The sequence below is a fragment of the Ranitomeya imitator genome, chromosome 2 (genome assembly GCF_032444005.1).
Source record: "Ranitomeya imitator isolate aRanImi1 chromosome 2, aRanImi1.pri, whole genome shotgun sequence".
Lineage (NCBI taxonomy): Eukaryota > Metazoa > Chordata > Amphibia > Anura > Dendrobatidae > Ranitomeya > Ranitomeya imitator.
This window is the reverse complement of record NC_091283.1, coordinates 369,245,294-369,389,472: the sequence shown is the minus strand read 5'-3', so window position 1 is coordinate 369,389,472 and position 144,179 is coordinate 369,245,294. Positions and strand designations below refer to the sequence as shown.

Here is a 144,179-nt window from a genome sequence, read left to right as displayed (position 1 = left end):
AATAATCGACCTTTAGGGAATTTACTACCAGGAATCAAATTGATAGCACAATCACAATCCCTATGCGGAGGTAGAGCATCGGACTTGGGCTCTTCAAATACATCCTGATAATCAGACAAGAACTCTGGGACCTCAGAAGGGGTGGATGACGAAATCGACAAAAATGGAACATCACCATGTACCCCCTGACAACCCCAGCTGGATACCGACATGGAATTCCAATCCAATACTGGATTATGGGTTTGTAGCCATGGCAACCCCAACACGACCACATCATGCAGATTATGCAACACCAGAAAGCGAATAACTTCCTGATGTGCAGGAGCCATGCACATGGTCAGCTGGGCCCAGTATTGAGGTTTATTCTTGGCCAAAGGTGTAGCATCAATTCCTCTCAATGGAATAGGACACCGCAAAGGCTCCAAGAAAAACCCACAACGTTTAGCATAATCCAAATCCATCAGATTCAGGGCAGCGCCCGAATCCACAGACGCCATGACAGAAAACGACGACAAAGAGCATATCAAGGTAATGGACAGAAGGAATTTGGACTGTACAGTACCAATGACGGCAGACCTAGCGGACCGCTTAGTGCACTTAGGACAATCAGAAATAGCATGAGTGGAATCACCACAGTAGAAACACAGACCATTCAGACGTCTGTATTCCTGCCGTTCAACTCTAGTCATAGTCCTATCGCACTGCATAGGCTCAGGTTTAACCTCAGGCAGTACCGCCAAATGGTGCACAGATTTACGCTCGGGCAAGCGTCGACCGATCTGAATGGCCAAAGACAAAGACTCATTCAAACCAGCAGGCATAGGATATCCCACCATGACATCCTTAAGAGCCTCAGAGAGACCCTTTCTGAACAAAGCTGCCAGCGCAGATTCATTCCACTGAGTGAGTACTGACCATTTCCTAAATTTCTGACAATATACTTCTATATCATCCTGACCCTGGCACAAAGCCAGCAAATTTTTCTCAGCCTGATCCACTGAATTAGGCTCATCGTACAGCAATCCGAGCGCCAGGAAAAACGCATCGACACTACTCAATGCAGGGTCTCCTGGCGCAAGAGAAAATGCCCAGTCTTGAGGGTCGCCGCGCAAAAAAGAAATAATAATCAAAACCTGTTGAATAGGATTACCAGAAGAATGAGGTTTCAAGGCCATAAATAGCTTACAATTATTTTTGAAACTTAGAAACTTAGTTCTATCTCCAAAAAACAAATCAGGAATAGGAATTCTTGGTTCTAACATAGATTTCTGATCAATAGTATCTTGAATTTTTTGTACATTTATAACGAGATTATCCATTGAAGAGCACAGACCCTGAATATCCATGTCCACACCTGTGTCCAGAATAACCCAAATGTCTAGGGGAAAAAAAAAGTGAACACAGAGCAGAAAAAAAAAAAAAAAATGATGTCAGAACTTTTTCTTTCACTCCATTGAGAATCATTAGTTAGGCTCCTTGTACTGTTATGTTTGCTAATGACAGGTGTTATGAAGGCAATCCAGAAACACAGTGTGCTTAGCGATCAGAGCGCACACAGTGATCTGACAAATACCCAAAAATACAAGAACGAGCTCTGAGACGTGGAAACTCTGTAGACTGCACACCTGATCCTATCCTAAACACAACTAAAAGCGGCTGTGGATTGCGCCTAACAACTACCTAGGCAACTCGGCACAGCCTAAGAAACTAGCTAGCCTGAAGATAGAAAAATAGGCCTGACTTGCCCCAGAGAAATTCCCCAAAGGAAAAGGCAGCCCCCCACATATAATGACTGTGAGTAAGATGAAAAGACAAAACGTAGGGATGAAATAGATTCAGCAAAGTGGGGCCCGATATTCTAGGACAGAGCGAGGACAGTAAAGCGAACTTTGCAGTCTACAAAAAACCCTAAAGCAAAACCACGCAAAGGGGGCAAAAAAAACCCACCGTGCCGAACTAACGGCACGGCGGTACACCCTTTGCGTCTCAGAGCTTCCAGCAAAACAAAAGACAAGCTGGACAGAAAAAAAGCAACAAAAAAGCAAAAAGCACTTAGCTATACAGAGCAGCAGGTCACAGGAACAATCAGGAGAAGCTCAGATCCAACACTGAAACATTGACAAGGAGCAAGGATAGCAGCATCAGGCGGAGTTAAGTAATGAAGCAGTTAACGAGCTCACCAGAACACCTGAGGGAGGAAGCTCAGAAGCTGCAGTACCACTTGTGACCACAGGAGTGAATTCAGCCACAGAATTCACAACACACACAGAGCTGACACCCTCATCCGATCGCCACAGCACTCAACGTGAGGCTGCGCAGTCGTGCCGCCGTACCTGTACAGCTGTTTGAGGGAATGCAGCTCATGCAGAGCAGTATATGTATGGTGCATGTCAGGAAGGGGTTAAAAAGAATTTGGGGGAGAGTCACAGAGACTGATTTACATTGATCGGGCGGCAGAAATTCTAGTTAATGGGGGAACAGTGCTGGCTGGATAATTTGTTTGGGAAGGTGCTGTAGATAACAAGAGAGGGCTCTATGTGTTATATATACACTGCTCAAAAAAATAAAGGGAACACTTAAACAACAGAGTATAACTCCAAGTAAATCAAACTTCTGTGAAATCAAACTGTCCACTTAGGAAGCAAAACTGATTGACAATCAATTTCACATGCTGTTGTGCAAATAGAATAGACAACAGATGGAAATTATTGGCAATTATCAAGACACCCTCAATAAAGGAGTGGTTCTGCAGGTGGGAACCACATCTCAGTACCAATGCTTTCTGGCTGATGTTTTGGTCACTTTTGAATGTTGGTTGTGCTTTCACACTCGTGGTAGCATGAGACGGACTCTACAACCCACACAAGTGGCTCAGGTAGTGCAGCTCATCAGAATGCTGTAGATAAGCCCCCGATGTTGGTGGCTGAAGCTTATATATGAAAAAGTAGGTGACAGATTCCCTTTAAGTACAATGGCTGTCTAATGAGTCAATAGTTTGTGATAGATACAATTTGAGAGGCAGACAGTCAAACGGTTAAATGTCTATATATTTTTAAAATTATCTTTTATTTTTAACTCAATTCCCTCTTCCCAAAAAGGAAGGAGAAAGAAATACTAGGTGCATACTCCAAAAATAGCAGTGGCAGCTGGCTGCAGTATTGGTGTGGTGTGTATGTACGTCAAATTAATCTAATATTACAGGTGTTTGAAAAATCTGAAGTTTGTGACACGCATACTTTACTACGCAGTGAGAGATTTACATTTTTTATAGCAATATTGCCACTCTGTTTCTGCATGAATGCAAAAAATGTGGAACTAAAAGGCAGCAGCACTATAACCACTATCATCAATCAATGCTTGCTCTCCTATTTCTCTAATTTTTCCTATACTCTTTTCTTTACAGACTATTCACAATTCTTCACTGCTGTCCTACAACACATACTATCTGCAGAGTTTGTTGATCATTTTAAGATTGGTTTATAGATAAGACATCATCTCACTATTCAGATTCAACATAAAATGGCTGCTGCATTCCCTGCTGCTGCTTTTATACAGTCAATGATAGAGCTTTGTGACTGACTGGGTATGTGATAGCTGAAAGGCATTAAGGGGAAGCCCGCCCATCCACACCTTAGATCATGTGAGCCTATAATATGTAATATAGTGGTAGCCATGATAGGCAAGTCATGCAAAGAGAATTGAAAATTGTTCAAATTTGCCGGGTACAATGAATTCCTAGAAATGTGATAGGAATTCAATTCATATCAAATTGATGATCATAGTAACATGTTTTTAGATAACTGTAAAATATTTACCACTCTCAGGGGATGAATATGGTATATTGTCTGTTCTAATGATACAAGATTTGTTTTCCTAGTAAAACATTTTCTGCATTCTCAGCATGAACATGGCTTTTCTTCTGTGTGATTTCTCTGATGTGTAAGAAAACCCGACCTGTATTTAAAAGATTTTCCACATTTTGAACATGAAAAAGGCATTTCCCCTGTGTGAATTTTTTTATGATCAACAAGATTAGATTTCCTAGAAAAACATTTCCCACATTCAGAGCATGAAAATGGTTTCTCTCCTGTGTGACTTTTCTGATGCACTGAAAGATGTGATTTTCTGACAAAACACTTCCCACATTCTGTGCATAAGTATGGCTTCTCCCCAGTGTGAATTCTCTGATGCATAACAAGATCTGACTTCTTTTTAAAACATTTCCCACATTCTGAACATGTAAATGGCTTCTCCCCTGTGTGAGTTTTTTGATGATCAACAAGACTTGATTTTCGAGAAAAACATTTCCCACATTCTAAACAAGAAAATGGTTTCTCTCCTGTGTGACTTCGCTCATGTCTAATATAATGTGATGGGCAGTTAAAACATACTCCACATTCTGAACATGAGAAACGCTTCTCCCCAGTCTGACTTCGCTCATATGAAATAAGATGTGATTTCTTTGTAAAACATTTCCCGCAAATAGAACATGAAAATGGTTTCATTTCAGTTTGTTGATACTCAAAAAGATATGGTTTCCAGGTAAAACATTTTGCACATTCTGGCCATGAAAAGTCTTTTGCTTCTGGGCGAATTTTCGCAGTTTTTACAAGATTTGATATGTCTATGTAACATTTTCCACATTTTAAACATGCAAATACAGTCTCCCCTTTGTGAAATCGTTCATCTTCACCGTCTTTTATGTTATTTTCTTTAACAGTCCGTAATGAATAAGAAGATAGGAGCTGTTGAAAAAGTTCAGATGATAGACCTTCGCGGTGAAGAGCTGATGATAGATCTGGTATAATGGCATGCTCCACATATGTTTCTTGTTTGATACCATGATCATCTCCTTTCAAATCTGAAGATATCACATATACATTTGAAGTTCTGATACAGTCACCTGCTGAGAATCAAATTGATCATTTTTATATAATAGAAACTTAATATTGATATTTCAATTTTAATATTTTTGTAAAAACCTTGGTATACAAATTGCATTTTCTGGGACCATGATTTTACATTTCTTTGAAACCACAACAAATACATCAATACAAACTGTATGATAATTCAAATTTAGATGTCAAGACTTGTGTCACAACATCGCGGCGAGCACTCTAGTTTGAGGACTTTCATCCGAGACTTGACACATCCCAGCGCATCTAAAGGTCACAACGGTGTGACATCACGATGTGCTCTTCAACCTCATGACACATATGTCAGAGTCTTTCCGTGCCAGGTTGCAGCCGGTATGGGTTTCAGCACATGGAGGAGGTAAGAAGGGGCACTGAGAATTTCGGGGACAGCAGTGGAGATGGTCATAGCGGTGAGGCATTAGTTGATTTTTTTTCTAGTGTTACATTCATTATGCTCTTTGGTCTAGAAAGCCCCAAGAGCATAAAAAGGGGTACAGTATATACTCGAGTATACGCCGAGATTTTCAGCCCATTTTTTGGGGCTGAAAGTCCCCCTCTCGGCTTATACTTGAGTCATACCCAGGGGGTCAGCAGGGAAGGGGGAGCGGGGGCTGTCTAATTATACTCACCTGCTCCTGGTGCGGTCCCTGCACGTCTTTTCCCCGGCGCTGACAGCTTCTTCCTGTACTGAGAGGTCACATGGTACCGCTCATTACAGTAATGAATTTGCGGATCCACCTCTATGGGAGGTGGAGCCGCATATTCATTACTGTAAAGAGCGGTAACGGTGACCACTCAGTACAGGAAGAAGCTGCCGGCGCCAGGGAACAGACGTGCAGGGACCGCACCAGGAGCAGGTGAGTATAACGGGGAGGGGAGCGCTGTGCTGCTCGATATTTACCTGCTCCTCATTCCGGCGCCGCTCCGTCTTCAGCTGTGACTCTCAGGTCAGTGGGCGCGGTGACGTGGTTAGTGCCTGAATGTCAGTGCAGGAGACGCTAAAGATGGAGCGGCGCCGGAACGAGGAGCAGGTGAATATTGAAAGTGCCGGGGGCCTGAGCGACGAGAGGGGAGTATGAGATTTTTTTTTTTTTTATCGCAGCAACAGCAAATGGGGCAAGTGTCTGTATGGAGCATCTATGGGGCCATAACGTTTGTGCAGCATTATATGGGGCCATAACATTTGTGCAGCACTGTATGGGGCCATAACATTTGTGCAGCACTATATGGGGCCATAACGTTTGTGCCGCACTGTATGGGGCCATAACGTTTGTGCAGAACTGTATGGAGCCATAACGTTTGTGCAGCACTGTATGGGGCCATAACGTTTATGCAGCACTATATGGGGCAACTGTCTCTATGGGGCCATGATCAACGTTTGTGCAGCACTATATGGGGCAAATATCTTTATGGAGCATCTTATGGGGCCATAATGAACATTTGTGCAGCATTATATTGGGCAAATGTGTCTATGGAGCATCTTATGGGGCCATTATTAACCTTTATGCAGGATTATATGGGGCATATTTTAATATGGCGCATCTTATGGGGCCATCATAAACTTTATGGAGCATTATATGGGGCTCCTGATTCAATATGGATATTCAAAAACACTTAACCTACTGATGTCTCAATTAATTTTACTTTTATTGGTATATATTTTTACTTTTGACATTTACTGGTAGCTGCTGCATTTCCCACCCTAGGCTTATACTCGAGTCATTAAGTTTTCCTAGTTTTTTGTGGCAAAATTAGGGGGTCGGCTTATACTCGGGTTGGCTTATACTCGAGAATATACGGTATTCAATTCCTGGAGAATAAATTCGCTGCAGAACGAAATTTCCAGCAAAATTCAAGCAATTTGGCTAATTTGAATCTTGTAAAATCTGCTCATCTCCAGTGTGTAGGTTCTGATAGATAAAATATTTCTTAGTCTTCAAATGGCTAATATTCCCTTTAAAAAGGTAAAGAGAAGTAACAGGCTTATTAGCAAAATTATAGGATTTACAGATATTCTCTCCACTAAACCTTGCAAGCAGTTATGGGTTTTACTTTATGAAGATTCACCGTTTGTTACTGTACTCAAGTTATTGAAGAACACTGTAAGATATTGTGCACAAGGACTATTAAGTGCTGTAAATGATCCAAACTTTAACAGTAGCTGTTATAACAATTGTGTGAGGTTCTCATGGAGACATCTTCAGTTAAGTTTCCAGAACATTGTGCTGTTTGCAATGATGGTTACGAGTATGAATGGTTATCGATTATTACTTAGATATAAATAAATACTTGAGATCAAAGCTCGAAGACATTATGCTAAGATATTTAAAGAATTTTTATTGTTGCATTTTTATTCTTATACCCTTATTTCATCATCTATAACACAGCGATATATTCATCCATATTCATTCAGTATTTTGGTAGAAGAAATTAATCGAAAGTTGAGAATCCTGAAGACCACAGAACTCAAAACAAATAACACATAAAGATACCAACCATACCAACCAGTGAGAATCTGTTATTTCTCTGCATTTAGTGGGTACTACTCACCTGGGCGATTATCTGTAGGAAACTCCTCTTTACACCACTCATCATCCCACACATATGTCTCTATAGTATTAATATGAGTCAGATCTTCACCCTGAAACAAATATTGTAAAAGTCACAGCTAGATGGAGAAGTCACATCTATGATCAGCTCTAATCCTGCCATTTCCACCGTTCTCATTACACAAGTATAAAACATATAATACTGGTGGATAAAACAAGACTGAGCACAAGATCTTCACCGCCGTCTACACATCATAAGGGAGAACTCATGACACCTTCTCTCCATCTACCTGATGATCCTGAGGAACACTGGGATTTTCTTCTGTACCATCCTGCAGGAGAAGAGGACGGAGACACCTATTTCTGGATAGAACTGGAAAAAAAACATACAGGAACTGACTTCCTTCTTTACATACAGATAATTATAGGCCGTATGTATTTATTACTGTCTATTACCTGGTGATGTGAGGGGCTGGGGAACCTCCATCATGATGTCCTTGTACAGATCTTTGTTTCCTTCTAAATACTCCCACTCCTCCATGGAGAAATGCATGGTGACATCCTGACACCTTATAGGAACCTGACACATACAAAGATAGCATCATCCCCCCGATCCCTTCATAGCATTACTGTATAATGTCCCAGCATTCCCAGCAGTGTCACCTCTCCAGTCAGCAGCTCAATCATTTTGTAGACAAGTTCTAGGATCTTTTGGTCCTCATATGTCAGGAGGCAAGGTAGAGGCCTCATGATTGGACTCGTGGTTCTTCCACAATCCTCAGACACAGGGGCCTGACAGCGCTCACTAGAGGTCTTCTTCACTACTGTGTAATCGTGGTTATGGAGAGACACATTAATAAATCTCACTACAGACATTTCCAGAGTTCTCACCTCTCCAGTTCTGTCCATCTGCTATTCCCATAGATAGAAGTGATGTAATGTGACGCCTGAGTCTCTCACCTCTCCAGTAAGCCGAAAGAGGATCTCTAAGGTCAGCTGTAATATCATCTTGTCCCTGTCCCTATCCATCTTTGATGGGTTAATCAGGAAAATTCTCTTATATTGAAGATCTCCACTGAGAGGATCAGATAGTGTAGAAATCTGAATGAGGAGAAGATGAGCCGGTGTAACATCATGAAGACCTCATGGAAAAATACAATTACTGGAAACATAACGGAGGACAATGTGTCACATCTTCACATAAACAGTACAACTAATCACTGGCGGAAAACGTATTTTCAGCATTTAACAGCGCATGATTGCTACAGACCATCACAGGCCTTAGGTCGTACATACTGGCATGACCACTGCAACAAATATTGTCTTTTCAGAAATATAACAGACTTAAAGAGATCACGGCCTTCTGTAATGACTGATTTGTAGTTTCGAACTTTAGAATGCATCCACCTTCACCACCACCAGATTAAAATTCACAGTATACAACTTTGGTTCTTTCAGAGCTGAAGCTTTTTATTCAGATTTCAGGCCCAGGAACAAGAACAAAGGGACTTATTCAGGCAAATGTACATAAATAACCCAGAATCCACACCTTTATTCATCAGTGATCATAACACAGTTGTCTTTTTTTCCCCCATCCTATTTTTATTTGCTTCCTTGTGGCCACATCTGTCAGAAGCCAAAAGCCTCCAAAACAGGGTTAAAGGTAGAAATTGGTCACAGAAGCGCTGAAAGGAGGCACTGACACTAGACAAAGTTTAGCCACACAGTGTATCCAGTGTCAGTGTCTCCTTTCAGCGCTCCTGTGACCGATTTCTACCTTTAACCCTATGTTTATCCTCCTTTGGAGGTTTTTGGCTGGAGCTGCGGCAGTTCCTGGCACTTCCCTTATCCCTGGAGCTGCCTCCTCAGCGCTCCTAAATGACCACCTTACATTGACTCTGAAAAGCCTCCAAAACGGTCTCCTTGGACAGGCTTAATCTCTAGCTACTATGTGTAACAGATCAAAAAATAGCCTCAGACTTTACAATGAACCCTCTATACAGAGAACCAGGGCCCCTTCCATTGTGTTTCCACAGAATGGCTGCTGGCTAGATAAACGAACCTGAGAGAAGTGATGTGTAACTAGCCAGGTCTAAAGGTACCGTCACACTCAGCAACTTTACAATGAGAACGACAACGATCCGTGACGTTGCAGCGTCCTGGATAGCGATCTCGTTGTGTTTGACACGCAGCAGCGATCTGGATCCCGCTGTGATATCGCTGGTCGGAGCAGAAAGGCCAGAACTTTATTTGGTCGTCAGGTCGGCGTGTATCGTCGTGTTTGACAGCAAAAGCAACGACGCCAGCAATGTTTTAACATGGAGCTAACAACCAGCTACAACAATAAGTGAGTCGCCGTTACATCACTGGATCGCTCCTGCATCGTTCTGGAGCTGCTGTGTTTGACGTCTCTACAGCGACCTAAACAGCGATGCTCCAGCGATCGGTTCGTTGTCTATATCGCTGCAGCGTCGCTGAGTGTGACGGTACCTTTAAACTGAGGGACAGTACCTGAGACAGAATCAGAGAGTTTAATTAGGATATGCTACTTCCCTAATGGCTATAGTAGGGATCTTAACATCACTGCTGTGCTGGTGGAGACCACACAACCCAATCAGACAGGCAGGGTGGCAGCAGAGGTCTCAAACTAATCCCTGGATGGACAGCACCTGCATTGGCTGCGGTGTCTCCTTCATCATCAGTTCCGCGAGCAGACTCATTACTAACTGAGGGCTTTCCTGCACTACCATGCTTAAATGAATATTTATACACATTATACATGAGTATGAACATAAACAAACAGTACACAAATAGGAAATTAATTCTCAGATTTTTTAAAGTTGCATTCTCTGGAATGCAGATTTTATTTTAACTTGCTCTTCATGAGTGTAGTGTAGCCATATGACAGTCAGTTGTAGCTGCCAGTTTGATGAACCATAGAGCCAGTAAAAAGGTAAAAAATAGAACTCAATAGACCCCTGTCTGCATTTTTTTATTACATATTCCCATCACATGCATCTTCATTGGCCTGAATTACTCTATGTTGGAACTTCTGGACACTGTGGGGACCTGTGACATCATTGCTGGTTCTGGCTGGGACTTAGGTGACACACTTCATTACATCATGACATCTGAGGCCTAAAGTAGGCTGGAGAGGATGTGTATGACGGGGCAAGGTCAAAGCAAGAGGTGCAGAGGATTCCCTAGCAACCAGGCAACCCCACACATGTACTCAAGGCTGGCTAGCAGCCGTAAATCATGCAGCTGTGTCAGCAAAAACGAAACCTCTGAGCAGTTACAAATACTCGAAGACCACACAAGCATGCTCTGGAAAACCCGAGCAACGAGTATACTCGCTCATCACTATTCCCTACCTGATCTATCTATCACAATAAACTAAATCACCCTTTCACATGTCCCGGAAATCCGCTGCCTTGGAGTAACCCTTGAATCTGCCCTGTCCTTCAAACCGCACATCCAAGCTCTTTCCACCTCCTGTCGCATCCAGTTCAAAAACATTTTTTTTTTTAATTTTTGGAGGATTTTTAAGTCCTCTTTTTGTGTCGGTGAGCTTTGTTTAATGTTTAGCGTTAGGACTGGCAAACATAAGGACCCTTGACGTAGGTTGCCAGGTTATGCATTATGGCCCCAATATTAACCAATACCTAACATACATTGATATGTTTTTTTGCATTTTATCTTGCAGGGTGCGGTTGGACCAAGATGGCTCTGTAAACTGTGGCCTCTGTTCACACAGCATGCATTTGCAGCACTGGGCAGCCCGCTTGCATATGCGTTACTAATTGGCTGTAAGCCAGATGCTCTGCATTGCCTGTGTGCATAACGCCACATACAGACTATCATATTTTTGTGCACTAAAATACTAAGCAGCCAACACTGGATTGAAAGTGGTTGTTTCATCAGTATTGTTGCACCTGTGTTTCTGCCATCATTAATCGGGTCTGCTGCACCCTGCCAGTGCATTTGTTTTGGAGGCCTGAGCAGGTTATTCATCTCTGCATTTTTCTCTGTGACTTTTTTCAAAAACATTTCCAGAATTCGTCCTTTTCTCAACACTCACTTTACCAAAATGCTTGTGCATGCCCTAATCATCTCCCACCATAACTACTGCAACATCCTCCTCTGTGGCCTACCTTCTAAGGCCAGGATCAAACATGCGAGAAACACATCCGTGTCTTGCATGTGAACTCCAAGCTCTGGCGCCGGCACTCCAGAGCGGAGTGTGCGGCTCCATGTGTCGCTATGCGGCCGCACGCTCTGCTCTGGAGTGCCGGCGCCAGAGGAGGGATTTCACATGCGAGCCACGGACGTGTTTCTCGCATGTGTGATCCCGGCCTAACACTCTCGCAGCCCTCCAGTCCATCCTTAAGGCTACTTTCACACTAGCATCGTACGACGCATGTCGCAATGCGTCATTTTGCAGAAAAAAAGCATCCTGCAAAGTTGTTTGCATGATGCGTTTTTTCTCCATAGGCTTGTATTAGCGATGCATTGCCACACGTCGCAACCGCCGTGTGACGGTTGCGTCGTGTTGTGCCGGACCGTCGGCACCAAAAAAAATGCTTGTAATGTTTTTGTGCGTTGTGTCCGCCATTTCTGACCACGCATGCGCAGCCGAAACTCCGCCCCCTTCTCCCCGCAACTCACAATGGGGCAGCGGATGCGTTGTAATAATGCATCCGCTGCCCCCGTTGTGCTGCGTTGACCCGACGCACTGCAATGGGCCAACGCTAGTGTGAAAGTAGCCTAACTCTGCTGCCCGACTAATTAATCTCTCTCCTCGCTACACTCCTGCTTCACCTCTTTGCAAATCCCTTCACTGGCTCCCAATTTCCCAGCATATCCAGTTTAAATTACTAACACTGACCTACAAAGCCATCCATAACCTTTCTCCTCCATATATTCCCACACTAATGTCTCAATATCTTCCCTGACATAATCTCCGGTCCTCCCAAGACCTCCTCCTCTCCTCCACACTTATTCGCTCCTCACTCAATCGCCTCCAAGACTTCTCCCGAATATACCCCATCCTCTGGAATTCAGTGCTCCAACACAACCGGTTATCCACCACATTTGGATCGTTCAGATGGAACCTAAAAACCCATCTCTTCAAAGAAGCTTACAACCTGTAATGACCACACGGCCACCTCAACACCGTTGGAGCTACTGCAGCCCTCGACCTACTGTCTCCTTCCCCACAATCCTGTAGAATGTAAGCCTGCAAGGGCAGGGTCCTCTTCCCTCTGTATCAGTCTGTCATTGTTAGTTTGTTTACTGTTAGTTATATCTGTAACTTGTATGTAACCCCTTCTCATGTACAGCATGAAGCCGGCAGACACCCAACAACCACAGGAGAGCAACACTTCTTATGAGGAAAAGCTAAAGGGGAAGATGTAAGGTGGTACTGGAGCCACAATACAGCTGGGGGCACTATCTCCAGAAATGGAGGGGTTACTGCCCCCTGCCCCCTGCCCAGTAATGGGGAATCTCCAGCACCTACCTCCACCTGCAGAGCCGCATACCACATATATGGTAGAGGCTAAATCCAAGTCGGCTAAGCAGAGGTCCCCAACTCCAGTCCTCAAGGCCCACCAACAGGTCAGGTTTTCAGGATTTCCTTAGTCTTGCCCAGGTAATAATTGCATCACCTGTGCAATGCAAAGGAAATCCTGAAAACATGACCTGTTGGTGGGCCTTGAGGACTGGAGTTGGGGACCTCTGGGCTAAGGGACCTCTGCTGACGTCGTGCCCATGTGACCGGAAGGGGCGGCGCTTCTTCCTCCATAGAGCAGACAGAGCAGACATGAGGAAGCTGTGGATGTCATGGCGGGATTTCGAGGATTTTGTGCAAGATTTGGAGTGTTTTGGGTCGTTCTCCATAGTCACAGATCAGGTAAGTGCCTGGGGAGAAAGGAGTGATGTTTCATGGGGCTGCATGTGCATTCTGGACGGGGGTCTGCCTGGGGAGAAAGGGGTGATGCTTGCATGGGGCCGCATGTGCATGGGGCTGCATGTGCATGCTGGGCGGGGGTCTGCTTGGAGAGAAGGGGTTGATGCTTGCATGGGGCTGCATGTGCATGCTTGAGGGGGCTTGCATGGGGCTGCATGTGCATGCTGGAGGGGGTCTGCCTGGGGAGAAGGGGGTGATGTTTGCATGGGGCTGCATGTGAATGCAGGACGGGGGGGTCTGCCTGGGGAGAAAGGGGTGATGCTTGCGTGGGGCTGCATGTGCATGCTTGAGGGGGCTTGCATGGGGCTGCATGTGCATGCTGGAGGGGGTCTGCCTGGGGAGAAGGGGGTGATGTTTGCATGGGGCTGCATGTGAATGCAGGACGGGGGGGTCTGCCTGGGGAGAAAGGGGTGATGCTTGCGTGGGGCTGCATGTGCATGCTTGAGGGGGCTTGCATGGGGCTGCATGTGCATGCTGGAGGGGGTCTGCCTGGGGAGAAGGGGGTGATGTTTGCATGGGGCTGCATGTGAATGCAGGACGGGGGGTCTGCCTGGGGAGAAAGGGGTGATGCTTGCGTGGGGCTGCATGTGCATGGGACTGCATGTGCATGCTGGACGGGGGGTCTGCCTGGGGAGAAGGGGGTAATGTTGCTTGAATGGGGCTGCATGTGTATAGTGGAGGGGGGTCTGCCTGGAGAGAAGGGGGTGATGCTTTCATGGGGCTGCATGTGCATGCTGGAGGGGGGTCTGCCTGGGGAGAAGGGGTGGTGATGTTTGCATGGGGCTGCATGTGCATGCTGGAGGGGGCTTGCATGGGACTGCGTGTGCATGCTGGAGGGGGTCTGCCTGGGGAGAAGGGGGTGATGTTTGCATGGGGCTGCACGTGCATGCAGGACGGGGGGGGGGCTCTGCCTGGGGAGAAAGGGTGATGCTTGCATGGGACTGCATGTGCATGCTGGACGGGGGGTCTGCCTGGGGAGAAAGGGGTGATGCTTGCGTGGGGCTGCATGTGCATGCTGGACGGGGGGTCTGCCTGGGGAGAAGGGGGTAATGTTGCTTGCATGGGGCTACATGTGTATAGTGGAGGGGGGTCTGCCTGGAGAGAAGGGGGTGATGCTTTCATGGGGCTGCATGTGCATGCTGGAGGGGGGTCTGCCTGGGGAGAAGGGGTGGTGATGTTTGCATGGGGCTGCATGTGCATACTGGAGGGGGTCTGCCTTGGGGGAAGTGAGTGATGTTGCTTGCATGGGGCTGCATGTGCATGCTGGAGGGGGTCTGCCTGGGGAGAAGGGGGTGATGTTTGCATAGGACTGCACGCTGGAGGGGCCTGCCTGGGGACAGGGGTGATGCTTGCATAGGACTGCACGCTGGAGGGGCCTGCCTGGGGACAGGGGTGATGCTTGCATGGGACTGCACGCTGGAGGGGCCTGCCTGGGGAAGGGGGGGACATTGCTTGCCTGGGACTGCGTGCTGGAGGGGCCTGCCTGGGGAAGGAGGTGACGTTGCTTGCCTGGGACTGCGTGCTGGAGGGGCCTGCCTGGGGAAGGGAGACTGCATGCTGGGGGTCTCTGTTGGAAGGGGGTCATGTTCCTTGCGAGCGGGGCTGGGTGTCTGTTGGGAAGGGGGGCAGCGTGCTGGGGGTCTCTGGGGAAGAGAGGCTGTGTGCTGGAGTCTCTGTTGGGAAGGGGGTCATGTTGCATGCGTGGGGGATCTGTGTGCAGGGGGGTCTACCTGCTGAGTGGGGCTGATGTTATTTGCATGGGTCTGCATGGTGTGGGGGGCTGTTGTCACATACTGTGCAGGTCAGTGTGTGATGTCACTTGCGGTGGGGGTGTGTAGGGAAGTATAGTGCTACCTGTGAGGGGGGAACAGGGGACGGGATGAATGATGATGGAGATCTGAGGGATTGATATTACTTAACATGAGAATCTCTGCCTGATGGTGAGTCGGTCCTGTAGTGTGTTTTTTTTTTTTTTAACATAAAACTTTCTCATTAATATTATTGGGAGCACATGACGTCAGGATGATGACTGACCTATGACCTCTGGGAGCAAAACTGCGTGATAATGTCTCCAGATCCCGGGCTTTATTCTCTCCTCGCACACTATTCTGTTCAGTATTAGCCTGGTGGCCACTGGTGTCAGCCACTACTTGAGTTTTCTGCATGATTTTTTCTGTTTTATTCTAGGTATTGTGGCTTTTCCCCATCCTGTGTCCTCCAGAGCAGTGACCTCCCTGCTGATGTCATTTCATCACTGGACTTCTCTTCACCAAGTGGAATGCTTGTGCCCCCACAATCCATGCGAGGACCCAAAGTGATGGCACTGTGGGTGTCTGATAATGTCAGATTGATGAGTATATTTCCTACAAAAAACCCCCAAGAAAGCAAAACGTCCCTCCGCCTCCCCGGCCCCGTCGGGTCCCTCCGCCTCCCCGGCCCCGTCGGGTCCCTCCGCCTCCCCGGCCCCGTCGGGTCCCTCCGCCTCCCCGGCCCCGTCGGGTCCCTCCGCCTCCCCGGCCCCGTCGGGTCCCTCCGCCTCCCCGGCCCCGTCGGGTCCCTCCGCCTCCCCGGCCCCGTCGGGTCCCTCCGCCTCCCCGGCCCCGTCGGGTCCCTCCGCCTCCCCGGCCCCGTCGGGTCCCTCCGCCTCCCCGGCCCCGTCGGGTCCCTCCGCCTCCCCGGCCCCGTCGGGTCCCTCCGCCTCCCCGGCCCCGTCGGGTCCCTCCGCCTCCCCGGCCCCGTCGGGTCCCTCCGCCTCCCCCCAAAATTCAAGTTGAGCTAAGCCAACCAGCATCAGGGGCTTATCTACAGCATTCTGTAATGCTGTTGCTGTAGATAAGCCCCCGATGTATCCTAAAAGATGAGAAAAAGAGGTTATAATATACTCACGCAGGCAGTCCGATCTGATGGGCGTCGCGATCCGGGGCCTCACATCTTGTTAGGATGACGTTCTCTTCTTGTCTTCACGCTGCGGTGCGCAGGTGACGGGAAAGGTCAGAGATGCCTGGGGCCTGCGCACTGCAGTACTTTGTGCTGGAGCCGCAGTGAGAAGACAAGAAGAGGACGTCATCTGATGAAGATGGGAGGCGCTGGACCGGACCGCGATGCCCATCGGACAGGATCGGGACTGTCCCTGGGTGAGTATAATCTAACCTCTTTTTCTCATTTGTTTAGGATACATCGGGGGCTTATCTACAGCATTACAGAATGCATTACAGAATGCTGTAGATAAGCCCCTGATGCTGGTGGGCTTAGCTCACCCTTGATTTTGGGGGTGACAGGTTCCCTTTAAGCACCACAATACAATTTTTGCAGCTAAAGCACAGGGGACTTTGGTACAAAATGTGTTTTGCTTTTTTATCATTAATCTGTCTTTAATGTTTAATTTATTGTTTTGATTTCTTAAACACAACTTATTCATTTGTATTTATGCATATATTTATATATCTCTTTTATTTCTAACTATTTGACTTGTAATAAAATTGTTTGACAGCTATGAGTTGAATTTTCATTTCTATAATTCTTAAGCGCGGGGTGATATTAGTGGAGAGTAAGGAGTTGGATCTGTGTCAGGCTGAGTTTACACATTGCAGGTTATTGGGGAAACTATCTGTAGGGACGTCCTCACCAGTAGACCGGACCCGCACTTGGGTGTTTTTTTTTAATCCATAATTGTTTTTTCTGTAAAAGACATAAGCTGGCTTCCTCTGAGGGTGCTGCTGCCACCACCACTGATGGGACAGGCTGTGACATATTTTCCAGAGGAATAATGTATCTCTGGAATGTTAGGCAATATTTACATACTTTTTTATTTTTTTTGTACTAATGGTTTACCAAATTCTGACGACCTGTGACACAGCTGGAATGAATGTGTCGCATGTATTTATCTTGCTCCATCAATTAAGGAATGTTTCCCTCAGACCTCATGGAGACTTCACAACCCTGGATCAGACCTAAATCACAGGACAATAAAACCTCCTCATCTATGATGGCTGAGAGCGCCTCTAGTTCCTTCCACTGGGTCCACTGCTGAAAGCGCAGTTTTCACCTGAGGACCGTGGGCATCTTTCTACCACCTCACCCCTTTGCAAATCGGCCAAGCAGTATCAGCCCAAAGTCATGAAGCAGTCTCTTCTGATTTTTTTTTTTTATTATTTTTTTAACATTTTCTTAACCTGAGCACCACCTGCATCTGAGTTCTAAGTACGAGCAGCAGTAGAGTAGACACCTTAAAAAAAAAACATGACAGATGTGAGATTTCCTCCTGCTCCCTCTTCTGCTGCTGTCTTGACCTCTTCATCCAGCTCACGAACAACAGCCTACCCGCAAAGACAGGATGTGACAGCACCAGCAGTGTCACCAAGCATCTCCACCCTGTCCCATTGAAGTGTTCATCTCTCCATCACCCAAACCCCATAGAGAAAGAGGAAATACCCCACTACCCGCCCACAGGCCCTGGTCCTGAATAACAGCATTTACCAATTCCTGGCCTTTGAAACACTGCCATTCCAGCTGATGGAGAAAAAACATTTTAAATAAATGATGGTGGTGGCTGTTGCTAAGTACATGGTTCCCATCCACCACTAATGTTTCAAGTTGGCCATCCCTGCCCAGCACACACATGTTGCAACCAAAATCAGGTGTGCACTGTGCAACGCCATCCAGATAACTACCGATACGTGGACCAGTAAGTATTGGCAGGGACGTTATATCTCCCTATCTGCACACTGGGTAAATGTTGCAGCTGGGACAGAGGAGGAAGGCATTCTACCGCATGTCCTACATCTATTGTTGGACGTTGCTCTGCCCATGTGGCCTACTCCACTTACTCCATCACCTAGCAGTAAGACTTGCACCAGCAACTTTAACACAGCCAGGGGGAAAAGACAGTAGGCTGTTCTCAAACTCATCATTTTGGGGGACAAGTTCCATACTGCTCAAGAGCTGTGGACAAGGAATAAACGAGACTGATGAGTGGTTGGTGCTGCTGGACCTAAATCCAGGCCTGGTGGTGTGCAATAACGGGCGAAATCTGGTAGCAGCTCTAGGCCTAGCTGGTTTGACCACATCCCTTGCCTGGCACATGTGTCAAGTTTAGTGGTGCAAATCTTTCTTAAAAATTACCCATATGTGAGAGGTCGTCTGTGCACAATTATGGCGTTCACACCCTGCAGCTGCTCGACGGTCTGCACTGCAGCGTCACTTCTGCCTTCTCGCTCAGCGCCTCATATGCGACATATCAACAAGGTGGAACTCAAAAGTTGCATACGCTGTAGAGACTGTGCGAGCAGAAGCAATACTGGAGTTTCAGCTGCAGCACGCACGGGTGAGTAGTTCTGTGGAACAACACTTCACCATGTCGTGAACACAACAGGGTGGCACTCAAAGTAGCTCACAGGCATCACTGGAGCATGGCAGGGAGGACATAGACCATATACCTCCCACAGAGGACAGTTTGTCTTTGCCTCTGGGCAGCCTGACATGAATTATTATTTATATAGCATCATTAATTCCATGGTGCTGTCAATGAGAAAGGGGTTACATACAGGGTTATAGATATCATTTACAGTGAACAAATTTACAATGACAGATGGGTACAGAGGGGAGAGGACCCTGTCCTTGCGGATTTATGTTCTATGGGATAATGGGAAAGAGACAGAAGGTCGGGGGTGCAGCAGCTCTGGTGGTGGGGAGGCGGCAGAATGGTTATTGCAGGCTGTAGGCTTTCCTGAAGAGATGGGTTTTCAGGTTCTGTCTGAAGGATCCGAGGGTGGTGGCACTAGTGGCTAATCAGACGTGTTGAGGTGTTGAATTCCAGAGGATGGGGGATATTGGGGAGAAATCTTGGAGGCGGTTGTGTGAGGAATGAATAAGTGTGGAGGAGAGTAGGAGGTCTTGGGAGGATCGAAGATTACGTGAGGGAAGATATTGGGAGAATAGTTCAGAGATATAGGGAGGGGACAGGTTGTGGATGGCTTTGTAGGTCAGTGTTAGTAGTTTGAACTGGATTCGTTGGGGAATTGGGAGCCAGTGGAGGGATTTGCAGAGGGGAGGAGAGAGGTGGATTAGCCGGGCAGCAGAGTTGAGGACAGACTGGAGTGGTGCAAGAGAGTTAGCGGGGAGGCCACAGATGAGGGTGTTGCAGTAGTCGAGGTGAGAGATGATGAGGGCATGCACAAGCGTTTTAGTAGATTGAGGGCAGAGGAAGGGATGGATTCTGGCAATATGTTTGAGTTGGAGGCGACAGGAGGTGGCAAGAGTTTGGACGTGCGGTTTGATGGACAGGGCAGAGTCGAGAGTTAGGCCGGCGTCACACTAGCGAGTTTTACGGATGTATGAGAGGTGTAGAAAATACGGATTGCACACGGTACAATGATTCTCTATGGCCCAGCTCCTATCTGCCGTAATTTTATAGATCCGTATTATACGGTCTTTTACGGCCGTATAAAATCGCAGCATGCTGCGTTTGTCAGCGTATTGCGCAAAAAAAAAATCGCCAATGAAAGTCTATGGGGGCGAGAAAAATACGGATTACACACGGACCAACAGTGTGTCTTGCGAGAAAGACGCAGCGGTGTTCTATAGAAAAGCCGGCAATTCAGTGCGGTGTACAGTTAAATCACACTGACAGGTTAGAATAGAATAGCTAAAATAAATGTCTATACATAGTATAGGGATATATATATATGTCAGTGAGACACATATATTAATATATATATATATATATATATATATTTCATGCAGCGCTAGATAGCAGAAAAGCCGGTAATTCAATTGCCGGCTTTTCCCATCTCATATCTCTTCTTTTATTACATATTCCTCTTTAGTAATGTAAGAAGTGTCTTGGTGTAAAATTTGGGGGCTCTATCTATTAAATTAAAGGGTAAAATTGCGGAAAAAATTGTTGTGGGCCCCCACGCAATTTTCTCCGCCAGAGTGGGAAAGCCAGTGACTGAGGGCAGATATTAATAGCCTGGAGAGGGACCATGGTTATTGCCCCCCCCCCCGGCTAAAAACATCTGACCCCAGCCACCCCAGAAAAGGCACATCTGGAAGATGCACCTATTCTGGCACTTGGCCACTCTCTTCCCATTCCCGTGTAGCGGTGGGATATGGGGTAATGAAAGGTTAATGTCACCTTGCTATTGTAAGGTGACATTAAGCCAAATGAATAATGGAGAGGCGTCAATTATGACACCTATCCATTATTAATCCAATACTAGTAAAGGGTTAAAAAAACACACATTATTAAAAATTATTTTATTGAAATAAAAACAAAGGTTGTTGTAATAATTTATTCTACGCTCAATCCATCTGAAGACCCTCGCTCTGTAACAAAGTAAAAATAATAAACCAACAATATACATACCATCCGAAGATCTGTAACGTCCCACGATGTAAATCCATCAGAAGGGGTTAAAACATTTTGCAGCCAGGAGCTCTGCTAATGCAGCGCTGCTCCTGCCTGCAAAACCCCGGGGAATGAAGGTAAAGTAGGTCAATGACCTATATTTACCTTCATTTGCGGTGAGGCGCCCTCTGCTGGCTGTTCCTAGATCGTGGGAAATTTCCTAGAAAGCTCCCAGGCTCGAGTTCATATGAGGACAACCAGCAGAGGGTGCCCTCATATGAACTCGAGCCAGGGAGCTTTCTAGGAAAGTTCCCACGCTCCAGGAACAGCCAGCAGAGGGCGCCTCACCGCAAATGAAGGTAAATATAGGTCAATGACCTACTTTACCTTCATTCCCCGGGGTTTTGCAGGCAGGAGCAGCGCTGCATTAGCAGAGCTCCTGGCTGCAAAATGTTTTAACCCCTTCTGATGGATTTACATCGTGGGACCTTACAGATCTTCGGAAGGTATGTATATTGTTGGTTTATTATTTTTACTTTGTTACAGAGCGAGGGTCTTCAGAAGGATTGAGCGTAGAATAAATTATTACAACAACCTTTGTTTTTATTTCAATAAAATAATTTTTAATAATGTGTGTGTGTTTTTTTTAACCCTTTACTAGTATTGGATTAATAATGGATAGGTGTCATAATTGATGCCTCTCCATTATTAATTTGGCATAATGTCACCTTACAATAGCAAGGTGGCATTAACCCTTCATTACCCCATAGCCCACCGCTACACGGGAATGGGAAGAGAGTGGCCAAGTGCCAGAATAGGCGCATCTTCCAGATGTGCCTTTTCTGGGGTGGCTGGGGGCAGATGTTTTTAGCCAGGGGGGGGGGGGGCAATAACCATGGACCCTCTCCAGGCTATTAATGTCTGCCCTCAGTCACTGGCTTTACTACTCTGGCGGAGAAAATTGTGCGGGAGCCCACGCCAATTTTTTCCGCCATTTAACCCTTTAATTTAATGGCTAGAACGGCCAAATTTTGCATATACACACTACTAACATTAGTAGTGTGGAATATGCAAAAAAAATGGGGATATGAGATGGTTTATTGTATGTAAACCATGTCTCATCATGTCGGGTTTAGGAAGGAGATAGCAAAAGCCGGTAATTGAATTACCGGCTTTAAAGCTATCTCGCGCTGTATGAAATATTAATATATATATATATATACATATACTGTATGTGTCTACTGATATATATATATATGTTTTTTGTTTTTTTTAAACATGGATCCCTTGTATAGCCGTATGTCGGTTTTGCAAGCCTGTGAGAAAAACACGCAGTACAGATGCCATACGGATTACATACGGAGGATGCCATGCGCAAAAAACGCTGAAACACCCTGCCTACGGAGGAGCTATGGACCACTATTTTGGGGACTTTTCAGCATATTACGGCCATAATATACGGACCACATTGTCTTACGCTGAGTGTGACGCCGGCCTATGGCTGATAGACACTTCTGCTGGTTGTCCTCATATGACCTCGAGCGTGGGAACTTTTCAGAATATTCTCCCAGCCTCGAGGTCATATGAGGACAACCAGCAGAGGGCGCATCACCGCGAATGAAGGTAACTACAGGTCATTGACCTACTTTCCATTCATTCGCTGGGGTTTTACAGGCAGGAGCACAGCTGCATTATAGCAGAGCTCCTGCCTGTAAAATATTTTAACCCCTTCAGATGGATTTACATCGTGTGACGTGACAGATCATCGGAAGGTATGAGATATTGTTGTTTTTTTATTTTTCCTTTGTTACAGAGCGAGGGTCTTCAGGTGGATTACCAGGATAATAAAATATTCCAACAACCTGTGTTTGTATTTCATTAAAAGACTTTGTAATAATGTGTGTGTGTGTGTTTTAACCATTTCATACAATTGGATTAATAATGGATAGGTGTCATAATTGACGCCTCTCCATTATTAATGTGGCTTAATGTCACCTTACAATAGCAAGGTGACATTAACCCTTCATTACCCCATATCCCACTGCTACACGGGAATGGGAAGAGAGTGGCCAAGTGCCAGAATAGGCGCATCTTCCAGATGTGCCTTTTCTGGGGGCAGATGTTTTTAGCCAGGGAGGGGGCCAATAACCATGGACTATCTGCCCTCAGTCACTGGCTTTACTACTCTGGTGGAGATATGAAATAGGAAATATCTATCCGATGATTTCTAGGTGACTATAAAATACACTTAAGATTATATACCTGTGATGTTCGCTGTTCACCTTGGTGTAGTATTTCATCTGATTGTGAGGCACTGTTTTAATATTTATATGTTGTTTTATGTACCGTATATACTCGAGTATAAGCCAAGATTTTCAGCCAAAATTTTTGGGCTGAAAGTGCCCCCCTCGACTTATACTCGAGTCACGGTAGCGGTGGGGTCGGCAGGTGAGGGGCTGAGGGCGCTGGGGTATACTTACCTAGTCCCAGCGATCCTCGCGCTGTCCCTGCCGTCCCACGGGCTTCGGCGCTGCAGTTTCTTCCTCTCTTCAGCGGTCACGTGGGACCGCTCATTACAGAAATGAATAAGCGGCTCCACCTCCCATAGGGGCGGAGCCGCTTATTCATTTCTCTAATCAGCGGTGCCGGTGACCGCTGATAGAGAAAGAAGCTGCGGCACCGAAGACAGGAGGGGACAGCGCGAGGATCGCCAGGACTAGGTGAGTATGTTATATTCACCTGTCCACGTTCCAGCCGCCGGGCGCCGATCCATCTTCCCGGCCGGCGCCTCCATCTTCCCGGCGTCTCTGCTCTCTGACTGTTCAGGCAGAGGGCGCGATGACGCATATAGTGTGCGCGGCGCCCTCTGCCTGATCAGTCAGAGCAGAGACGCCGGGAAGATGGAGGCGCCGGAACGAGACGCCGGGAGCTGCAATCAAGGGAGGTGAGTATGTGTTTTTTTTTCTTTATTGCGGCAGCGGCGGCACAAATTTATGTGGAACATCTATGGGGCACAGTGAACGGTGCAGAGCACCGTATATGGCACAGCACAGCTATGGGGTACAGTGAACGGTGCAGAGCACCGTATATGGCACAGCACAGCTATGGGGCACAGTGAACGGTGCAGAGCACCGTATATGGCACAGCACAGCTATGGGGCACAGTGAACGGTGCAGAGCACCGTATATGGCACAGCTATGGGGCACAGTGAACGGTGCAGAGCACCGTATATGGCACAGCTAGGGGGCACAATGAACGGTGCAGAGCACTATATGGTTCACACCTATGGGGAAATATGAACGGTGCAGAGCACTATATGGCACAGCTATGGGGAAATAATGATCTATTTTTATTTTTGAAATTCACCGGTAAATGCTGAATTTCCACCCTAGGCTTATACTCGAGTCAATAAGTTTTCCCAGTTTTTTGTGGCAAAATTAGGGGGGTCGGCTTATACTCGGGTCGGCTTATACTCGAGTATATACGGTATGTTAAATAAAGATTTTGTCTTAAAGAATACACTTCGTGACTAGGGTTTATTACCTTATGGTCAATATGTTTATATTGAGCTTGGAATGTGGCCCATTGGTAACCTGAGGAAATGGGTTGGTGCGTTTTGTTTATTCATTGTATGTAAACCATGTCTCATATCATGTCGGGCTTAGGAAGGAGATAGCTTTAAAGCCGATAATTCAATTGCCGGCTTTTGCTATCTCTCGCGCTGGATGAAATATTAATATATATACATATATGTGTCTACTGATATATATATATATATATATATATATATACAGTATATATGTTGTTACGATTTTTTTAGCACATGGATCCATTGTATGTCCATAGGTCGGTTTTGCAAGCCTGCGAGAAAATCTCGCAGTACGGATGCCATACGGATTACATACGGAGGATGCCAGCGGATGCAGTTTTTCAATGCATCTGCTGCCCCATTGTAATGTCCGGGGAGGAGGGGGCGGAGTTCCGGCCGCGCATGCGCCGTCGGAAATGGCGGACACGTCACACAAAAAAAGTTACATGGAACTTTTTTTGTGCCGACGGTCCGCCAAAACACGACACATCCGTCGCATGACGGATGCGAAGTGTGGCCATACGTCGCAATGCATCGCTAATGCAAGTCTATGGAAAAAAACTGCATCCTGCGGGCAACTTTGCAGGATGCGTTTTTTCTCCAAAAGGACGCATTGCGACGGCTGTCACACGACGTGTGAAAGTAGCCTAAGCTTCTAAGACTTCTTCCTTTGGCCTCACTCAATGGTCCACCACAGCCAATCACAAAGATGGACCTCATCTTCACCCACCTCTGTTCCCTACCTAACCTCTCTAACTCACGTCTCCTCCTGTCTGACCAAAACCTACTCACATTCTCTTCCCTCTCCTTTTCCAAGCGCACAATCCTCCACAAACTTGCACACCCTCCCCTGAATCTCAAACACCTTGATTTACACTTATTTTATGAGTCCCTCCTCCCTTTAGCAGACATAGGTTCCTTACGCGATCCAGATGCTACTGCCACTTTATATAACACCACAATAACTGCAGCTCTCAAATCGGGTCACCTGTCTCCCACAACCTAAAGCTCGCAGAATCAACAGGCAAACCTGGCACAGCAGCCTGACTAAAGAATTGAGGCGAGTTTCCAGAGTTGCTGAGCAGAGATGGAAGAGATCATACTCCAATAAGCACTTCATTACATACAAACAGCACCCCACCAATCTCAAGTCCGCACTCCCTGCTGAAAAACAAAACCTACTTCTCATCTCTCATATCATCCATGTCTCACACTCTTAAACACCTATTCAACACTTTCAATTCTCTCCTCGATACCCCAGCACCTCCTCCCTCTTCTCACAGCTGAATACTTTGAGAACATCAGCCTATAGTCCCCACAACTATTCACCCTTCTCTTCCAAAAACAGCTTTTCCACCATTACAGATCATATCTCTCCAGATTACATTTCACCACCTGTGCACTTGACCCATTCCCATCCCAAACCTCACTAGTCTTCATCACAACCCTAACCCATTTTTTCAACCTATTACTAACAACTAGTGTCTTTCCCTCTTGCTTTAAACATGCCTTGATCACAAAATGAGGCCATGCCATCCTCAAAAATCCTGACCCATCCTCTGTATCTTGCCATCATCCCCCATATCACTTCTCCATTATGCCTCAATACTACTGGAACAGCATGTCATCTCATATTACTTCTCTTCTATGCCTCATAACCACTGGAACAGCATGTCCATCTTAAACTGTCCTCCCACCTCTCCTCCTGCTCCCTCTTTGACTGATTACAATCTGACTTTCGACCGAATCATTCCACCAAAACTGCCCTAACTAAAGTCACCAATGACCTACTAACTGCCAAAGCCAAGCGACAATACTATCCTCTTCCTACTGAATCTGTAATCTGCCCTCAACGCACTGGACCATTCCCTTTTACTACAGATTCTCTTATCTCATAGACTTGGCACTATCCTGGATCCCTTCATACCTAAAAGACATGACATTCAGCTTGTCACGCCGTAAGCGGCATTAAAGGGGCAGGACGGCGTACTGGGACCCGCACCTGTCCCTACCACTTTAATGGGGCCCTGGCTTTCCCTTATCTCGGGGGTACCTATGATGGTTAGGAGGCCCGAGCCGCCAGCGTATCCCTGTCTCCTGTGCAGGCCCTCTCAGTGGCCCCCTCTCCCCCCAAAGGAGGTGGACTGCACCAGTGTAATAATACAACAAATAAAAGGGTATACAGACAAGGTAACTAAAAGTCTCAAACTCACCAAATACTCACACAACCACAGAGGAAACACAGAAAAGGGAAGAGAAGGAATAAACTAGAAAGGAAAACAGGTTTAACATGCAACCAAAACAGCAGTCATTCTGTAAATAAACCTCCAACACCAACACTACACTCCTTCAACCTCCAAGCCAGGCAGTAGAACTGATCAATGACAATAGCTGAAGTCAGGACTGGGTCTATATAGAGGATCAGATTACAAAATCCACTTTAGCTGAGAGAGACCCAGCTCTCAGCAACTCTGCAATAAGGTTAACTCCTGCACTGCTGGCACAAAGCAGCCAGGTCAGAATACAGGTGAAGAGCTTCTGTTCACTGTGTGTGACTGAGGCCCAGAGCGCTGCGGTTCTCTGGAACCTGTCGCGGTAGCCCGGTGATAGTATCCCCCTTCTACGAGGGACATCGGCAGCAGGTACCCACGTCCTTTCCTCAGGACCGTACCCTCTCCAGTGTACCAGATATTGTAAAGCTGAGGAAGAACCAGCGCTGTGAACACGCCCTCCCGACCTGACCAGCCTGATTGACAGGCGAAAACGGCGACTTTGGTAAGTTATTTCTCAGCATAGGTGGGGAATCGGGGTACACTACATACACTATAGTAACACACAGCACAGGCCCTATTTAACAGTATTTATAGCTCAATCTCAAAAAACGGGGTGACAGGTTCCCTTTAATAGGAGGGATTCCTCAGGTGCTCCTGAAGAGGAGAGATTTTCTTCACCCATCACGTCCGTATGGCAAGGGGTTCTTGATAAATTAAAGAGGATGGGTTCCAGGTATAAAAATGCGGCTGATCGGAGACGTGTGGAAGGTCCGGACCTTTGTGTGGGTGATTGGGTTTGGTTGTCCTCGAAAAATATTAAGCTGAGAGTTCCCTCGTGGAAATTGGGCCCTAGGTTCATTGGCCCTTATAGGATTGTGGCCGTCGTGAATTCCGTTGCTTTTCGGCTGGCTTTGCCTCAGTCATTTAAGATCCATAATGTTTTTCATCGCTCCTTACTCAAAAAGGTTGTGGCGTCATTCAATCAGTCCCCTTCACCTCCATCTCCAGTGCTTGTTGATGGAAGTCTCGAGTTCCAGATTTCCAGGGTTATAGATTCTCGTTTAGTTCGTCGATCCTTACAATATCTGGTACACTGGAGAGGGTACGGTCCTGAGGAAAGGACGTGGGTACCTGCTGCCGATGTCCATGCGGTTAGGTTGGTTCGGGCATTTCATACAGCTCATCCTGAGAAACCTGGTCCTGAGGTTCCGGAGATCCCTCGTAGAAGGGGGATACTATCACCGGGCTACCGCGACAGGTTCCAGAGAACCGCAGTGCTCTGGGCCTCAGTCACACACAGTGAACAGAAGCTCTTCACCTGTATTCTGACCTGGCTGCTTTGTGCCAGCAGTGCAGGAGTTAACCTTATTGCAGAGTTGCTGAGAGCTGGGTCTCTCTGAGCTAAAGTGGATTTTGTAATCTGATCCTCTATATAGACCCAGTCCTGACTTCAGCTATTGTCATTGATCAGTTCTACTGCTAGTTTATTCCTTCTCTTCCCTTTTCTGTGTTTCCTCTGTGGTTGTGTGAGTATTTGGTGAGTTTGAGACTTTTAGTTACCTTGTCTGTATACCCTGTTATTTGTTGTATTATTACACTGGTGCAGTCCCTATTTAACAGTATTTATAGCTCAATCTCAAAAAACGGGGTGACAGGTTCCCTTTAAATGAAGTAGATTGAGGATGAAAACCATCTGCCCCTAAAAACGGGGACTTACCTGTAGACTCATGAGTACGATTGTTTATAGCAAATTCTGCTAGCGGTAAGTATTTAACCCAGTCCTCCTGATTCTCTGAGATGAAACACCTGAGATAAGTCTCAAGATTTTGATTTACGCGTTCAGTCTGACCATTGGATTGAGGATGAAAAGCTGAAGAAAATGACCAATGAGTCCCCAGCCGGCTGCAGAAAGCCCTCCAAAACTTAGAAATAAACTGCACCCCCCGGGTCTGAGACAATATCTGAAGGAATACCATGCAGTCTCACAACCTCCTTAATAAAGAATGCACGCAACCTCCTATCCTTACTAGAGATGAGAGAATAAATTTTCGGTTCAGATGATTGCCATATTTTCAACATTTGCTGAACATAGCCGAACGCCATTGGAGTCAATAGGAGTACAGATGAGCGAATATGTTCAGAAATGATCAAACAAATTCGGCACGAATATGGTATAAACAAGGCACATTCAGCGATCGTTTTTCAAACATATTCGCTCATCTCTACTACCTCTTATCTGCTCTTCACACAATCGCATACAAGATTTATCCCGTGCATTCCCCCTACTCTGGAACTCTGAACCCGAACATTTTAGACTCTATCCTACTGTGGAAATCATCAAAAGGAACCTGAAGACCTACCTCTTGTGACAAGCCTACAACGTGCAATAAACCTTGTTGCACAACCAGCTTTACCCTTCCCCTACTGTATTCTCATTCTCAGACTGTGAGCCCGCTGGTCCTCTCTCCTCCTGTACCAGTCGGTGATTTGTATTGTTCATGATTATTGCACTTGTTTTTTATTATGTATACCCCTTTTCACATGTAAAGCATCATGGAACAAATGGCGCTATACTAATAATGCGTGTGCCAGAAAATGCCAAGCACAGTGCCCAACTGATCTTTAAGTGCGCATAAGCGATATTTGCTCCATTCAGCCGCTACACTTTAGAGCCCCAGTTCTCAGGACTGGTGGGGTCCACATCAGTTGGTCACCCAGCTAACGGAAAGTTATCCCCTTCAATAGAGATAAACGTTTTGCGATTTGCTTTGTGCATAAAGGATGTTCTTGAGTTTGAAACTTAACTAGTTTGGTGAATACCTAAAAATTCAACACACATTTAAATTGTCAAATTATTTATCTCTAGTAACAGGAAAAATATATCTTTACACAGTGTTAGCCAATAAATAGAGAAATATTAATTTGAGAGCCCTCAGTGGCTGATATCTTTTACTGGTTAACTGAAGAGATGGTAACAAATAGCAGCTTTTGAGACTACTCAGGTCTCTTCATCAGGCATAGTATAATACAAAATCTGAAGAGTCCCATATTTATATACTACAGGGCACAGGAATAATGCACTAAATAAGACAAGTGACATGAAACAGAATGATCAATGTGGGACAGGGAGAAAACAGTTGTAGCAGTAAATATTGGAGCAGTTAATAGATGAGTGTGAAAGTTTTATTGTCCTCTAAGGTCTTGTCGAGGGTTGTGATGCCCCCAAACTGTCTGAGAACATTTCTTAATTGATGTATTCCTGTAGATGTTGGAGAGGACAGAGAGCTTCTGACAATAATGCTTCATAGATTTGGGAGCTCCCTAAAACACAGAAGTGGGGGATCTGGAAAAGAATCTATGAACTGCTCCAATATTTACTACCACAACTGTTTTCTCTCCTTGTAATGACTAACTGAAAAGATGGTATCAACCACTAAGGACTCTAATTTTCTCTCAATTAACAATTTTTTTAGGCAGAAAACATTTACCACAAACAGGAAATGAAAATTAAGACTCCCTTGTTTGAAAGTTTCTGTATTCTAAGCATTAAAATTATGCTTAGCAAGATATCATTTGATGGTTAAAACATGTCTTAAATTCTGAGAATCAGAATGGCTTTTCCCTGGGTGAGTTCTCTGGTGTCTAAGAAGACCAGACTTTTGCGTAAAGAATTTACCACATTCTGAACATGAAAATGGTTTCTCCCCTGTGTGAATTTTTTGATGATCAACAAGACTTGATTTCCAAGAAAAACATTTCCCACATTCTAAACAGGAAAATGGCTTCTCTCCTGTGTGAGTTTTTTGATGATCAACAAGACTTGATTTCCAAGAAAAACATTTCCCACATTCTAAACATGAAAATGGCTTCTCCCCTGTGTGAATTTTCTGATGTGAAACAAGGTATGGCTTCTTTTTAAAACATTTCCCACATTGTGAACATGAAAACGGCTTATCCTTTGCATGAGTTTTTTGATGGTCTTCAAGCCTTATTTTCTGAGAAAATGATTTATCACATACTTGACATGAAAATGGTTTCTCTTCTGTGTGACTTTTCTGATGTGTAGCAAGATGTGATTTTTGATTAAAACACTTTCCACATTCTGTGCATAAGAAAGGCTTCTCCCCTGTGTGTGTTCTTTGATGTATGGTAAGATATGTCTTCTTTATAAAACCTTTACCACATTCTGAACATGAAAACGGCTTCTCCCCTGTGTGAGTTTTTTGATGGTCAACAAGATTTACTTTCTGAGAAAAACGTTTCCCACATTCTAAACATTGATATGGCTTTCCTTCTGTGTGACATTTCTGATGCACAACAAGTTGTGATTTTCGCATAAAACATTTCCCACATTCTAAGCATGAAAACGGCTTCTCCCCTGTGTGTGTTCTCTGATGTATAGTAAGATATGTCTTCTTTATAAATCCTTTACCACATTCTGAACATGAAAACGGCTTCTCCCCTGTGTGAGTTATTTGATGGTCAACAAGATGTACTTTCTGAGAAAAACGCTTCCCACATTCTAAACATTGATATGGCTTTCCTTCTGTGTGACGTTTCTGATGCACAACAAGTTGTGATTTTCGCATAAAACATTTCCCACATTCTAAGCATGAAAACGGCTTCTCCCCAGTGTGAATTCTTTCATGTTCAATAAGTTTTGATTGATAGATAAAACGTGCTCCACATTCTGAGCACGAGAACGGCTTCTTCTCTTTGTGAATCATTTCATATCTATTAATATGTTCAACCTGTATTTTGTTATTTTTAATTATCTTAGTCTGTAATAAATCAGAAGACAGCACATATTGAAACAGAGCAGATGATAGATCTGGGCTGTGAACGGCTGATGGTGTATCTGGGATACTGGCAGGCGCTTCATATATATTTTGTGTGATACCACAAACATCTGCTTTAATATCTGAAGATATCTCTAGTTCATTTGAGCTTCTCATACAGTCACCTAGAAAAACAAACACATTTTTATTTTTGCATAATAAAATCTTAAAATTGTATAATACTTCTGTATAAACATTTCCAATTGCAGGGCTAGTAGCAAAATTCAATTTCAATAAAAGGTAGAAAAATGGGTGACAAACACAGTCTCATGGTAAAACACTAGGTAATGTCAGATAGTGTTATTAACGAATTTTATATTAAGCATGGAAGCACAACTTTACATTTCTTTAACCCCTTAACACCCAAGGGTGGTTTGCACGTTAATGGCCGGGCCAATTTTTACAATTCTCACCACTGTCCCTTTATGATGTTATAACTCTGGAACGCTTCAACGGATCCTGATGATTCTGACATTGTTTTCTCGTGACATATTGTATTTCATGATAGTGGTAAAATTTATTTGATATTACCTGCGTTTATTTGTAAAAATGTCGCAATTTTCCAACTTTCAATATTTATGCCCTTAAATCACAGAGATATGTCACACAAAATGCTTAATAAGTAACATTTCCCACATGTCTACTTTACATCAGCACAATTTTGGAACCAATCTTTTTTTTTGTTAGCGAGTTATAAGGGTTAAAAGTTGACCAGCAATTTCTCATTTTTACAGCACCATTTTTTTTTAGGGACCACATCACATTTGAAGTCACTTTTAGGGCTCTATATGTAGAAAATACCCAAGTGTGACACCATTCTAAAAACTGCATATCTCACGGTGCTCAAAACCACATTCAAAAAGTTTATTAACCCTTCAGGTGTTTAACAGGAATTTTTGGAATGTTTAAAAAAAATGAACATTTAACTTTTTTTTTCACAAAAAAATTTATTTCGGCCCCAATTTGTTTTATTTTACCAAGGGTAACAGGAGAAAATGGACCCCAATAGTTGTTGTAAAATTTGTCCTGAGTACGCTGATACCCCATATGTGGGGGTAAACCATTGTTTGGGCGCATGGCAGAGCTCGGAAGGAGCGCCATTTACCTTTTCCATGCAAAATTGACTGGAATAGAGATGAGACACCATGTCGCGTTTGGAGAGCCCCTGATGTGTCTAAACATTGAAACCCCACACAAGTTACACCATTTTGGAAAGTAGACCCCCAAAGGAACTTATCTAGATGTGTGGTGAGCACTTTGAACCACCAAGTGCTTCACAGAAGCTTATAATGTAGAGCCGTAAAAATAAAAAATCATATTTTTTCACAAAAAACAGGATTTTTGGTTGCTTACCGTAAAATTTGTTTATTGGAGCCTCCATTGGGGGACACAGGAACCATGGGTGTATGCTGCTGCCACTAGGAGGCTGACACTATGCAAATAAAAAAGTTAGCTCCTCCTCTGCCGACTGGCATTATACTCTTCAGTTAGTGAGAAAGCAGTAGGAGATAATGAAACAAGGTTGAAAAACCATAACCACAAACTTGAGAACTGTAAACGTGAGAACAGTCAGAGAACATATAACAAAAACGTTGGGAGGGAGCTGTGTCCCCCAATGGAGGCTCCAAGAAACAGATTTTACGGTAAGCAACCAAAAATCCTGTTTTCTTTATCGCCTCTCATTGGGGGACACAGGAACCATGGGATGTCCCAAAGCAGTCCCACGGGCGGGAAAACCAGACTTCTATCAGGTCAGAGGACTCACCACTGCCGCCTGCAAGATCCTTCTGCCTAGGCTGGCGTCCGCCGAAGCGTAGGTATGGACCTTGTAAAATTTGGCGAACGTGTGGATGGAAGACCAAGTTGCCGCTTTGCAAAGCTGTAGGGCGGAAGCCCTGTGGTGTACCGCCCAGGAGGTGCCGACTGCCCGGGTAGAGTGAGCCTTAATCCCAGGAGGGGGCACTCTGTTCTTGACCCGGTAAGCCTCCAAAATTGCCATTCTGATCCAGCGAGCAATAGTCGCTTTAGAAGCCGGTTGGCCTTTGCGCGTGCCATCAGGAATGACGAAAAAAGAATCCGTCTTCCGGAAAGAGGACGTTCTATCCAGATAGATCCTCACTGCCCTGACTAGGTCTAGCTTGTTCAACGATCGCTCCAGAGGATGAGTCGGAGCTGGACAAAATGAAGGTAGAACGATGTCCTCGTTGAGGTGGAAGGTGGAAACCACCTTCGGAAGAAAGGAAGTTGGGGGCCGGAAGACCACCTTGTCCTGGTGAATGACCAAAAACGGAGGACGGCAAGACAGGGCCGCCAACTCGGAAATGCGGCAAATAGACGTGATGGCCACCAGAAAGGTCACCTTCCAAGAAAGAACAGATAGCGGAATCTCCCTAAGAGGCTCAAAGGGAGAAACCCTCAGAACGTCCAGTACCAGGTTTAAGTCCCATGCGTCCACAGGTGCCCTGTACGGTGGGACAGCGTTGGCTACTCCTTGAAGGAAGGTCTTAACCTGTGGCCGAGAAGCTAAGGTCTTCTGAAAGAGGATGGAAAGCGCAGAGACCTGGCCCTTCAGGGAACTAAGAGCCAGGCCCGAATCCAGTCCTGCCTGAAGGAAGGCCAAAAGAGAAGGCAGAGAAAAGGACATGGATGGAACGCGGTTGGACTCGCACCAACGGAAGTAAGCCTTCCAGGTACGGTAGTAGATCCTGGAAGATGAAGGCTTCCGAGCCTGAATCATGGTGTGAATTACCCGGTCCGAAAGGCCGGACGCTCTTAGAACCGCGGTCTCAACAGCCACACCGTTAAACTGAGCGACCGAGAATTCGGGTGGCAGATCGGACCCTGAGACAACAGATCGGGCCTGTCTGGAAGGTGCCAGGGAGCGTCCGCGAGAAGGTTGACGAGCTCCGCGTACCAAGCTCTCCTTGGCCAATCCGGGGCGATCAAGATGACTGGCACCCCTTCCGCTTTGATCTTCTTCAACAGTTTGGGAGTAAAGGAAGGGGTGGGAACAGGTAGGGTAGCCTGAACTGTGACCAAGGAATGGCCAGAGCGTCGACGCCCACTGCGAGAGGATCGCGAGACCTGGAGACGAACTGCAGAACCTTCCTGTTCATTCGGGACGCCGTGAGATCCACGTCTGGAGTCCCCCATCGAAGACAAATCTGATAGAAGACCTCCGGATGCAAGGACCATTCCCCTGCCGCGAGGCCTTCGCGGCTGAGGAAGTCGGTGGCCCAGTTGTCCACGCCGGGGATGTGCACCGCGGATATCACCGGAACCGTTGCCTCTGCCCAAAGGAGAATCTTGGATACCTCGGCAAGGGCCAAGGAGCTCCGGGTCCCCCCCTGATGGTTGACATATGCCACAGCCGTGGCATTGTCCGTCTGGATCCGGACTGGCAGACCCCTGAGAATCCTTTCCCAGTGGCGGAGGGACAGAAAGATGGCCCGAATTTCGAGGACATTGATTGGCAGAGTTGACTCCTGCGACGACCAACAGCCCTGAACCGTCAGGTGACGGAAAACCGCACCCCAGCCGAGCAGGCTGGCGTCTGTTGTCACCACCTGCCAGTGAACTGGAAGGAAGGACCTGCCCTGGGAGATGAGAGGTGACGTCAGCCACCAGTTGAGAGACCGCTTGACCCGAGAAGAGAGTCTGATCGGCCGATCCAGGGAGAAGACAGACCTGTCCCACTGAGACAGAATGGCTTGCTGAAGGGGTCGGGAATGGAATTGGGCAAAGGGAATCGCTTCCAAGGTAGCTACCATCCTCCCCAGAACCTTCATGGCCGATCGGAGGGAGGGAGGCCGAGGACCCTGGAGCAAGCGTATGTCCCGACAAAGAGTGGATCTCTTGTCCTTGGGAAGGAAGACTCTGGTCTGACGAGTGTCGAATAGCATGCCCAGAAAAATGATGCGCTGAGAAGGAATAAGGCAGGACTTCTTCCGGTTGACCAGCCACCCGAAACGGGCTAAGGTGTCGAGAACAATGGACAGGCTTTCGTGAGCCTGAGAAAAGGACGGTGCCTTGATGAGGATGTCGTCGAGGTATGGAAAAAGGACCAGGCCTCTGACTCTCAATATGGCCATCAGCGCTGCCATGATCTTCGTGAACACCCTTGGAGCGGTTGCGAGACCGAACGGCAGGGCGACGAATTGAAAGTTCCTGTTGCACAGCGAAGCGCAGGAAACGGTGATGTCTGGGAAATATCGGGACATGGAGGTAGGCGTCCTGGATATCTATTGAGCATAGAAATTCCTGGGCCTCCATGGAAGCAATTACTGAACGAAGGGATTCCATCCTGAAGTGTCTCAGGCGAACTCTCCTGTTCAGCAATTTGAGGTCCAGAATGGGGCGAACCTTGCCGTCTTTTTTCGGTACCACAAAAAGGTTTGAGTAGAAACCCGTGAACCGTTCTTTCTCTGGGACGGGAACGATTACCCCGGATTTGAGCAGAGAAGCGATGGCTGCGAAGAAGCCCGGAACTAGAGCGGGATCTCTTGGAGGACGGGATTGGAAGAAACGATCCCTGGGTCGGGAGGCGAACTCTATCTTGTATCCCGAGGATACAACTTCCCTGACCCATGCGTCCTCTACTGCGGAAATCCAGACGTCCCTGAAAAGGAGAAGACGGCCCAGCTGCACCCTGCAAAAAATATACGTGCAAAAAAAAAAAAACATGAAAAACACCAAAAAAGGACACATTCAAGAAAAAACACCAAAAACAGGCAAAGATACTTACCTGTCTAAATAGGCCTCAATACAAATGCACAAGCAGGGTGCAGCGGACCCAAACAAAATAGCAAATGCACAGGTGCAATACCTAATGAAACAGCCAGCCTTCAATAAGGGTTTGGCCGTGTGGTACACCAATGCACTAAGATAAAATACTCTGTATGTGGCGTGTTCACACAAGGAATACAAAGCATCTGGCTACAGCCTATTAATAATGCCCTATTGCGTAGGACTGGCAATACGTAAGGACCCTTGGCGTGGGTTGCCAGCTTCCATATTATGGCCCTAATATCAACTAAGACCTTACATATATCTATATGTTTTTTTTTTTTTTTTGCACGTATATTTTTTGCAGGGTGCAGCTGGGCCCAAATTGTTCTGTACACTGTGGCCTCTGTTCACAAGGGATGCATTTTAGCACTGGGCAGCCCGCCAGTTTTTTTTTTCTTGTAGAAACAAGAAAACAATAGATTAAACCAAAAACACATGAGCCATGCACACAGTGAACAGACCTGTAGGGACACTGTTCACACCACCAGGAGACAATCCCCTCCTTGTGAGCCGTTTGGTAGAGTGGCTTAATATACATTTTTTGCAAAAAACGTATTAACCAAATACTCTTGTGTTTTTCCATCTTTTTATTAGCACTTGCCGTTTATATTTTTTTGCAACAGAGTATTTTTAGGTTTTACTGTGCCTTTTTTGTGTGGTTTGTCTCCTGGTGGTGTGAACGGTGTACTTACAGGCCTGTTCATTGTGTGCACGGCTCATGTGTTTCTGTTTTACAAGTGTATGAAGCGAGGCTGTACCCATTGGGCAGGAGTGTGTATAACTCCTACTTACCCTCTGGTCCTGACTCTGAAACCAGCAATTCCCTACAGCGCCCAGTGCGGTTATAATATATTTTATAAAAACTTTTGCTTCAGCCATTGATATGGCTTTTTTAGCTTGATAACCATAGAAAATAATGAAAAAAATGGCTAGTTCAGGTGGACTAATCTGCTACATGTTCTTTACAGAAAAATTTCATCTGTATTTTGCTATCCATATTTTATTGTATAAAACAATATAATATCTTCCGTTATACTTATTCACAGAATTTTGGCAAAAATGATGAATCGAAAGCTGAAAAACCTAAAAGACCACAGAGCTCACAACAATTAACACATAGTAGTACCAACCAGTGACTGAGGAGACTCTGTATCTTCTCTGCATCTAGTGGTTACTAGGGTTGAGCGAAACGGGTCGTTCATTTTCAAAAGTCGCCGACTTTTGGCAAAGTCGGGTTTCATGAAACCCGATCCGACCCCTGTGCGGGGTCGGCCATGCGGTACGCGACTTTCGCGCCAAAGTCACGTTTCAATGACGCGAAAAGCGCCATTTCTCAGCCAATGAAGGTAAACGCAGAGTGTGGGCAGCGTGATGACATAGGTCCTGGTCCACACCATCTTAGAGAAGGGCATTGCAGTGATTGGCTTGCTGTCTGCGGCGTCACAGGGGCTATAAAGGGGCGTTCCCGCCGACCGCCATCTTACTGCTGCTGATCTGAGCTTAGGGAGAGGTTGCTGCCGCTTCTTCAGAAGCAGGGATAGCGTTAGGCAGGGTCCATTAACCACCAAACCGCTTGTGCTGTAGCGATTTCCACTGCCCAACACCACCTTCGGTGTGCAGGGACAGTGGAAGCTACATTTTTTTTTTCCTCAGCGCTGTAGCTCATTGAGCTGCCCTAGAAGGCTCCCTGATAGCTGCATTGCTGTGTGTACGCCGCTGTGCAAACCAACTGCTTTTTTCAAAGCACAAATCCTCTTGTTCCTTCCTTTCTGCACAGCTATCTTTTTTGTTTGTCCACACTTTTTATTTAATTTGTGCATCAGTCCACTCCTTATTGCTGCCTGCCATACCTGGCTGAAATTACTGCAGGGAGATCGTAATTGTAGGACAGTCCCTGTTTTTTTTTTTTTTTTGTGGGAGATTAAGATTGGCATTTCTGCTAGAGTGCCATCCCTGTGTGTGCCATCTCTCACTCAGTGGGCCATAGAAAGCCTATTTATTTTTTTGCTTGATTTGGGTTATAAAATCTACCTGAAAAAATCACTACATCAATCAGTGGGAGAAAAATATTGGCCTCAGGGCTTGTGTGCCACTCCTGACTCCTGTGTGTGCCATCTCTCACTCAGTGGGCCATAGAAAGCCTATTTATTTTTTTTGCTTGATTTGGGTTATAAAATGTACCTGAAAAAAATCACTACATCAATCAGTGGGAGAAAAATATTGGCCTCAGGGCTTGTGTGCCACTCCTGACTCCTGTGTGCATCATCACTCACTCAGTGGGCCATAGAAAGCCTATTTTTTTTTTTGCTTTATTTGGGTTCTAAATTCTACCTGAAAAAATCAATAAATCAATCAGTGGTAGATTAATATTGGCCTTTGGGCTTGTGTGCCAGTCCTAAGCGTGCCATCTCTCTCACAAATAGTGGGCCATAGAAAGCCTATTTATTTATTTTTTTTGGTTTTATAAATTCTCCCTGTAAAAAAAATGGAGATTAATATTGGCCTTTGGGCTTGTGTGCCAGTCCTAAGCGTGCCATCTCTGTCTCTCAGATAGTGGGCCATAGAAAGCCTATTTATTATTTTTTTTATTGGGTTTATAAATTTTCCCTGGAAAAAAAAAAAAAAAGTGGGAGATTAATATTGGCCTCTGGGCTTGTGTGCCAGTCCTGAGCGTGCCATCTCTCTCACAAATAGTGGGCCATAGAAAGCCTATTTATTTTTTTTTTTTTTGTTTTATAAATTCTCCCTGTAAAAAAAAAGGGAGATTAATATTGGCCTTTGGGCTTGTGTGCCAGTCCTAAGCGTGCCATCTCTCTCTCTCAGATAGTGGGCCATAGAAAGCCTATTTATTATTTTTTTATTGGGTTTATAAATTCTCCCTGAAAAAAAAAAAAAAAGTGGGAGATTAATATTGGCCTCTGGGCTTGTGTGCCAGTCCTGAGCGTGCCATCTCTCTCACAAATAGTGGGCCATAGAAAGCCTATTTATTTTTTTGCTTGATTTGGGTTCCAAAATCTACCTGAAAAAATCACTAAATCAATCAGTGGGAGATAAATATTGGCCTCTGGGCTTGTGTGCCACTCCTGACTCCTGTGTGCGTCATCTCTCACTCAGTGGGCCATAGAAAGCCTATTTTTTGTTTTATTTGTTTTCTAAATTCTCCCTGAAAAAAATCATTTTATTTTGTTTGGTTTCTAAATTCTTCCTGAAAAAATCATTCTTTTTTATTATTTTTTTTTCTAAAGTCTCCCTGAAAAAAAAAAAAAAATCAAATCAGTGGGAGATTAATATTGCCCTTTCTGCTTGTGTGCCAGTCTTGACTCCTGGGTGTGCCATCTCTCTCTCTCTCTCTCCAATTGTGGGCCATAGAAAGCCTATTTATTTTTTTGCTTGATTTGGGTTCCAAAATCTACCTGAAAAAATCACTAAATCAATCAGTGGGAGATAAATATTGGCCTCTGGGCTTGTGTGCCACTCCTGACTCCTGTGTGCGTCATCTCTCACTCAGTGGGCCATAGAAAGCCTATTTTTTGTTTTATTTGTTTTCTAAATTCTCCCTGAAAAAAATCATTTTATTTTATTTGGTTTCTAAATTCTTCCTGAAAAAATCATTCTTTTTTATTATTTTTTTTTTCTAAAGTCTCCCTGAAAAAAAAAAAAAAAAAAAAATCAAATCAGTGGGAGATTAATATTGCCCTTTCTGCTTGTGTGCCAGTCTTGACTCCTGGGTGTGCCATCTCTCTCTCTCTCTCTCTCCAATTGTGGGCCATAGAAAGCCTATTTATTTTTTTGCTTGATTTTTGTTCCAAAATCTACCTGAAAAAATCACTAAATCAATCAGTGGGAGATAAATATTGGCCTCTGGGCTTGTGTGCCACTCCTGACTCCTGTGTGCGTCATCTCTCACTCAGTGGGCCATAGAAAGCCTATTTTTTGTTTTATTTGTTTTCTAAATTCTCCCTGAAAAAAATCATTTTATTTTATTTGGTTTCTAAATTCTTCCTGAAAAAATCATTCTTTTTTATTTATTTTTTTTTCTAAAGTCTCCCTGAAAAAAAAACAAAAAAAACAAATCAGTGGGAGATTAATATTGCCCTTTCTGCTTGTGTGCCAGTCTTGACTCCTGGGTGTGCCATCTCTCTCTCTCTCTCTCTCTCTCTCTCTCTCTCCAATTGTGGGCCATAGAAAGCCTATTTATTTTTTTGCTTGATTTGGGTTCCAAAATCAACCTGAAAAAATCACTAAATCAATCAGTGGGAGATAAATATTGGCCTCTGGGCTTGTGTGCCACTCCTGACTCCTGTGTGCGTCATCTCTCACTCAGTGGGCCATAGAAAGCCTATTTTTTGTTTTATTTGTTTTCTAAATTCTCCCTGAAAAAATCATTTTATTTTATTTGGTTTCTAAATTCTTCCTGAAAAAATCATTTTATTCTATTATTTTTTTTTCCTAAAGTCTCCCTGAAATAAAAAAAAAATCAAATCAGTGGGAGATTAATATTGCCCTTTCTGCTTGTGTGCCAGTCTTGACTCCTGGGTGTGCCATCTCTCTCTCTCTCTCCAATTGTGGGCCATAGAAAGCCTATTTATTTTTTTGCTTGATTTGGGTTCCAAAATCTACCTGAAAAAATCACTAAATCAATCAGTGGGAGATTAATATTGCCCTTTCTGCTTGTGTGCCAGTCTTGACTCCTGGGTGTGCCATCTCTCTCTCTCTCTCTCCAATTGTGGGCCATAGAAAGCCTATTTATTTTTTTGCTTGATTTGGGTTCCAAAATCTACCTGAAAAAATCACTAAATCAATCAGTGGGAGATAAATATTGGCCTCTGGGCTTGTGTGCCACTCCTGACTCCTGTGTGCGTCATCTCTCACTCAGTGGGCCATAGAAAGCCTATTTTTTGTTTTATTTGTTTTCTAAATTCTCCCTGAAAAAAATCATTTTATTTTATTTGGTTTCTAAATTCTTCCTGAAAAAATCATTCTTTTTTATTATTTTTTTTTTCTAAAGTCTCCCTGAAAAAAAAAAAAAAAAAAAAAATCAAATCAGTGGGAGATTAATATTGCCCTTTCTGCTTGTGTGCCAGTCTTGACTCCTGGGTGTGCCATCTCTCTCTCTCTCTCTCTCTCCAATTGTGGGCCATAGAAAGCCTATTTATTTTTTTGCTTGATTTTTGTTCCAAAATCTACCTGAAAAAATCACTAAATCAATCAGTGGGAGATAAATATTGGCCTCTGGGCTTGTGTGCCACTCCTGACTCCTGTGTGCGTCATCTCTCACTCAGTGGGCCATAGAAAGCCTATTTTTTGTTTTATTTGTTTTCTAAATTCTCCCTGAAAAAAATCATTTTATTTTATTTGGTTTCTAAATTCTTCCTGAAAAAATCATTCTTTTTTATTTATTTTTTTTTCTAAAGTCTCCCTGAAAAAAAAACAAAAAAAACAAATCAGTGGGAGATTAATATTGCCCTTTCTGCTTGTGTGCCAGTCTTGACTCCTGGGTGTGCCATCTCTCTCTCTCTCTCTCTCTCTCCAATTGTGGGCCATAGAAAGCCTATTTATTTTTTTGCTTGATTTGGGTTCCAAAATCAACCTGAAAAAATCACTAAATCAATCAGTGGGAGATAAATATTGGCCTCTGGGCTTGTGTGCCACTCCTGACTCCTGTGTGCGTCATCTCTCACTCAGTGGGCCATAGAAAGCCTATTTTTTGTTTTATTTGTTTTCTAAATTCTCCCTGAAAAAATCATTTTATTTTATTTGGTTTCTAAATTCTTCCTGAAAAAATCATTTTATTCTATTATTTTTTTTTCCTAAAGTCTCCCTGAAATAAAAAAAAAATCAAATCAGTGGGAGATTAATATTGCCCTTTCTGCTTGTGTGCCAGTCTTGACTCCTGGGTGTGCCATCTCTCTCTCTCTCTCCAATTGTGGGCCATAGAAAGCCTATTTATTTTTTTGCTTGATTTGGGTTCCAAAATCTACCTGAAAAAATCACTAAATCAATCAGTGGGAGATTAATATTGCCCTTTCTGCTTGTGTGCCAGTCTTGACTCCTGGGTGTGCCATCTCTCTCTCTCTCTCTCCAATTGTGGGCCATAGAAAGCCTATTTATTTTTTTGCTTGATTTGGGTTCCAAAATCTACCTGAAAAAATCACTAAATCAATCAGTGGGAGATAAATATTGGCCTCTGGGCTTGTGTGCCACTCCTGACTCCTGTGTGCGTCATCTCTCACTCAGTGGGCCATAGAAAGCCTATTTTTTGTTTTATTTGTTTTCTAAATTCTCCCTGAAAAAAATCATTTTATTTTATTTGGTTTCTAAATTCTTCCTGAAAAAATCATTCTTTTTTATTATTTTTTTTTTCTAAAGTCTCCCTGAAAAAAAAAAAAAAAAAAAAAAATCAAATCAGTGGGAGATTAATATTGCCCTTTCTGCTTGTGTGCCAGTCTTGACTCCTGGGTGTGCCATCTCTCTCTCTCTCTCTCTCTCTCCAATTGTGGGCCATAGAAAGCCTATTTATTTTTTTGCTTGATTTTTGTTCCAAAATCTACCTGAAAAAATCACTAAATCAATCAGTGGGAGATAAATATTGGCCTCTGGGCTTGTGTGCCACTCCTGACTCCTGTGTGCGTCATCTCTCACTCAGTGGGCCATAGAAAGCCTATTTTTTGTTTTATTTGTTTTCTAAATTCTCCCTGAAAAAAATCATTTTATTTTATTTGGTTTCTAAATTCTTCCTGAAAAAATCATTCTTTTTTATTTATTTTTTTTTCTAAAGTCTCCCTGAAAAAAAACCAAAAAAAACAAATCAGTGGGAGATTAATATTGCCCTTTCTGCTTGTGTGCCAGTCTTGACTCCTGGGTGTGCCATCTCTCTCTCTCTCTCTCTCTCTCCAATTGTGGGCCATAGAAAGCCTATTTATTTTTTTGCTTGATTTGGGTTCCAAAATCAACCTGAAAAAAATCACTAAATCAATCAGTGGGAGATAAATATTGGCCTCTGGGCTTGTGTGCCACTCCTGACTCCTGTGTGCGTCATCTCTCACTCAGTGGGCCATAGAAAGCCTATTTTTTGTTTTATTTGTTTTCTAAATTCTCCCTGAAAAAATCATTTTATTTTATTTGGTTTCTAAATTCTTCCTGAAAAAATCATTTTATTCTATTATTTTTTTTTCCTAAAGTCTCCCTGAAAAAAAAAAAAAAAAATCAAATCAGTGGGAGATTAATATTTACATTTGTGCTTCAGTGACAGTCCTGCGTGTGTGGCATCTCTCTCATTTGTTGCCACCAACAACAGAGTGTGTAACATTGTGCCTGATTTTCGTTGTGGTCTCACCCACCTGTAAAGGGGTAGCTAAATCATACTGAAGTTATAGCTCACCGTGTAAGTTGTGTGACAGCAACAAATACCGTTAGTTTGGTTACGTTTTTAAAACAATGAGGAAGTCTGGTGGAAGAGGTCGTGGCCGGGGGCGTTCATTGTCAGCTGGTAATGAGGGTAGTGGTAGTGGTGGAGCATCAGGTGGTCGTGGGAAAAAAAATATTGCACCTAAATCTGGAGCTGTGGAGCCAGGTTCGTCGTCTGGCTACACAAGGCCTCGAACGCTCCCTTTTCTGGGAGTAGGAAAACCGCTTTTACAGCCGGAGCAGCAAGAGCAAGTTTTGGCTTATCTTGCTGACTCAGCCTCTAGCTCTTTTGCCTCCTCTCGTGAAACTGGTAAATGTAAAAGCAGCGCGTCGTTAGTGGATGTTCACGGTCAGGGACAAGTCGCTTCCTTGTCCTCTTCAGCAAAAACAACAACAGAGAAGAATGCAGCAGGGGACACAACGGGTTACTCCATGGAGCTCTTTACACATACCGTCCCTGGCTTAGAAAGTGAAGCAGTTAACAGTCCATGCCCATTACAAGTTGAATCTGACATGGAGTGCACTGATGCACAGCCACAGCCAGACTACTATGCTGGTCCTTTGACTCAGACCACAACATTGCCCTCGCAGGGTAATGATCAAGAATCAGACCCTGATGAGACTATGTTGCCCCATCACGAACGCTATACCACCGACCGACACGGTGACACAGACGAAATTGCACACGAGCTACAAGAAGAGGTAATAGATGACCCAGTTCTTGACCCCGATTGGCAGCCATTGGGGGAACAGGGTGCAGGCGGCAGCAGTTCTGAAGCGGAGGAGGAGGGGCCGCAGCAGGCATCAACATCGCAACAGGTTCCATCTGCCGGGCCCGTATCTTGCCCAAAACGCGTGGCAAAGCCAAAACCTGTTGGAGGACAGCGTGGCCATCCGGTTAAAGCTCAGTCTGCAATGCCTGAAAAGGTCTCCGATGCAAGAAAGAGTGCAGTCTGGCATTTTTTTAAACAACATCCAATTGATCAGCGCAAAGTCATCTGTCAAAAATGTTCAACTACCTTAAGCAGAGGGCAGAATCTGAAAAGTCTCAATACAAGTTGCATGCATAGACATTTAACCACCATGCATTTGCAAGCTTGGACTAACTACCAAACGTCCCTTAAGGTTGTAGCACCCTCGGCCAATGAAGCTAGTCATCAACGCAACATCCCTTCCGGCAGTGTAGGGCCACCATTTTACGCACCACCTGCAGTATCTGTGCAGGTTTCTTTGCCAGGCCAAAGCAGTCAGGGTCAGGGAATCACCAGTTTCGTAGTAGGAAACACTGCATCTAGGGCACCGGCGGCAACAATACCATCTCCCACCGTCTCTCAGTCTGCCATGTCCACCGGCACCCCCGCTAGTTCCACGATCTCCAGCTCTCCAGTCCAGCTCACCCTACATGAGACTATGGTTAGAAAAAGGAAGTACTTAGCCTCGCATCCGCGTACACAGGGTTTGAACGCCCACATAGCTAGACTAATCTCGTTAGAGATGATGCCCTACCGGTTAGTTGAAAGCGAAGCTTTCAAAGCCCTGATGGACTACGCTGTACCACGCTACGAGCTACCCAGTTGACACTTTTTTTCCAGAAAAGCCATCCCAGCCCTCCACCAGCATGTTAAAGAGCGCATCGTCCATGCACTCAGGCAATCTGTGAGCACAAAGGTGCACCTGACAACAGATGCATGGACCAGTAGGCATGGCCAGGGACGTTACGTGTCCATCACGGCACACTGGGTGAATGTTGTGGATGCAGGGTCCACAGGGGACAGCAAGTTTGGGACAGTTCTGCCTAGCCCACGGTCTAGGAAACAGTTGGCTGTAGCCGTTCGCACCCCCTCCTCCTCCTCTTCGTCCTCCTGCAGAAGCGAGAGCTCGTCCACAGACCGCAGTCGCACAACCACTCCATCCGCAGCTGCCACTGTTGCACACCAGGTCTCCCATTATGGGGCAGCTACTGGCAAATGTCAGCAGGCTGTATTGGCTATGAAGTGTTTGGGCGACAACAGACACACCGCGGAAGTTCTGTCCGAGTTCTTGCAGAAAGAAACGCAGTCGTGGCTGGGCACTGTAGATCTTGAAGCAGGCAAGGTAGTGAGTGATAACGGAAGGAATTTCATGGCTGCCATCTCCCTTTCCCAACTGAAACACATTCTTTGCCTGGCTCACACCTTAAACCTGGTGGTGCAGTGCTTCCTGAAAAGTTATCCGGGGTTATCCGACCTGCTCCTCAAAGTGCGTGGACTTTGCTCACATATCCGCCGTTCGCCCGTACACTCCATCCGTATGCAGACCTATCAGCGTTCTTTGAACCTTCCCCAGCATCGCCTAATCATAGACGTTGCAACAAGGTGGAACTCAACACTGCACATGCTTCAGAGACTGTGCGAACAGAGGCGGGCTGTTATGTTTTTGTGGGAGGATACACATACACGGGCAGGCAGTAGGATGGCAGACATGGAGTTGTCAGGTGTGCAGTGGTCGAAGATTCAAGACATGAGTCAAGTCCTTCAGTGTTTTGAGGAATGCACACGGCTGGTTAGTGCAGACAACGCCATAATAAGCATGAGCATCCCCCTAATGCGTCTGCTGATGCAAAGTTTGACGCACATAAAGGATCAGGCGTCTGCAGCTGAGGAAGAGGAAAGCCTTGATGACAGTCAGCCATTGTCTGGCCAGGGCAGTGTACAGGACGAGGTAGCGGGCGAAGATGAGGAGGAGGACGAGGAGGATGATGGGGATGATTATATTTTTAATGAGGAAGCTTTTCCGGGGCCACTGGAAATTGTTGGCGCGGCAAGGCCGGGTTCTGGTTTTTGGAGGGACACAAGTGACGTGGATTTGCCTGAAACTGCCCCTCAACCAAGCACAACCGCAGATTTGAGAACTGGAACTTTGGCCCACATGGCGGATTATGCCTTACGTATCCTCAAAAGGGACACACGCATTACTAAAATGATGAACGATGACGATTACTGGTTGGCCTGCCTCCTTGATCCTCGCTATAAAGGCAAATTGCAAAATATAATGCCACATGAGAACTAATATTAGCAACCAAACAATCAACTCTTGTTGACCGTTTGCTTCTGGCATTCCCTGCACACAGCGTCCGTGATCGTTCTCACACGAGCTGCAGGGGCCAGCAGACCAGAGGTGTTAGAGGGGCAGAAATCAGAAGTGGCGTTGGCCAGAGGGGTTTTTGACCAGGTTGTGGAGTGATTTTGCTATGACCGCAGACAGGACAGGTACTGCAGCATCAATTCAAAGTGAAAGGAGACAACATTTGTCCAGTATGGTTACAAACTATTTTTCATCCCTTATCGACGTTCTCCCTCAACCGTCATTCCCATTTGATTACTGGGCATCCAAATTAGACACCTGGCCAGAATTGGCAGAATATGCATTGCAGGAGCTTGCTTGCCCGGCAGCTAGTGTCCTATCAGAAAGAGTATTCAGTGCTGCAGGTTCAATACTAACAGAAAAAAGGACTCGTCTGGCTACCCAAAATGTAGATGATCTAACCTTCATTAAAATGAACCACAACTGGATTTCGAAATCTTTTGCCCCACCTTGCCCGGCTGACACCTAGCTTTCCTATGAAAAGGTCTTGCTTGTGGACTATTCTGAATGACTTTTCCAATCTCGTAATTTTCAGCACCTGATTGTCCAGCATACGACATGTTTACACCTCACTAAATGGCCAAACTCCCCACACGGGGCCGTGGTATCGACACTTGGCGCCAGCACCCGTGAGAGTGCTGTTTGTCTGAAGAGGTGGGTGTGCCCGCTTTTGGTCGACGGCACTGCCACTGGGTCCCTCATAGTACAATAAAGTGTCTCTGGCGGTGGTGGTGCGCACCCAACGTCAGACACACCGTTGTAATATGTGGGGCCCTGGGCCTGTACCGCCGGCCACAAGACAGTTCCCCCCCCCCCCCAGCTCAAACAGTGCTCTACCACTTGCAAAATTATCTCTCACAGCTCCACCAATGTTTAGTCTATGCGCTGACATCCTTCAATGCCTGGCACTGACAATACCATTGTATTGACATTTTTGTTATGTTAGGCCTTCGAAGCCTGTCTGCGGTCACTTCCTCCACTAGGCCTCCACTGACCACACCACTTCTGCCCGTGTACCCCTGGAACCAATTTAAAATTGCCTACAGCCAGTCCAATTTTTTTATTTTATGCCTTCGATGCCTGTCTGCGGTCCGTTCTTTCTACTACTACTACACTGACCAGGCCACTGCTGCCCATGTTCCCCTGGAACCAATTTAAGTTTGCCTACAGCCATGTGTTATTATTTTAGGCCTTCGATGCCTGTCTGCGGTCACTCCTTCCACTAGGCCTCCACTGACCACACCACTGCTGCCCGTGTACCCCTGGAACCAATTTAAAATTGCCTACAGCCAGCCCAATTTTTTTATTTTAGGCCTTTGATGCCTGTCTGCGGTCCGTTCTTTCTACTACTACTACACTGACCAGGCCACTGCTGCCCGTGTTCCCCTGGAACCAATTTAAAATTGCCTACAGCCATGTGTTATTATTTTAGGCCTTCGATGCCTGTCTGCGGTCACTCCTTCCACTAGGCCTCCACTGACCACACCACTGCTGCCCGTGTACCCACGGAACCAATTTAAAATTGCCTACAGCCATGTGTTATTATTTTAGGCCTTCGATGCCTGTCTGCGGTCACTCCTTCCACTAGGCCTCCACTGACCACACCACTGCTGCCCGTGTACCCCTGGAACCAATTTAAAATTGCCTACAGCCAGTCCAATTTTTTTATTTTAGGCCTTCGATGCCTGTCTGCGGTCCGTTCTTTCTACTACTACTACACTGACCAGGCCACTGCTGCCCGTGTTCCCCTGGAACCAATTTAAATTTGCCTACAGCCATGTGTTATTATTTTAGGCCTTCGATGCCTGTCTGCGGTCACGCCTTCCACTAGGCCTCCACTGACCACACCACTGCTGCCCGTGTACCCACGGAACCAATTTAAAATTGCCTACAGCCATGTGTTATTATTTTAGGCCTTCGATGCCTGTCTGCGGTCACTCCTTCCACTAGGCCTCCACTGACCACACCACTGCTGCCCGTGTACCCCTGGAACCAATTTAAAATTGCCTACAGCCAGCCCAATTTTTTTATTTTAGGCCTTCGATGCCTGTCTGCGGTCCGTTCTTTCTACTACTACTACACTGACCAGGCCACTGCTGCCCGTGTTCCCCTGGAACCAATTTAAAATTGCCTACAGCCATGTGTTATTATTTTAGGCCTTCGATGCCTGTCTGCGGTCACTCCTTCCACTAGGCCTCCACTGACCACACCACTGCTGCCCGTGTTCCCCTGGAACCAATTTAAAATTGCCTACAGCCATCTGTTATTATGTTAGGCCTTCGAAGCGTGTCTGCGGTCCTTCCTTCCAATAGTTCTCCACTGACCAGACCAATGCTGGCCGTGTACCCCTGGAACCCAGCTGAAAGTGCATGTAGCCTCCTTTTTTTCTTTGTTTTATATTTAGAAAGCCCAGATGAACTACGCTGTGCAACGGTTCAAGCTACCCAGTCGACATTTCTTTTGCGAGAAAAGCCATCCCAGCCCTCCACCGGCATGAAAAAGTCTGCATTGTCATAGCACTCAGGCAATCAAACAGTAGAAAGGTGCACCTGACAAGAGACGCATGGACCAGTAGGCATGTCCACAAAAAGTTACGTGTCCATTACTGCACACTCGGTTAATGTGTTGGATGCATGGTCCACAGGGGACATCCTACAAAGTCTGTCTGCAGTCCCTAATTCAAATTTTCCTCCGCTGACCACGCCACTGCTGCCCGTGTACCCCTGGAACAAATTTTACAGTGTCTACAGCCTAATTTTGTTATGTTAGGCCTACTACGCCTGTCTGCGGTCCCTCCTTCCAATACTCGTCCACTGACCACACCACTGCTGCCCGTGGACCCCTGGAACCTATTTTTAATTGCACAGAGCATCCTTTTTTTAATAGTAGGCGTACAAAGTCTGTCTGCGGCCCACTATTGAAATTGTCCTCCACTGCCCAGAGCACTGCTGCTTGTGTACCCCTGTAACTTTTTTAAGCTGCAGTGAGCCACATTTTTGGTTTGAGTCCTACTACCTGTGTCTGTCTGCGCCACTCAATTCAGCTGTGTTCCTTTGAAAAAAGCAGAGCGTCAATAGTCTTGTTTTCAGCCTCTAGGAATTTTAAAACTGCATTGGGGGTACAACTTTGGTAGGGCCTACTAACGGTGTCTGCCTCCCCAAGGTGTGCACCAGGTTTCCTCGCAATTGCTTCGATCTTAATGCTCTCGTTTAGTAGTTGTTGGAAACTACGCTGCATTAGGCCTACAAATTGGGTATGGGGTGTAGAGAGATGGTGTGTTCCACTCCAAGGTGTTCTCCAGGTTGCCTTTCCTGAGCTTCGATCTTCATGCTCTCGTTTAGTAGTTGTCGGAAACTACACTGCATTAGGCCTACAAATTGGGTATGGGGTGTAGAGAGATGGTGTGTTACACTCCAAGGTGTTCCCCAGGTTTCCTCTCCATTGCTTCGATCTTTATGCTCTCGTTTAGTAGTTGTTGGAAACTACACTGCATTAGGCCTACAAATTGGGTATGGGGTGTAGAGAGATGGTGTGTTCCACTCCAAGGTGTTCTCCAGGTTGCCTTTCCTGAGCTTCGATCTTCATGCTCTCGTTTAGTAGTTGTTGGAAACTACGCTGCATTAGGCCGACAAATTGGGTATGGGGTGTAGAGAGATGGTGTGTTACACTCCAAGGTGTTCCCCAGGTTTCCTCTCCACTGCTTCGATCTTCATGCTCTCGTTTAGTAGTTGTTGGAAACTACACTGCATTAGGCCTACAAATTGGGTATGGGGTGTAGAGAGATGGTATGTTACACTCCAAGGTGTTCCCCAGGTTTCCTCTCCATTGCTTCGATCTTCATGCTCTCGTTTAGTAGTTGTTGGAAACTACACTGCATTAGGCCTACAAATTGGGTATGGGGTGTAGAGAGATGGTGTGTTCCACTCCAAGGTGTTCTCCAGGTTGCCTTTCCTGAGCTTCGATCTTCATGCTCTCGTTTAGTAGTTGTTGGAAACTACACTGCATTAGGCCTACAAATTGGGTATGGGGTGTAGAGAGATGGTGTGTTACACTCCAAGGTGTTCTCCAGGTTGCCTTTCCTGAACTTCTATCTTCAGGCTCTCATTAAATTGTAGTTAAATGGAACAACTGCATTTGGCGTACTAGTTGGTTTGGGGCCTACTATCGGTGTCTGCCACTCCTTGCTGTTCTCCTGGTTTCCTGTCCTGAAATTCCATTTTCAGGCTCTCGTTAAGTAGTTGTTAATGTTAGACTGCATTTGGCCTACTAGTTGGGTTGGGGCCTACTATCGGTGTCTGCCACTCCTTGCTGTTCTCCTCCACTGAACAAAGCTGTGCCGCCTGTTTACTACGGTTGCCAATTTTGAACTGCATTTCGACTACTTACTGATTTGGGCCTACTCTCTGTGTCAGCCTCTCATTCCAGTTGTCCTCCACTGCAATGCCCCCTGGTTAGTCCTGTGTTACCAATTTTGAACTGCATTTAGCCCACTTTATTCTTTGGGCCTATATCTGTGTTTCCTCCTCATCCTGCCCATTGCCCAGCCAGTGATAGATGAGTCTGCTGGTACATTGACCCATAACGCAAAATTCCCCGTGCACGCTACACAGCAAGATTGTGACCCTGCTGAAAGTCAGGTTCCTCTTCCCGCATACCATACCACCTTACACGGGGACAAAGAGGAAGGTGCAGATGAAAGTGCAGGTTCCTTCATCAGGTGGGGGGAGGAATACTAGTTGGCGACGTCACTGGCACAGGGCCTCTCATAGTACGCAAAAGTGTTGCTGCCGGTGGGAGGCGCCCCCGCCGTGCAAACACACCGCTGTACTTTGAGGGGCCCTGTGCCAGTGCCAATGCCAACGAGTGGGCCCCCCCTGCTTGCTCAGGATCACAGCACTTGCAAAGTTGAAATACTTACCTCTCCCTGCTCCACTGCCGTGACGTGGTCCAGATTTACTGGGACCACTAATTACTTGAACCAGCCCTACCCCCCACAACTTTAGCCAAATGACCCCCAATTTCAAATGCCTTCCAGTTATTATAAGGTAAATTACGATTGACAAGCTTCTGTAACAAGAATGGATGTTTTTGCCGTTAAAATGGGCAGTGTAGGTGTTTTCCTGGCCTCCACTCACTGCCGACTATGCTCCCCCATTGACTTGCATTGGGTTTCGTGTTTCGGGCGATACCCGACTTTTCGCGATAATCGGCCGATTCCACTCGACTCGACTTCTAAGATAGTCGGGTTTCGCGAAACACGACTCGACTCTAAAAGGGTCAAGGTCGCTCAACCCTAGTGGTTACTACTCACCTGGGCGATTATCTGAAGGAATCTCCTCTTTACACTGCTCATCACCCCTCACATAGGTTTCTGTAGTAGTAATATGGGTCAGATCTTTACCCTGAAACAAATATTGTAAAAGTCACAGAGAGATGGAGATGTCACATCTGTGATCGGCTCTAATCCTGCCATCTCCATTGTTCTTATTACACGCTAGATTCTAACGCATCGGGTATTCTAGAATATGTATGTAGTTTATTTTTGAAGATTTTCGAATAATACATTGAATACACAGGATTCGGCCGGCCAGGCACGACCAATTAGCGAAGCGTGGTTCAAATCCCGCGCCAATTCTCGGCCGGACTGCGCCTGTCGCTGATTGTTCGCGGCCGGCCATATAGTATATAGCACAGCCACGTAGCACTGTATATAACAACCCACATAGTAAATAGCACAGCCACATAGTATATTGCACAGCCACGTAGTATATAGCACAATCCACGGAGTGTATAACAGCCCACATAGCATATAACACAGCCACGTAGTTTATAACAGCCCACATAGCATATAACACAGCCACATAGTTTATAACAGCCCACGTAGTATATAACACAGCTCACGTAGTATATAACAGCCCACATAGTGTATAAAACAGCCCACGTAGTGTATAACACAGCCCACGTAGTGTATAACACAGCCACGTAGTATATTGCACAGCCACGTAGTATATAACACAGCCAGGTAGTATATTGCACTGCCACGTAGTGTATTGCACAGCCCACATAGTACATTGCACAGCCCACGTAGTACATTGCACAGCCCACGTAGTACATTGCACAGCCCACGTAGTACATTGCACAGCCCACGTAGTACATTGCACAGCCCATGTAGTATATTGCACAGCCACGTAGTATATAGCACAGCCATGCAGTATATTGCACAGCCGACGTAGTATATAGCAATGTGGGCATCATATCCCTGTTAAAAAAAGAATTAAAATAAAAAATTGTTATATACTCACCCCTGTCGTCCCCCCGGATCCAGCCGAGGCGTTTACCGATGCTCCTCGCGACGCTCCGGTCCCAAGAGTGCATTGCGGTCTTGTGAGATGATGACATAGCGGTCTCGCAAGACCGCATGTTATCATCTCACAAGATCGCAATGCATGAAGCAGTCACCGCAGCGTCGCGAGTAGCGGGAAACACCAAGGTTACTTACTGGTAGCCGTTTTTTCCGGAACCCATGACGGCATACCTGAGAGAGGGGATCCGCCCAGCCAGGACAGGAAACCATACTGAAAATAAAAGGGCGGTACCTCTCGGTCGCTTCAGTTGGTTTCAGAGCATGAGAGGCCCCCCTGGTTAGTACACATGGCAATCCAACACCACATCATATTAACTAAAAGCACCCAAAACAATAGTGCACACCGAAAGGGTGATAAAGGGGGGGAATATACGGGTGCCTTCATGGGTTCCGGAAAAACCGGCTACCAGTAAGTAACCTTGGTGTTTTCCCTTCCCCCATGACGGCACACCTGAGAGACTTTTGTAGAAAGAAAAACCTTAGGGAGGGACCACCGCTTGGAGTACCCTTCTACCAAAGGTTAGGTCAGCAGAGGAGGAAAGTTCTAGCCGGTAGTGTTTGAAAAAAGTCGAGGGTGAGGACCAGGTAGCGGCCTTGCAAATTTGGTCAATCAATACCTCAGCCTTCTCTGCCCAGGAGGTAGCCATAGCTCTGGTGGAGTGAGCCTTGATGCCGTCAGGAACCGGAGTGCCACTTGCAGAATAGGACAGACTAATGGCCTCTCTGATCCATCTAGCAATGGTACTTTTAGCTACCCCACACCCTTTTTTACTACCCTGAAAGGCTACAAATAGGGTTTGATCTTTCCTCCACTGACTAGTCATGGTCATGTATTGTAACATGGATCTCCTCACATCTAACATATGGAACTTTTGTTCCCCCAGATTATTAGGATTATTACAAAATGATGGTAACGTAATCTCCTGACTCCTATGAAATTTTTGGACTACTTTGGGGAGATACGCTGGATCTGGTCTTAGGATTATCCTGTCATCAAGAATCTGAGTGTAAGGAGGGCATATTGATAGAGCTTGTAAATCACCTACCCTACGGGCCGATGTTAGGGCTACTAGTAGGACTGTTTTCAGGGTGAGCAATTTAGGTGATATGTCCTGCAAAGGCTCAAAAGGATCTTTGGTTAAGGCCTCTAAGACCAGATTTAGATCCCAAGGAGGAATTTTGGGGATAATAACCGGTCTAGATCTGCCACAGGATTTTATAAATCGTGAAACCCACCTATTAGATGCTAGGTTGCAATTATATAGGGCCCCTAAGGCTGAAACTTGAACCTTAAGGGTGCTAGTTGCTAATCCTAGTTGCAAGCCTGCTTGTAGAAATTCTAGGATGGGACCCACTGGAGCTACATCCCCTAACGGTTCCCCCCAAGAAGTCTAAAAATTTCTTCCAGGTCCTACCGTAGATTCTGGATGTTATAGGCTTCCTGCTTTTTAACAGGGTGGAGATTAACCCTGGGGAGAATCCTTGGCGACTCAGTAACGCCCTCTCAAATTCCAGGCTGCCAGATGGAAGCCCTTCACCTGAGAGTGGGTTACTGGTCCCTGGGTTAACAGGTCCGGCACATCCGGCAGGATCCATGGGTCTGTTAAAGACATCTGCCTTAGAAGAGAGAACCATGGTCTTCTTGGCCAGAATGGAGCGATGAGTATTATTTTCGCTCGGTCCTCTCTGATTTTCCAGACTACTGCTGGAATCATCACTATTGGGGGAAATGCGTAAGCCAGAGAGAATTTTCACGGTATTAGTAGGGCATCTACCGCGTAAGGATGTTCCTTTGGGTTCAGTGAGCAGAACTTTTTTAGTTTTTTGTTGTGTGAGGTGGCAAATAGGTCTATCTCTGGTGTACCCCAGGCCCGTACTATTTGTTGAAATATTCCAGGATTCAGGGACCACTCCCCTTGTCTCAGAATTCTGCGACTCAGATAATCTGCTCGTGAGTTCTCTACACCCCTTATGTGTAGTGCTGTTAGGGAAGATAGGTGTTGTTCTGCCCAATGAAACAGCAAATTTGACACTTCCATGAGGTTCCAAGACCTCGTCCCCCCTTGGTGATTAATGTAGGCCACTACTGCTCGATTGTCTGTCTTAATTCGAGCATGGCGGCCCTGGAGAAGGGAAGAAAATGTTTCAAGGACTTTTCTACTGCCCATAGTTCTTTTACGTTCGAGCCATAGCTCTTTTCTTGGGAGGACCAAGTTCCTTGAACTGAATGGGATCTTAAGTGAGCTCCCCAATCTAAACCGCTTGCGTCGGTCGTAATGATGTCCTCGACCGGATTCTGCCACTGGACTCCCATTGTGAGATGTTCCTCTATGGTCCACCAGACTAAGGAATCTCTTACATCCCGAGGAAGACATAGATTTCCTTCCAAACGCCCTTTTAACAGTCTTTGGGCTGACAAAACTTTCCACTGTAGTTGTCTCAGGTGGAATTGTGCCCACCCTACGGCTGGAATGCAAGATGTTAACGAGCCTAGTAGGGACATCGCTTTTCTTAGGGTCATCTCGGATTGGTGTATTGCAGCAGTGGTCAAGTTGATTATTTTGGCTACTTTGTTTTCCGGGAGGAGGCAGAGCGGACGTTCTGAATCTAGTATTAATCCTAGGAAGGACTGTACCTTTACTGGAACTAATTTTGATTTGGGAACATTTATCATCCAACCCAGCTCTATTAGAGTTGATGTCACTACCGTTATCTGATGGGAGCAATCGGCCTCTGTCTTCCCTATCACAAGGAAATCGTCCAAATACGGGACAATCACGACATTCTGGGAACGGAGATATGACATTACCTCTGCCATCACCTTGGTGAAGACCCTGAGAGCTGTAGATAGGCCGAATGGGAGGGCTGTATATTGGTAATGTTTCACTTGGTTTTTTATGTAGAGTGCCACTCTCAAATATCTCCAGTATCCGCGATGTATTGGAATATGGTAATATGCCTCCTTCAAGTCTATTACTGCCATGAAGCAGTGAGGAAACAGAAGCTTTGTGGTTGTATTGATGGACTCCATCTTAAAGGAGTGATTGTCTATTGAATGGTTGAGTTTTCTTAGGTTGATTATGGTTCTCAATCAACCATCGGGTTTCTGTATCAGAAAGAGGGGGGAGTAAAACCCCCTTCCTATTTCTTGAACTGGAACTTCTCGCAAGACATTCTTTTGAATCAGACCAAGGACTTCTGTTTCTAGAGCTAATTGTTCCTGCTGAATTTTCCTCCGAGGAGTTATTACAAAATTGTGCCTGGGTGGATGGATAAATTTTATTTTTAGGCCGTCCTTTATAATATTTAGAACCCAGGTGCTCGGGGAGATGTTTATCCAGGCTGGATGGAAGAAGGAGAGTCTTGCTCCAACCTGTGATGTAGTGTCATTGGGGGGATTTTTTTGCAGAGGTAGAGGGCCCTTTGAACATATAGCCCGATCTCCTTTTATCTTTGAATTCCCAATTTCTCCTATCTCCTGGAGGTCTGCCTCTATTATATCTTCTCCGAAAAAAGGGTTTTTTAGGATCCTTAGGGAAGGTTGGAAAGGCTTTATTTTTGTCTCCTGCCTGTTCCAATATTTCTTCTAACTTTTTCCCAAAGAGGAGTTGACCGTCGCATGGGATGGAGCAAAGCTTATGTTTTGATGGCAGGTCTCCCGGACACCCTTTGAGCCATAAGGCTCTTCTGGCCGCGTTGGACAGGCCCGCTGCTCTAGCCGTTAACTTTGCAGAGTCTATGGAGGAATCTGCCAAGAAGGCTGCTGCCCCTTGAACTAGGGATATGTTTGCAAGAACGTCATTCCTAGGAACTTTATTTCTTAGCTGGTCTTCAATTTGTTGTAACCAGACCATAAGGGCTCGAGCTGTACAAGTTCCAGCTATAGCTGGTTTCAGGCCTCCTGCCGCAGCTTCCCAGATGTGTTTCAAGAATCCATCTGCTTTCTTGTCTAGTGGATCTTTTAGGACCCCTGAATCTTCTAATGGAAGGGAAGATCTCTTCAAGGATTTGGCTACCGCACCATCAATCTTAGGGATTTTCTCCCAAGATTCTGAGTCTTTTTCTTCAAAAGGATATCTCCTTTTTGATGAAGAAGATAGTATACCCATTTTTTCAGGTATTTTCTATTCTTTTTCGATCAATGCTTTGATTTTAGCATTGACCGGAAATGTTCGCTTCCTCTTTTCATCTAAACCGCCAAACATGACATCCTCAAGTGATCTAGGCGTTTTCTCCTCTTTAAGGCCCATAGCAGTTCTGACCGTTTTAACTAATTTTTCTACATCCTCAGTTGGGAAACATGGACGCCCACCTGTATCACTATCTGAGGAGGAATCTGAGGACTGGACAGAGGCGGAAGAGGTAGAGGGAGATCGGGATGATTTTTGACTCCCTAGTTTCTGAGAGGCCTCCGAATCCGTAGACACTTTACGGCTTTTCCTCCCAGCTTTTTTGAGGGCCAATTTTAAGGAGTCTTTTATCTCTGCTTGAATTATGGCTTTAAGGCTTGTGGCAAAATTAGGGGTCTCTTCCTCAATAGTTCTATTAATACAGACAGCGCAGAGATCCTTCTGCCACTGAACTGCGGGGCTTTACAAAGGGCACATTCACGGTTCTTTGTTTTGCCGCTACATTTCCTCGACCCCTAGTGATCAAACAGAAAAAATGGACCCTGTTACCATAAGGGTGACATTCACGTAGATCACTCACCACCGCCGACCGTTAAGGGTACCGATTTTGAAGGCTGGACAGATGCTCGTGTAGTGTCCTTCCTGGACGCTGAAGAGTCTTGCCTGATGGGACGGCCGCCACTCCTACCACTTGAGCGGCTGCTCCTGTGCTGGTGGCTCGGCAAGGCATCTGATGAGAGCTCTTGACGCTGCTGCTGCTGTAATGGCGGCGGCTGCTGCTGCTGCTGCTCCTGTTGTCCCACATCCATGTTGAAGTTTCTGGACATGAGCGCGTCTTCTGTGGTCAGACACCCTTTTATGGGGGACCACTGCACTCCTCGCCTCCTCCGGTGCCCAATCGTGACCCCCCCCTCCTCTGCCGCGTCGCCGGAGTCCTTTTCCACTGGCCGGCGTTTCTTCATGGGCGCCGCCATCTTGGATCCGGCGCTCCCGCCCCCGACGTCACACGGGCACGCCCATTCCCAGCGTGCCCTGCGCGCGACGTCAGACGGGCGACCCGGAAGCGGCCACCGCACCTGGACGCCGGCAGAGGGAGGAGGGCGGCGCGGCAGCCACGGAAGGAGCTGGAACCCCCGACCGTGCTGCAACAACGCCCGCTCGTACGCAGAGACCCGGAGGACCTGCGGACGGCGCTTCCAGACTCCCGAACCCGACGCACAGGCGCTGCCTGATTCTTCCACGTCGGGACGGGACCTGGGTAAGTGGAACCGCCGTGTTCAGTAAGAGGGTCCCTGTCAGGACAGGAAACCCAACTGAAGTGACCGAGAGGTACCGCCCTTTTATTTTCAGTAGGGTTTCCTGTCCTGGCTGGGCGGATCCCCTCTCTCAGGTGTGCCGTCATGGGGGAAGGGAAAAGGCCTGTTCTGGATCCGGGGGGACGACGGAGGGTGCGTATATAACTATTTTTTTTATTATTATTTTTAACATTAGATCTTTTTACTATTGATGCTGCATAGGCAGCATCAATAGTAAAAAGTTGGTCACACAGGGTTAATAGCAGCGTTAACGGACTGCGTTACACCGCGGCATAACGCGGTCCTTTAACGCTGCCATTAACCCTGTGTGAGCGCTGACTGGAGGGGAGTATGGAGGGGGCACTGACGGCCGCGACCAATCAGCGACGCAGAATTTTCGGGACAGACAGAAAGACAGACGGAAGTGACCCTTAGACAATTATATAGTGGAAGTGTAAAACTTAATACTGGTGGATAAAACAAGACCTTCACAGCCGTCTACACATCATAGGGGACATCTCATGACACCTTCTCTCCATCTACCTGATGATCCTGTGGAACATTGGGATCTTCTTGTTTACAGTCATGTGGAAGAAGAGGACGGAGACATCTCTCTGGTGTTGTCCTCTTACTGGATAGAACTGGAGGAAACACAAACAGGGACCGAAATAATTCTTTACATTCAGATAATTATAGGCCGTGTGCACTTAGTCCTATCTATTACCTGGTGATGTGAGGGGCTGGGGAATCTCCATCACGACGTCCTTGTACAGATCTTTGTGTCTTTCTAAATACTCCCACTCCTCCATGGAGAAATAGACTGTGACGTCCTGACACCTTATAGGAACCTGATACATACAATGATAGTCATCCCCATGATCCTTTCAAAGCATTATGGTATAATGTCCCAGCATTCCCAGCAGTGTCACCTCTCCAGTCAGCAGCTCAATCATTTTGTAGGCGAGTTCTAGGATCTTCTGGACTTTAATGTCCTCATGTATCAGGGGGTGAGGTGGAGGCCCCATGATTGGGCTCATGGGTCTTCCCCATCCCTCAGACAGTGGGGCCTGACAGTGCTCACTAGAGGTCTTCTTTACTACTGTGTAATCCTGTGTATTGAGAGACACATAAATAAATCTCACTACAGACATCTCCAGAGTCCTCACCTCTCCAGTTCTGTCCATCTGTTATTCCCATAGATAAAAATGATGTAATGTGATGTCATCAGAATCTCTCACCTCTCCAGTAAGCTGGAAGAGGATATCTAGGGTGAGGTGTAATATCCTCTCTGCCATCTTGTCCCTGTCCCTTTCTATCCTTGACAGATCAATCAGGAAAATTCTCTTTTATAGAAGATCTCCACTGAGAGGATGAGATATTGTAGGAACCTGGATGAGAAAATGTTAAGTCATAAACAATGAACTTTCTGTAGATAAGTGGAGGAGGAGATATAAAGAAGATTTTATTTAAGGACAGATCACGTAACATCTTCACATGAACGCCAGAAATGATCACTGGCCAAAGAGGTCTTGCCAACTTGTATGGCAAATGAATAAGACAACCAGCGCTGCACTTCACCTTCACTTATGTAAGAGATGGCAACCAATAGGCAATATCTGTGCTCTTGAATTTTTCACCAGTAATGCAATATGATGTGAAAAAATATATGAAGAATGTGTAAGGCCACTACAAAAAAAGCTCTGTGGGAAAATACGAGGAATATGGCAGGAAGTTTCCCGATTCACCATTTATCAAAGTATTTTATATGAATGCACATAGATATCAACCAAGGGATATCAGCTTTTGAGGTAGAAAAAGTCCCCATAAACTGTAAGGAGGGTTATTATATAGTAAAAGAAAATGTCTAAAGCCAAATCTAAATGGATTTTTAATTGGATACTATAACAAATGTGTCACCCCAGCTGGCCACCATGAACCATAATGTAATTATGTCTCCACTGACGTTCCTTGTCCTAAATATTAAGTAGTGGGGTGTCTTTGTTCCTCTTTGCAGGGGGCTGATCCCAAAAAGAAGGTAGAAAAGGGAAGACACGTTTGGGATCTGATTGTTGGTGCTATGTCTTGGAAGGGCTAGGATCTGCTGCTGAGGCCAGATCCTGGTGCCACTACTTGGACATTTAGACTAGAGAATAGAGATCGTGTGTCACATACTATTGTCATCCACTTTGGATACCCTGCTGGATTAGAGGAGCTATTCAAAAGGACCATTGTTGCTTTTTTCTTGACATCAGATTGCTATGAATGTGTTTGCACACTTACAAAAAATAACGGAGGAAGGAAAGGAATAATAAATGGAGACCCAACTGGTCCCTGTACAAACTAGAAAAGTTCCTAGCTGCACAACTAAAATCACCTTCTTAGACCTGGTTCCCTAAAAGGCTGTAGAGGGGTTTCTCATACTTCCTGAAGGATGAGAGGGAATACCACACACAAATCCTACAAGAGGGTAAGGAGTGCGTGCAGGAAGACACTAAACACATTCACACAGGATTGACAGGGAAAAAGACGAAGAACCAAAAAATAAACGGACTAAGTGAAAAACGTGCAGACCCCATGTGTGGAAGAAAGGAAATTGTGCTGGGAAGGATAACTCACAGACTGCGAGAAAGCAACCGAGATTACTAAAACAGGATATTCTTCAGCTATGGAGCTGGAACTGGAAAAACCCATTAACCTTGAAGTATAACCAGCAAAGAAAGCATGTGCAAGGTGAATATAATCACCCCTGAGAGGTAATAGAACAGAACCAAGAGAGGAAGTGAGAGACACCTGAATAGCATCAAATAAGGGAAAGGAAAGCAAAGACAAGGGAAGTATCAGCGGTTGGATAAAGACTGAACAGGTTGTGATTCAGCAGTGAGTGAAATCTATCAGGCAGCAATCACCGGATAGAATCCCTAAACCGAGCTGTGACAACTGGGTGGCACCCCCGGATTGTTCCTTTTCTTGCAGCCGCATTACAAACTTTAAGGAATCATATCTATGTTCAATGGAATATTCCCTCTGAGTCCTTATAAAGGTTTTCTGGATTGTTCACTGGTCAGAGATTGAGAGCGGCATTTAACATGTTAACAGCCACGGGTTGATCGCGATTCCATCCGCAGCTGTTAGGGGCGCATATCAGTTGTTTAAATTGGCTGACATGTACAGGAATAGTTGCGGGCTCACCATCGGAGCCCACGGTAAACAGGGGGAACCCACCTTAGACGTAACTATATGTCTAATGTGGGAAAGTGGTTAAAGGAAATCTCTCATGTCCTTTTTTGCGATTAAACTGCTCCCAATGTCTTGTTAGTGATGAACACTGCATTACAAAACATGTTTATCTCAAGCAAACGTCCCAGTATTTAGTGCAAAAATCACTTTTTATAGTTTGATGATTGCCCAACATGCTTTCAGTTTCAGTCATAGGGGTGGGGATCTCTAGCTTTTCAGTCACGGTCAAACGTCTTTTGAAATTCTCCACACCAGACCTGGGCAAAGTACGGCCCGTGGGCCACATCTGGCCCTCTGGCTGTCTCAGTGCGGCCCGCGGACTGAGACAGCCATGGGGCTGGAAATCAGAGGTCATTGGGCCGCACCATGCCATGTCTCCATCTGCACTGACTTCATTGTTTGATGAGGGGCCTACGGCCACTTCCTCCTCCAATCAGTGTGTGAAAACAGCTGACGTGATGACGTCATTTAATCGCATCAGCTGTGTACTCTGAAGAGTCCATGCACCAGAGGCAGAGAGAAGCACCGGGGAAGTGGACTGAGGTGAGTATGTGGTGGGCTTTTTTTTTCATGTGTATGGGATGTTTGGGTGGGCATGGAGAGGCTATGGGGGCGACATGGTGCTGCCCATGGGGGGCAGGGCGACGGAGATGGGACCGGGAGAGCCATGCTTTCGGCGATGGGACCGAGGGAGCCATACATACGACAGGGGGGCCACACATACCAGGACAGGACAGGGGAGTCGTGCATAGCAGGACAGGGATGAGCGGACAATGCATACCCGGCTTATACTTGAGTCAATAGGCTTATCCAGTTTTCTGTGGCAAAATTATGTACCTGGGGTTATAATCGAGTATATACGTACTTTCCTTTGAATGTGGTGCTGGATCCACCCTTTTTTGTGCGTTCCTACCTGCTGCCGAGTTTCTATCCCTGCAACACGATGGGATTACATACACGAACTACATATACAACTACTGTAAATGAGCTGGATTCAAATCTCTTTTGTCAATTTTAACGGTATAAGTTTGTCACAGAATTGGGTAGATCCAAGAGCGAGGAGGGCAGTGGAAACTGGAAAGACGTAGGATCCTGATCTGAATGCTGAGATACCACAACTCGGAAGTTGGAACCTGGGATTATGAAAATATACCAACAGGGCCCATCTTGGTCATCTGGCTAGCACAGCAAACTGTAAAGGGGAATGCTTGTGGGCTGACAGGTGGATTGCTACCATCAAGCAAAGCTATTACTATTGGCTAGCAATGCTTGGGTCCTATACTATCACATGTAGTTTATATGGCTAAATGTCAGATAAAAGCTGCACAATAAAGGAGAAGTGAGCAGATTACTGACTATTCCCAGTGCTACAAGTTTACAGCGCTGTGTATCTGCTGTGTCCAAATATCTTAGGAAATACGTTGTCTCTACATATTACAGGCATATAATTTGTTAAAAAGCCACCAAGAGGAAGAAATTGAAGTAAAACTCCTTATTGTACAAGAAGTTTATGGGATCCGTGTGTCAGAGACTAGAATTCCTTCACATCAATTACATGGTAGCTATTATTGGGCTGAACACTGAGCCCTATACAGTGTATACATCCTGTGATCTCCAATCATGGGCGCCCGATCAGTGGCTGTTACCCCTAGAATGGCTGTGCAAACTACTCCCTGGGAAACAACACTGCTAGCATTAACCCCTTCACCACAATCATTCATTTAAGAACACTCACCTGGCTCCCTGCAGCTTCACCTGGCATGCTACATGCTGCAATAATAATGGCGTCTTGTTGCTATACTAGAACACGCTCATAATGCAAAGTAAGAACACGCCCATACCAATATTACCTCATACCTGGATATGCAAATTGCCTCTTCTGAGAAAAAGAGGACTTAAACTCTATAGCGCCACCTATTGGAAGTAGCGATCCTACAAGTCACAATCAACTCTTGTGACTTGTAGGATCGCTACTTCCAATAGGTGGCGCTATAGAGTTTAAGTCCTCTTTTTCTCAGAAGAGGCAATTTGCATATTTAATTTCCCAGAGAAGCGTTGCACGGCGAATAAGCCTCCTTACCTGGACAAGCTAGAGATGGTATGTCACTCTCCACAAGGAGAAACGATACCCCTTAGACCCCAGTCTCATACCTGGAGGGAGTCCATACAGTCTGATGGCTACCGGCTGCTTTGTGCGCACAGGACCTGTGATGGTCACAGGAGGGGAGGAGTCAGGGGTCACATGATCAGGGGCCTCAGTGTATGCAGGACTCTGCTGTGGTGTTGTCATGGTGCTGGATGAGGGGAAGTTTATGTGTGGGGTCAGGAGGGGTTTACAGGGGGGATGTAGCAGAGCCGTGTGTGTATGAGGTGTACGGAGCGGAGCCGTGTGTGTACGAGGTGTACAGAGCAGAGACGTGTGTGTACGAGGTGTACGGAGCGGAGCAGTGTGTGTACGAGGTGTACAGAGCAGAGACGTGTGTATGAGGTGTACGGAGCGGAGCCACGTGTACGAGGTGTACGGAGTGGAGCTGCGTGTGTGCAAGATGTACGGAGCAGACGTGTGTACAATGTGTACAGAGCAGAGACGTGTGTACGAGGTGTACAGAGCATAGCCGTGTGTGAACGAGGTGTACAGAAGGGAGCCGAGTGTGAACGAGGTGTACGGAGCGGAGCCACATGTGTACGAGGTGTATGGAGCAGAGCCGTGTGTGTACGAGGTGTACGGAGAGGAGCAGAGCTGTGTGTGTATGGAGTGGAGCAATACATATATGATAGGTGTAAAATGGAGATGTGCACGAGTATGAGTACATCTTGAGGTAGGAAATTGCCCGGACTTCCTACCGATTGGTATACAGAGGTGGTGATGAGAGAAAACAGACTTGTTGTATTATACTAATGAATGAACATAGCACATTCATGTTTTTACAGAATTGCCTTGTCCCGCATGCTGCCTCCTGCCATTCAGTGTGTGGGTTACTGAGTTCATTGCTTAGTAGTTCCTCTTCGTCTGGTGGAGAAGCTGGCATCTCTGTGCTCTATTCCTTCTTACATTCATTTAATTTGGTCATTCCTCACTGTTCTTGACTTGTGGTCTTTCAAATGATTCTAACTCCCAACTTGTAGCAATGTAAAAAGAAAAAGTTCAGCTCACCGGATCCACACCGTCGCACAGAGCCGCCCTGGCCTTGCGGATACAAGTCCAAATACGCAGTAATCTCCAGCGATCTCAGGCAGGAAGGCAAGTATAAAAATTATTTCTTTTGTTAAAAGAACATATTACAGGCAGTGGACACCCCAGTGGATGGTAAAAAATCCAACACGTTTCAACTCAAAAGTGTCTTAATCATGGAAGCAATGGAGACAAGTCTTCAAAACAAGGAATCCTCATTTATCTGAAGCTGAACCCATGCGGGATGACAGGCTATTATAACATGAAAATGCGGAAAGAAAAGAACGGATGCTTTGGGAGAATAAGGCTATGTGCACACGTTGCGGATTTTGCTGCGGATCCGCAGCTGTTTTCCATGCGGTTTACAGTACCATGTAAACCTATGAAAAACCAAATTCGCTGTGCCCATGTATATTCCGCAGCATGTCGATTCTTTGTGCGGATTCCGCAGCGTTTTACACCTGCTCAATAGGAATCAGCAGATGGAATCCGCACAAAAACCAAAGGAAATCCGCAGTGTTTTACCTGCGGATTTTGCAAAAATGGTGCGGAAAAATCCGCACACAAATCCACAACATGTGCACATAGTCTTAGTGTCTATTGTGCTACGTCTGACCATATCCTCATCAATAGTCTTAATCAACTGTATAAATCAATCAGTCTAGACTGAACGAGTTATCACCAGTGAATCCATTCAAATTCTTCCATTGTAGACAATAGCAAAAAGGAAAAGACTGTCATTGTTTTATTCCAAACAAATTGCTGATTTAGATTTTGACCCCTGCCATGTTGGACTCAGGAGCAAATTAAAATTTTATCAACAGTTTTTGTCAAAAACCACGGGGTGAAAATATTGTCTTTTATTATGAAAACTGTAGATGGATCGCCAGCGAGCACAGGCAAGAGACTGAGCCTTTGGAGAAAATTATGGAACCTAATCTTCAGAATGCCACTGTTGCAAACTGTAAACCCCATAATTAACTGGAAAACTAAAGAATTGTATTTTCCATTGGCTGTCCACTCCCAGCAGATGTTACCAAAACTACCCCATGAAAAGGTTGTAGAGGATCCTTTGGCCAATAACTTACATACAACCTGCCTATGTATGTGACAAGAAAAATGGTGACAAACTCAACCTCATTGTCTGTTGCGTGGAGCAGCTATACCATTCAGGATCATATGAACATTGGCATAGCAAGAATTAAAAGCCCTCAAAGAAGACATAGATGAAAATGGAGTTAAAGAGTTTTTTTTGTCCTTTATCATCAGCAGGTGCACCTATACTTTTGGTCAAGAAAGAAGGTTTCTTTAAACCCTGCAGTGATTACAGAGAGCTAAATAAAATTACTATGTGGCTGTGGAACAGATGCAAGACATGCAGCCGCTGCAACTCAAACCTATTTTTTACCTACATATATTTATCTTTTCTAATTCTGCTGAGGAATATCAGAATGATATGAACTCTCTGCTGGAGCCTCTAAGAACCCATCATCTCTATATCATACAGGAGAAATTCCATAAAACAGAAATCGAGTACTTGGGTTATATAATCTTTTCCCAATGGTTACCATTTCATTAGCAATATTTCAGGTATAATTGCAGTATGGTCCCTACTCTTCCCGCAGGTATATCTTATACTGCTCCTCAGCTTTTCCAACGCCTGATATTCCTTTGTCTCTGCCGCATGTTCCTCGTATGTTTGATACCGCTACCCAGCTTTTCCATGCTTATATGCTAAACGAGTGTTTTCAGCGTGCTTGAAAAATAGGTTTTGCAGTCGCCGTGACTGCTTGTCTCTCAGCCGTTCGACAGCTTCAACACATGTATGGATAGCATGTGTTGCAGTTGTCGAACATTTGTGGTGACAAATCTATTTTTCGAGCACAGCAAAACACTCGTTTAGCACAGGAGCATGCTTGCTCATCATTACTAATATTCCTTTGTCTCTTCTGCATGTTCCTGGTATGTTTCATACTGCTCTCCCACTACCACCTTCCCACTTTTCTTTACCACTGCTTGTTTACTCTGTCTGCAATATCTTACATCTGGCTCAGCTTTGATTAACTGAATAAGATAACTGCAGGCCTCTCCCCTCTGTTTCACATCTGAATGCATATACTTTAGTCTGCTCGTGCATCATATAAGTGTACTTCAATTAATTAGACTAGAATGGAAGCAGAAGGGAACTGAAGACAAATGGATACATAGTCACTGTAAACATTGTTTGTTTCCACCATTACCCCCATATTCCTCCACTTTCTAACCCCCCTAATCAGTACAACTAGTAATGAACTGGTCATCCTCCCCATCCATCTCACTGCCTCCTCAGGTTTGTTCCTCAACATAAATTCTTTTATTTCCAAACACACACAGCCACCTTATGCCCTCTCCTGTTCCCAATACTCTTTCCTCTCCTCCTCACAGTCGGTGATATCTCTTCAAATCCTAGTCCTCACCACATCCCCACAGTCACTTCAACCTCTTATCCATGATTTATCATAATTTGTTTAAGCCTTTCTAACTTTATACCCATTCACCCAGCTCCTACTACCATAGTACCTCTAACAGAAGTTCTATGAAACACTCATTGTCTGCAACAAACTTTCATACATACATGATCTTTTCATTAAAAACGAACTTTTCTTCTTTGGCATCACTGTAACCTGACACAGCCTCTGCAGCTACACTTTTTTATGGTACATTCCATCTTTCTAACACCCCCAGCCCAGCAACACACAAGGTGGATGGTTTTCTCCTGTCAGATAACTGCTCCTTCAGCTCAATTCCACTGCCATCATGAGTTTCTCTATTCTTTTGAGGTGCATCCTGTTCATATCTACTCTCCCCTCCAATTGACTGTTCTTTACTGCTACTGGCTACTTCATTTTCTTTCCACCAACATCCCCACTATCATCTTGGGTGACTTCAACATTCCCATTGACATTTCCCACTCAGCTGTCTCTAAAGCTACTTTCACACTAGCGTCGGTACTGGGCCGTCGCCATGCGTCGGACCGACGCACGTTGTGACATAAATGAACAACGGGGGCAGCGGATGCAGTTTTTCAATGCATCTGCTGCCCCATTGTAATGTCCGGGGAGGAGGGGGCGGAGTTCCGGCCGCGCATGCGCCGTTGGAAATGGCGGACACGTCACACAAAAAAAGTTACATGGAACTTTTTTTGTGCCGACGGTCCGCCAAAATACGACGCATCCGTCGCATGACGGATGCGAAGTGTGGCCATACGTCGCAATGCATCGCTAATGCAAGTCTATGGAAAAAAGCTGCATCCTGCGGGCAACTTTGCAGGATGCGTTTTTTTCTCCAAAAGGACGCATTGCGACGGCCGTCACACGACGTTAGTGTGAAAGTAGCCTAAGCTTCTAACACTTCTTCCTTTGCCTCACTCAATGGTCCACCACAGCCAATCACAAAGATGGACCTCATCTTCACCCACCTCTGTTCCCTACCTAACCTCTCTAACTCACGTCTCCTCCTGTCTGACCAAAACCTACTCACATTCTCTTCCCTCTCCTTTTCCAAGCGCACAATCCTCCACAAACTTGCACACCCTCCCCTGAATCTCAAACACCTTGATTTACACTTATTTTATGAGTCCCTCCTCCCTTTAGCAGACATAGGTTCCTTACGCGATCCAGATGCTACTGCCACTTTATATAACACCACAATAACTGCAGCTCTCAAATCGGGTCACCTGTCTCCCACAACCTAAAGCTCGCAGAATCAACAGGCAAACCTGGCACAGCAGCCTGACTAAAGAATTGAGGCGAGTTTCCAGAGTTGCTGAGCAGAGATGGAAGAGATCATACTCCAATAAGCACTTCATTACATACAAACAGCACCCCACCAATCTCAAGTCCGCACTCCCTGCTGAAAAACAAAACCTACTTCTCATCTCTCATATCATCCATGTCTCACACTCTTAAACACCTATTCAACACTTTCAATTCTCTCCTCGATACCCCAGCACCTCCTCCCTCTTCTCACAGCTGAATACTTTGAGAACATCAGCCTATAGTCCCCACAACTATTCACCCTTCTCTTCCAAAAACAGCTTTTCCACCATTACAGAAGATCATATCTCTCCAGATCACATTTCACCACCTGTGCACTTGACCCATTCCCATCCCAAACCTCACTAGTCTTCATCACAACCCTAACCCATTTTTTCAACCTATCACTAACAACTAGTTTCTTTCCCTCTTGCTTTAAACATGCCTTGATCACAAAATGAGGCCATGCCATCCTCAAAAATCCTGACCCATCCTCTGTATTTTGCCATCATCCCCCATATCACTTCTCCATTATGCCTCAATACTACTGGAACAGCATGTCATCTCATATCACTTCTCTTCTATGCCTCATAACCACTGGAACAGCATGTCCATCTTAAACTGTCCTCCCACCTCTCCTCCTGCTCCCTCTTTGACTGATTACAATCTGACTTTCGACCGAATCATTCCACCAAAACTGCCCTAACTAAAGTCACCAATGACCTACTAACTGCCAAAGCCAAGCGACAATACTATCCTCTTCCTACTGAATCTGTAATCTGCCCTCAACGGACTGGACCATTCCCTTTTACTACAGATTCTCTTATCTCATAGACTTGGCACTATCCTGGATCCCTTCATACCTAACAGACATGACATTCAGCTTGTCACGCCGTAAGCGGCATTAAAGGGGCAGGACGGTGTACTGGGACCCGCACCTGTCCCTACCACTTTAATGGGGCCCTGGCTTTCCCTTATCTCGGGGGTACCTATGATGGTTAGGAGGCCCGAGCCGCCAGCGTATCCCTGTCTCCTGTGCAGGCCCTCTCAGTGGCCCCCTCTCCCCCCAAAGGAGGTGGACTGCACCAGTGTAATAATACAACAAATAACAGGGTATACAGACAAGGTAACTAAAAGTCTCAAACTCACCAAATACTCACACAACCACAGAGGAAACACAGAGAAGGGAAGAGAAGGAATAAACTAGGAAGGAAAACAGGTTTAACATGCAACCAAAACAGCAGACACCAATCTCTGTAAATAAACCTCCAACACCAACACTACGCGCCTTCAACCTCCAAGCCAGGCAGTAGAACTGATCAATGACAATAGCTGAAGTCAGGACTGGGTCTATATAGAGGATCAGATTACAAAATCCACTTTAGCTGAGAGAGACCCAGCTCTCAGCAACTCTGCAATAAGGTTAACTCCTGCACTGCTGGCACAAAGCAGCCAGGTCAGAATACAGGTGAAGAGCTTCTGTTCACTGTGTGTGACCGAGACCCAGAGCGCTGCGGTTCTCTGGAACCTGTCGCGGTAGCCCGGTGATAGTACCCCCCTTCTACGAGGGATCTCCGGAACCTCAGGACCAGGTTTCTCAGGATGAGCTGTATGAAATGCCCGAACCAACCTAACCGCATGGACATCGGCAGCAGGTACCCACGTCCTTTCCTCAGGACCGTACCCTCTCCAGTGTACCAGATATTGTAGGGATCGACGAACTAAACGAGAATCTATAACCCTGGAAATCTGGAACTCGAGACTTCCATCAACAAGGACTGGAGATGGAGGTGAAGGGGACTGATTGAATGACGCCACAACCTTTTTGAGTAAGGAGCGATGAAAAACATTATGGATCTTAAATGACTGAGGCAAAGCCAGCCGAAAAGCAACGGAATTCACGACGGCCACAATCCTATAAGGGCCAATGAACCTAGGGCCCAATTTCCACGAGTGAACTCTCAGCTTAATATTTTTCGAGGACAACCAAACCCAATCACCCACACAAAGGTCCGGACCTTCCACACGTCTCCGATCAGCCGCATTTTTATACCTGGAACCCATCCTCTTTAATTTATCAAGAACCCTTTGCCATACGGACGTGATGGATTAAGAAAACCTCTCCTCTTCAGGAGCACCTGAGGAATCCCTCCTATTAAATGAAGTAGATTGAGGATGAAAACCATCTGCCCCTTAAAACGGGGACTTACCAGTAGACTCATGAGTACGATTGTTTATAGCAAATTCTGCTAGCGGTAAGTATTTAACCCAGTCCTCCTGATTCTCTGAGATGAAACACCTGAGATAAGTCTCAAGATTTTGATTTACGCGTTCAGTCTGACCATTGGATTGAGGATGAAAAGCTGAAGAAAATGACCAATGAGTCCCCAGCCGGCTGCAGAAAGCCCTCCAAAACTTAGAAATAAACTGCACCCCCCGGGTCTGAGACAATATCTGAAGGAATACCATGCAGTCTCACAACCTCCTTAATAAAGAATGCACGCAACCTCCTATCCTTACTAGAGATGAGAGAATAAATTTTCGGTTCAGATGATTGCCATATTTTCAACATTTGCTGAACATAGCCGAACGCCATTGGAGTCAATAGGAGTACAGATGAGCGAATATGTTCAGAAATGATCAAACAAATTCGGCACGAATTAGGTATAAACAAGGCACATTCAGCGATCGTTTTTCAAACATATTCGCTCATCTCTACTACCTCTTATCTGCTCTTCACACAATCGCATACAAGATTTATCCCGTGCATTCCCCCTACTCTGGAACTCTGAACCCGAACATTTTAGACTCTATCCTACTGTGGAAATCATCAAAAGGAACCTGAAGACCTACCTCTTGTGACAAGCCTACAACGTGCAATAAACCTTGTTGCACAACCAGCTTTACCCTTCCCCTACTGTATTCTCATTCTCAGACTGTGAGCCCTCTGGTCCTCTCTCCTCCTGTACCAGTCGGTGATTTGTATTGTTCATGATTATTGCACTTGTTTTTTATTATGTATACCCCTTTTCACATGTAAAGCATCATGGAACAAATGGCGCTATACTAATAATGCGTGTGCCAGAAAATGCCAAGCACAGTGCCCAACTGATCTTTAAGTGCGCATAAGCGATATTTGCTCCATTCAGCCGCTACACTTTAGAGCCCCAGTTCTCAGGACTGGTGGGGTCCACATCAGTTGGTCACCCAGCTAACGGAAAGTTATCCCCTTCAATAGAGATAAACGTTTTGCGATTTGCTTTGTGCATAAAGGATGTTCTTGAGTTTGAAACTTAACTAGTTTGGTGAATACCTAAAAATTCAACACACATTTAAATTGTCAAATTATTTATCTCTAGTAACAGGAAAAATATATCTTTACACAGTGTTAGCCAATAAATAGAGAAATATTAATTTGAGAGCCCTCAGTGGCTGATATCTTTTACTGGTTAACTGAAGAGATGGTAACAAATAGCAGCTTTTGAGACTACTCAGGTCTCTTCATCAGGCATAGTATAATACAAAATCTGAAGAGTCCCATATTTATATACTACAGGGCACAGGAATAATGCACTAAATAAGACAAGTGACATGAAACAGAATGATCAATGTGGGACAGGGAGAAAACAGTTGTAGCAGTAAATATTGGAGCAGTTAATAGATGAGTGTGAAAGTTTTATTGTCCTCTAAGGTCTTGTCGAGGGTTGTGATGCCCCCAAACTGTCTGAGAACATTTCTTAATTGATGTATTCCTGTAGATGTTGGAGAGGACAGAGAGCTTCTGACAATAATGCTTCATAGATTTGGGAGCTCCCTAAAACACAGACGTGGGGGATCTGGAAAAGAATCTATGAACTGCTCCAATATTTACTACCACAACTGTTTTCTCTCCTTGTAATGACTAACTGAAAAGATGGTATCAACCACTAAGGACTCTAATTTTCTCTCAATTAACAATTTTTTTAGGCAGAAAACATTTACCACAAACAGGAAATGAAAATTAAGACTCCCTTGTTTGAAAGTTTCTGTATTCTAAGCATTAAAATTATGCTTAGCAAGATATCATTTGATGGTTAAAACATGTCTTAAATTCTGAGAATCAGAATGGCTTTTTCCTGGGTGAGTTCTCTGGTGTCTAAGAAGACCAGACTTTTGCGTAAAGAATTTACCACATTCTGAACATGAAAATGGTTTCTCCCCTGTGTGAATTTTTTGATGATCAACAAGACTTGATTTCCAAGTAAAAAATTTCCCACATTCTAAACAGGAAAATGGCTTCTCTCCTGTGTGGGTTTTTTGATGATCAACAAGACTTGATTTCCAAGAAAAACATTTCCCACATTCTAAACATGAAAATGGCTTCTCTCCTGTGTGACTTATCTGATGCTTAGCTACAACTGATTTGTGCTTAAAACACTTCCCACACTCTGGACAGGAGAATGGCTTCTCCCCTGTGTGAATTTTCTGATGTGAAACAAGGTATGGCTTCTTTTTAAAACATTTCCCACATTGTGAACATGAAAACGGCTTATCCTTTGCATGAGTTTTTTGATGGTCTTCAAGCCTTATTTTCTGAGAAAATGATTTATCACATACTTGACATGAAAATGGCTTCTCTTCTGTGTGACTTTTCTGATGTGTAGCAAGATGTGATTTTTGATTAAAACACTTTCCACATTCTGTGCATAAGAAAGGCTTCTCCCCTGTGTGTGTTCTCTGATGTATAGTAAGATATGTCTTCTTTATAAATCCTTTACCACATTCTGAACATGAAAACGGCTTCTCCCCTGTGTGAGTTTTTTGATGGTCAACAAGATTTACTTTCTGAGAAAAACGTTTCCCACATTCTAAACATTGATATGGCTTTCCTTCTGTGTGACGTTTCTGATGCACAACAAGATGTGATTTTCGCATAAAACATTTCCCACATTCTAAGCATGAAAACGGCTTCTCCCCAGTGTGAATTCTTTCATGTTCAATAAGTTTTGATTGATAGATAAAACGTGCTCCACATTCTGAGCACGAGAACGGCTTCTTCTCTTTGTGAATCATTTCATATGTATTAATATGTTCAACCTCTATTTTGTTACTTTTAATTATCTTAGTCTGTAATAAATCAGAAGACAGCACATGTTGAAACAGAGCAGATGATAGATCTGGGCTGTGAACGGCTGATGGTGTATCTGGGATACTGGCAGGCGCTTCATATATATTTTGTGTGATACCACAAACATCTGCTTTAATATCTGAAGATATCTCTAGTTCATTTGAGCTTCTCATACAGTCACCTAGAAAAACAAACACATTTTTATTTTTGCATAATAAAATCTTAAAATTGTATAATACTTCTGTATAAACATTTCCAATTGCAGGGCTAGTAGCAAAATTCAATTTCAATAAAAGGCAGAAAAATGGGTGACAAACACAGTCTCATGGTAAAACACTAGGTAATGTCAGATAGTGTTATTAACGAATTTTATATTAAGCATGGAAGCACAACTTTACATTTCTTTAACCCCTTAACACCCAAGGGTGGTTTGCACGTTAATGGCCGGGCCAATTTTTACAATTCTCACCAGTGTCCCTTTATGATGTTATAACTCTGGAACGCTTCAACGGATCCTGATGATTCTGACATTGTTTTCTCGTGACATATTGTATTTCATGATAGTGGTAAAATTTATTTGCTATTACCTGCGTTTATTTGTAAAAATGTCGCAATTTTCCAACTTTCAATATTTATGCCCTTAAATCACAGAGATATGTCACACAAAATGCTTAATAAGTAACATTTCCCACATGTCTACTTTACATCAGCACAATTTTGGAACCAATCTTTTTTTTTTTGTTAGCGAGTTATAAGGGTTCAAAGTTGACCAGCAATATCTCATTTTTACAGCACCATTTTTTTTTTTTAGGGACCACATCATATTTGAAGTCACTTTTAGGGTTCTATATGATAGAAAATACCCAAGTGTGACACCATTCTAAAAACTGCATATCTCACGGTGCTCAAAACCACATTCAAAAAGCTTATTAACCCTTCAGGTGTTTAACAGGAATTTTTGGAATGTTTAAAAAAAATGAACATTTAACTTTTTTTTTTTCACAAAAAATTTATTTCGGCCCCAATTTGTTTTATTTTACCAAGGGTAACAGGAGAAAATGGACCCCAATAGTTGTTGTAAAATTTGTCCTGAGTACGCTGATACCCCATATGTGGGGGTAAACCACTGTTTGGGCGCATGGCAGAGCTCGGAAGGAGCGCCATTTACCTTTTCCATGCAAAATTGACTGGAATAGAGAGGAGACACCATGTCACGTTTGGAGAGCCCCTGATGTGCCTAAACATTGAAACCCCCCACAAGTTACACCATTTTGGAAAGTAGACCCCCAAATGAACTTATCTAGCTGTGTGGTGAGCACTTTGAACCACCAAGTGCTTCACAGAAGCTTATAATGTAGAGCCGTAAAAATAAAAAATCATATTTTTTCACAAAAAACAGGATCTTTGGTTGCTTACCGTAAAATTTGTTTATTGGAGCCTCCATTGGGGGACACAGGAACCATGGGTGTATGCTGCTGCCACTAGGAGGCTGACACTATACAAATAAAAAAGTTAGCTCCTCCTCTGCAGTGTACACCCCACCGACTGGCATTATACTCTTCAGTTAGTGAGAAAGCAGTAGGAGATAATGAAACAAGGTTGAAAAACCATAACCACAAACTTGAGAACTGTAAACGTGAGAACAGTCAGAGAACATATAACAAAAACGTTGGGAGGGAGCTGTGTCCCCCAATGGAGGCTCCAAGAAACAGATTTTACGGTAAGCAACCAAAAATCCTGTTTTCTTTATCGCCTCTCATTGGGGGACACAGGAACCATGGGATGTCCCAAAGCAGTCCCACGGGCGGGAAAACCAGACTTCTATCAGGTCAGAGGACTCACCACTGCCGCCTGCAAGATCCTTCTGCCTAGGCTGGCGTCCGCCGAAGCGTAGGTATGGACCTTTTAAAATTTGGCGAACGTGTGGATGGAAGACCAAGTTGCCGCTTTGCAAAGCTGTAGGGCGGAAGCCCTGTGGTGCACCGCCCAGGAGGCGCTGACTGCCCGGGTAGAGTGAGCCTTAATCCCAGGAGGGGGCACTCTGTTCTTGACCCGGTAAGCCTCCAAAATTGCCATTCTGATCCAGCGAGCAATAGTCGCTTTAGAAGCCGGTTGGCCTCTGCGCGTGCCATCAGGAATGACGAAAAAAGAATCCGTCTTCCGGAAAGAGGACGTTCTATCCAGATAGATCCTCACTGCCCTGACGAGGTCTAGCTTGTTCAACGATCGCTCCAGAGGATGAGTCGGAGCTGGACAAAAGGAAGGTAGAACGATGTCCTCGTTGAGGAGGAAGGTGGAAACCACCTTCGGAAGAAAGGAAGTTGGGGGCCGGAAGACCACCTTGTCCTGGTGAATGACCAAAAACGGAGGACGGCAAGACAGGGCCGCCAACTCGGAAACGCGGCGAATAGACGTGATGGCCACCAGAAAGGTCACCTTCCAAGAAAGAACAGATAGCGGAATCTCCCTAAGAGGCTCAAAGGGAGAAACCCTCAGAATGTCCAGTACCAGGTTTAAGTCCCATGCGTCCACAGGTGCCCTGTACGGCGGGACAGCGTTGGCTACTCCTTGAAGGAAGGTCTTAACCTGTGGCCGAGAAGCTAAGGTCTTCTGAAAGAGGATGTAAAGCGCAGAGACCTGGCCCTTCAGGGAACTAAGAGCCAGGCCCGAATCCAGTCCTGCCTGAAGGAAGGCCAAAAGAGAAGGCAGAGAAAAGGACATGGATGGAACGCGGTTGGACTCGCACCAACGGAAGTAAGCCTTCCAGGTACGGTAGTAGATCCTGGAAGATGAAGGCTTCCGAGCCTGAATCATGGTGTGAATTACCCGGTCCGAAAGGCCGGACGCTCTTAGAACCGCGGTCTCAACAGCCACGCCGTTAAACTGAGCGACCGAGAATTCGGGTGGCAGATCGGACCCTGAGACAACAGATTGGGCCTGTCTGGAAGGCGCCAGGGAGCGTCCGCGAGAAGGTTGACAAGCTCCGCGAACCAAGCTCTCCTTGGCCAATCCGGGGCGATTAAGATGACTGGCACCCCTTCCGCTTTGATCTTCTTCAACAGTTTGGGGAGTAAAGGAAGGGGTGGGAACAGGTAGGGTAGCCTGAACTGTGACCAAGGAATGGCCAGAGCGTTGACGCCCACTGCGAGAGGATCGCGAGACCTGGAGACGAACTGTGGAACCTTCCTGTTCATTCGGGACGCCGTGAGATCCACGTCCGGAGTCCCCCATCGAAGACAAATCTGATGGAAGACCTCCGGATGCAAGGACCATTCCCCTGCCGCGAGGCCTTCGCGGCTGAGGAAGTCGGCAGCCCAGTTGTCCACGCCGGGGATGTGCACCGCGGATATCACCGGAACCGTTGCCTCTGCCCAAAGGAGAATCTTGGATACCTCGGCAAGGGCCAAGGAGCTCCGGGTCCCCCCCTGATGGTTGACATATGCCACAGCCGTGGCATTGTCCGTCTGGATCCGGACTGGCAGACCCCTGAGAATCATTTCCCAGTGGCGGAGGGACAGAAAGATGGCCCGAATTTCGAGGACATTGATTGGCAGAGTTGACTCCTGCGACGACCAACGGCCCTGAACCGTCAGATGACGGAAAACCGCACCCCAGCCGAGCAGGCTGGCATCCGTTGTCACCACCTGCCAGTGAACTGGAAGGAAGGACCTGCCCTGGGAGATGAGAGGTGACGTCAGCCACCAGTTGAGAGACCGCTTGACCCGAGAAGAGAGTCTGATCGGCCGATCCAGGGAGAAGACAGACCTGTCCCACTGAGACAGAATGGCTTGCTGAAGGGGTCGGGAATGGAATTGGGCGAAGGGAATCGCTTCCAAGGTAGCTACCATCCTCCCCAGAACCTTCATGGCCGATCGGAGGGAGGGAGGCCGAGGACCCTGGAGCAAGCGTATGTCCTGACAAAGAGTGGATCTCTTGTCCTTGGGAAGGAAGACTCTGGTCTGACGAGTGTCGAATAGCATGCCCAGAAAAATGATGCGCTGAGAAGGAATAAGGCAGGACTTCTTCCGGTTGACCAGCCACCCGAAACGGGCTAAGGTGTCGAGAACAATGGACAGGCTTTCGTGAGCCTGAGAAAAGGACGGTGCCTTGATGAGGATGTCGTCGAGGTATGGAAAAAGGACCAGGCCTCTGACTCTCAATATGGCCATCAGCGCTGCCATGATCTTCGTGAACACCCTTGGAGCGGTTGCGAAACCGAACGGCAGGGCGACGAATTGAAAGTGTTCCCGTTGCACTGCGAAGCGCAGGAAACGGTGATGTCCGGGAAATATCGGGACATGGAGGTAGGCGTCCTGGATATCTATTGAGCATAGAAATTCCTGGGCCTCCATGGAAGCAATTACTGAACGAAGGGATTCCATCCTGAAGTGTCTCAGGCGAACTCTCCTGTTCAGCAATTTGAGGTCCAGAATGGGGCGAACCTTGCCGTCTTTTTTCGGTACCACAAAAAGGGTTTGAGTAGAAACCCGTGAACCGTTCTTTCTCTGGGACGGGAACGATTACCCCGGATTTGAGCAGAGAAGCGATGGCTGCGAAGAAGCCCGGAACTAGAGCGGGATCTCTTGGAGGACGGGATTGGAAGAAACGATCCCTGGGTCGGGAGAAGAACTCTATCTTGTATCCCGAGGATACAACTTCCCTGACCCATGCGTCCTCTACTGCGGAAATCCAGATGTCCCTGAAAAGGAGAAGACGGCCGCCCAACCTGGGAGTTGGGCTGGAGTCTTGCCGAGAGTCATGCCGAGGTGGATCTTCCAGTCCTGGGCCTGGAGGATCTACCCTGGGAATAGCGAGGACGCCAGGACGGAGTGGGCCTAAAGGACACCGCCTTCTTCTCCTGACATGCCTGTGGCCTCTGTTGCTGCTGGGAAAAGGAGTTTGACACAGCGAAGCGACGAAAGGGCTGAAAAGAGCGAAACTGCCGTCTAGGAGGAGGGCGACGAGGCTTAGCTGGGGGAGAAGAGAACTTGTACCCCCGGTGGCGTCCTTAATGATTTGATCCAGCTGGGAACCAAAGAGACGAGAGCCCTGGAAGGGCAGACTAGTGAGGGACTTTTTAGAAGATAAGTCCGCCTGCCAGGCCTTGAGCCAAACGGTGCGGCGGATGGCAACGGCATTGCTGGAAGCCTGAGCCGCACAAGACGCGACATCCAGGGAGGCAAAGACCAGGTATTCACCGGCGTGGGAAATCTGGTTGGCAAGCTCCGCTAGTTGCATGGGAGACGCCCCGTCCAGGATACCTCGACGGAGCTCTTTGGCCCATTTGGAGATGGATTTAGAAACCCAAGTGGAAGCAAAAGCTGGGCATATGGCCGCTGCAGCCGCTTCAAAAGCTGACTTCGCAAAGGATTCTATAGCCCTATCGTTAGAGTCCTTCAGAGATGCTCCGCTGGACAGAGGAAGCACCGTGTTGGTGGACAGCCTGGACACAGGTGGATCCACCGAGGGAGAGACCGTCCAATTGGCGGTAACTTCTGGAGAAAAGGGATATAGCACACCCAGGCGTTTTCCCCTCTGAAAACGCCTAGTGGGGTTCTCTCTCTCTCTGGACATGATTTCCTCAAATTCAAGATGAGGAGCAAAAAACTTGGAAGGTGGTTTGGCCTGTCTAAACGAAACCGCCTGATCTGCGAGTTCCATAGATGGATCTTTTATGCCACAGGATTGGTTTACTGCCCCAATGAGATTCTGCACCATCTCCCTCATGGTAGCGATTTGGTTAGAATCCAGCTCCGAAATATCCTCCGAGGGCGCATCAGAGAATGCCTCGCCTGACTCAGGGGAGGAGGGTCGAGGAGACGCCGACCGCAGGGGAGGGCCGTGTGGCGAGATGGAGCGCGAAGAGGACTCAGACCGACGTTCCTGTCTGGACCTTTTGTGGCTTATCAAGGAGGGCTCGGGCGGTGGTTCCTGCGACCCGCTGGCTATGGCCGGGGTCTGCAGGGGTAACCGATCAAGCGCGGACACCAGGGTTTGAGACACCCGTGTTAAATCGGCCGATTGTGAAAGAGAGGCGGCCCAGCCTGGGATGGGGGGGGATCACTCTCGGGCGGAACAGCCGGGGAATCCTGGGCGGTGGGAACAATCGGGTTGCTGCAGGACTGACACAGCGGGGAGGACTGACCTGAGGGAAGTTTGCTGTTACAGGACGAACAAGCAAAGTACGTGACCAAGGCAGAAGAAGTAGGGGGGGCGAGAGCGGCCCCCTTTAGAGGTAGACATTTTGAGAGGTCCCTGAAGATGCCAGTGGGTTAGGGGACAGTGGGGCAGAGGGGGGTGTCAGTCTGCAGTGCAGCTACTCACGGACCCGGTCCTGGAAGATGTCCCACTTGTCGGTGGAGAACTCCTGCCCTGAGGTGCTGGATTCTGCGCAGATGCTGTGCCCACGGAAGATGCAGTGGCGAAGGTGTGGGGCGCGCTGCGTGAGCTCCTGCAGCTGAGAAGCGGTGAGCACACACAGACGCTGTCCCTGGAGGAAGGGGGCGGAGCCAGACAGAGGGGCGCCGATGAGCAGGGCACAGTATGTCGGGCGGGAGAAAAGCCCGCCCGATGAAACAGGAAGTGGGCGGAGCGTGGCACCGGAAGTAGGCCCCGGGAGAAGCCGGGGCCTAAATTAGAAGCCGGTGACCGCTGAAATGTGTGCGGGCGCAAAGGAAAAGATGCAGGCGTCCCGTCTGACAGGCGCGGCAGCCGGAAGTAGGCCCAGGGAAGAGCCGGGGCCTAAAGTAAAAGCCGGCGGCCGCAGGAGACGACCGCGGCCGCTGGGAAGGACCGCGGCCGCGAGTCACCTAAAAGGGTACGACCGCCGAGAAAAGATCAGCGCGGCTGCCTGAAGGGTGGTCGCGCCGCAGAGGGAAGAGCATGCGGCCGCAGAAGGCAGAGCGATCGCCGCCGAGGGGAAAACAGCGCGGCCGGACAACAGAGCCGCCACGCAAAAGATGGTGTCCCTAATTGTCACCCAGAGCAGAAAAGATGCGGCCGCAGGGATAGTAGTGCGGCCGCAGAAATAGCAGTGCGGCTGCCTGTAAGGCGCCGTGCTGCACAAAGTAGCAGGTAAGGTAGGTAATCCAAGAGGCCCCCTATGAAGAACTGATAAGGAGCACCAAATACTTACCTAACATCCCACGCCGCCGTACTAACCTTAAAAACATGGAACCTATTAGACGTCCTTGGAGCTGGTGGACGTCCTCGTTTCCTCCGACCGACAGGCTCTGGAAGGCGAGTGGGTGGGGGACAGAGCCAGGACCGGACTTCTAAGCACGCTTGTGTGCTAGGCTCTTGGTCCTGGAGAGGGATCTATGAGGATACGGGGTGGCAGTACACGCCGTACTCATAGTCCGCTTTGTGGGACTACAGGTGTGACTGCTCACCCTGTATCCCTTCGAAAAACCTGAAAAGAAACGACGCACATTGAGGTAGATAAGGGTCTAATGAAAGACCCGTGTCCACCTCCTACTGACACTAAGCTAAAACTGAAGAGTATAATGCCAGTCGGTGGGGTGTACACTGCAGAGGAGGAGCTAACTTTTTTATTTGCATAGTGTCAGCCTCCTAGTGGCAGCAGCATACACCCATGGTTCCTGTGTCCCCCAATGAGAGGCGATAAAGAAATGATATTTTCGCCCCCAATTTTTTATTTTCCCAAGGGTAACAGAAGAAATTGGGCCCCAAAATTTGTTGTAAAATTTGTCCTGAGTACGCTCATACCCCATATATTGGGGTTAACCACTGTTTGGGCGCATCGCAGAGCTCAGAAAGGAAAGAGCGAAATTTGACTTTTCAATGCAAAATTGACTGGAATTGAGATGGGACGCCATGTCGCATTTGGAGAGCCCCTGATGTGCCTAAACATTGAAACCCCCCACAAGTGACACCATTTTGGAAAGAAGACCCCCTAAGGAAGTTATCTAGATGTATTGTGAAAACTTTGAACCTCCAAGTGTTTCACTACAGTTTATAAAGCAGAGCCGTGAAAATAAAAATAAAAAAATTCTACAAAAACAATTTTTTAGCTTCCAGTTTTGTATTTTCCCAAGGGTAACAGGAGAAATTGGACCCCAAAAGTTGTTGTCCAATTTGTCCTGAGTACGCTGATACCCCATATGTGGGGAGGAACCACCGTTTGGATGCATGGCAGAGCTCGGAAGAGAAGGAGCTCCGTTTGGAATGCAGACTAAGGCTGGTTTCACACTTTGCGGTTTTTACCGCGGAACCTGTTGTGAATTCTGTTGTTGAGCTCCCTCCTGTGGTCATGAATGGAACTTCGGCTGGTTCTGTCAATGGGCTTCCTCTGGTGGATGTGAGTGGGGCTGCGGCTTCTGAGGTTCCTTCCACAGGTGACGAGGTTAATTCGTTAGCTGCTGCTCTATTTAACTCCACCTAGATCTTTGCTCCATGCCACCAGTCAATGTTCCAGTATTGGTCTTGTTCACTCCTGGATCGTTCTTGTGACCTGTCTTCCCTGCATAAGCTAAGTTTTTGCTTGTGTTTCTTTATTTTGCTATTTTTCTGTCCAGCTTGCTATTTCGATTGTTTCTTGCTTGCTGGAAGCTCTGGAACGCAGAGGGAGCACCTCCGCACCGTGAGTCGGTGCGGAGGGTCTTTTTGCGTCCTCTGCGTGGTCTTTTGTAGTATTTTTGTGCTGACCGCAAAGTTACCTTTCCTATCCTCAGGCTGTTCAGTAAGTCGGGCCTCACTTTGCTAAATCTGTTTCATCTCTGTGTTTGTAATTTTCATCTTTACTCACAGTCATTATATGTGGGGGGCTGCCTTTTCCTTTGGGGAATTTCTCTGAGGCAAGGTAGGCTTTATTTTCTATCTTCAGGGCTAGCTAGTTTCTTAGGCTGTGACGAGTTGCATAGGGAGCGTTAGGAGCAATCCACGGCTGCTTCTAGTGTGTGTGATAGGTTTAGGGATTGCGGTCAGCAGAGTTCCTACGTCTTAGAGCTCGTCCTATATTACTGATAACTATCAGGTCATTTTGTGTGCTCTTAACCATGAGGTCCATTATTGTCCTAACCACCAAATCATAACAGGAACCGCCGCGATTTTGATGCTGCGGGTCCGCAGCAGTTTCCATAGCGTTTACAGTAACATGTAAACCCTATGGAAACCGCAAACCGCTGTGCACATGCTGCGGGAAAAACCGCGCAGAAACGCAGCGGTTTAAAACCCGCAGCATGTCACTTCTTTGTGCAGAATCGCTGCGATTCTGCACCCATAGGAATGCATTGAACCGCTTACTTCCCGCATGGGGCTGTGCCCACGTTGCGGGAAGTAAGCGGCTAATGTGCGGTTCCTACCCGAGGTGGAGGAGAGGAGACTCTCCTCCAGGCCCTGGGAACCATATTTGGGGTGAAAAAAAGAATAAAAATAAAAAATCATGTTATACTCACCCTCTGAAGTCTCAGCGCTGCACGCGGCCGTCCGGTCAGAGTTGCTGTGTGACCAGGACCTGCGGTGACGTCGCGGTCACATGACCGTGACGTCACGAAGGGTCCTTCTTGCATAGCATCTTTGGAACCGGACCGCCGGGCGCAGCGTCGAGGAGATCCGGACATCAGAGGGTGAGTATAACCAATTTTTATTATTTTTAACATTACTATTGATGCTGTATATTGCTGCATATGCAGCATCAATAGTATAGGCGGAAACCGCGGAACAAACCGCGATAAATCTGCAGGGAGAACCGCAGTTGTTTTGCCCTGCAGATTTATCAAATCCGCTGCGGGAGAACCCGCAGAGGGACGCCGCAAAGTGTGAACATGGCCTTAGATGGAATGGTCTGCAGGCATCACATTGCGTTTGCAGAGCCCCTGAAGTACCTAAACAGTAGAAACCCCCCACAAGTGACCCCATATTGGAAACTAGACCCCAAAGGAACTTATCTAGATGTGTTGTGAGAACTTTGAACCTCCAACTGTTTCACTACAGTTTATAACACAGAGCCGTGAAAATAAAAAATCTTTTTTCTTTTTCCACAAAAATTATATTTTAGCCCCCGGTTTTGTATTTTCCCAAGGGTAACAGGAGAAATTGGACCCCAATAGTTGGAGTCCAATTTGTCCTGAGTACGCTGATACCCCATATGTGGGGGGGACCCCTGTTTGGGTGCACGAGAGAGCTCGGAAGGGAAGGAGCAGTTTTACTTTTTCAACGCAGAATTGGCTGGAATTGAGATCGGACGCCATGTCGCGTTTGGAGAGCCCCTGATGTGCCTAAACAGTGGAAACCCCCCAATTCTATTTCTAACTGAAACCCTAACCCAAACACACCCCTACCCCTATCCCAACCATAACCCTAACCACACCCCTAACCCTAATCCCAACCGTAAATGTAATCTAAACCCTAACTTTAGCCCCAACCCTAACCCCAACTGTAGCCCAAACCCTAACTTTAGCCCCAATCCTAACCCTAATGGGAAAATGAAAATAAATACAGTATAATACCTATATGAGCAGGATTCAGATGGGTACTAATGTCCAATGTGGACATGCAGTATAGAACGGCTTTTATGTGCACGGCTCACAAGGAGGGGTAGAAACCTCCCTAAAAAAAAAAAAAAAAAAAAACACCAAAAACAGGCAAAGATGCTTACCTGTCTAAATAGGCCTCAATACAAATGCACAAGCAAGGTGCAGCGGACCCAAACAAAATAGCAAATGCACAGGCTGTAGCCAGATGCTTTGTATTCCTTGTGTGAACACACCACATACAGAGTATTTTATCTTAGTGCATTGGTGTACCACACGGCCAAACCCTTATTGAAGGCTGGCTGTTTCATTAGGTATTGCACCTGTGCATTTGCTATTTTGTTTGGGTCCGCTGCACCCTGCTTGTGCATTTGTATTGAGGCCTATTTAGACAGGTAAGCATCTTTGCCTGTTTTTGGTGTTTTTTCTTGAATGTGTCCTTTTTTGGTGTTTTTCTTGTAGAAACAAGAAAACAATAGATTAAACCAAAAACACGGGGGCGTGGCCTAGCGAGCGATGTGAGCGGACGTGCGACGGGTCTCTCTCCCCGCACCGCTCCTAAGTTCTTACCTTTGAAGGCGTTGCCGAGCGCCGAAAACCGGACGGAGACGCTCCGCAAGACCCCTGGGCACGGGGGAGAGGGCCGGAGGCAGGGAGAGGAGTAAAGCGGCGATGCCGCGCCGAAAACAGTCGGCGCCCGCGACTGGCGCGAAAATCCAAGATGGCGCCGTGGCAGAGGAGGAGGCGGCCAGAGCCAGTACTGAATACCGCCGGAGGCTGGAGGTAATCGCCCGGCTGGAAAGGTTTGCTCGAACGGAGGAGGGGGGTGCCCTGCTGCTGGGCCCAGAAGGGCCGGAAGAGAGGGAACCCCTGCAGAGGCAGAAGAGAGGGGGGGGGAAGATACCCTCAGTGTGGTGGAGGAGCAGCTTTCTCCAGGGAGGATGCAGGAGATGCATGGTGCAAATAACATGACACCTACCGCCAGCCCAGTACAGGCTAAGGACTCTGAGGGTGCGCAGCAATCAAATGTGGGGGAGCCTACACTGCAGGACATTTTCTCAGTCGTTATACACTGTAAATCTGCCCCGGCCGCACTGAATCTAAGAGTGGACGATTTAACAGTTGAAATGAAGTCCCTTAATTCTGCTATGCGTAAAGTGGAGAAAAGAGTGGAGGTGGTGGAGGAGCGCGTGGGCAGTGTGGAGGATCAGACAAATGAACTGTTGAAAAGAGAAAAGAGATACATTCAGCGCATTGCGGAACTGGAATTTAAAACAGATGACCTGGAAAACCGTTCCCGAAGGAACAATCTAAGAATAATTGGGGTGCCGGAGAAGGTGGAGGGGAATAATCCTGCTGAATACATTGAGGCATGGCTTAAAAACTCGGTGGGAGGAGCAGATCTTACTAACCACTTCTCCGTGGAAAGGGCCCATAGAGTCCCCACCCGACCCCTGCCGCCTGGATCCCCCCCTCGAGCCTTGATGGCAAAAATTTTGGACTATCGGGATCGGGAAACCCTACTAAGTAAGGCCAGGATCAGTGATGGACTGAGTATAGACGGAAATCGGATCTCCATTTATCCGGACTATTCGGCATCGGTGCAAAAACTGAGAATGAAGTTCGGGGAAGTCAAGCGGCGGCTCCGAGACCTGGATCTAAAATATTCAATGCTATACCCGGCTAAGCTCAGGGTGGTAGCGCTGGACCGGGTTCATTTTTTCCAGAACCCGGAGGAGGCTATGCAGTGGCTGGATACCAATACCAAGAAAACTGGCGTGGATCGGAACCGATGAGACTGACGCTGTGACTTCGCCACTCATCTGGTTATACCCCATGACTGTGATTTTTGAAATTGTCTTGTGTCTTTAGACAGAATGTTCTCAAAAGGATAAAACAGTGTGCTCGGCGGCGCAAAGAATACTTCATGCTGTTAGCGGTGGGAGGGGGAGAGATGGACTGCAAAGGGCTTAGTTCTAGGTTGTATCAAGAGCTCTCAGTTCTCATACAGAGAAAGAAAGTTTGTTCTAGTTGAACTCCATTGAGTTTTAGATGGGGGAGTTGAGGAAAGGGGCGGGGAGGGGGGAGGTGGGTATCGGGGGAGACCTGAAGGAGACTGCTCTAACTAATCATTTTGTTTCTAGGAAATGGGAGGGGATGTTAACATTATAAGCTGGAATGTTAGGGGATTAGCGGACGCCACTAAACGCGCAGCAATATTTCAGTATTTACTGAAACAGAGGCCCTCGGTGATTTGCCTGCAAGAGACCCATCTAGTAAAGGAAAAAGTTGATATGTTACAGAAAAGATGGGTGCGCAAGGCGTATCATTCGACGTTCTCTAGTTATGCGAGAGGTGTGTCAGTATTGATTCATACTAATACCCCATTTGAGGAAGTTGAGGTCAAAATTGACACGGATGGTCAATATGTTTTGTTGGTGTGTAAACTCTTTAATCGTTTAATATGCATAGTATCATTGTATATACCTCCGCCATACTCTGGAAGGAAGATCCAGGACATATTGGAGTCTATAAGAGGCTGGGATGGGATCCCTCTTTTGGTGGTGGGGGATGTAAATAATATAGCAAATGACCACTGGGACAAGAGTAACCATGCACCTAAGCGTAGGGACGGTAATGACACTCCCTTTGGTAATTATCTCAGAGAAATAGGCTGGACTGATCTGTGGAGGGTCCGCAATGTCAACACATATTCCTATTCCTGTTACTCGACTACATACGGCTCGATGTCAAGAATTGATGTCGCCTTGGGAAACGATAGGATGAACGAACTGTTAAACGGGGTGGAATATAATCCTAGGATTTTATCAGATCACAGCCCTGTTCAGGTCTCTTTAAAGTTGTCAAGTCAGGACGGTTTGGGGAAGGCGGGATGGAAAATTCACCCAGTTTGGTTACAAATTTTGGACATGGAAAAGGTGGGGGCAGAGATAGAGGAGTTTTTTAAGATCAATGAAGGGAGCGCAGAATGCCATGTAGTGTGGGACACCATGAAAGCGTATCTAAGGGGAATTTTGTTTAGGGACATCTCAAGACATAAGACCAGGACCAGAAAGCGGGATCAGGGTGTCCTAGAGGAATTGAAGGCAGCAGAGGCGGCATTGGGGGAACATCGTACTGTGGAATCTCGGAATCGTATGAGGGCAGCTCAGAGGGAGGTTGATCAGCTATTTTTGAAAAAGGCGGAGAGGTTGAGGGCCTTCCAGAAAGAAACCTTTTACTCAGAGGGGGAAAAAGTGGGGCACTTGCTCTCGGTAGTGGCGTCCGCGCAAAGAGAATCTTCACGTCTACTCTATTAAGACGGAGGAGGGAACGGTGGTCACTCAGGGGGTGCAGATCTTGGAAGTGTTCAGGAAATTCTATGACAAATTATACGCGTCCAGTGTGGAGAGGGGACCCGAAGATATGGCAAAATATTTGGAAGAAATTGATTTGCCCCGGTTGAGTAGAGAGGAGTGTGAATTGTTGGAAGAACCGATTGGGGAGGAAGAATTGGGGGCTGCATTGGCGGGCGTTGCGGGGGGTAAGGCTCCGGGAGCGGACGGCATTCCAGCTGAGATTTATAAGACCCTGAAAGAAACTCTGTTGGACAAATTGGTAGGGGTGTATAATAGCTCGTTGGAAAGAGGGGAGTTGCCTTTGTCGATGAGAGAGGCTATTGTGGTGGTTATCCCTAAGGCCGACAAAGATCCACTGATGCCAGAATCCTATAGACCAATTTCACTCCTGACTGCCGATATTAAGATTTTGGCAAAAACCTTGGCAAATAGGTTAAGTAGGGTGATAGACAAATTGGTACACCCTGATCAGTCAGGCTTCATGCCAAACAAATCAACGGCACTCAATCTGAGAAGGCTGTTTTTAAATTTACAAATCCCTTCGGACAATGTTGGCAGGAGGGTTGTGGTATCATTGGACGCCCACAAGGCCTTTGACTGTGTGGAGTGGGGCTATTTGTGGTCAGTGTTGGAACGTTTGGGATTTGGACCTAAATTCATCTCATGGGTGCGGCTGTTGTACTCTTCCCCAGTGGCCAAAATTAGAGTGAATAATGTCCTTTCTGAGACATTCTCTCTGTCTGGGGGAACTAGACAGGGATGTCCTTTGTCCCCACTGCTATTTGCCCTGGCGGTGGAGCCCCTTGCTGCGAAAATTAGAGGCTCCCGGGAGGTGAAAGGATTTATGTATGGGGTTTCGGAAGAAAAGATTGCGTTATACGCAGATGATATTTTGCTATTCTTGGAGGATTCGGGGGAGACCCTGGCAGGGGCGGAGGCCATTATTGAGGAATTTGGGAGTTACTCTGGTTTGAGAATCAACTGGGAAAAGTCCAATATGATGTTAGTAGATGGGGACTATGAGAATAGTGAAATACGGGACTCTCCTACAAAGCTGAGGTTAGTAGATAAATTTAAATACCTGGGGATCCAGATCGCGTTGCCTCTGACTAGCTTTGAGGAACTAAATTTGGCGCCACTTTTGCGGAAGATACGCACTAAGGTTCAGGCGTGGAAAAAGCTACATTTATCGGTTATTGGTAGAATAAATCTAATAAAGATGATTGTGATGCCGCAACTTCTCTACGTGCTACACAACTCCCCTATGTGGATATCGCAGAATAGATTTAGGAGGATTAAATCTCTATTTGGCGAGCTGATTTGGGATGGGAAAAGTTCTAGATTTAAACAAGAAATTCTACAAAGACCAAAGACGGAAGGAGGAGTGGCATTGCCCAACCCATGGTTATACTTTTTGGCTGCACAATGTCAACATTTTAGGGGATGGGGTGAGGAATCGGGTTGGGAGCGGACACCCTGCAGTCTGAGGAATTTGATTGGGTCAAGGGTACTGAGTGAGGGCCTGGAGGGTGGGCATTTTCGAGAGAAGGGTACTAAATTCTGCACTATTAGGCTTATCCAAAAGGTTTGGGACAAAGTTAAGGGAATTAGGGGAGTGAGGGCACTTACTAGGTTCTCGCCCTTGTGGAATAATTGTCTCCTACAGGAGTTTAGACAGATGGAGGGATTTCAGGTTTGGAAGGGAGCGGGAATCTCTCGGATGAGCCAGGTTTTGCACCAAGGTAGAATTAAGGATTTCAAGACATTACAGGAGGAATTTCTGCTGCCAAGCTCTGAACTGTATCAGTATAATCGCATCTCTCATGCATATCGGGCACAATGTAGGAGGGGGCCTATAGAGATTCAGGTGGACCTGATGCTAGACTTTATCCTTATGGGGGAAAGCACAAGGGGGGTGATCTCGGGAATATATGAGTTCCTGCTATTTTCCTTTTTAGAGAAACATCCTATCAGAGCCAGGGCGAAGTGGGAGGCTGATTTGGGGGAGAATGACGGCGATCGGTGGGACTCAATATTGGAATACGTGCCCAAGATCTCGATGAGTGAGCCTGGGAGGTTGTCACAATTGTTTGTTATTCATAGGGCCTATAGAACTCCGGATATGCTGTTCAGGGCAGGTTTAAGACCTAATTCTGAGTGCCCTAGGTGCTCGCAATCCGAGGCGGGTATCTTCCATATGATGTGGCAGTGCCCTAGGCTGGCCTCGTTTTGGATTGTAGTGATAAACAAAGTGGGACTAACATACAATTGTTCGGTACCACGGGACCCTCTGGTATGCATATTAGGTTACGTGGAGGAAATTGTAACTGATAACTTGTATAAAACAGTTATTGCTAGATTGCTGTTTATTGCACGAAAGTTGATCGCTAAGTTCTGGATTAGGGTTGAGCCACCAACGAGAAGAGATTTCATGATGCAAGTAGACCATATTGTTGCATTGGAGAGGAGCATCTATTCTAAAAGAAACAAGATGGACCTTTTCAACAGGTTATGGAATCCCTGGATCGAGTCGACGTGATCTGGAGACCTTGCTCGTGCTTTTGGAACATATATCCCCGTGGGAGCAGTATTGATACGACGCCTTCTTGTTCCTGGTTAATAATGGACATTCGGGTAGATCAGAGTGGTTCTTGTTAGGTCTCCAGGGGTGGGGGTGAGGGGGGGGAGGGAGGTTGGTTTGGGGCTGAAAGTTTATTGAAAATGCAAAACATAGATGTGTACTGTTTGCAGTAATGTAATCTGCATATATTTTTCTCACTGTTTAATAAAAACATTTGATTAAAAAAAAAAAAAAAAAAAAAAACACATGAGCCATGCACACAGTGAACAGACCTGTAGGGACACTGTTCACACCACCAGGAGACAATCCCCTCCTTGTGAGCCGTTTGGTAGAGTGGCTTAATATACAGTTAGGTCCATATATATTTGGACAGAGACAACATTTTTCTAATTTTGGTTACAGACATTACCACAATGAATTTTAAACAAAACAATTCAGATGCAGTTGAAGTTCAGACTTTCAGCTTTCATTTGAGGGTATCCACATTAAAATTGGATGAAGGGTTTAGGAGTTAAAAATTAGAAAAATGTTGTCTCTGTCCAAATATATATGGACCTAACTGTACATTTTTTGCAAAAAACGTATTAACCAAATACTCTGTTTTTCCATCTTTTTATTAGCATTTGCTGTTTATATTTTTTTGCAACAGAGTATTTTTAGGTTTTACTGTGCCTTTTTTGTGTGGTTTGTCTCCTGGTGGTGTGAACGGTGTACTTACAGGCCTGTTCATTGTGTGCACGGCTCATGTGTTTCTGTTTTACTCACTCCATACAAGTGTATGAAGCGAGGCTGTACCCATTGGGCAGGAGTGTGTATAACTCCTACTTACCCTCTGGTCCTGACTCTGAAACCAGCAATTCCCTACAGCGCCCAGTGCGGTTATAATATATTTTATAAAAACTTTTGCTTCAGCCATTGATATGGCTTTTTTTAGCTTGATAACCATAGAAAATAATGAAAAAAATGGCTAGTTCAGGTGGACTAATCTGCTACATGTTCTTTACAGAAAAATTTCATCTGTATTTTGCTATCCATATTTTATTGTATAAAACAATATATCTTCCGTTATACTTATTCACAGAATTTTGGCAAAAATGATGAATCGAAAGCCGAAAAACCTAAAAGACCACAGAGCTCACAACAATTAACACATAGTAGTACCAACCAGTGACTGAGGAGACTCTGTATCTTCTCTGCATCTAGTGGTTACTACTCACCTGGGCGATTATCTGAAGGAATCTCCTCGTTACACTGCTCATCACCCCTCACATAGGTTTCTGTAGTAGTAATATGGGTCAGATCTTTACCCTGAAACAAATATTGTAAAAGTCACAGAGAGATGGAGATGTCACATCTGTGATCGGCTCTAATCCTGCCATCTCCATTGTTCTTATTACACGCTAGATTCTAAAGGTACCTTCACACTAAGCGACGCTGCAGCGATACCGACAACGATCCGGATCGCTGCAGCGTCGCTGTTTGGTCGCTGGAGAGCTGTCACACAGACAGCTCTCCAGCGACCAACGATCCCCGCTGACATCGCTGAATCGGCGTGTGTGACGCCGATTCAGCGATGTCTTCGCTGGTAACCAGGGTAAACATCGGGTTACTAAGTTAAAGTAAAAAAAACAACCACTACATACTTACCTACCGCTGTCTGTCCCCGGCGCTGTGCTTCTCTGCTCTGGCTGTGAGCACAGCGGCCGGAAAGCAGAGCGGTGACGTCACCGCTCTGCTTTCCGGCTGCCCGGCACTCACAGCCAGAGCAGAGAAGCACAGCGCCGGGGACAGACAGCGGTAGGTAAGTATGTAGTGGTTGTTTTTTTTACTTTAACGATGGTAACCAGGGTAAACATCGGGTTACTAAGCGCGGCCCTGCGCTTAGTAACCCAATGTTTACCCTGGTTACCAGCGAAGACATCGCTGAATCGGCGTCACACACGCCGATTCAGCGATGTCAGCGGGAGAGCCAGCGACGAAACAAAGTTCTGGCCTTTCTTCCCCGACCAGCGACATCACAGCAGGGGCCTGATCGCTGCTGCGTGTCACACTGGACGATATCGCTAGCCAGGACGCTGCAACGTCACGGATCGCTAGCGATATCGTCTAGTGTGAAGGTACCTTAACGCATCGGGTATTCTAGAATATGTATGTAGTTTATTTTTGAAGATTTTCGAATAATACATTGAATACACAGGATTCGGCCAGCCAGGCACGACCAATTAGCGAAGCGTGGTTCAAATCCCGCGCCAATTCTCGGCCGGACTGCGCCTGTCGCTGATTGTTCGCGGCCGGCCACGTAGTATATAGCACAGCCACGTAGCACTGTATATAACAACCCACATAGTAAATAGCACAGCCACGTAGTATATTGCACAGCCACGTAGTATATAGCAGGGGTCCCCAACTCCAGTCCTCAAGGCCCACCAACAGGTCATGTTTTGAGGATCTCCTTAGTCTTGCCCAGGTGATAATTGCATCACCTGTCCAATACAAAGGAAATCCTGAAAACATGATCTGTTGGTGGGCCTTGAGGACTGGAGTTGGGGAGCACTGGTATATAGCACAGCCCACGGAGTGTATAACAGCCCACATAGCATATAACACAACCACATAGTTTATAACAGCCCACGTAGTATATAACAGCCCACATAGTGTATAACACAGCCCACGTAGTGTGTAACACAGCCCACGTAGTATATTGCACAGCCACGTAGTATACAACACAGCCCACGTAGTATATAACACAGCCAGGTAGTATATTGCACTGCCACGTAGTGTATTGCACAGCCCACATAGTATATAGCACAGCCCACGTAGTACATTGCACAGCCCACGTAGTATATTGCACAGCCACGTAGTATATAGCACAGCCATGTAGTATATTGCACAGCCGACGTAGTATATAGCAATGTGGGCATCATATCCCTGTTAAAAAAAGAATTAAAATAAAAAATTGTTATATACTCACCCCTGTCGTCCCCCCGGATCCAGCCGAGGCGTTTACCGATGATCCTCGCGACGCTCCGGTCCCAAGAGTGCATTGCGGTCTTGTGAGATGATGACATAGCGGTCTCGCAAGACCGCATGTTATCATCTCGCAAGATCGCAATGCATGAAGCAGTCACCGCAGCGTCGCGAGTAGCGGGAAAGGCCTGTTCTGGATCCGGGGGGACGACGGAGGGTGAGTATATAACTATTTTTTATTTTTTTTTATTATTTTTAACATTAGATCTTTTTACTATTGATGCTGCATAGGCAGCATCAATAGTAAAAAGTTGGTCACACAGGGTTAATAGCAGCGTTAACGGACTGCGTTACACCGCGGCATAACACGGTCCTTTAACGCTGCCATTAACCCTGTGTGAGCGCTGACTGGAGGGGAGTATGGAGGGGGCACTGACGGCCGCGACCAATCAGCGACGCAGAATTTTCGGGACAGACAGAAAGACAGACGGAAGTGACCCTTAGACAATTATATAGTGGAAGTGTAAAACTTAATACTGGTGGATAAAACAAGACCTTCACAGCCGTCTACACATCATAGGGGACATCTCATGACACCTTCTCTCCATCTACCTGATGATCCTGTGGAACATTGGGATCTTCTTGTTTACAGTCATGTGGAAGAAGAGGACGGAGACATCTCTCTGGTGTTGTCCTCTTACTGGATAGAACTGGAGGAAACACAAACAGGGACCGAAATAATTCTTTACATTCAGATAATTATAGGCCGTGTGCACTTAGTCCTATCTATTACCTGGTGATGTGAGGGGCTGGGGAATCTCCATCACGACGTCCTTGTACAGATCTTTGTGTCTTTCTAAATACTCCCACTCCTCCATGGAGAAATAGACTGTGACGTCCTGACACCTTATAGGAACCTGATACATACAATGATAGTCATCCCCATGATCCTTTCAAAGCATTATGGTATAATGTCCCAGCATTCCCAGCAGTGTCACCTCTCCAGTCAGCAGCTCAATCATCTTGTAGGCGAGTTCTAGGATCTTCTGGACTTTGATGTCCTCATGTATCAGGGGGTGAGGTGGAGGCCCCATGGGTCTTCCCCATCCCTCAGACAGTGGGGCCTGACAGTGCTCACTAGAGGTCTTCTTTACTACTGTGTAATCCTGTGTATTGAGAGACACATTAATAAATCTCACTACAGACATCTCCAGAGTCCTCACCTCTCCAGTTCTGTCCATCTGTTATTCCCATGGATAAAAATGATGTAATGTGATGTCATCAGAATCTCTCACCTCTCCAGTAAGCTGGAAGAGGATATCTAGGGTGAGGTGTAATATCCTCTCTGCCATCTTGTCCCTGTCCCTTTCTATCCTTGACAGATCAATCAGGAAAATTCTCTTTTATAGAAGATCTCCACTGAGAGGATGAGATATTGTAGGAACCTGGATGAGAAAATGTTAAGTCATAAACAATGAACTTTCTGTAGATAAGTGGAGGAGGAGATATAAAGAAGATTTTATTTAAGGACAGATCACGTAACATCTTCACATGAACGCCAGAAATGATCACTGGCCAAAGAGGTCTTGCCAACTTGTATGGCAAATGAATAAGACAACCAGCGCTGCACTTCACCTTCACTTATGTAAGAGATGGCAACCAATAGGCAATATCTGTGCTCTTGAATTTTTCACCAGTAATGCAATATGATGTGAAAAAATATATGAAGAATGTGTAAGGCCACTACAAAAAAAGCTCTGTGGGAAAAAACGAGGAATATGGCAGGAAGTTTCCCGATTCACAATTTATCAAAGTATTTTATATGAATGCACATAGATATCAACCAAGGGATATCAGCTTTTGAGGTAGAAAAAGTCCCCATAAACTGTAAGGAGGGTTATTATATAGTAAAAGAAAATGTCTAAAGCCAAATCTAAATGGATTTTTAATTGGATACTATAACAAATGTGTCACCCCAGCTGGCCACCATGAACCATAATGTAATTATGTCTCCACTGACATTCCTTGTCCTAAATATTAAGTAGTGGGGTGTCTTTGTTCCTCTTTGCAGGGGGCTGATCCCAAAAAGAAGGTAGAAAAGGGAAGACACGTTTGGGATCTGATTGTTGGTGCTATGTCTTGGAAGGGCTAGGATCTGCTGCTGAGGCCAGATCCTGGTGCCACTACTTGGACATTTAGAGAATAGAGATCGTGTGTCACATACTATTGTCATCCACTTTTGATACTCTGCTGGATTAGAGGAGCTATTCAAAAGGACCAGTGTTGCTTTTTTCTTGACATCAGATTGCTATGAATGTGTTTGCACACTTACACAAAATAACGGAGGAAGGAAAGGAATAATAAATGGAGACCCAACTGGTCCCTGTACAAACTAGAAAAGTTCCTAGCTGCACAACTAAAATCACCTTCTTAGACCTGGTTCCCTAAAAGGCTGTAGAGGGGTTTCTCATACTTCCTGAAGGATGAGAGGGAATGCCACACACAAATCCTACAAGAGGGTAAGGAGTGCGTGCAGGAAGACACTAAACACATTCACACAGGATTGACAGGGAAAAAGACGAAGAACCAAAAAATAAACGGACTAAGTGAAAAACGTGCAGATCCCATGTGTGGAAGAAAGGAAATTGTGCTGGGAAGGATAACTCACAGACTGCGAGAAAGCAACCGAGATTACTAAAACAGGATATTCTTCAGCTATGGAGCTGGAACTGGAAAAACCCATTAACCTTGAAGTATAACCAGCAAAGAAAGCATGTGCAAGGTGAATATAATCACCCCTGAGAGGTAATAGAACAGAACCAAGAGAGGAAGTGAGAGACACCTGAATAGCATCAAATAAAGGAAAGGAAAGCAAAGACAAGGGAAGTATCAGCGGTTGGATAAAGACTGAACAGGTTGTGATTCAGCAGTGAGTGAAATCTATCAGGCAGCAATCACCGGATAGAGTCCCTAAACCGAGCTGTGACAACTGGGTGGCACCCCCGGATAGTTCCTTTTCTTGCAGCCGCATTACAGACTTTAAGGAATCATATCTATGTTCAATGGAATATTCCCCCTGAGTCCTTATAAAGGTTTTCTGGATTGTTCACTGGTCAGAGATTGAGAGCGGCATTTAACATGTTAACAGCCACGGGTTGATCGCGATTCCATCCGCAGCTGTTAGGGGCACATATCAGTTGTTTAAATTGGCTGACATGTACAGGAATAGTTGCGGGCTCACCATCGGAGCCCACGGTAAACAGGGGGAACCCACCTTAGACGTAACTATATGTCTAATGTGGGAAAGTGGTTAAAGGAAATCTCTCATGTTCTTTTTTGCGATTAAACTGCTCCCAATGTCTTGTTAGTGATGAACACTGCATTACAAAACATGTTTATCTCAAGCAAACGTCCCAGTATTTAGTGCAAAAATCACTTTTTATAGTTTGATGATTGCCCAACATGCCTTCAGTTTCAGTCATAGGGGTGGGGATCTCTAGCTTTTCAGTCACGGTCAAACGTCTTTTGAAATTCTCCACACCAGACCTGGGCAAAGTACGGCCCGTGGGCCACATCTGGCCCTCTGGCTGTCTCAGTGCGGCCCGCGGACTGAGACAGCCATGGGGCTGGAAATCAGAGGTCATTGGGCCGCACCATGCCATGTCTCCATCTGCACTGACTTCATTGTTTGATGAGGGGCCTACGGCCACTTCCTCCTCCAATCAGTGTGTGAAAACAGCTGACGTGATGACGTCATTTCATCGCATCAGCTGTGTACTCTGAAGAGTCCATGCACCAGAGGCAGAGAGAAGCACCGGGGAAGTGGACTGAGGTGAGTATGTGGTGGGCTTTTTTTTTCATGTGTATGGGATGTTTGGGTGGGCATGGAGAGGCTATGGGGGCGACATGGTGCTGCCCATGGGGGGGAGGGCGACGGAGATGGGACCGGGGGAGCCATGCTTTCGGCGATGGGACCGAGGGAGCCATACATACGACAGGGGGGCCACACATACCAGGACAAGACAGGGGAGTCGTGCATAGCAGGACAGGGATGAGCAGACAATGCATACCCGGCTTATACTTGAGTCAATAGGCTTATCCAGTTTTCTGTGGCAAAATTATGTACCTGGGGTTATAATCGAGTATATACGTACTCTCCTTTGAATGTGGTGCTGGATCCACCCTTTTTTCCTAACTGCTGCCGAGTTTCTATCCCTGCAACACGATGGGATTACTTCCACGAACTACATATACAACTACTGTAAATGAGCTGGATTCAAATCTCTTTTGTCAATTTTAACGGTATAAGTTTGTCACAGAATTGGGTAGATCCAAGAGCGAGGAGGGCAGTGGAGACTGGAGAGACGTAGGATCCTGATCTGAATGCTGAGATACCACAACTCGGAAGTTGGAACCTGGGATTACGAAAATATACCAACAGGGCCCATCTTGGTCATCTGGCTAGCACAGCAAACTGTAAAGGGGAATGCTTGTGGGCTGACAGGTGGATTGCTACCATCAAGCAAAGCTATTACTATTGGCTAGCAATGCTTGGGTCCTATACTATCACATGTAGTTTATATGGCTAAATGTCAGATAAAAGCTGCACAATAAAGGAGAAGTGAGCAGATTACTGACTATTCCCAGTGCTACACGTTTACAGCGCTGTGTATCTGCTGTGTCCAAATATCTTAGGAAATACGTTGTCTCTACATATTACAGGCATATAATGAGTTAAAAAGCCACCAAGAGGAAGAAATTGAAGTAAAACTCCTTATTGTACAAGAAGTTTATGGGATCCGTGTGTCAGAGACTAGAATTCCTTCACATCAATTACATGGTAGCTATTATTGGGCTGAACACTGAGCCCTATACAGTGTATACATCCTGTGATCTCCAATCATGGGCGCCCGATCAGTGGCTGTTACCCCTAGAATGGCTGTGCAAACTACTCCCTGGGAAACAACACTGCTAGCATTAACCCCTTCACCACAAGCATTCATTTAAGAACACTCACCTGGCTCCCTGCAGCTTCACCTGGCATGCTACATGCTGCAATAATAATGGCGTCTTGTTGCTATACTAGAACACGCTCATAATGCAAAGTAAGAACACGCCCATACCAATATTACCTCATACCTGGATATGCAAATTGCCTCTTCTGAGAAAAAGAGGACTTAAACTCTATAGCGCCACCTATTGGAAGTAGCGATCCTACAAGTCACAATCAACTCTTGTGACTTGTAGGATCGCTACTTCCAATAGGTGGCGCTATAGAGTTTAAGTCCTCTTTTTCTCAGAAGAGGCAATTTGCATATTTAATTTCCCAGAGGAGCGTTGCATGGCGAATAAGCCTCCTTACCTGGACAAGCCAGAGAAACGATACCCCTTAGGCTGGGTTCACATTGCGTTATGTGAACCCGTTTAACGGACTACGTTACACCGCGGCATAACGCGGTGTAACGTAGTCCGTTAACGCCGCCATTGCTTGTAATGGCGAACGCATCGCTAGCGCACGCCCACATTGGGCGTGCGCTAGTGATGTGCCGTCATTTGAGTGACAGGCCGCGAACGCTGCTTGCGGGGATCAGGGCTGCCACTAGAAATTTCGGGGCCCCATACTGGCAAAATTTTCGGGGCCCCCTTGAGACTCCGCCCAGGCTCCACCCCAGCCCCGCCTCTAGGCTCCACCCCTCGAACTGTCCACAGTCCCACCGCTCTCTCTTGGAAAAACTCCACTTCTCACCAATCACACATTGACAGTTCCCATCACCAGATCACACATATAGCCGGCAGCTTTTGTTTTGGCCAAAAGATTTTTTAAGCCGCCACCATAACACGGTAGACACTTTTGGCCGGGCCTTACTCTACTGTAACCTATTAAATATTTGTTAAAATATGCAATACAATTTAGGTATATTTTTATTTATTTTTCAATTTTTAAAATGACCAATAATATCACATACAAGGAACAAATACCGCTACACCATGACCAGATGACATATTACCACCACAGTGATCGAATAATATCACATACAAGGAGCAAATACCGCAACACCATGTCCAGACCGCATATTACCACCACAGTGATCGAATAATATCACATACAAGGAACAAATACCGCAACACCATGTCCAGACCGCATATTACCACCACAGTGATCGAATAATATCACATACATACAAGGAACAAATACCGCAACACCATGTCCAGACCACATATTACCACCACATAGTGACTGAATACTACAATTCTGATCAGTAATAAAAAAAAAGCACCATACTATCACCATAAGTGCCATTATACACAGGAAATCTGTACTTAGTATGCAGTGTCTGTGTACAGATAATACAGTGATCACTAGTGAAATTATACACAGGAGCTCTGTATACAGTGTATAGTGTCAGTGTATAGGTAACACACTGACTCACCAGTGACGTCTCTAGGTGAAGTCCTTCATCTTTCACCCAGCCCAGACAGCCATCACTTCATCCAGCCAGGACTCGTCTCTGCAGGAAATAACACAGTTATCTCGAGCTCTGCTTGTAGAATACATTACTTAATTTTTCCCAACTTCTACATTACACCACATGAAGAAAAAGAGGCGACATAGTGTCACTCTACATAGTAACAGGACCACCCCCCCCATTTAAAACCGTGTCTTTAAAAAATAAAATAAATACATCACTGCAGTAATAATATCCCTAAATTAGCCCCTATGGTAATAATATTCCCCATCCTGGCCACCGTGTGTCTCATTCCTGGCGTCAGCCATATGTTCTCCCATCCTGCCCTCATGAGTATCCATTCTGCCCCATCTGTCTCCATCGTATCCATCCTGCCCCATGATCCTGCACGATCTGTCTCCAATTCTGCCCCCAGTGTCTCCAATCATGCCCCATGTCCAGCATTCTGCCCCCGGGTCTCACAGTCTGCCCCCGTGTCCAGCATTCTTACCCCGGGTCTCACAGTCTGCCCCCGTGTCCAGCATTCTTCCCCCGGGTCTCACAGTCTGCCCCCGTGTCCAGCATTCTGCCCCCCACTCTGTCCAGCATTCTGCCCCCCACTCTGTCCAGCATTCTGCCCCCCACTCTGTCCAGCATTCTGCCCCCACTCTGTCCAGCATTCTGCCCCCCACTCTGTCCAGCATTCTGCCCCCCACTCTGTCCAGCATTCTGCCCCCCACTCTGTCCAGCATTCTGCCCCCCACTCTGTCCAGCATTCTGCCCCCCACTCTGTCCAGCATTCTGCCCCCCACTCTGTCCAGCATTCTGCCCCCCACTCTGTCCAGCATTCTGCCCCCACTCTGTCCAGCATTCTGCCCCCCACTCTGTCCAGCATTCTGCCCCCACTCTGTCCAGCATTCTGCCCCCCACTCTGTCCAGCATTCTGCCCCCCACTCTGTCCAGCATTCTGCCCCCCACTCTGTCCAGCATTCTGCCCCCCACTCTGTCCAGCATTCTGCCCCCCACTCTGTCCAGCATTCTGCCCCCCACTCTGTCCAGCATTCTGCCCCCACTCTGTCCAGCATTCTGCCCCCACTCTGTCCAGCATTCTGCCCCCCACTGAGTCCAACAGGACTGGAGTGACAGTTCTCTATGACTAAGAGCACAGAGCTGCACAACTGCCAGACAGGGGGGAGGAGGAGAGACCTGAATTACCGCCAGCAGATGCAGCCACCAGAAGCCTCTTCTCACTGGATGCAGTCTCCTCACTCCTCCTGCTCTCTGCTTCAGCCCGCCCGACAACAACACAGCCACACTCCTCCAGAATGAGGAAGTGCTCAGTGTGTAACGTGAGGTCGGGACCATGATGCACCAGGGCCCGCAAATTAAAGGTATAGTGCCCATTTCTCTCTGCTGGATACATTAACAACGCTGTAGGTGTAACTTTAAATCACCACAGTGTTGTTATGTATCTGGTCTGCGGCAGCTTTAAACAAAATATCCCAGGGGCCCGATGAGCATTAGCAAAGAGAGGGGGGCCCGCCCAGACCGGGCTGCCAGCGTGTGCGGGCCCCCCTTTTTGCTTCAGCTCATCGGGCCCCATACTGTAGTGATGGCTGTAATGCCCTGATGGCAGCCCTGGCGGGGATCTGCGCTAGCGGGATCGGCAAACGTGATCCCTTTTGTGACATTGCGTTAGCGCAGTCCGTAGCGCTATGCGCTAAACGGACTGCCCTAACGCAATGTGAACCTATCCTTAGACCCCAGTCTCATACCTGGAGGGAGTCCATACAGTCTGATGGCTACCGGCTGCTCTGTGCGCACAGGACCTGTGATGAGGTCACAGGAGGGGAGGAGTCAGGGGTCACATGATCAGAGGCCTCAGTGTATGCAGGGCTCTGCTGTGCTGGTTGTCATGGGGCTGGATGAGGGGAAGTTTATGTGTGGGGTCAGGAGGGGTTTACAGTGTGGATGTAGCAGAGCCGTGTGTGTATGGAGCAGAGACGTGTGTATACGAGGTGTACGGTGCGGAACCGTATGTGTATGAGGTGTATGGAGCGGAGCCGCATGTGTACGAGGTGTACAGAGCGGAGCCGCGTGTGTACGGAGCTGAGCCGCATGTGTACGAGGTGTACGGAGCTGAGCCGCAGGTGTACGGAACTGAGCCGCAGGTGTACGGAGCGGAGCTGTGTGTATGAGGTGTACGGAGCGGAGCCGCGTGTGTACGAGGTGTACAGAGCGGAGCCGCGTGTGTACAAGGTGTACGGAGCGGAGCCGCATGTGTACGAGGTGTACGGAGTGGAGCCGCATGTGTACGAGGTGCACGGAGCAGAGCCGCATGTGTACGAGGTGCAGAGAGCGGAGCCGCGTGTGTACGGAGCGAAGCCGTGTGTGTACGGAGCGGAGCCGTGCGTGTACGAAGTGGAGCCGTGCGTGTACGAAGTGGAGCCGTGTGTGTACAATTTGTGTGAAGCAGAGTTGTGTGTGTGTACATGTACGAAGTGATGTGTACAGAGGGGAGCCGTGATAATGAATTTAAAGGGAACCTGTCACCCCGTTTTTTCAATATGAGGTAAAAATAGGGTTAAATAGGGCCTGAGCTGTGCTTTACAATAGTGCTTTTATTGTCCCCTGTTTCCCCACCTTTGTTGCCAAAGTACCTTAGTAAAGTCTCCGTTTTCGCCTGTCAATCACGCTGGTCTGGTCAAATGGGCGTGGTTAAATCACGGTTTCTCCCCCCGCTCCTCGGCGTGTCTGACGTAAACTCGATCTGTGAATTGCACAGACCGCGCTCTTTTTTATAGTTGCCCATTGCATTCGGCTTTTGCGCCTGCGCATTATGCTTTGCCCAACTGTGGGCATACCGTAGCATACAGCACATCACTGCGCATGCCCTATGTAACGCTATTTGTACCTCATATTGAAAAAACGGGGTGACAGGTTCCCTTTAAGGCCTCTTTTCCATTTGCCCACCTCCGTGTCTCGCATGTGAAATCCAAGCCCTGGCGCCGGCACTTGGGAGCGGAGCGTAAAGCTCCATGTGTTGCTATGCGGCCGCACGCTCCGCTCCCAAGTGCCGGCGCCAGAGCTTGGTTTTCACATGCGAGACACGGATGTGTTTCTCGCAAATGGAAAAGAGGCCTAAATGTGCAACTTGGAACACTCAGGAGCATTGCAGATTGAGTGTTGCACCAAGTAACGAGCAAGCTGAGCACACTGATGCTCCAGCGAGTCATGAGTAGTGACATACACGCTCGCTCATCACTATTAGGCCAGAGTCACACTATCAGTATTTGGTCAGTATTTTACATCAGTATTCGTAAGTGAGTACACGGACCTGGGCATCCGCGCTTTTGTTTTACAGCTATTCCAACATTAAAGTAGCTGTTCTGTCTCTCATTAATAATGTAATTGTCAAAAAACAAGATGTCTGCAGCCTTTGTATATCAGTATTTGTAAGCCAAAACCAGGAGTGGAACAAATAGAGGAAAGGTATAATAGAAACATATGCACCACTTCTGTATTTATCACCCACTCCTGGTTTTGGCTTACAAATACTGATGTAAAATACTGACCAAATATTGATAGTGTGACGGCAGCCTTACAGAGAGCTAAGTAATATTACGGTACTAAAGAGAAATGTTACCCGCTACCTGTAATCCCTGAGTTGCAGGACAGAGGTTGTTATGCAATTATGCTCACTAAACTGGATCTTTAGGGGCATAGAACTTGGACTGTGTTAGACCACGTTATGAATTGTAAACAGCATTCAGATCATGTTACGAACATTATGAGTATGTAGTCTCGTCTTTTGGCTCTTGCAACATTCCAGCATTTTGTTAATGACATTTGCAGAGACTTGCTGGATCAAATTGTGATCATATTTCTGGATGATATATTTATCTTTTCTAATTCTGCTGAGGAATATCAGAATGTGAATATTGTCCTAGAGCCTCCAAGGACCCATCATCTCTATTTTAGACTGGAAAAAAAATGTGAATTCCATAAACAGAAATCCAGTACTTGGGTTATATACAGTATGTATGGTCTCCTCCCCTCTTCCCGCAGGTACAGTGGGGGAAATAAGTGTTTGACCCCTTGCTAATTTTGTAAGTTTGCCCATTGACAAACATGAACAATCTATAATTTTAAGGGAAGGTTAATTTTAACATTGAGAGATAGAAGATCAAAACTAAAATCCAGAAAATCACATTGTATTAATGATGTAAATTTATTTGCATTTTGCAGTGAGAAATAAGTGTTTGATCTCTCTGTCAAACAATATTTAATACTTGGTGGCAAAACCCTTGTTGGCAAGTACAGCAGTCAGATGTTTTTGTAGTTGACGAGGTTGCGCACATGTCAGGAGGAATTTTGGTCCACTCCTCTTTGCAGATCATCTCTAAATCATTAAGATTGTGAGGCTGTCGCTTGGCAACTTGTAGCTTCAACTCTCTCCATAAGTTTTCTGTGAGATTAAGGTTTCGAGTCTAGCTAGGCCACTTCATGATCTTAATGTGCTTCTTTTTGATCCACTCCTTTGTTGCCTTGGCTGTATGTTTTGGGTCATTGTCTTGCTGGAAGACCCAGCTTCGACAGATTTTTAATGTCCTGGTGGAGGAAAGAAGGTTGTCACCCAGGATTTTATGGTACATGGCTCCATCCATTCTCTCATTGATGCGGTGATGTAGTCCTGTGCCCTTAGCAGAGAAACACCCCCAAAATATAATGTTTCCACCTCCATGCTCGACAGTGGGTCACAGGCAGCATTTTTCTTCCTCCAAACACGGCGAGTTGAGTTAATGCCAAAGACCTCAATTTTTGTCTCATCTGACCACAGCACCTTCTCCCAATCACTCACGGAATCATCCAGGTGTTCATTTGCAAACTTCAGACTGGCCTGCACATGTGCCTTCTTTAGCAGGGGGATCTTGCGGGCACTGCAGGAGTTTAAACCTTTAGGCTATGTGCACACGTTGCATAAATGCTGCGGAAATGTCCGCAGCATTTCCGCAACTCCCTGCCACGGGTAAAACACATGCGGAATTCGCATGCGATTTCCCGCAAAACACAAGCGTTTTTAGCTTGCAGAATGCTTACGCTTTTCCAAGCGATTTGAAGCATCGCTTGGAAAAGTGATTAACAGGTTGGTGACACTTGTCGAGCATAGTGCTTGACAAGTGTGACCAACGTTTTACTATTAATGCTGCCTGTGCAGCATCAATAGTCCAAGATAGAATGTTAAAAATAATTTTAAAAAAATATATGGTTATTCTCACCTTCCGACGGCCCCCGATCTCCTCAGCGGCGCTCCCGGTACTTTCCGTTCCCAGGAATGCTTTGCGCGAAGGACCTTTGTGACGTCACACCATGTGATTCGCGCAATGCATCCCTGGGAACGGAAGCCGCCGTGTGCACCGCTGAGCCGGAAGTACTCTGGGGGACAACAGAAGGTAAGTTTATCCCTATTTTTTATTTTAATTCTATTTTTACAGGAATATGGTACCTCAGCCCTGGAGGAGAGTCTCCTCTCCTCCAGACCTTGGGTACCATCCGCACATGAAGCGCTTTACTTTACACATGGTGGGCATAGCCGCATGCGTAAAGTGAGCATTTCAATGCAATGCTATGACGGCAGAATCGCTGCGATTCCGCAGAAATAATGAACATGCTGCGGATTTTACCCGCTATGCGATTCCGCAGCGGGAAAATCCGCAGCATGGGCACAGCAACTGCGGAATCCCATAGGATTGCATGGGAATGCGTTTTAAGCGTTTCCACTGTGGAAAAAAATGTGGCGTAAATGCAAAAGACGCAACATGGGCAAACAGCCTTATGGTGTAATGTGTTACCGATGGTTTTCTTGGTGACTGTGGTCCCAGCTGCCTTGAGATCATTATCAAGTTCCCCCCGTGTAGCTTTAGGCTGATCTGTCACCTTCTTCATGATCAAGGATACCCAACGAGTAGAGATTTTGCATGGTGCCCCATATCGATGTCGACTGACTGTCATTTTGTATTTCTTCCATTTTCTTACTAATGATCTTGTGCTTGACATCCTTAGAATGCTCTTTGGTCTTGCCCATGTTGTAGAGGTTAGAGTCTCACTGATTGACTCTGTGGACAGGAGTCTTTTATAAATGTGCCTATGTAAGACAGCTGTCACTCCTGAATTCATTTCTAAATATATATTGTAAGCAACAAGTCTGCATAAACTTTGATATCAAACATGTCACAGAAAAATGCGGCAGCACTCACCGATCCTGGAGTGATAATAGTCCTTTATTCAAGCATATGAAAAGACATCTTCACGGCTCGGGGGGTGCAAAATTACAAGGGTGTGCAGGGCCCATCAGCAACCTGTCTCCTCCATACATCTGCAACCTAGTCTCCTGGTACTTACCTACACGCAACCTCCAATCCTCACAATTTCTTCTCTACTCCAATCTTATCTGCTCTTCCCACACTCGCATACAAAATTTCTCCCTTGCATCCCCCCTACTCTGGACCACTCAAACACAACATATTAGACTCTTGCCTGCTGTGGAAACCATGAAAAGAAACCTGAAGACCTACCCAGACAAGCCTACAACCTGCAGTAACCCTTTTTCTACTATACTGCTGCATGAAAAGCTTTGCCCTCCCCTACTGTATCTTCACCCATCCCTTGTGGACTGGGAGCCCTCACGGACAGGGTCCCCTCTCCTCCAGTACCAGCCGGTGACTTGTATTGTTCATGATTATTGCACTTGTTTTTTATTATGTATACTAGTTTTTACATGTAAAGCACCATGGAGATGGTGGTTTACATATAGCACATAAATAATAACGGTAGTGCAAGAGAATGCAAAGCACAGAGCTCTACTGATCTTATGGACTCCTATAAGATGAATGGAGTGGTAGTGCGCATGAGTGACATCTGCTCTATTCAGCCGCTGCACTTCAGAGCCCTAGATTATAGGATTGGTGGGGTCCATGACGGTTGGACCACAAGCTAACGGAAAGTTATCCTCTTCAATAGAGAACTTTCAAACTTGAGAACACCCTTTAAGACGATTTGCGTAAAACAAATCGCACATTGTTTAAATTCACTAGTTCAGTGAATACCTAAAAATTCAACACACATTCAAATTATGTCAAATTATTTATTTCTAGTAAGAAGAAAAATATATCTTTATACAGTGTTAGCCAGTAAATATAAAAATATTAAAATCTGAGAGTTCTCAGTGGTTGATACCTATTACTGGTTAACTGAGGAGACGGTAACAAATAGCAGCTTTCGAGACTACTCAGGTCTCTTTATCAGGCATAGTGTAATACAAAATATGAAGAGTCCCATATTTATACTCTACAGGGCACAGGAATAATGCAGTAAATAAGACAAGTGACATGAAACAGAATGATCAATGTGGGACAGGGAGAAAACAGTTGTAGCAGTAAATATTGGAGCAGTTAATAGATCGATAAGAAGTGTGAAAGTTTTATTATCCTAATTGAGGTCTGGTCCAGGGTTGTGATGCCCCCAAATGGTCTGAGGAGAACATCCATTAATTGAAGTAAAAAAACATAAATCCATGTGAAGTTCCTGTAGCTGTTGGAGAGGACAGGGAGCTTCTGACAATGCTGCTTCTTAGATTTGAGAGCTTCCTAAAAACACAGAAGTGGGAAGGCGTCTGGAAATATAGATTTTTATAGAATTGAAACGGTTTCAATATTTACTGCCACGACTGTTTTCTCCCTGTCCCACTTTAATAGTTACTGTAGGCTTCATGTCACATGTCTTATTTACTGCATTATTCTTGTGTCTTGTTGTGTATAAATATGGGACTATTCAGATTTTGCGTTATACTGAGCCTGGTGAAGAGACCCGAGTGGTCTCAAAAGCTTGCTATTTGGTCAGTTAGACATCAAAAGGTATCAACCACTAAGGACTCTCAAATTTTCTTTCTAGTAACAATTTTTTAGCTAGAAAACATTTACCACAAACAAGAAATGAAAATGGAACCTCCCTTGTTTGAATGTTTCTGTATTCTAAGCATTAAAATGATGCTTAGCGAGATATCATTTTATTACCTTCTGAGAAAATATTTTCTCACATTCTTGACATGAAAATAGCTTCTTTTTGGTGTGAGTTTTCTGATGTGTAGAAAGATGTTGTTTTTGCTTAAAACACTTTCCACATTCTGTGCATAAGAATGGCTTCTCCCCTGTGTGAATTCTGTGATGTGCAACAAGATCTGACTTCTTTTTAAAACATTTCCAACATTCTGAACATGAAAATGGCTTCTCCCCTGTGTGAATTTTTAGATGGTCAACAAGATTTGCTTTTAAAGAAAAACATTTCCCACATTCTAAGCATGAAAATGGCCTCTCCCCAGTGTGAATTCTCTCATGTCCAATTAATTTTGATTGACAGTTAAAACGCGCTCCACATTCTGAGCATGAGAACGACTTCTTCTCTTTGTGAATTATTTCATGTTTAATATTCTGTGATTTCTTTACTAAACGTTTCCGACGTTCTGAATATAACAATTCCTGTGCTTCTGTGTGAATTTTCTCATGTTCAACAAGCTTTGATTTATCTTCATAACATTTTCCACATTTTGAACAAGCAAATAAAATCTCCCCATTGTGAGATCTTTCATGTTCAACATCTATTTTGTTACTTTCAATTATCTTAACGGTTTGTAATAAATCAGAAAATAGGACATGCTGAAACAGATCAGATGATAGATGTGCGCCGTGAATGGCTGGTTGAAGATCTGGAATACTGCTATGCTCTTCATATATATTTTCTGTGATACCATAAAGATCTGCTTTAAAATATGAAGCCATCTCTAGTTCTTTTGAGCTTCTCATACAGTCACCTAAAAAGAAAAAAACAAATTATTTTTATATAATAGAATCCTAATATTTTATAATATTTCTGTATAAACATTTCCATTCCAATTGCAGGGCTAGTAGCAAAATTCAAATTCAATGAAAGGTTAAAAAAATGTTTAATGTCAGACAGTGTTAGTAATGACTTCTATTGAATACTAATGAATCTATTGAGTATGATAGATGTATTTCCATTCACATGTATATTTCAAGTATGGTTATTTACTTTTGGTAATGTGATCAAGACTGTTTGTTTTTTGTTAATTGTTAAATTTTTGGGGGTTTTATCTTTCTTATGCTATATTATCCTGTGAGTGTAACTGATGTTCATGTCATTTCACACATAGGTATTTCTTGATAAAGGCTTGTAATAAGCCAAAGCATCGAATTTTGATACCTGAATCATTTACTTCACTTGGTTACCGTGTGCGGGATTGGCTTTGGTATGAAATATTAACCATTTGAAATGCAATAAATCACTCTTCGCTTGGAACTTTTTAGTGTGCCTGAGTTATTTTTTGAGACTTTTACATTTCTTTAAAGCCACAGCAAGTACCCGAGTACAAGCAGTATAATAATTCAGCTTTGAATAGACTAGAAATATTAAAATTATGAAATATCACATAATACTAATACATATGTATCTAAAAATATATGGAGGTTCTGAGGGTTAATAGATTTTTTGGACATATGGCCGAGTGATATTACTTCTTAAAAAGGTAACAGGCTTACTAGCATTATTATAGCATGTACATTTATGAGCTCTACAAAACTTTTAGGACTAGAGTCTTACTGACATGACACAAGATCTACATGTGACACAAGTGCATTAACACTGGGGTGTGGAGTCTGCTGAACCCCATTGTTTTCACCCTGCAGTCTAAACTTTGCAAGGAGTTATGACATTTTCTTCCTAAAGATCTGAAGTTTGAGTTCCCCAAAATATTTAAAAAAGTGAGAAATTGTGCAAAATGACTATTTATATGATCCAAACGTCAATAATAGCTGTTATACCAATTATCTGAGGTTCTGATAGGACAAATCTTCAGTTAATTTTCCAGGACATGGTGTATTGAAGTTAGTGTTAGGAGTCTGCATGGTTATCACCAATAAGCTTGAACACATCATGCAACGTTATCTAAAGGATTTTTTTATTTTGTATTTTATCCAAAGCTGTTAACTTTTTTTTTAACTTGATAACCATCGAGAATAATGAAAAGAAACCTATAGTCCAGGTGGACTGATCTACCACATGTTCTTTACCCCTCTAAGGGAAAATTTCATCTGTATTTTTATTTCCTTATTTCATTGTCTATAAGAATATCATAGCTCACTCCATATTGTGAGGCAGTGACCCCTGCTACAGATAGGGGGCGCTGTTTGTTCTCCCCAGGATGCGCACAGAGGCGTGGTGAGGCCATGAGGGGTTGTTGTAGTCACAGGTGTGGCTGTGATTACAATTTTTAAAAGCCCAGTAGTATAGAGAGGTTTGAGAATTGAGTCTGAGGAATCTCAGGTGTCAGGGCCAGAGTGAGGCCTGATAACCCACAGCATACACAGAGGTGCTGCTGACCATGATGACTGGTCACGGATGTGGACAGGTCTTGTGCCCGGAGGTGAACCTCAGGTAGACTGTCCTGTGCCCGAAGGAAGGACCAGCGTGTGTCACAGCTGCAGACAGGAGGATGTCAAGGTCTGTGTACGGCTGTGAGTAGAGACTGTGATACAGCGGTGCAGGACACCCATTGAACTAGTCAGAGGAGGACTAGCATGTGTAGTGACTGCAATATAATGGACGCTGTAATGAACCAGTGTGAACTGAACACTGAAGTTATGTGCATTTAAGTTAATGTTTGGAACCTTTTCTGTGTGATGATAACGCATTAAAGAGACGTTTATGTTTGAACTTTGTGGGTCACTGCCTCTTCACTGCTACCGGTGACTTACAATATTTATTTACTTAGTATTTTGGTAAAAGGGCTGAATCTAAAGCTGAAAAACCTAAAAGACCAAAGATCTCGCAACAATTAACACAAAGTAGTACCAGCCAGTGACTAAGGAGAATCTGTGACTTATCTTGATTTAGTAGTTACTACTCACCTGGGTGAAAGTCATATGTAGGAATCTCCTCTTTACACCACTCATCACCCCTCACATATGTCTCTATAGTATTAATATGGGTCAGATCTTCACCCTGAAACAAATATTGCAAAAGTCACATGTATGATCAGCTCTAATCCTGCCATTGGCACCATTCTCATTACACAAGTATGAAACATATAACATATTTTTCGGACTATAAGATGCACCTGACCAGAAGAGACAACTAGGGTTTAGAGAAGGAAATTAGAAAAAAAAAACAGGCAAAAAATGGTGTGGTCAATTCTGTACCTAATATTCCTTATCCTGGTATATACAGTGCCTTGCGAAAGTATTCGGCCCCTGGAACTTTTCAACCTTTTCCCACATATCACGCTTCAAATATAAAGATACCAAATGTAAATTTTTGGTGAAGAATCAACAACAAGTGGAACACATTTGTGAAGTTGAATTAAATTTATTAGTTATTTTAAATTTTTGTGGAAATTCAAAAACTGAAAAGTGGGGCGTGCAATATTATTCGGCCCCTTTACTTTCAGTGCAGCAAACTCACTCCAGCAGTTCATTGTGGATCTCTGAATGATCCAATGTTGTCCTAAATGCCTAATGATTATAAACATAATCCACCTGTGTGTAATCAAGTCTCTGTATAAATGCACCTGCTCTGTGATAGTCTCAGGGTTCTGTTTGAAGCACAGAGAGCATCATGAAGACCAAGGAATACAACAGGCAGGTCCGTGATACTGTTGTGGAGAAGTTTAAAGCCAGATTTGGATACAAAATGATTTCCAAAACCTTAAACATCCCAAGGAGCACTGTGCAAGCGATCATATTGAAATGGAATGGAGTATCATACCACTGCAAACCTGCCAAGACCCGGCCGTCCCTCTAAACGTTCATCTCAAACAAGGAGAAGACTGACCAGAGATGAGGCCAAGAGGCCCATGATCACTCTGGATGAACTGCAGAGATCTACAGCTGAGGTGGGACAGTCTGTCCATAGGACAACAATCAGTGTACACTGCACAAATCTTTATGGAAGAGTGGCAACAAGAAAGCCATTTCTCAAAGATATCCATAAAAAGTGTCTTTTAAAGTTTGCAACAAGCCACCTGGGAGACACACCAAGCATGTGGAAGAAGGTGCTTTGGTCATGTGAAACCAAAACCTAACTTTTTGGCAACAATGCCAAACGATATGTTTGGCGTAAAGGCAACACAGCTCATCACCCTGAACACACCATCCCCACTGTCAAACATGGTGGTGGCAGCATCATGGTTTGGGCCTGCTTTTCTTCAGCAGGGACAGGGAAGATGGTTAAAATTGATGGGAAGATGGATGGAGCCAAATACAGGATCATTCTTGCAGAAAACCTGTTGGAGTCTGCAAAAGACCTGAGACTGGCACAGAGATTTGTCTTCCAACAAGACAATGATCCCAAACATAAAGCAAAATCTACAATGGAATGGTTCACAAATAAACGTATCCAAGTGTTAGAGTGGCCAAGTCAAAGTCCAGACCTCAATCCAATGGAGAACCTGTGGAAAGAGCTGAAAACCGCTGTTCACAAATGATCTCCATCAAACCTCACTGAGCTCGAGCTGTTTGCCAAAGAAGAATGGGCAAGAATTTCAGTCTCTCGATGTACAAAACTGATAGAGACATACCCCAAGCGACTTGCAGCTGTAATCACAGCAAAAGGTGGTGCAACAAAGCATTAAAGGGGTTGTCCACTACTTTCAATTAACCCCCCAATGTATCCCCCCGGGGCCCCTAATGAATTGGGCAATTACCTTGCGTTGCCGTTTTCGCCTGTGAGCGGCGCTATTCTGCCTGCTGAGTCCGGGTCACGTGACCCCCAGGCTGCAGCCGCCGCTCATTTCCGCCGACGTCACGTCAATTTCAAGACTCTAGAAATTGACGTGACGTCAGCAGCAGGCGTGACCAGCCCCCACAGTCAGCAGTCACTCAGCAAGAGTGACTGGACTGTGGGCGGGCGGGGCTCTGTGTGCTCACTGCTGCTGGGATCATGATGTGCGGGTGGGGCTGTGCTGCGGTCGCCGGAGATCTGCCCGCCGGCGTTTTTGTGGACCGGCGCCGGTGTCTGCCCGCCGGCGTGTGCGGGTGTCTGCCCGCCGGCGATGTGCGGGGCTCTGCCCACCGGCGATGTGCGGGGCTTTGCCCGCCGGCGATGTGCGGGGCTCTGCCCGCCGGCGTGTGCGCGTGCGTGCTGGCGATGTGTGTGTGCGTGCTGGCGATGTGTGTGTGTGTGTGCGGGCGATGTGTGTGTGCGTGCTGGCGATGTGTGTGTGTGCGGGCGATGTGTGTGTGTGTGCGGGCGATGTGTGTGTGCGTGCTGGCGATGTGTGTGTGTGCGGGCGATGTATGTGTGTGTGCGTGCTGGCGATGTGTGTGAGTGTGTGTGTGCGGGCGATGTGTGTGTGCGTGCTGGCGATGTGTGTGTGTGCTGGCGGTGTGTGTGTGTGTGCGGGCGATGTGTGTGTGTGTGTGTGTGTGCTGGCGATGTGTGTGTGTGCGGGTGATATGTGTGGGCGTGCTGGCGATGTGTGTGTGTGTGTGCGGGCGATGTGTGTGTGCGTGCTGGCGATGTGTGCGTGCTGGCGATGTGTGTGTGCTGGCGATGTGTGTGTGTGTGTGCGTGCTGGTGATGTGTGTGTGTGTGCGGGCGATGTGTGTGTGTGCTGGCGATGTGTGTGTGTGTGTGTGTGTGCGGGCGATGTGCGTGCTGGCGATGTGTGTGTGCGTGCTGGCGATGTGTGTGTGTGTGCGGGCGATGTGTGTGTGCGTGCTGGCGATGTGTGTGTGCGTGCTGGCGATGTGTGTGCGTGCTGGCGATGTGTGTGTGCGTGCTGGCGTGTGTGTGTGCGTGCTGGCGATGTGTGCGTGCGTGCTGGCGATGTGTGTGTGCGTGCTGGCGATGTGTGTGTGCGTGCTGGCGATGTGTGCGTGCGGGCGATGTGTGTGTGTGCGTGCCGGCGATGTGTGTGCGTGCCGGCGATGTGTGTGTGTGTGTGTGCCGGCGCTGTGTGTGTGTGTGCAGGCATCGTCCGATGGGACTACAAGTCCCATCGGGCTCTGCCTGCTACACTGACAGTGATTGACACATTAGCCAATGATGGGACAGTAGTAGTCCCATCATCCGGCTAATGTGTTGAATGTTAAAAAAAAAAAAAACATACACAGTACATACATACAACACACACCATGCGACGACATGCATGCACCATGCGGCGACATGCACCATGCGACGACATGCTGCATGTGACAACATACGACATGCACCATGCGACGACATGCTGCATGCACCATGTGACATGCACCATGCGACGACATGCTGCATGCAACGACATGCGACATGTACCATGTGACATGCACCATGCGGCAACATGCGACATGCACCATGCTGCGACATGCACCATGCGACAACATGCTGCATGCGACGACATGCACCGTGCGACGACATGCGACATGCACCATGTGACATGCACCATGCGGCGACATGCTGCATGCACCATGCGACGACATGCTACATGCGACGACATGCACCATGCGACGACATGCACCATGTGACATGCACCATGCGGCGACATGCACCATGCTACATGCACCATGCGGCGACATGCACCATGCGGCGACATGCTGCATGCAACGACATGCGACATGTACCATGTGACATGCACCATGCGGCGACATGCACCATGCGACGACATGCAACATGCTGCATGCGACGACATGCACCATGCGATGACATGCGACATGCACCATGTGACATGCACCATGCGGCGACATGCTGCATGCACCATGCGACGACATGCTACATGCGACGACATGCACCATGCGACGACATGCACCATGTGACATGCACCATGCGGCGACATGCACCATGCTACATGCACCATGCAGCGACATGCACCATGCGACGACATGCAACATGCTGCATGCGACGACATGCACCATGCGACAACATGCACCATGCGACGACATGCGACATGCACCATGTGACATGTACCATGCGGCGACATGCTGCATGCACCATGCGACGACATGCACCATGCGACGACATGCACCATGTGACATGCACCATGCGTCGACATGCGACATGCACCATGCGGCGACATGCACCATGCGACGACATGCACCATGCTACATGCACCATGCGGCGACATACGAAATGCACCATGCCGTGACATGCACCATGCGACGACATGCACCATGCGACGACATGCAACATGCGATGACATGAACCATGCGACGACATGCACCATGCAACGACATGACCATGCAACGACATGCACCATGCAACGACATGCACCGACATGCAACATGCACCATGCGACGACATGCACCATGCGACGACATGCACCATGTGACATGCACCATGCGACAACATGCGACATGCACCATGCGACGACATGCACCATGTGACATGCACCATGCGACGACATGCACCATGCAACGACATGCGACATACAGTACATACATACAGTACATATAACATAGAGTACATACTCACCATCACTTGTCACTTTGTTCCCCGAAGCCATTGTCACCTGTAAAAAATATTAAAATAATAAACAAACAATATACTCCCTGTCCGCAGAAATCCAATTAAAACGAGTGTCCCACGACGATCTCCCAGTGGAGAGCAGGAGCATCAGTTGATGCGACCACTCTCCAGGGGCTCCAGGAACACAATGATGGAAGGTATCCTTCCATCATGTATTCCTCACAAGGTATTCCTACGCCCCTGTGAGAAAATAGTCCCTAGCCTCACTATTGGCATTGCTGGGTGAGACATTTTCCCACGCAGCAATTGCCATAAAGTGAGACCAGTGAACTAGAGTAACCTCAGTGATGCACTGCAGGAGCCATTGTCTCCTGTCAGTGTGTCACTGAGGGTCCTATAGAGCAGTGACATCACCCGATGTCACTGTTCTATAGGGGAGATCTTCGTGGGACACTTGTTATTAATTGGACTACGGCGGAAAGGTAGTATACGGTTTATTATTTTACTTTTTTTTGCAGGCGCTGAAGTATGGTAAGTATGGTTAAATGAAGAATATTAAAATACTTTTTTCCGTGTGTGTTTTATTAACCCTTTCTTACTATTGGATTAGTAATGGATAGGCGTCTTATTGACGCCTCTCCGTTATTAACCCGGCTTAATGTCACCTTACAATAGCATATCCCACCGCTACACGGGAGTGGGAAGAGAGGGGCTAAGTGCCGGAATTGGCGCATCTTACAGATGCGCCATTTCTGGGGCGGCTGCGGACTGGTATTTGTAGCCGGGGGGGGGGGGGGCCAATATCCATGGCCCCTCTCTAGGCTATGAATATCAGCCTGCAGCTGTCTGCGTAGCCTTTCTGGCTATAAAATATAGGGGGACCCCACGTCATTTTTTTTTGGGGGGGGCCCCCCTCTTTTAATAGCCAGTAAAGGCTACGCAGACAGCTGCGGGCTGATATTCATAGCAGGCTACAGATATTGGCCCCGGCCGTCGGCTTTCCCCCTCGCCCACGCCATTTTTTTTCCGCTTTTTTTTTTTTTTCCTTTTTAAATTCATCGCTCATTAAGGCCTCTTTCACTCTTGCGTCAGTACGGGTCCATGCGTCGGGCCGACGTACCGACGCACGTTGTGAAATTTGTGCACGACGTGGGCAGCGGATGCAGTTTTTCAACGCATCCGCTGCCCATTCTGAAGTGCGGGGAGGAGGGGGCAAAGTTTGTGCCGCAAATGCGCGGTAGAAAATGGCGGGCGAGCCGGCCAAAAAAATTTTCAATTGAACGTTTTTTTGTGCCGACGGTCCGCCAAAACACGACGGATCCGTAGCACGACGGAGGCGATGTCTGGCCATCCGTCACGATCCGTCGCTAATACAAGTCTATGGGTAAAACGCATCCTGCGAGCACATTTGCAGGATCCGTTTATTTGCACCGGATCGTTTTTTTCCGCCAGATCCGTTTTTTTCAACCGGATCCGTTTTTTTCCGCCGGATCCATTTTATTCCACCGGATGTTTTTTTTTCCGCCAGATCTGTTTTTTCTCATAGAGTTGTATTAGCGCCGGATTGCGCCTGGTGGCCACACGTTTAATCCGTTTTTGCAGGATCCGTCAAAAAAGCTGTTTCCACCGGACGGAAAACACATACAGAGGAATGGTTTTTCGGTACGTTGAAAAAATGCACAGCGACGGATCTAGCAAAAAACGGATGAAACATGTGGCCATCAGACGCACTCCGGCGCTAATACAACTCTATGAGAAAAAAACGGATCTGGCAGAAAAAAACGATCAGGTGGTAAAAAACGGATACGGCGGAAAAAAAAAGATCCGGCAGAAAAAAAAAGATCCGGCGAAAAAAAACAGATCCTGCAAATGTGCTCGCAGGATGCGTTTTGTACCCATAGACTTGTATTAGTAACGTGTTTTGGCGGACACAACGCACAAAAAAAAATTCAATGTAACGTTTTTTTGTGCGACGTGTCTGCCATTTCCGACCGCGCATGCGTGGCTGGAACTCCCCCCCGTCCTCCACGCTCATCACAATGGGCAGCGGATGCGTTGTAAAACTGCATCCGCTGCCCACGTTGTGCTAAAGTTAGCATAACATCCGTCGGTACGTCTGGCCGAAGGTTTGCGACGGCCCCGTACCGACGCAAGTGTGAAAGTAGCCTTACATCTGAATTTGCTGAGTATAATGCAGCCACCCCAGAGTATAATGTAGCCCCCATAGAATATAATGCAGCCCCCCATAGTATATCAGACAGCCTCCCCCATAGAATATAATATACCCCCCATAGTATATAAGACAGCCTCCCCCATAGAATAGAATATACCCCCGCAATAGTATATAACACAGCCACATAGTATATAACACGGCCTCCCCCATAGAATATACCTCCCATAGTATATATCAAAGCCCGCATATAATATAGCACAACTTGCATAGTATATAGCACAGCCCACATAATATAGCACAGCCCGCGTAGTAGTATACAGCACAGCCCGCGTAGTAGTATACAGCACAGCCCGCGTAGTAGTATACAGCACAGCCCGTGTAGTAGTATACAGCACAGCCCGGGTCGTAGTATATACAGCACAACACGCGTAGTAGTATATACAGCACAGCCCGCGAAGTAGTATACACAGCACAGCCCACACAGTGGTATATACACAGCACAGCCCACACAATGGTATATACACAGCACAGCCCACACAGTGGTATATACACAGCACAGCCCACACAGTGGTATATACACAGCACAGCCCACACAGTGGTACATACACAGCACAGCCCACACAGTGGTACATACACAGCACAGCCCACACAGTGGTACATACACAGCACAGCCCACACAGTGGTACATACACAGCACAGCCCACACAGTGGTACATACACAGCACAGCCCACACAGTGGTATATACAGCACAACCCACATCTCATCCCCCCGATAATGGCTCCACACTCTCCTCACCTTTCCTCTTGCCTGCGCTGCTCCTGTCTCGGCGGCGGCAGTCTGCCCGGGACACAGCAGGTGTGCGATGATATGACGTCATCGCGCACCCGCAGTGTCAGAGGCAGAGCGGGGAATGATGGGAGAGGGAGCGTCCATCATTGCATTGAACTATACTGGCGTCATAGACACTGGTATAGTTGAATGCGGCGGCGGCACTGGCGGGAGGAAAGAGTGCAGCGGCCCACTACTGGCACCGGCACTTCTAGCATTTGCCAGAAGTGCCTGATGGCCAGTCCGGCCCTGGTCACTGCCCACACACTTCCCTCCTCCTGAACTGCAGCGTTTCTCGGACCCTCATCCGCAGCAAAACTGCAGATATTTTTTACATCTCAATGAAAGTGTAAGGCCGGAGTCACACTACAGCGAGATACGGCCGAGTCTCGCAGGTTAAATACAAGCTCTAGCACCGGCACTCCGGAGCGGAGCGTGCAGCTCCATGTATTGCTATGCGGCTGCACGCTCCGCTCCAGAGTGCCGGTGCCAGAGCTTGGTTTTAACCCGCGAAACTCGGCCGTATCTCACTGTAGTGTGACTCCGGCCTAAGGGTGAAGAAACGCTGCAGTTCGGCACAAAAGAAGTGACATGCTGCGGAGAAAAAAAAAGCTGCGTTTCGGTGCGGCCTTTTCCGCAGCATGTGCACAAGTCTGCGGCTCCCATAGACTTGCATTGGTTGTGCACAACACTGTGGATTTAAAGCAATTCCGTACGGCAAAAAACGCTGCGGATCTGCAATCAAATCCACAACGTGTGCACACAGTCTTAGCATTTAGTGAACCTAGCAAAAAGGCAAGCAAAAAACAAGTGTGGGATTGAACTTTTTTTGCAATTTCATCATACTTTGAATTTTTTTCACATTTACTTCTACACGATATGGTAAAACCAATGGTGTCGTTCAAAAGTAGAACTTGTCCCGCAAAAGATAAGTCCTCACATGGCCATATTGACGGAAACATTATGGCTCTGGAAAGAAGGGGAGCGATAAACGAAAAAAGCTCCAAGGGTGAAGGGGTTTAGAAACATGGATATGGACAGATCTATGGAAATAGATATATAGATACAGTGGGGCAAAAAAGTATTTAGTCAGTCAGCAATACTGCAAGTTCCACCACTTAAAAAGATGAGAGGCGTCTGTAATTTACATCATAGGTAGACCTCAACTATGGGAGACAAACTGAGAAAAAAAAATCCAGAAAATCACATTGTCTGTTTTTTTAACATTTTATTTGCATATTATGGTGGAAAATAAGTATTTGGTCAGAAACAAACAATCAAGATTTCTGGCTCTCACAGACCTGTAACTTCTTCTTTAAGAGTCTCCTCTTTCCTCCACTCATTACCTGTAGTAATGGCACCTGTTTAAACTTGTTATCAGTATAAAAAGACACCTGTGCACACCCTCAAACAGTCTGACTCCAACCTCCACTATGGTGAAGACCAAAGAGCTGTCAAAGGACACCAGAAACAAAATTGTAGCCCTGCACCAGGCTGGGAAGACTGAATCTGCAATAGCCAACCAGCTTGGAGTGAAGAAATCAACAGAGGGAGCAATAATTAGAAAATGGAAGACATACAAGACCACTGATAATCTCCCTCGATCTGGGGCTCCACGCAAAATCCCACCCCGTGGGGTCAGAATGATCACAAGAACGGTGAGCAAAAATCCCAGAACCACGCGGGGGGACCTAGTGAATGAACTGCAGAGAGCTGGGACCAATGTAACAAGGCCTACCATAAGTAACACACTACGCCACCATGGACTCAGATCCTGCAGTGCCAGACGTGTCCCACTGCTTAAGCCAGTACATGTCCGGGCCCGTCTGAAGTTTGCTAGAGAGCATTTGGATGATCCAGAGGAGTTTTGGGAGAATGTCCTATGGTCTGATGAAACCAAACTGGAACTGTTTGGTAGAAACACAACTTGTCGTGTTTGGAGGAAAAAGAATACTGAGTTGCATCCATTAAACACCATACCTACTGTAAAGCATGGTGGTGGAAACATCATGCTTTGGGGCTGTTTCTCTGCAAAGGGGCCAGGACGACTGATCCGGGTACATGAAAGAATGAATGGGGCCATGTATCGTGAGATTTTGAGTGCAAACCTCCTTCCATCAGCAAGGGCATTGAAGATGAAACGTGGCTGGGTCTTTCAACATGACAATGATCCAAAGCACACCGCCAGGGCAACGAAGGAGTGGCTTCGTAAGAAGCATTTCAAGGTCCTGGAGTGGCCTAGCCAGTCTCCAGATCTCAACCCTATAGAAAACCTTTGGAGGGAGTTGAAAGTCCGTGTTGCCAAGCGAAAAGCCAAAAACATCACTGCTCTAGAGGAGATCTGCATGGAGGAATGGGCCAACATACCAACAACAGTGTGTGGCAACCTTGTGAAGACTTACAGAAAACGTTTGACCTCTGTCATTGCCAACAAAGGATATATTACAAAGTATTGAGATGAAATTTTGTTTCTGACCAAATACTTATTTTCCACCATAATATGCAAATAAAATGTTAAAAAAACAGACAATGTGATTTTCTGGATTTTTTTTTCTCAGTTTGTCTCCCATAGTTGAGGTCTACCTATGATGTAAATTACAGACGCCTCTCATCTTTTTAAGTGGTGGAACTTGCACTATTGCTGACTGACTAAATACCTTTTTGCCCCACTGTATATCTGTATGTATCTATCTATCCCATATCTATCTAATTCTATCTATCTGTCTATCTATCTATCTATCTAATATCTATCTATTATCTATCTATCTAATATCTATCTATCTATCTATCTGTGTGTAATGGAGTGTGGGTTGGACAAATGTAAAAGAGGAGTTGGACAGAAATGACACCACACATCTTTTTGAAGAGAGAGGAGGGAGGGGTTTGGGTGTGTTTTTGGAGTGGGTGTGCTAGGTTGGGGCTTAGTGGCAGTGCAAAGCATCATGGAACTTGTAGTATTAGGGCACAATAAGGAAGTTGTCGATTAACCCCATGAGAGCTGAATCCAGCACTGAAGATGTGCTGCTACAGCATGATAATAGCTAATATTGCTAAAATAAACACAGTAGATGTTTTCAGTGGCACATAATAGCAAGATTTATGAAAAAAAACAAAAAACTTTATAGTAGTGGACAACTTCTTTAAGTTAAAGGGGCAAAATAATATTGCACGCCCCACTTTTCAGTTTTTGAATTTCCACAAAAATTTTAAATAACCAATAAACTTCGTTCAACTTCACAATTGTGTTCCACTTGTTGTTGATTCTTCACCAAAAATTTAAATTTGGAATCTTTATGTTTGAAGCATGATATGTGGGAAAAGGTTGAAAAGTTACAGGGGCCGAATACTTTCGCAAGGCACTGTATGATCCCCTCATCTCCATCCTGGTATACATGCCCCCTCATCCCTATCCTGGTATGCATGGCCCCCTAAAACCTATCCTTATGTACACGGCCCCCTCATCGCCATCATCCTCATCCTGGTATGCACAGCCCCCTCATTGCCATCATCCCCATCCTGGTATGCACGGCCCCCTCATCCTGGTATACATGGCCCCCTAATCCCTTTCCTGGTATGCATGGTCCCATCTCCTTCCTGGTATGCATGGCCCCAACTTTATACTCTGGTATGATTGGCCCCCTAATCCCTATCCTGGTATGCATGGCCCTATTCTTATCCTAGTATGATTGGCCCTCATCCCCATCATGGAACGCTGAGACCCTATCCTTATCCTGGTAACATTGGTCCCCATCCTGGTATGCATGGCCCTTCTCAGGAAAACATATTAAAAAATCCCCCACAAACCATTATACTTACCTTCTGCACTTTCTCGAAGAGTCTTGTTCCGATGCTAATTTATGCTTGTAAGCAGCGCATGGCAAGGCCTTAAGTAGCGGGCACACGGGAATGCCCAGCAGCTGCAGGAAGCTGGTTGCTAAGGCTAACAGCATGTCTACTATTAAAGAGAAATGAATATTCACTGAACATTCATTTCTATTTATCAGCGGACACAGGAGTTAGCTGCAGCCGCCATCTCTTGCCTCATTTGACCCGCTACCACTCCCCCACCTCCCTACCACAGCCAGAGGAGGTACATTCAGACTATAAGATGCACCTCTGATTTTCCTCCACATCTTTGGTGGAAAAAAAGTGCATCTTATAGTCTGAAAAATACGGTAATACTGGTGGATAAACCAAGACTGAGCACAAGATCTTCATGGCAGTCTACACATGATAGGGGAGATCTCATGACACCTTCTCTCCATCTACCTCATGATTCTGAGGAACATTGGGATTTTCTTGTTTACAGTCCTGTGGAAGAAGAGGATGGTGACATCTCTCTGGTGTTGTCCTCTTACTGGATAGAACTGGAGGAAAAACATACAGGGATTGAATTCATTATTTACATCAGATGATTATAAATCACATTTATTTAGTCCTGTCTATTACCTGGTGATTTATGGGGCTGGGGAACCTCCATCATGAAGTCCTTGTACAGATTTTTCTGATCCTCTAAATACTCCCACTCCTCCATGGAGAAATAGACAGCGACATCCTGACATCTTATAGGAACCTGAAAGAAACAATGATACCGTCATCCCCCCGATCCCTTCATAACACATATGTATAATGTCCCAGCATTCTCAGCAGTGTCACCTCTCCAGTCAGCAACTCAATCATCTTGTAGGTGAGTTCTAGGATCTTCTGGTCATTGATGTTTTCATGTACTAAGGGGTGAGGTGGAGGCCCCGTGATTGGGCTCAGGGGTCTTCCCCATCCCTCAGACACAGGGTCCTGACAGCGCTCACTTGAAGCCTTCTTCACTACTGTGTAATCCTGATTATGGAGACACACATTAATAAATCTCACTACAGACATTTCCAGAGTCCTCACCTCTCCAGTTCTGTCCATCTGTTATTCCCATAGATAAGAATGATGTAATGTGAAATCATCAGAATCTCTCACCTCTCCAGTAAGCTGGAAGAGGATCTCTAGGGTGAGGTGCAATATCGTCTCCGCCATCTTGTCCCTGTCCCTATCCATCCTTGATGGATCAATCAGGAAAATTCTCTTATATAGAAGATGTCCACTGAGAGGATCCGATATTGTAGAAACCTTTATGATAAAATGATAAGTCATAAAAAATAAAAGTTCTGGAGATCAGTGGAGGAGGAGATATAAAGCAGCTCCTCAAAATTTAAGAGCAGACCATGTCACATCTTCACATGAACACTACAGATAATCACTAGCCATAGGAGGTCATGACAACATGTGTGGCAAATCAATAAAACCAAACAGCGCTGCACCTCATCGTCACCATATAAGAGCTGACAACAGGCAATACCTGTGCTATTGCATTTTTCACCAGTAATGTGATGTGACAAAATCGTCATAGGCTATGTTGTGAGGCGAAATTTTAACCCCACTCGTTCCAATTCACCAAACAATTTTGCCCCTATCTACATAATGGGGAAAAAGTGAAAGGAAAAGTGTTGGAGGCAAATTGACAGCTGCCAGATGTGTACAAGAGGGACTTAAAGAGTGAGAGTGATGGCGCCAAAGAGTATATACCGTACCGTTGTTATGGTGGGGCCCCGACATGGGATACTCACCACACACGGGGATATGAACACACACACACAAAATGCACCACACACTACCACGTGCTTGAACACATATACCACCCTCAGCACACATTTCACCACACATACACCAACCTCGCCACATAAAAGTCGAAACACAAAAGTCGCCGCTCAAAACTCGCCACGTGCAAAACTAGGCTCAGGCAAAACTCGCCACACGTGCAAAACTCGCCGCACGCGGAAAAATTGCCACATGCACAAAAGTCGCAACACATGCAAAAGTTGCCTCACACAAAACTTGCACATACTCAAAATGCACCACACATAAAACTCGCCACACGCAAAACTCGCCATGCGCAAAACTTGCTGCACACAACTTGCTACACTAACCTGTCACATGCAACTCGACAAAAAGTTGCTACACACATGTCGCCACACAAAACTCATCTCACAAAAGTCGCTACATGCATGTCGCCACACGCAACTCAATACACACAACTTGACACATGAAACTCGCCCTAAAACACACACACAAGTCTGGTATTATCCTTCAAAAATAAAAATCTGATTAATAAGCAAACTACAAGAGCAACAACTGTACCATATAGGAAATATGGCAGCTGTCAGTCACATGACCTGTGTATTATGTGTATGTGTGAGCTAATATATACTGCCAGGGGGGAGGAGCTTCCTGTTGGCTGGAGATTTCAGGCTACCAATTTAGCTTACAAATACTGAGGTAAAAATACTGAGCAAATAACGTGTGAACGAGGTCTAATACAGGAGGAGATGACACACAGATATATACTATATACAGGGGAGATGACACACAGGTATATACAATATACAGGGGAGATGACACAGGTATATGCTATATACAGGAGGAGATGACATACAGGTATATACTATATACAGGAGGAGATGACACACATATATACTATATACATGGGAGATTACACAGGTATATACTATATACAGGAGGAGATGACATACAGGTATATACTATATACAGGAGGAGATGACACACACATATATACTATATACAGGAGCAGATGACACACAGGTATATACTATATACAGGAGGAGGAGGAGATGACTTACAGGTATATACTATATACAGGAGATGACACACGTATATACTATATACAGGAGGAGATGACATACAGGTATATACTATATAAAAGAGGAGATGACACATAGGTATATAGAGGAGATGACATACAGCAGGTATATACTATATACAGGGGAGATGACATACAGGTATATACTATATACAGGAGATGACATACAGGTACATACTATATATAGGAGATGACATACGGGTATATAGTATATACAGAAGAGATGACATACAGGTATATACTATATACAGGAGGAGATGACACATAGGTATATACAATATACAGGAGGAGATGACATACAGCAGGTATATACTATTTACAGGGGAGATGACATACAGGTATATACTATATACAGGAGATAACATACAGGTGTTTACTATATATAAGGGAGATGACAAACATGTATATACTGAGGGGAAAATGAGAGGTGTGAGGTGAAAATGAGGGGTGTGAAGTGAAAATGAAAAGGTGTGAGTGCAAAATGAGGAGTGAGGGAAAATAGTGGAGTGATCGGAAAATGACAGATGTGAGGTCGAAATGACAAGTGTTAGGGGGGAATGAGAGGAGTGAGGGGGAAAAAAAGAGGAGTGAGGGGGAAGATGAGAGGTGTAAGGGAGAAAATGAGAGATGTGAGGGGGAAAATGAGAGGCGTGATGGGAAAATAAGAGAAGTGAGGTGCTATAACTAACCACAGATATTTACTATGCCCAGGCAACACCGGGCTCTTCAGCTAGTTATATATAAAACAAAATGTATAAAACCAAATCTAAATGGATTTATCATTTGAATACTGTAACAATGTGTCACCCCAGTCAGCCTTCATGAACCATATTGTAATTAAGCCCCCATTGGTATTCCTTGTCCTGCATCATGTGTAGGATATGTCTTTGTTCCTCTGTGCATGGGGCTTGTCCCACAAAGATGGTAGAAAAGGGAAGACACGTTTCGATTCTGATTGTTGATACTGTGTCTTGGAAGGGCTAGGATATGCGGCTGAGATCTGATCCTGGTGCCACTAATTGAACATTTAGAGACTGGAGATCATCTACCACGTACTATTGTAATCCACTTTGGATACCATGCTGGATTAGAGGAGCTATTGAGAAGGACCAGTGTTGCATTTTCCTTGGAGTCAGATCCCGGTGTTATGAACTTGTTTGCACAGTCACACGGAAAAATAGAGGCAGGAAAAAAGTAATAAGTGGAGATGCTGCACCTACAGTGGGTACGAAAAGTATTCAGACCCCTTTAAGTTTTTCACTATTTGTTTCATTCCCGTTATTTGGTAAATTCAAAAAAGTTCATTTTTTTCTCATTAATGTACACTCCGCACCCCATCTTGACTGAAAAAAAAACAAATGTAGTAATTTTTCCAAATGTATTAAAAAAGAAGAACTGTACACCGAACTGGTCCCTGTACAGACTAGAAAAGTCTCTTGCCGCACGATTAAAAACACTTCCTTGGACCAGACGCCCCAAAAGGCAGTTAAGGAGTTTCTTGTATCTAATGAATTACAAAGGAGAGGCCGCACATAAATCTTAAAAAGGGAATGACGAGCATGTATGGATACACCAAAGTAACACCCTAAAAACGTTCACACAGGATGGACAGAGGAAAATACAAAGAACAAAAAAATAAAGGGACTAAGTGAAGACCTCCCAGACTCCAAAAGTGGAATAAAGGAAATGTTTGCTGGGTAGGATAACTCACAAACAGACTGCAGGAAAGCAACGGAGATTACTAAGCCAATATAATTCCTAGCTAGGCAGTTGGAACACCAAACACCCGTCAACCTTGAAGTATAACCAGCAAAGAAAGCAGGTGCAAGATGAGTATAACCACTGAAGATCTGAGGTTGTGGTTTATAAAAATCACCTAAGCAGGTTAACTATGCAACTATTTTTATTTCATACATCCATGGTTGTACAACAAATACATGTAGATGGCCAACATATAATGTCCTCAGTCCACAAGTTCCCAATCTAAGATTGGTCGTTCCACTGGCCCGGTACCAGGCGATACCCACTGTCTCCCAACTTTTGGTTGGCCCACAGCTTTTGGCATCTACAGCCGGTATAGTGTGCAGTCACAGCCTATGTTCCTCCATATGATGGATATCATGACCATAGCTCATGGATATCCCTCCAGCCATCAATCAATATCCAAAACTCCATAAATCTTCCATCCATCCCAGCTTGGATCATTGCCCTTTAAAGTACCTCCAACAACTGCCTAATTTCTGAGGATGAACTGACAAGCAAGCAAATCACTAATAAAACACAGCAAGAAAATATCTAACAAACCACAACATTATCAATGCAACCGATGCTCTGTGCTGGAAAAAGTCTCTATGTAATGAGAGAAGAAAGGTAGGCCTTATAAATGGGAATCACCACCAAGTCAATAACAAACCACAGCTTTATTTAACATGTATACATACAAAAAGGCAGAGCACACTTAAAAACATTTAAAACAAGGGGATATAAAATAACCCCATGAACACAGAAGCCCAAAATAAGGCCAAAAGCCCGCACAGAACCAAACAGAGTGAAATACACATGCCCACTAGTAAAAATGGCCTGAAATGACAGCGTGATGACAAAATAAGTGGAATGACTGTAACCAGCCCAACCATACCAATTCAGTAACTCACATGAAGAGACGCCATGATAACCTGGGGACATACATCACCTAACTGCACAATGTGATGAAATGAACGTGCCGTGGTGTCCAGAAATGAAACGGTTATGCAAAGAACATGATACTGGCCATAAGGGTGGTAAAGGTAGGGCTGAGAATACAAATACAGATGGATAAGCTGTCCAATACCCACCAAAAATAAGACCTAGCGCCTGAAGGGAGTAAAGAAATAAAGTGCATAAGTAGCCACATCCTGTGGACACTGGTCGTGGGCAGGACCAAGAGAGCATGTGTGCCCTGGAAATGGAGAGTGCGGGCTGCAGACACCCAACGTGTGTCGCCACGCACTGGTGGCTTCGTCAGTGATGCATTGCAAAATTACCCAGATAACTTAGAGGTCTCGCCGCTCGAACGCATCGGTGGACAGCGGAAGGTGAGAGTAGCACCATTTTGTGTAACACAGTCGGTTTAACGGCCTGCTAAAACGCTATGTGGGCGCTGACTGGGAGGGGAGTATGGAGGGGGTACTGACTGCAGGGGAGTAGGGAGCGACCATTTCATGGCTGGACTGTGCCCGTAGCTGATTGGTCGCGGCAGGCTGGCCGCGACCAATCAGCGACTTGGATTTCCGTGACAAACAGACAGACGGAAGTGCCCCTTAGACGATTATATATATATATAGATAGCAATACTCCTGCAAATTTGAGGATAAAACATTTTTTGTTGAAAATATTTGATTTTTAATTTTCACCCCATCAACATTATTAACTTCTGTGAAGCACCTGGGGTTGAAGGTTCTCACCACACATCCAGATTCTTTCTTTGAGGGGTCTAGTTTCCAAAATGCAGTCACTTGTGGGGGGGTTTCCACTGTTTGTTTAATGATTCCAGCCAATTTAGTGCTCCATAAGTCAAAGGGCGCGCCTTCCCTTCCGAGCCCTGCCATCTGCCCAAACAGTAGTTTTCTGACACCTATTGGGTAGCGGTGAACTCAGGAGAAATCGGGGTCCTTTTTCTCCTGATACCCTTGTGAAAATAAAAAAAAAGTGGGGTTTAAATTTTTTTTTTACAAAAAGTTAAATGTTCATTTTTTTCTTTCCACATTGCTTTAGTTCCTGTGGTTGTCCAGTCAAAACCAATCCCTCTGTGTGACTGCAGATTTATGAATCCCCCAGAGCACACACATATACACATGGCAGAGCTGGGGGCACTATCTCCGGGAATGGAGGGGTTACTGCCCCCTGCCCCTGCCCAGTAATGGGGAATCTGGCTCCAGAATATCTCTGTATACTGCATTGATTTTCCATGGTATGCACTGACTTTACCCAGCTCTCCCTGGCTCCAGAATATCTCTGTATACTGCATTGATTTTCCATGGTATGCACTGACTTTACCCAGCTCTCCCTGGCTTCTGAATGTCTCTGTATATTGCACTGGCTTTTCTATGCTTCCCCTGGATCTGAGTGTCTTGGTGCAGCACATATAATCCCTTTTAGTATGCTTTCTCACCTATGAGCTTGTTTCCACGACCTGTTTTCATGTCTCTCATTGTGTGATCCTGGCATCTCTCTGAGTGGTCAGTCTTACCCCTCCCTCACTTTATGACCTTTGCTTAACTCTCTACATCTGGTCTCCCATACCCAGCCACCCCCTCATTCACACCTGATTGCCCTTAACTGGGGATATATTCACATGCAGGAGTCTGCTATAGACTCAGTCTGCTGCAAATCATCTTTTAACTTCCATCTTTTAACTTCCATCTTTTTAATTATGATTCTGAATTAGACTGAATTGGGCTGGAATTGACTGGAAGGTAACAGAACACCAACCACTACAATGTTTCGGTTTCTTTTCTCTTTCACCCCCATACTACTTTCCTTCTTACAATCTCCTGCAATCCCTCCTCCTAGTAAGGAACTAGTCATTTCTTCCTCCATACTCCCCAGCCATCTCACCTTCTCCTCAGAACTGTTCCTCCACATACAATCCTTTTTATCCAGACACACACGGCCACATCATGTCCTATCCTGCTCCCACCTTCTAATGATCTGTCTGTTACTCCTCATTGCTGGTGACATATCCCCAAATCCCGGCCCTCCCCAATTCATCCCCACACTCGTTTCTAACCCCCTGCCACGATCCTCCGCACGTTTTCCCAACCACGACAACCTCATAACCATTCATCCAGCCCCCACTCCCCAGCTCCCCCTACTTGGAGCACTATGGAACGCACGCTCCATCTGCAACAAACTGCCATTTATCCATGACCTCTTCATCACCAACAAACTCTCCTTCCTCGGCCTCACTGAAACCTGGCTCACCCCCTCTGACTCGGCCTCTCCAGCTGCGCTCTCCTATGGCGGATTCCACCTCTCTCACACCCCTCGCCCCAGCAACAAACGCGGTGGAGGAGTTGGCTTGCTCCTGTCCGACACCTGCTCCTTCACTCCAATCCCGCTACCACCCTCCGCTACTCTTCCCTCGTTTGAGGTGCACTCTGTCCGCATCTATTCCCCCTCCAACCTCCAGCTGGCTGTCATCTACCGCCCCCCAGAACTAGCCATCTCCACCTTTCTCGACCACTTCACCACCTGGCTACTTCATTTCCTCTCTGTTGACATCCCCACTATCATCATGGGTGATTTCAATGTCCCCATTGACACTTTCACCTTAGCTACCTCTAAACTTTTATCACTGACTGCCTCCTTTGGCCTCACTCAATGGTCCTCTGAGGCCACTCACAAAGATGGCCACACGCTGGACCTCATCTTCACCCGCCTCTGCTCCCTTACTAACCTCACTAACACACCCCTCCCCCTGTCTGACCACAACCTACTGACATTCTCGTCCCTCTCCTCTCCTAGTGTGCAACCCCCACTCCACAAACTCACTCACCCTCACAGAAATCTCAAACATCTCAACTTACAATCACTCTCTGAGTCCCTTCTCCCTCTCACAGACATAGCTTCCCTTCATGACACAGATGCTGCTGCCACTTTTTATAACACCACAATAACAACAACACTCGATTCGGCCGCCCCACTCATGCATAGTAAAACTCGTACAATTAACAGGCAGCCCTGGCTAACCAGCCTGACCAAAGAATTGAGACGGGCTTCCAGGATTGCTGAGCGGAGATGGAAGCGATCCCACTCTGCCGACCACTTCACTGCATACAAGCAGTCCCTCGCCAGCTTCAAGTCTGCGCTCACTGCCGCAAAACAAACTTACTTCTCATCCCTCATATCCTCCCTGTCCCACAACCCTAAACAGCTTTTCAACACTTTCAATTCTCTACTCCGTCCCCCCGCACCTCCTCCCTCCCCCCTCATTTCTGCTGATGACTTCGCCTCTTTCTTTAAACAGAAGATCGATACGATCAGAGAAAGCTTTGGCCCACAGCGCCCACTGCCCCTCTTAGCTGCTCAACCCTGCTCCTCCAAAACCAGCTTCTCCACCATGACAGAAGATCAGCTCTCCACCCTCCTGTCAAGATCACACCTCACCACCTGCACGCTTGACCCGCTCCCATCCCACCTCATCCCTAACCTTTCCACGGTCTTCATCCCAACCCTAACACACCTCTTCAACCTCTCACTCACAACAGGTGTCTTTCCCTCATCCTTCAAGCATGCCAAGATCACACCCATCCTCAAAAAGCCCTCCCTCGACCCATCCTCTGTGTCTAGCTATCGCCCAATATCTCTTCTCCCTTATGCCTCCAAATTGCTGGAGCAACACGTCCATCTTGAACTGTCCTCCCACTTCTCCTCCTGGTCCCTCTTTGATCGGTTACAATCAGGCTTCCGTTCCCATCACTCAACTGAAACTGCCCTAACTAAAGTCACCAATGACCTACTAACTGCCAGGAGCAAGCGACACTACTCTGTCCTCCTTCTCCTGGACTTGTCTTCTGCCTTTGACACTGTAGACCACTCCCTTTTGCTACAAATCCTCTCATCCCTTGGCATCACAGACTTGGCCCTTTCCTGGATCTCGTCATATCTGACAGACCGAACATTCAGTGTCTCCCTCCCCCACACCACCTCCTCACTTCGCCCCTTGTCAGTCGGTGTTCCTCAAGGCTCTGTTCTAGGACCCCTACTCTTCTCCATCTACACTTTCGGCCTGGGACAGCTCATAGAATCCCACGGTATGCAGTACCATCTCTACGCTGACGACACGCAGATCTACCTCTCCGGACCTGACCTCTCCTCCTTGCTTACCAAAATCCCGCACTGTCTGTCTGCCATTTCAGCCTTCTTTTCTGCTCGCTTTCTACAACTGAACATGGACAAAACAGAATTCATCATCTTTCCCCCATCTCACTCTACCCCTCCACCAGACCTATCCATCAATGTCAATGGCTGCTCACTATCCCCAGTCCCACACGCCCGGTGCCTCGGGGTGATCCTCGACTCTGCCCTCTCTTTCAAGCCACATATCCAAGCCCTTGCCTCCTCCTGTCGTCTCAAACTCAAAAATATTTCCCGGATCCGTGCTTTCCTTGACCGCAACACTGCAAAAACGCTAGTGCATGCCCTTATCATCTCCCGCCTCGACTACTGCAACCTCCTACTCTCTGGACTCCCCTCTAGCACTCTGGCACCACTCCAATCCATCCTACACTCTGCTGCCCGACTAATCCACCTGTCCCCCCGCTATTCCCCAGCCTCTCCCCTGTGTCAAGCCCTTCACTGGCTTCCTATCGCCCAGAGACTCCAGTTCAAAACCCTCACACTGACATACAAAGCCATCCACAACCTGTCTCCTCCATACATCTGTGACATGGTCTCCCGGTACCTACCTACACGCGACCTCCGATCCTCCCAAGACCTCCTTCTCTACTCCCCTCTCATCTCTTCTTCCCATAACCGCATCCAAGACTTCTCCCGTGCTTCCCCCATACTCTGGAACTCTCTACCCCAACACATCAGACTTGCGCCTACCATAGAAACCTTCAAAAAGAACCTGAAGACTCATCTCTTCCGACAAGCCTACAGCCTGCAGTGATCCTCAACCTACTGAACAGCCGCACAGCCAGCTCTTCCCTCTCCTAGTGTATCCTCACCCACCCCCTGCAGACTGTGAGCCCTCGCGGGCAGGGTCCTCCCTCCTTATGTACTCGTGTGCCTTGTTATCTGCTCATGTTTAATGTATTTGTCTATATTTGCCCCGTATTCACATGTAAAGCGCCATGGAATAAATGGCGCTATAAAAATGTATAATAATAATAATAATAATCTCCAGAACCTACCTCCACCTGCAGAGCCGCACACCACATATATGGCTGTTCTGTGCGCACAGGACCTGTGATGAGGTCACCGGAAGAGGCGGGGCTTCTTCCAAACCCTATACCAGAAAGGTAGCATCTAGATTGGAGTGGCTCCTGTGAGGGAAGATGTCACCGGAAAGGGCGGGGCCGCCTCTATTCTAGGCAGTGCAGACCAGAGAGTAAGCAGCATTGGGCTGAGGGTTATGTCTAGAGTGCAGGTGATTAGCTGAGGACCTCCCTTTAGCCCCTCCATTCTAGCAGGTCAGTGCTGAGGCGCCTAGAATGGAGGGGCTGCAGTGAGGCCTCAGATAATCCCCTCCACTGACAGGACAGGATGGCAGCTGCTCCAGGACCCTCAGGCTATGTGCACACTTTGCAGATTCCACTGCGGATTTTTCCGCAGCGGAATTGCAAAATCCGCAGTGAAAACCCATCGCGGTTTTTACTGCGGATTTATCGCGGTTTTTACTGCGTTTTCTTCTGCGGATTTTCAACTGCAGTTTTCTATTGGAGCAGCTGAAAATCCGCAGAAAAGAAGTGACATGCTGCGGAATGTAATCCGCAGCGTTTCCGCGCGGATTTTTCTGCAGCATGTGCACAGCGTTTTTTGTTTCCCATAGGTTTACAGTGAAATGTAAACTCATGGGAAACTGCTGCGGATCCGCAGCGGTCAAATCCGCTGCGGATCCGCAGCAAAATCCGCAAAGTGTGAATATAGCCTCACACTCTCCATTCTCATCTCTTCCGGCCTTTCATGGAATTGCTGCAGGTTATTATGGCGCAGACATCGAAGGTCAGACAGGATGGGTTTACACTACTCTATAGTTTATGGATTTGGGCAAAATTAATTTTTTTCCTGAATAATAAAACTTACGCCCAGCCCTGATTGTTCAGTGTCACCAGAATGTGACGTCTCCCGACAGTTATAAAAGAGCAACCGACAGTCACCATAACAGAGTGCAACCAACAATCATCATAAAAGAGCAACCGACAGTCACCATAACAGAGTGTAACCGACAGTCATCATAAAAGAGCAACCAACAGTCACCATAACAGAGCGCAACCGACAGTTATCATAAAAGAGCAACCGACAGTCACCATAACAGAGTGCAAGCAACAGTCATCATAAAAGAGCAACCGACAGTCACCATAACAGAGTGTAACCGACAGTCATCATAATAGAGCGCAACCGACAGTCATCATAAAAGAGCAACCGACAGTCACCATAACAGAGTGCAACCAACAATCATCATAAAAGAGCAACCGACAGTCACCATAACAGAGTGTAACCGACAGTCATCATAAAAGAGCAACCGACAGTCACCATAACAGAGCGCAACCAACAGTTATCATAAAAGAGCAACCGACAGTCACCATAACAGAGTGCAAGCAACAGTCATCATAAAAGAGCAACCGACAGTCACCATAACAGAGTGTAACCGACAGTCATCATAATAGAGCGCAACCGACAGTCATCATAAAAGAGCAACCGACAGTCACCATAACAGAGTGCAAGCAACAGTCATCATAAAAGAGCAACCGACAGTCACCATAACAGAGTGTAACCGACAGTCATCATAATAGAGCGCAACCGACAGTCATCATAAAAGAGCAACCGACAGTCACCATAACAGAGTGCAAGCAACAGTCATCATAAAAGAGCAACCGACAGTCACCATAACAGAGTGCAACCAACAATCATCATAAAAGAGCAACCGACAGTCACCATAACAGAGCGCAACCGACAGTCATCATAAAAGAGCAACCGACAGTCATCATAACAGAGTGCAAGCAACAGTCATCATAAAAGAGCAACCGACAGTCACCATAACAGAGCGCAACCAACAGTCATCATAAAAGAGCAACCGACAGTCACCATAACAGAGTGCAACCAACAGTCACCATAACAGAGCACAACCAACAGTCATCATAAAAGAGCAACCGACAGTCACCATAACAGAGCGCAACCGACAGTTATCATAAAAGAGCAACCAACAGTCACCATAACAGCGCAACCAACAGTCATCATAAAAGAGCAACCGACAGTCACCATAACAGAGTGCAACCAACAGTCACCATAACAGAGCATAACCAACAGTCATCATAAAAGAGCAACCGACAGTCACAATAACAGCGCAACCGACAGTTATCATAAGAGCAACCAACAGTCACCATAACAGCGCAACCAACAGTCATCATAAAAGAGCAACCGACAGTCACCATAACAGAGCACAACCAACAGTCATCATAAAAGAGCAACCGACTCATCATAGAAGAGTGCGACTGACAGTCTTCATAACAGAGCGCCACCGACAATCATCATAAAAGAGGGCGACTGACAGTGTTCATAACATAACACAACCAACAGTCATCATAAGAGCAACCAACAGTCACGATAACAGAGCACAACCAACAGTCATCATAAAAGAGCAACTGACTGTCATCATAAAAGAGGGCGACTGACAGTCTTCATAACAGAGGGCGACTGAAAGTCTTCATAACAGCGCCATCGACAGTCATCGGAACAGAGCGCAACCGACAGTCACCATAACAGAGCACAACCAACAGTCATCATAAAAGAGCAACTGACAGTCATCATAAAAGAGCACAACCGACAGTCATCATAACAGAGCACAACCGACAGTCATCATAACAGAGCGCAACCGACAGTCATCATAACAGAGTGCAACCAACAGTTATCATAGCAGAGCACAACTGACAGTCATAAAAGAGCGCAATAAACAGTCATCATAAAAGAGCGCAGCCGACAGTCATCATAACAGTGTGCAACCGACAGTCACCATAACAGAGCGCAACTGACAGTCATCATAACAGAGCGCAATCGACAGTCACAACAACAGAGCGCAACCGACAGTCATCATAACAGAGCGCAACCAATAGTTATCATAACAGAGTACAACTGACAGTCATCATAACAGAGCCCAACCGACAGAGTCATCATAAAAGAGCGCAACCGATAGTCATCATAATAGAGCGCAACCGACAGTCATCATAAAAGCACAGCTGTCAGTCATCATAAAAGAGCGCAACCAACAGTCATAAAAGAGCGCAACCGACAGTCCTCATAAAAGAGCGTAACTGACAGTCATCATAAAAGAGTGCAACCGACAGTCATAAAAGAGCACAACAATCATAAAAGAGCGTAACCGACAGTCATCATAACAGAGCACAACCGACAGTCATCATAAAAGAGTGCAACCGACAGTCATCATTACAGAGCACAACCGACAGTGATCATAACAGAGCACAACCGACAGTCATTATAACAGAGCACAACCGACAGTCATCATAAAAGAGCACAAACGACAGTCCTCATAAAAGAGTACAACTGATAGTCATCATAACAGAGCGCAATTGACAGTCATCATAAAAGAGTTCAACCGACAGTCATCATAATAGAGCATAACCGACAGTCATCAATAAAGGAGCACAACTGACAGTCATCAAAAAAGAGAGCATAACCGACAGTCATCAAAGCAGAGCACATCCGACGGTCAGCATAAAAGAGAGCAACTAACAGTCATCATAAAAGAGAGTAACTGACAGTCATCATAATTTACAACATAGATGTGATATAAATTATTGCAGAGATGTGCGGGGTCACTGGAGAACATTTTTTGTGTAATTTTCGCCAGTTTTGTGATGTAAATTCTGATGATTCTGTCGGCTGCGCTCCATCACTGACCGAGACTTGTAGACATACAGGAAAAGTTGAATTCTCTCAAAACTGACCAATCAGAGCTCTGTAATGTTTTTAGTTCCGAAAAACGATAAAAATCTAATTTTATTAATTTAAAAAAACATGTACAAAGTGCCCGCTACTTTCTGCTGCTCACCCTTCGTTAAAGGGAATATCCAGGACTTTATGAAAAACAAGCACTAAAAGGCAAGTAGTTGCTATTTGCCTGTCTGTTGTGCCTGGGTCTTTTGTGGCACAGAGAGGTCACAAACTGTTCCTGCCGGGGATTCAGCTGCCTCTGCTATTGTCAGAGTGGAGGCTTCTTTTCTGCTCTGTTCTGTTAACAGGATGGGACAGCCGACATCATTCTGATTGACAGCCAGATTCACCCTGCCTAACTGGTGGAGCCAGCTGTCAAGCAAAATGACTTCGGCTGTCCCACCCTATTAATAGAACGGAGCAGAAAATAAACTGTCCTGTCGCGTTAGCAGAGGCAGCAAAATCTCCAGCAGGAGCTGTCTGTGTGACCCCGAAGAATGGCGCCAAGCACAACAAGCAGGTAGGTAACAGCTACCTGTCTGTCAGTGCTTGGCCCATTTTTTGTTCTTCCATAAAGTTTCAAAAAAACCCTTTAAGACTGGCATACAAAATTCTGTTCTACATGAATTGGAGCTGTAATCTTGTGTAAATGTCTGCCAAGAAATAATGAAACTCCTTACAGCAACTTCATTCTAGCTGTCTCACTACAGAGATGACTAGATCGGAGTTACTGTACAGAGGTTCAAGATTTTTCCACACAGCCCCTCATCATTTTCTTCTGCCTTCTCTGCCCAACTCCTCATCATCATCACCTTCCCCATGCAGCTCAAGTACCATCAACCCTTTTTCTGTGAATTTCCCCCAATAAGCAGCCTGATACAAGTAGCAGCAGCCATTTTCCCATACAATCATCTGACACGCAGCCCCCATATAGTAACATCATCCATGTTTCTTTGCCCCAAAAATATGATGAAGTTCGTGTCTAATTTGTCCAGTTTCCTACTCAAGCTGCCGAATTAGAGATCAACTTCAGTTGATTGATTTAGATTTTTAATTTTTTTACAGATTTAATGACAAAAATAAAAAATTACAATGATAAAATACAATGCAGCGAGGGGCACTGATGTGAATACATCAGTTATTACAAAAGTTATAAAACTGGCACAAAATGGGCATCACAGAGGGCACTAAAGTGCCTTAGTGAAAGAGCTAAATGACTTTGGGCCACTGATCTCATACTGCAGACACATAGATCACGGAGCCCTACATCAAATTCAGGTCACTACAGCCTGCCTCAAATGGGTTCTGGGCATCAAAGTGGGCAGATGGTCTACAAACATCGGCACATTGCCGCCCCAGAAATGGCGCATCTGTAAGATGCGATAATTCCGGCACTTAACCTCTCTCTTCCCACTTCCCTGTAGCAGTGGCATATGGGGTAATAGTTGGGGGTTGATGCCACCTTTGAATTGTAAGGTGACATCAAGTCGGCTTAGTAATGAGTAGGCGTCAATAAGATACCTATCCATTACTAATCCTATAGTTGTGAAAGGGTTAAATAAACAAAGAAGCAGCCAGGATAAAGTATTTTAATGAAATAAAACACTACACAATTTTGCCATCTTTATTGTTCTGCCAATCCATGCGACGCCCTCGATCTCCTGAAAAAAAGGAAAAAAATAATAAACCATCACAAATATGATGGGACTACTACTGTCTGATCATCCGGCTAGCTGTCACTGTAGCAGTCATAGCTGGATGGGACTAGTAGTCCCATCGGACGATGCCTGACACACACACACAGCCGCGCACATACACACACAGCCTATCACACACCCGCAGACCCCCGCACAGACACACAAACACCCGCACAGTCCTGCACATCTTCTCCGCCCACACACTCTTCCCCCTCCCAACCTGCCTAAAATCTAGTGGGTGTTTGCTGAATACTCGCTCAGTGCTCATGTATAATTTCTGACAACAATCCTCCATTTGTCCTGCAGAGCCTTTGTCCTCCGCCTGGCTGGACGGGACCAAGGGTTCTGTTGCCAGTATTACATTATTATCAACAGTAAACAGTTTGGCAATTGTGGCATATTTGGTTAGGTGGACCTCCTTCTCGCCACAGTTAAGGACACGTACTGGCACCCTCCCCTTGAGGACTTCAACCACCCCTCTGGCTGTCAGGATTGTGGGCCCACTATCTGAATACACAGGTTCTACTAGGGCCTGGTAGTCTTTACCTCTGAGGCCCATTGCTGCCCGACACCATATTAACATTTCACTGCTGGGGGTCTTGCGATGGGAATTGACTCACTCACTGTGGCACGGCCAATTTCTCCACGAGATAGTTCTACCTGCTGTCTCTGCACCAGAGCTCTGATTTCTTTCTGCAGGACACGTTGTTCACTGGAACTAGCAGTTTCAGCCACCTGTTGTAATAAGACAATAACCTCTGCAAGACAACTTTCTATTACATTAGTACCAATGGTCATCATGGGGTTACGTTCACATCGGTCAATATCAACAATCACGAATCCTTGGGCCTTTAATCCTACCCGCCCCTCCTTAATGGTGACCTCTTTGTACCCACCTGTGGCAACGGCTGACCGTTACTGGCTACTATTGTCAAATCATCATCTGGGCCACGATTAATGTCTGTGTCGGCCCAGTACCGCTTATATAGAAATTAAGGCATAGTTGTCACCTGAAAACCGGTGTCCAATAATGCGTTCATTGGGATGCCGTCGATCACAATAGGGAGGACCATTCATCCTCCGACGTACTTGTCTCGCCAGTTGTGTGGACCTGGTTGTCCTATTCCTGGGGGTTGGCCCTCTGCCCCAGGGGTCGCTCGTTTAAATGACAGTACCTTGTGATGTGTCCTGCCTGGTCGCAGCGGCGGCAGATGGGTTGTCCGTCCGGATGATAGCGATCGTCGTCTCTCCCTCTGGTCGGCGGGATGCTCTTCTGTCGTCGCCAGGGGACGTCCTCCGGTCTGGAAGCCAGCTTGATCTTTTCTATCGACGGCTCCTGCAGGGACTGCACAGTTTTAGCTAGTGCAGCTATGCTTTTAGTCAGTTCCTAGACCTGGAGGTGTAGTCCTGTGGAAGAGTCATCATCCAGGATCTGTGCGTCGGCCTCAACTGGGACATGATGATATGATGCCACCTCCTGATGGTACGTGAGAGCTGGATGCCTATGGGGCACTGTGCGGCTGGGCTGAGGTTCGTGCAGCACCCGGATGGCTCTGTCCTTAAATTGCGCAAAGTCCAGGTCAGGGTTTTGCAAGGCCAGGATGCGCAGTTGTGTCCCGTGGTTGCTGGACAGGAGACCCTCAATGAACTGTTCCTTTAAGAGTTTGTCTCCATTCTGCAAGCTGTTAGGGTCAACCTGCCTGACAGCCTGCAGTGCCTCCTGGAGATTAAGGGCATAGTCCCATATGCTATCCTGTGCTCTCTGCTTGCACCCAAAAAACTTCATTTTGATTTCTGCGGGTGTCAAAGGTGGTTTTAAGTTTAGCAAATATCTGCTGCACAGTTCCTTTTTTCATATTTGGCCAGGATTTCACTTCTCTTAGGGCTGCGCTTATCAATTGTCCAATTAAGATGCTGACCTTTTGATGCTCGGTCAGGGGATATACCTCAAATAGGCTGCAAAGTCTTTCCCTAAAGTCACTTAATGTATGGGACTCCCTGGAATACTGTGGAAGCCAGGTCTCTCCAGGAATATAGGGCATGGACAGCGACATGATAGGCTGCAGTGGGGTCCGGCCTGCTGGTAGAAGCTGCAGGGCCTGCAGGTCCTGGTAGCAATATGGGGCCTGCAGGTGCGTCTGCGACGGCGCCCGGGGGTGCCAGGAGTACTGCGGCTACATCCCCCACAGGGTCTTGGGGTATCACCGGGGCTGCAGCCGCGTCCACCCCGAGGTCTTGGGGCATCACAGGGGCTGCGGCTGCGTCCGCTGGAATTTCTCCCCCCTGGTCTGACATAGCTTCTCCCCACCTTGCTAACTTTATAGGGGCCGGTGACTCTCCTGCGGAGTTTGCAGCAGTTCCTCCGATGCGTCGCTCGGCACTTTTCAGCGTCCTCACTTCTGGCTCCTCTGCACGGCATCTTTACTTCCGCGTTCCTCTCGCAGTGCTGCAACCATTTCCTTCTCCGCGCTCTTTCTGGCTGGCTCCGCCCACGAAGGTATGTCTCCACCTCCTCGCTCTCCATGCAGCGCGGCAATGGCAGCAATTTTGATGGCAATTCACAATGCACAGTCTCTAAATAAATCACAGTTTAGGCAGTCTCTAAGGCACACATGACCCGATTTGCTGGGTCAGTCCATCCTGTTCGTGACGCCAAGATGAGTCGCCCTGCCTGGGCCGTGGGGTACTCGGTACCGGGGTTTCACAGGGGGATGTCACGGTGGCGACCCGCTCCGTGGCCCTGGGCGCCCATGTAAAATGGAATGGTCTTTAAAGAGAATTATTTTTGATGTTCCTGACGCCACCTGTGGTATTTGGTCAGTGGGGACCGACGCTGCTTTAACCCCTTCCCGACATGCGCCGTACTAGTACTGCTCTGTGGGAACTCAGTTCCTGCAAACCGCAGTACTAGTACGGCGGCACGATCGCGCGGCCTCACAGTGAGCGCCACAGCGATCGCGCGCGGGTGTCAGCTGTATATACCCTGTTGTGAATTCTGTGGCAGAGTTCACTCCTGTGGTCACAAGTGGTACTTCGGCTGATTCTCTCTGGGATCTTCCGTTTGTGGAGGAAAGTGGTACTGCAGCTGCTGAGGTTCCTCCCTCAGGTGATCTGGTGAGCTCGTTAGCTTCTTCTCTACTTAACTCCACCTGATGCTTTGATCTATGCTTCCTGTCAATGTTTCAGTGTGGGACTTGTTTTTTCCCTGGATCATTCCTGTGGCCTGCTGCTCTGCAAAGCTAAGTTTTGCTTATGTTATTTTGTTGCTATTTTTCTGTCCAGCTTGCTTTATTGGTTTTTCTCGCCTGCTGGAAGCTCTGAGACGCAGAGGGACCACCTCCGTACCGTTAGTCGGTGCGGAGGGTCTTTTTGTCCCCTCTGCGTGGTTTTTTATAGGTTTTCGTGCTGACCGCAAAGTTATCTTCCCTATCCTCGTTCTGTTCAGCTAGTCGGGCCTCACTTTGCTAAATCTGTTTCATCTCTATGTTTGTGTTTTCATCTTACTCACAGTCATTATATGTGGGGGGCTGCCTTTTCCTTTGGGGAATTTCTCTGAGGCAAGGTAGGCTTATTTTTCTATCTTCAGGATTAGCTAGTTTCTCAGGCTGTGACGAGGCGCCTAGGTTCTGGTCAGGAGCGCTCCACGGCTACCTTTAGTGTGGTTTGATAGGCTTAGGGATTGCGGTCTGCAGAGTTCCCACGTCTCAGAGCTCGTTCTATTATTTTGGGTTATTGTCAGTTCACTGTATGTGCTCTGACCTCCATGTCCATTGTGATTCTGAATTAGCTTTCATAACAATACCCCGCAGCAATGCCCATGATCGGCGCAGGCACCGATCGTGGGCATTTAACCCCTCTGATGCCGCTGTCACTAGTGACAGCGACATAGAGGGGCATCGCGCAGGGACGGGGGCTCCCTGCGCTCTCCCACCGGAACAACGTGATGCGATCACGTTGTTCCGGAAGGAGTCCCCAGATCCAAGATGGCCACGGGACTCCTCCGTGCAAAGTGTCAGATCAGTGATCTAATATAGTGATGTCCCACCCTGGGACAATATTAGAAAGTCACGAAAAAAAAAAAATAGAATAGAATGTACAAAACAAAAAAAAAAAATCCCCAAATAAAGAAAAAAAATATATCTATCCCACTAGTTAACCCCTGCAGTAAACACCGCAAAAAAAAATGAGGCAAAAAACAACTCTTTATTATCATACCACCGAACAAAAAGTGGAATAACGCGCGATCAAAAAGACGGATATAAATAAACATGGTACCGCTGAAAATATCATCTTGTCCCGCAAAAAAAATTCCACCATACAGCATCATCAGCAGAAAAATAAAAAAGTTATAGCTCTTAGAATAAAGCGATGCAAAAACAATAATTTTTTATATGAAATCGTTTTTATTGTGTAAAAGGGCCAAAACATTAAAAAAATGATATAAATGAGGTATCGCTGTAATCGTACTGACCTGTAGAATAAAGCTGCTTTATCAATCTTACCACATGTGGAACGGTATTAACGCCCCCCTAAAAGAAATTCAGGAATTGCTGGTTTTTGTTCATTCTGCCTCCCAAAAATCGGAATAAAAAGCGATAAAAAAAGTCATGTGCCCGAAAATGGTACCAATAAAAACGTCAACTCGTCCTGCAAAAAACAAGACCTCACATGACTCTGTGGACCAAAATATGGATAAATTATAGCTCTCAAAATGTGGTGATGCAAAAACTATTTTTTGCACTAAAAAGCGTCTTTTAGTGTGTGACGGCTGCCAATCATAAAAATCCGCCAAAAAACGCTATAAAAGTAAATCAAACCCGCCTTCATCACCCCCTTAGTAAGGGAAAAATAATACAATTTTAAAAAAATGTATTTATTTCCATTTTCCCATTAGGGTTATAGTTAGGGTTAGGGCTAGGGTTAGGGCTAGGGCTAGGGTTGGGGCTAAAGTTAGGGTTGGGGCTAAAGTTAGGGTTAGGATTGGGGCTAAATTTAGGGTTTGGATTACATTTACGGTTGGGATTAGGGTTAGGGGTGTGGTTAGGGTTATCGTTGGGATTAGGGTTAGGGGTGTGTTTGGGTTAGGGTTTCAGTTAGAATTGGGGGGTTTCCACTGTTTAGGCACATCAGGGGCTCTCCAAACGTGACATGGCATCCGATCTCAATTCCAGCCAATTCTGAGTTGAAAAACTAAAACAGTGCTCCTTCCCTTCCGAGCTCTCCCGTGCGCCCAAACAGGGGTTTACCCCCACATATATCAGTGTACTCAGGACAAATTGGACAACAAATTTTGGGGTCCAATTTCTCCTGTTACCCTTGGGAAAATACGAAACTGGGGGCTAAAAAAAAATTTTTGTGGAAAAAAAAAAAGATTTTTTATTTTCACGGCTCTGCATTAGAAACTGTAGTGAAACACTTGGGGGTTCAAAGTTCTCACAACACATCTAGATAAGTTCCTCGGGGAGTCTAGTTTCCAATATGCGGTCACTTGTGCTGGGTTTATACTGTTTAGGTACATCAGGGGTTCTGCAAATGCAACATGATGCCTGCAGACCAATCCATCTAAGTCTGCATTCCAAACGGCGCTCCTTCCCTTCCGAGCTCCCCCTCACATATGGGGTATCATCGTATTCAGGAGAAATTGGACAACAACTTTAGTGGTCCAATTTCTCCTGTTACCCTTGGGGGAAAAAATTGCGGGCTAAAAGATCATTTTGTGGAAAGAAAAAATGATTTTTTTAATTTTCACGGCTCTACATTCTAAACTTTAGTGAAACAATTAGGGCTTCAAAATGCTCACCACACATCTAGATTAGTTCCCTAGAGGGTCTACTTTCCAAAATGGTGTCACTTGTGGGGGGTTTCCCC

General features: G+C 46.0%; 3 protein-coding genes across 8 annotated transcripts; all 3 read right to left on the bottom strand.

The window, feature by feature from the left end:
• Nucleotides 1-3,112: 3,112 nt before the first annotated feature.
• On the bottom strand, nucleotides 3,113-8,276 carry LOC138663957 (oocyte zinc finger protein XlCOF22-like). Of its 2 annotated transcripts, none has more exons than XM_069750344.1 (4): nucleotides 8,129-8,276; nucleotides 7,756-8,045; nucleotides 7,467-7,557; nucleotides 3,113-4,906 (listed from the first exon to the last, which is right to left on the bottom strand). In XM_069750344.1, the coding sequence occupies exon 4, from the start codon at nucleotides 4,503-4,505 to the stop codon at nucleotides 3,897-3,899; it is 609 nt and encodes a 202-aa protein (XP_069606445.1). In that variant the 5' UTR covers nucleotides 4,506-4,906; nucleotides 7,467-7,557; nucleotides 7,756-8,045; nucleotides 8,129-8,276; the 3' UTR covers nucleotides 3,113-3,896. The 2 variants fall into 2 exon arrangements, with proteins under 2 accessions (XP_069606445.1, XP_069606446.1); XM_069750345.1 differs by having other exon boundaries at nucleotides 3,113-4,903.
• Nucleotides 8,277-29,487: 21,211 nt separating this feature from the next.
• Nucleotides 29,488-64,035, bottom strand: LOC138663937 (zinc finger protein ZFP2-like). 2 transcript variants are annotated; one of them, XM_069750308.1, is made up of 7 exons: nucleotides 63,909-64,035; nucleotides 59,830-59,979; nucleotides 59,521-59,700; nucleotides 59,316-59,439; nucleotides 59,135-59,232; nucleotides 52,114-52,204; nucleotides 29,488-31,609 (listed from the first exon to the last, which is right to left on the bottom strand). In XM_069750308.1, the coding sequence occupies exons 2-7, from the start codon at nucleotides 59,884-59,886 to the stop codon at nucleotides 30,216-30,218; spliced, it is 1,944 nt and encodes a 647-aa protein (XP_069606409.1). In that variant the 5' UTR covers nucleotides 59,887-59,979; nucleotides 63,909-64,035; the 3' UTR covers nucleotides 29,488-30,215. The 2 variants fall into 2 exon arrangements, with proteins under 2 accessions (XP_069606409.1, XP_069606410.1); XM_069750309.1 differs by lacking the exon at nucleotides 63,909-64,035 and having other exon boundaries at nucleotides 59,830-60,022.
• An 8,093-nt stretch (nucleotides 64,036-72,128) lies between these two features.
• LOC138663950 (gastrula zinc finger protein XlCGF57.1-like) lies at nucleotides 72,129-132,912 on the bottom strand. Of its 4 annotated transcripts, XM_069750333.1 has the most exons (8): nucleotides 132,858-132,912; nucleotides 123,222-123,371; nucleotides 122,913-123,092; nucleotides 122,706-122,829; nucleotides 122,526-122,623; nucleotides 110,727-110,820; nucleotides 107,918-108,613; nucleotides 72,148-73,800 (listed from the first exon to the last, which is right to left on the bottom strand). In XM_069750333.1, exons 1-8 carry the CDS (start codon nucleotides 132,882-132,884, stop codon nucleotides 72,857-72,859), a joined length of 2,313 nt encoding a protein of 770 aa, XP_069606434.1. In that variant the 5' UTR covers nucleotides 132,885-132,912; the 3' UTR covers nucleotides 72,148-72,856. The 4 variants fall into 4 exon arrangements, with proteins under 4 accessions (XP_069606431.1, XP_069606432.1, XP_069606433.1 ...); XM_069750330.1 differs by lacking the exons at nucleotides 107,918-108,613; nucleotides 110,727-110,820; nucleotides 122,526-122,623; ... (2 more) ...; nucleotides 123,222-123,371; nucleotides 132,858-132,912 and adding exons at nucleotides 91,552-91,642; nucleotides 93,914-94,011; nucleotides 94,095-94,218; ... (1 more) ...; nucleotides 94,597-94,746; nucleotides 101,523-101,578 and having other exon boundaries at nucleotides 72,129-74,082; XM_069750331.1 differs by lacking the exons at nucleotides 107,918-108,613; nucleotides 110,727-110,820; nucleotides 122,526-122,623; ... (2 more) ...; nucleotides 123,222-123,371; nucleotides 132,858-132,912 and adding exons at nucleotides 91,552-91,642; nucleotides 93,914-94,011; nucleotides 94,095-94,218; ... (1 more) ...; nucleotides 94,597-94,746; nucleotides 99,733-99,812 and having other exon boundaries at nucleotides 72,130-74,082.
• Between the last annotated feature and the right edge of the window lie 11,267 nt (nucleotides 132,913-144,179).

Excerpts from the sequence above, each read along its gene's own strand:
- LOC138663950 (XM_069750333.1), bottom strand. The coding sequence starts at position 132,884 with ATGTGGTGTGCGGCTCTGCAGGTGGAG. Across the intron at positions 122,624-122,705 it reads CCAGCCCCATAAATCACCAG|TTCTATCCAGTAAGAGGACA; the intron begins GTAATAGACAGG and ends TTTTTCCTCCAG. Across the intron at positions 110,821-122,525 it reads ATGTTCCTCAGAATCATGAG|GGTGAAGATCTGACCCATAT; the intron begins GTAGATGGAGAG and ends TATTTGTTTCAG.
- LOC138663957 (XM_069750344.1), bottom strand. The coding sequence starts at position 4,505 with ATGAAACCATTTTCATGTTCTATTTGCGGGAAATGTTTTACAAAGAAA.
- LOC138663937 (XM_069750308.1), bottom strand. The coding sequence starts at position 59,886 with ATGGCAGAGAGGATATTACACCTCACCCTAGATATCCTCTTCCAGCTT. Across the intron at positions 59,440-59,520 it reads TTGAGCTGCTGACTGGAGAG|GTTCCTATAAGGTGTCAGGA; the intron begins GTGACACTGCTG and ends TGTATGTATCAG. Across the intron at positions 52,205-59,134 it reads ATGTTCCACAGGATCATCAG|GGTAAAGATCTGACCCATAT; the intron begins GTAGATGGAGAG and ends TATTTGTTTCAG.